The 121,604-nt window shown below is 41.0% G+C and overlaps 10 protein-coding genes across 19 annotated transcripts; 5 read left to right on the plus strand and 5 right to left on the minus strand.

Moving 5' to 3' along the window:
* Positions 1-1,263: 1,263 nt before the first annotated feature.
* Positions 1,264-12,914, minus strand: LOC130179267 (WW domain-containing adapter protein with coiled-coil-like). Of its 3 annotated transcripts, none has more exons than XM_056392153.1 (13): positions 12,585-12,914; positions 12,091-12,124; positions 11,154-11,343; positions 10,590-10,681; positions 8,781-8,896; positions 8,501-8,598; positions 8,038-8,316; positions 5,726-5,842; positions 5,232-5,380; positions 4,954-5,045; positions 4,405-4,522; positions 3,518-3,645; positions 1,264-3,437 (listed from the first exon to the last, which is right to left on the minus strand). In XM_056392153.1, the coding sequence occupies exons 1-13, from the start codon at positions 12,623-12,625 to the stop codon at positions 3,368-3,370; spliced, it is 1,524 nt and encodes a 507-aa protein (XP_056248128.1). In that variant the 5' UTR covers positions 12,626-12,914; the 3' UTR covers positions 1,264-3,367. The 3 variants fall into 3 exon arrangements, with proteins under 3 accessions (XP_056248128.1, XP_056248127.1, XP_056248129.1); XM_056392152.1 differs by having other exon boundaries at positions 4,405-4,588; positions 12,585-12,913; XM_056392154.1 differs by lacking the exon at positions 5,726-5,842 and having other exon boundaries at positions 4,405-4,588.
* Positions 12,915-14,581: 1,667 nt separating this feature from the next.
* On the plus strand, positions 14,582-35,451 carry LOC130178713 (MAGUK p55 subfamily member 7-like). Its single transcript, XM_056391162.1, has 17 exons — positions 14,582-14,600; positions 15,689-15,807; positions 16,621-16,698; positions 18,195-18,275; positions 20,940-21,074; positions 23,324-23,405; positions 23,552-23,637; positions 24,717-24,794; positions 25,424-25,620; positions 25,745-25,804; positions 26,476-26,540; positions 29,791-29,964; positions 31,774-31,854; positions 31,968-32,061; positions 32,246-32,354; positions 33,258-33,401; positions 34,361-35,451. Exons 1-17 carry the CDS (start codon positions 14,582-14,584, stop codon positions 34,589-34,591), a joined length of 1,833 nt encoding a protein of 610 aa, XP_056247137.1. The 3' UTR covers positions 34,592-35,451.
* Positions 35,452-38,479: 3,028 nt separating this feature from the next.
* Positions 38,480-46,197, plus strand: LOC130179180 (homeobox protein Mohawk-like). Its single transcript, XM_056391983.1, has 6 exons — positions 38,480-39,319; positions 39,680-39,839; positions 39,922-40,075; positions 40,248-40,586; positions 45,223-45,256; positions 45,550-46,197. The coding sequence occupies exons 1-6, from the start codon at positions 39,090-39,092 to the stop codon at positions 45,887-45,889; spliced, it is 1,257 nt and encodes a 418-aa protein (XP_056247958.1). The 5' UTR covers positions 38,480-39,089; the 3' UTR covers positions 45,890-46,197.
* A 1,570-nt stretch (positions 46,198-47,767) lies between these two features.
* On the minus strand, positions 47,768-52,642 carry LOC130179369 (ras-related protein Rab-18-B). Its single transcript, XM_056392299.1, has 7 exons — positions 52,444-52,642; positions 51,962-52,017; positions 51,771-51,832; positions 50,884-50,956; positions 50,493-50,611; positions 50,124-50,190; positions 47,768-49,411 (listed from the first exon to the last, which is right to left on the minus strand). The coding sequence occupies exons 1-7, from the start codon at positions 52,509-52,511 to the stop codon at positions 49,239-49,241; spliced, it is 618 nt and encodes a 205-aa protein (XP_056248274.1). The 5' UTR covers positions 52,512-52,642; the 3' UTR covers positions 47,768-49,238.
* Positions 52,643-54,525: 1,883 nt separating this feature from the next.
* Positions 54,526-57,436, plus strand: LOC130179011 (patched domain-containing protein 3). Its single transcript, XM_056391707.1, has 4 exons — positions 54,526-55,245; positions 55,332-55,453; positions 55,641-55,786; positions 55,884-57,436. The coding sequence occupies exons 1-4, from the start codon at positions 54,526-54,528 to the stop codon at positions 57,401-57,403; spliced, it is 2,508 nt and encodes an 835-aa protein (XP_056247682.1). The 3' UTR covers positions 57,404-57,436.
* Positions 57,437-57,555: 119 nt separating this feature from the next.
* On the minus strand, positions 57,556-65,754 carry LOC130179012 (ATP-dependent zinc metalloprotease YME1L1-like). The gene is made up of 18 exons (XM_056391708.1): positions 65,584-65,754; positions 64,816-64,950; positions 64,051-64,228; positions 63,557-63,655; positions 63,208-63,317; positions 62,720-62,870; positions 62,543-62,626; positions 62,027-62,200; positions 61,652-61,804; positions 61,336-61,468; positions 61,002-61,064; positions 60,692-60,804; positions 60,422-60,577; positions 60,153-60,304; positions 59,895-60,021; positions 59,651-59,724; positions 59,455-59,541; positions 57,556-59,345 (listed from the first exon to the last, which is right to left on the minus strand). Exons 1-18 carry the CDS (start codon positions 65,614-65,616, stop codon positions 59,202-59,204), a joined length of 2,166 nt encoding a protein of 721 aa, XP_056247683.1. The 5' UTR covers positions 65,617-65,754; the 3' UTR covers positions 57,556-59,201.
* Positions 65,755-66,004: 250 nt separating this feature from the next.
* LOC130179013 (acyl-CoA-binding domain-containing protein 5-B-like) lies at positions 66,005-73,335 on the minus strand. Of its 3 annotated transcripts, XM_056391710.1 has the most exons (14): positions 73,180-73,335; positions 72,822-72,940; positions 72,307-72,430; positions 71,880-71,952; positions 71,171-71,321; positions 70,937-70,975; positions 70,304-70,510; positions 68,544-68,759; positions 68,151-68,245; positions 67,839-68,025; positions 67,492-67,706; positions 67,225-67,275; positions 66,998-67,113; positions 66,005-66,901 (listed from the first exon to the last, which is right to left on the minus strand). In XM_056391710.1, the coding sequence occupies exons 2-14, from the start codon at positions 72,922-72,924 to the stop codon at positions 66,889-66,891; spliced, it is 1,590 nt and encodes a 529-aa protein (XP_056247685.1). In that variant the 5' UTR covers positions 72,925-72,940; positions 73,180-73,335; the 3' UTR covers positions 66,005-66,888. The 3 variants fall into 3 exon arrangements, with proteins under 3 accessions (XP_056247685.1, XP_056247686.1, XP_056247687.1); XM_056391711.1 differs by lacking the exon at positions 70,304-70,510; XM_056391712.1 differs by lacking the exons at positions 70,304-70,510; positions 70,937-70,975.
* A 1,088-nt stretch (positions 73,336-74,423) lies between these two features.
* LOC130178763 (abl interactor 1-like) lies at positions 74,424-99,812 on the plus strand. 4 transcript variants are annotated; one of them, XM_056391217.1, is made up of 11 exons: positions 74,424-74,656; positions 80,252-80,419; positions 85,691-85,867; positions 88,800-88,814; positions 89,545-89,648; positions 89,909-90,049; positions 91,773-91,873; positions 92,228-92,443; positions 94,142-94,231; positions 96,805-96,990; positions 97,098-99,812. In XM_056391217.1, the coding sequence occupies exons 1-11, from the start codon at positions 74,540-74,542 to the stop codon at positions 97,271-97,273; spliced, it is 1,491 nt and encodes a 496-aa protein (XP_056247192.1). In that variant the 5' UTR covers positions 74,424-74,539; the 3' UTR covers positions 97,274-99,812. The 4 variants fall into 4 exon arrangements, with proteins under 4 accessions (XP_056247192.1, XP_056247195.1, XP_056247196.1 ...); XM_056391220.1 differs by lacking the exon at positions 94,142-94,231; XM_056391218.1 differs by lacking the exon at positions 88,800-88,814 and having other exon boundaries at positions 74,425-74,656.
* On the minus strand, positions 99,558-112,618 carry LOC130178764 (amyloid beta A4 precursor protein-binding family B member 1-interacting protein-like). Of its 3 annotated transcripts, none has more exons than XM_056391224.1 (13): positions 112,527-112,618; positions 108,751-108,810; positions 106,486-106,573; positions 105,666-105,877; positions 105,501-105,572; positions 105,262-105,421; positions 104,937-105,058; positions 104,742-104,816; positions 104,434-104,577; positions 102,127-102,237; positions 100,772-100,870; positions 100,521-100,605; positions 99,558-100,238 (listed from the first exon to the last, which is right to left on the minus strand). In XM_056391224.1, the coding sequence occupies exons 2-13, from the start codon at positions 108,808-108,810 to the stop codon at positions 100,102-100,104; spliced, it is 1,365 nt and encodes a 454-aa protein (XP_056247199.1). In that variant the 5' UTR covers positions 112,527-112,618; the 3' UTR covers positions 99,558-100,101. The 3 variants fall into 3 exon arrangements, with proteins under 3 accessions (XP_056247199.1, XP_056247198.1, XP_056247197.1); XM_056391223.1 differs by lacking the exon at positions 112,527-112,618 and adding an exon at positions 111,882-112,051 and having other exon boundaries at positions 100,521-100,584; XM_056391222.1 differs by lacking the exon at positions 112,527-112,618 and adding an exon at positions 111,882-112,046.
* Positions 112,619-114,855: 2,237 nt separating this feature from the next.
* On the plus strand, positions 114,856-119,854 carry si:ch211-252f13.5 (uncharacterized). The gene is made up of 6 exons (XM_056392024.1): positions 114,856-115,546; positions 115,675-115,880; positions 116,120-116,290; positions 116,567-116,719; positions 116,818-116,884; positions 117,063-119,854. Exons 1-6 carry the CDS (start codon positions 114,883-114,885, stop codon positions 118,637-118,639), a joined length of 2,838 nt encoding a protein of 945 aa, XP_056247999.1. The 5' UTR covers positions 114,856-114,882; the 3' UTR covers positions 118,640-119,854.
* The last annotated feature ends 1,750 nt before the right edge of the window (positions 119,855-121,604 follow it).

A 121,604-nucleotide genomic window follows, 5' to 3' on the forward strand; every position in this document is an offset into this window, starting at 1 on the left:
ACCAACCCCAAAACACAAGCAGCACCCCTGTTCCTAATGTGTCCAACAGTCTTTTTCTAAGGGTGTGATGCACAATCAGAATTTTAAAACTAACCCAGCCCCCACAATCACTACCAGCATCTCAAACCAAATCACAAATTACACACACATGTTGACAAAGGCGGTAAAGAGGCGCGCTGCCTATCATGTCAGCCGCCACTAATGATGTGCTGGCCGGGTTCTTAAGCTCTTTTCCTCTGAATGCTCGAACGACTACAGCTGTGGTGAGCACGCGCAGGATCATTGTCGCACCAATAGGAGAAGCCGCCGTGGAGTCGGAGGCTCCTCCTCTCTGCTTCGACCAATCCCGTCACGGAGTCCGCGCAGCCTGATTAGCATACAGACAAAACACACTGTAAGAAGCAGGTGACTGCGCTGCGCTCATTTGAACATATTTTTATGTTGTGCAGAAAGTTGAACAAGAAAGAGCTGAACTGATGACACAATTACGGACGATTGCCCCGGTAGAGCATAACATTAAAAGTATTCGAAAATTCCTGGAGAAATTTTGAATGCGCCTGCTGCTTGGTGCGTGTACTTCACTCTTCACGTTTCAACCTTTACAAAGGACGTTACTTTCAGTTTCATTCACGTCGTTGAGACTCATTTTGACACTGGCCTCAGTCACTGCAGGTGTCCTTCAAAAAGCCTTTTGGAGCTGTCACAACTGGCCGAAATAACCTCACAGATTGTTTCAAACCCAGATTTGTCCCCACAACCATAGCAAGACATGTATGCACACATGTACATGTCCTAACAGAAGATGCTTTGCAATAAAGCTATACCACTATATCCCCATATAGACAATAGCTTGTAAGAACTTTTATGAAATACCTTACCTGTTACCTTTTTGAGACTTATTTTGAAAGCAATATGTGAGGCTGCATGGGAAAGTGGTCTCAGACTTTTAGCCACCACTGTATGTAAACTAACCCTATACTGAGAGGTGTTCCTAATTTTCTGTCCATCCCATTTATAGGAATTAAACTTGACAAACTATTAGGAACACTTCTCAGTACACTTAAACATTAGCACAATTACAGCCTCCACACTGAGCATTAAAATAAACCAACACTTCTCAAACAGATTCAGCAAATACTGAACATTATAATTCTCATGAAGGAGGATTTACTGAAAGGCCTGTTCCATTATACTGCATCAGTTTCATCCAAGTTCACCTAATACATATATATGAATTCAAATAAAAAATCAAGGAGACTTACAAATGCTAAAATAAATCAGCCCTTTATTTAAAGTTTACCCAATATACAGCAACGCTTAATAAAATGCATTCCTTTGAACAGAATGGTAATGGGGTTAATGGGGCAGAAATAAGTGACTGCAGATTGCCTTAACCTCCTAAGACCCGAACTCTTGCATGGCGTGCATTTTTAATTTCTCTTTGCTATTTAGGCTGATTGGGACCTGAGAAAAATGATGTCCACATATGAGGACATTAGTTTTACATTTCTATTACTGAGTGGCAGTATAATATCCTCATATGTGGTCACCAGGCCCTTGTTGAGAAAAAGTTAGTATTGTGGTCTAGAGAATCCAAAATGTGAGGTCCACATATGTGGACGCCAGGTCCTAGGAGGTTAAAAGGTCCAGTGTTAATCTATAGATACTACCTGAATTCTTTGATTGAAATTTTAATGTGTCATAGTGCATAGGCCCCAAACCATGAGGCTCAAGGAGACACGTACGCCAAGAGCATGGCCTAATCACATTGCATTTACATTTCTCAAAGCTGTCACCCAAACCCTCCTCTGGATGCATCATTTCACACTTTAATTATAAAATTACAAAATGAATAATTCATCACAAAATCTACTCAAGGCATATAGCTCACACACATCTTTAAACTGAATTAAAAGTAAGTAAAAGTCAAGCAGGGAGTGTGGTATAATATTTTATTTTCATATTTTATGGAATACAAAGCCCCATCCCCACCCCCACCCCCAAAAAGTGTGCACATCAGATCTGGTGGAAACTATTTAAGGACAAGGAAAAGAATAGCAGAGAGACAAAGGAACTTACTTTATGGGTTTAGAAGTGTACGACTGCAGTTTAATATGATGTTTTCATATAAAAAGTATACCCTCTCATCATGAATGAATCCTTTAAAAAAGTAGTCTAGTTGATAAAAGGGCTGCAGCCACGTCAGCTGAACGTAAACGAAAACAAAATGAGTTTCCTTGTTGAAAAAATAAAACATCTTTCCATTGATCTTTGTCATTATGACTACCAGGACGTAATCAATCATGTGCAACAATAATTTAGCTTTACATGACTGTAAATTCAGTCACTTTTCTATTCTTTTACACAATCTCTTGCTAAGCTGCACAAAAGGAATGAAATATTTCCCCAATTGGAATTGGGAGAGAAACGAAATGCTGACAATTATACAAAAAAAGACAAACAGAAGGGGTAAGAAAACGGCCAGCAGGGCTACAAATTAATACAACCTCATATGTTCTAGCAGCCAACCTAGGTCCAATAATGTAGGCTTTTTCAAGATGGCTTTGAAACATCTGGAGTGCGTTTGTCATAACTAACCATAACTCCCCAGTGAATTTGTATCACTGGAGTGCAGATTCCCATCAACTGGGACGAAATAACTGAAGCACATTTAAGTAAAGGTCTGGTCAAAGGTCTTCGCTAATCTCATGTCATGACGTGTAAAATCAACCAGCTTGAAGACACACTGGGATGGCAAAACCACTGACGAGTATAGTGAATAAAAAATAACATCAGTAACATCACTGCCATTGAATCCATACATTTCAATGCATGACAAAGTCCGTTTCAGAAGTCTGGGGAGTAAACAAGTTTGTTCATCCCCCCCCCTGAGAACTGTGTCACACCGATTATGAGATGATTTATTTTAGTTCATTTTTCCAAGAATGAATCTTTTCCTGACTACTACACATCAAAACACACCAGAAAACAAGTTAACCCAATACAATACACACAATCCAAGGTTCACAGTCCAAAAAGGTGCTGTTTGAAAAGAGCCTCAGGTCCTTTATGTCCACTTGGTTAAAGTGTCCAACTCAGTGAACAGTCAGTTTCACCTTTCAGTGAGAAGATTTCATGTGGTGGACATTGGAAAAACAAGTTTAAAAAAAAAAAAAAAAAGTAAAGAAAAGAAAAAGACACGTTCAGGATGACGGAGCTTTTTCAGCCGCTGTCTTCTAACAGCTTTTCTCAGTTGCTCTTACAGGGAGAATAAACAGGCTGTAGCAGCTTGCTGTCCATGTCTATTCCACTTTTATAACAATATTTTAATCCATCCATCCAAATCCTTTCTTCTCTGCTGAGGTGCTCACACCATGTAGGAGTTCTGGTTCTTCAGCTTGTCCAGCTCTTTGCTCTGCTGCCTCAGAAACAGGATTCTGTAGTTGAGGAGGAAAAAAGTATGAATGAATGTATCGTTATCAGTTGATGTCTATGCAAATTTGAACATTTGCCTCACCTCTGTTCCCTCAGTGTGGCTTGAATTTCACACACTCTGACCAGGGAGCGCAGATTTTTCATCTCTGTACAGATCTCAGACATGTACAAGCTGCCCATGTTGTGGATGTCCTCATGCAACCGAGCCGCCTGACAGAAAGGGATGAGAGCTTTTTGGTGAGTCATGACTCCAGATTATCACGACAAAACATTCATACATACAAACATACTTCAGGACAATCGACAGTAACTTACTGATTTTGTGATTCTGATTTAAACAGAACTCAAAGTTGAGCGAAGATTTATTCTTGACCCTGGAAACAGAAGCTTTCAACCACAACTTATTGTGTTCTTCTATGGATGGGTTTCTCAGTTTTCATGGTTTAGACATTATATTGTTGAGATGAAAATCTTTAGTTTACCATCTGTACTGCTCATTAATCAGACTAAAGAAAACTTTAATGATCCTCGCAGGGAAATCGATTTGTTACAATTGCTCAGCAATACACAGGAAGTGAATAATGTACCAATGCAATTGTGAAAAAAGTAAAAGGTGATATGTGAGGTAAAAATCACAGTATGGACAAAAGTATAAAAAATGGAAATGTGCACAGTAGATTAACAGTAAATTGTGAAAAGTTAAACTAAAAGAAAAGTGTCATGTGACTCAACAGCCACAATTAACAGTCGTTTCACAGCAGAGGAGCGATGGCGATGTGCAGGAAGGGAAGATATTATTTAACTGGATGGCCATAGAAAACAAAAGGCCCCAAAGAAAAGACTGTTGAAATAAAAAAAAAACAAAAAAAATGTTTTTTGGCTTAATGCTACAGATATATTAATCATTGAGAAGCATCCCATAGCTCTGCAACACCTGGAAATCAACAGGAGCAGTGTACTGAACTGTACCTGTTTCTCCGTGTTCTCTGAAGGCCATCCTTGGATATGTCTGATGAGGGTCTCATCAAAATGGGCTGCCAGGGTGGGAGTGAAGGAGCCGGGGGTGTCAGTCTGGGTTTGGCCGCTGCTGTTGGAGGGGACATGGGGCAATGCAGCACCGGACATATTTGAACCCGTGCATAGAATCTCCTGGCTGGTGGAGCGAGACAACCGGTTAACTGTGTGTCAATGGTGTAAATAAAATCCAGCTGCAGCTGATGTTGGAACTGATGTTTTGGTATATTAGTCATGGATGCTGCATATTATTCAATCTACACCATTCATTTGGTCTCATTCATTAACATCTCAGAATAACTCTAACACTGCTGTTCATATGTTAAAGACATGTGGGTCAATAACCAACCTCACCAATGAGTTGAAGTAAAGTCCTATAATTGTATGTCAATAAAGTAACATAATTCTAGTTCAGGGAACTGAATAATTAAAACTAGATACATTTCATTAGTTTATTTCCATCACAAAAAGAAATACTGTGTTGAAGTGATTTTGAACTTCTACCTTCTCTGCTGGAGAGTTCTGGGGTCTTCTGGACGCTTCTCTGCGGACTGAGACAGGTTGACAGGTCCTTGCTTCCCTGAAGACATACTGCCCTAAAGAGAGAAAGAAAGACAGCAGGGCATGAGGGCATCGGCATGTGTTAGAGAACCAGAAAGACGAGGGCAGTCATAACAAAGTGGAGAAGATAGAGAGAGAGAGGCCGTGAGTCATGGGTGAGAGGAAGTACCCCCTCCGCTCTTTAAAGGCGTCTCTTCTTTGTGCCTTTTCGTTGTGCTCACCCTTGTTTGTGAGGATGTGATGCTGCTGGGATGCACGCCCAGAAGGGATTTCTGGTTGCTCTGGGGTGTGCCGTTCCGTGGTGAGACGTACGGCCGTGGCGATGATGCATCTGATGTCAGAGAAACGGGAGACTGACTGGAGTGCTGGGCTACAGAAGACAAAGGATAGAAGACACAGTATTGGTGTGGTGGCATAAGCATCATCAGCTTTCACATGCAGATTGTTGGCCTCCGTTCCAGCAATGGAGGAGGCTAACTGGAATACATGGGACAATATCTCCTGTTTATGCATATAGTCTGAAAAGCTCTTAAACAACACGCAGTTAACTTGCATGAAATGTCAAATTTCAACAACTCAAGGTCAACAGGAATAATTACACAGGTTTAAAACAGTTTTTTAAAAAGTTGGTGGGGATGGGGAGAGCGGGACCCTTAAAAACACACAGGAAATTAGTTTGTGTAGCAGATGGTGAGAAACAGCGAGGAGGCCGTACCTTGGTTGGAGTGCTGAGCAGCTGAGAGCAGAGCAGTGACGTTGAAAGCAGGTCCAGCAGTGAGGAGTTTATGAAGCACAGATCGCAAGGAAGCTTGGGTGACAGCAGCTGCCAAGACTGGAGGGAGGAAAGAGGAAGTGCACACACGCACGCACGCACGCACGCACACACACGCGCGCACACACACGCGCACACACACACGCACGCACACACACACACACACACACACACACACACACACACACACACACACACACACACACACACACACACACACACACACACACACACGTGGGTGAGCAAAGACACACAACAGGTGAATTCATGAACACACACAGTTAAGTGAGAAAACACAGTTCAGACAGGAATCAAACTGGTGGAAATATGAATCATTTCATGTAGGTGTCATTTCATCAGTGATCGACTGGAAGAACTTGGAGGCTAAACAAGAAGCACGCACACACACGTATATCAGGTTAACACAGACAGAACAGCAAGAAAAATCACCATAAATGACAGCTGCGTGCCCAGGTTATGAACAGCAGAACACGGTCACCCATTAGATAAGGGATGGAAAGACATTTTTTTTTGCCATAAACATCATTACATCATAAACTGCCGTACAGAGAGATGAAGTCATGACATCATGTCCAGGCTAGCCTCTGTTAGCTAACTAACTCATTCAGCATTTCCTTCACCAGCCTGAAAAACATGAAGCATGATCCTGGAATTTACCGTCCATATTGAGACAAATCACCATCAACTACAGCAGCTGCTATAATATAAACCTGTATCATTTAAACACCTCCCATGAAGAAACTCTGTGTGGCAACATGAGTACTTGCGTCATCATGACTTGATTTTGTCCACATCTATAAAATTCACCAACTCTAAAGTCATTTGTTTTTCAGTGTTCTAGTTGTAATCTCAGCTGATTTGCTCCTCAAGACATACTGTTGTTCTAAGGCCGTATGTTATATTATCAGCGCGATTACAAATGTCAGTAGGATTTTAAATGAGGTTTTCTTCCAGAGCAGAACCCAGAAGTTCTGGTTTCACTAAAGCTCTATATTGGTGCAAATATGAGATTAACTCGTTTCATCAAACACCTGTTTTTGGAAAAAGACTTGATGTTAAGATTTTATAAACAGACTTTCACTCTAGTCCTGCTGGGAACCATTTGTTTAAAGAGAACAAACACCTCATCCTTGAAGCATTTCCTCTTGTAGAAGTGAAACATGAAATAATACTATTTAAGCAAAATGTAAATCCCATATTTGTGTTGTTTGTCAGCCACATACTTGCACACTGTCAAGGCTTCACATTCCAGCAGAAAAACAAGTGTGAAACTTTATCAATCCACAAGCACTGTACTGAACGCTGCCACCTTAGCTACAATGCTAATGTTGTGAGCAGTCGACTGCAACATTTCAGTCACTGTTTTTGTAACAAATCGCCATTGCCATACTGATAATTTATAAAACAAATATCTTTTTATTCTGGTTTCGATATGAGGCCAGTTTGTTATTGTACAGTCCCGGACATTCAAAAACACAGGTAATAAGCTTTTTGTCCATCTTTCAGTTCAAGCAGCTCAGGCCAAGGTTCAACAAATTTAAACTTTGTGTGCACCTACAGACATCTGCACAAGACCATCAAAACTCGCCACATACACAACAATAGAGGAAACAATAGCAAAAATTATGTGAATACGCCTTCTCTCTCCTGTCAGGCTCTTTGATATGATCATTAGGATTTTCTCTGACAGCTTTAATCAGACTCTTTTTGTCTTTTGAGCCCCTCATTATCGATGGCAGCAGTAATTCTTGGCTGCTTGACGGATGATTCAGTCCACAACCATTAGACTCATGGCAGTAAAACACGTCACACGAGCCTTCAGAAGTAGATGTATGTTAAAAGGGTCTAGTAAACACTTTAGTCTAAAAGACAAACTGTAAATGGACTTGAAGACACTCTTTGGCCTAGCAACAATAAAGCTACAAACAACCTCAAGAACTCTCCATTCAAAAAGAATATCTGAGCTTGTGAACACAACTAATTGTCTCGTCGATTAATATGATATAACCCCCAGTGTGAAGTAAAACCACTAAATAGCGGCGTTAATGCAATTCAGTAGCCACTTCTGTGCTGTTTTACTTACTCGCATGCAGCACCAAAAAGTTGCATTAAAGCCCCTATGAGTAGGAAATGATGGGGACCCCAGTGACACTATCCAAAAAGAAACCATGGAAGACGGCAGTATGATTGGAAGTGGAAGAATGTCATGCTCATGTTGTCTTTTGTGCCCTCACCCTCATTGAGCTTAGCCATGTCCATACTGCCATTATTCATCTGCAGAGTTGCCTGCAGGGCTGGGAGGAGCTGATGTAGGAGGGCTGGGTCCTGCAGCAGTGCTGGTGAAGGGGACTGGACAGACTGGAGCAACTGCCCCGTAGATGAGGAAGAGGAAGAGGACATGGTGGAGGGGGTGGAACCTAAAGCACCGGGAGCAGAATTCAGGCTCTGAGAAGAAGAGGAAGAGGAGGAATGGCCGGCGTTTGATGCTGTTGACTGGTCCCCTGATGTGGTCTCTGAAGAAAAGCACACCAGAAGGACACAGTTTTATTCGACACAATATTTATTCTGAGCGCATATGTTTGAATAACCTTTTCTGGATCTCAGATGTTTATCCAAAAAGCAATCAGCAGAAGCTAAACAATGCGAGAGGCTATGTAAAAACGTTTAGAGTTGGTTTTATAGTTGAGCCACACTTACTTGATGTGGCTTTGTCCTGCAAGGCCTCTTGTCTGTAGTCCATATCCCTGGGGAAACTGTTCGCCGCCATCTTGACTGAGTCTTTCTGTCGTTGCTCCCTGAAGCAGATTAAACAGAATGCAAAGGTGTTGATGTGCAGGCTGCAGTTAAACTCTCACTGTCTAGTTAGGACAGGTGCGCTATGTGATCCTGGACTATATGAGAATGCTAAGCATGAGAATGAGGATCTCAATTAGTGTTTCAGTGCATATATGTAGTAATTTCATTTAAGTAGGCTTGCCTCTCCAACAGATCCTTGGGCTTCTCCCACTGGGAGACCTCAGTTCTACAGTTGTAGTAGTACTTCTTGCCGGAGGAGCTAATGTGTTCTGTCCAGTCATCTGCTGGGTCCTGGTGCTGAAAGAGAGAGAGAGAGCGTGAGACGTTATAAAGGTTAAGAGACAGTATGACAACTTAAGAAATACCACTGCAAAAGATGTAAAGTGAATGTAGACTTTACATTCACTGTTGTGGATTACACAGCTCAAGCAATTTTCACAACAAATTTTCATACTAATGTATATGGAAGTGACTGGAAACTTCAATAATGGATACGGGCCAGTACATTTAATATTAATGATCATACTGACAGCTCCCGTCATTCCAACAATTCCAGGAAGGTAGCTTGCCCCATTATTTTTCTCCTCATCTACAACTGCACTGATCTCTCTTGAGATGATCAGCAGTGATCAGTGATCTTGAAAAATTACAGATTTGATCAAGTTAAATATGGACAACAGTAATAGCAGATTATAGCACCGAAAAAAGGTATGTGATTTGACATTTCCTACTGCTACAAAAAGGTTTTTAATTGTGTGAATTGCAGTTTAACGATTTTGCATTAACTCCTGTCAGAAGTTGAACATAATTTATGACCCAACACAAAAGCAATTGTGGTTCTCATTATTGTAATTAAAATAATAGTATTATAGTAAACTGTTGCTCAAATTTTACAAAGCAAAATAGTTTTGAATCCTCTTCAATTCACTCTTTGCTGTTAACACTTGCTGCTTAAGTCTGTTACACATCAGTAATGTTACGTATGGTCTGGTGAGTCTATAGAATAGCATATAGATGTACAGAAGGTGCTGAAGGCGGCTGTTAACAAAAACAGATACTTGCAATGCACAACTCCAACCTTTTGGGGATTAAACAAGAACAGTTTGAGACAATTGTAGGCCCACAAACAGTGGACAATTATTTTTGCAGCAGCTAATCAAACTATTCTGGGCTTTTGAGCCTCAACGTATAGCAGAGATGGATAGGAAAGCATAATTATTAGTAGACTCATATTGGCAAAACATAAAACAAACTTGAATACTTAATCTCTCCAAAGACGAACTATAAAGTAGCTGTGTCTCTGAGTCTCTTCCTGTGCTCATCTGTGGATTTATTTTCCTCTCATCTCTCTCACACTGGATGCACAAAAGTGACCACAGGAGGAAAACACGCTATTTGGCTACACATTTCCAATCAAACCCAGCTGTGTACGCACAAGTTTATATTAATTAACATTTTTGTTTTGTTAATCTGTCATGACATACCACTCTTCACTGTCTACTCGTTTCAGAATGGTAACAGCAAATAAGAGTATAAATCCACACCATCTGTTTACTATAACACGTTAACGCCTGATGACCTGTATACGTTATGCTGATAAACCAGTTAATTAATGTCAAATCAGACAATGTTATATTATATTAAAGATATTAGTGTCTCCTTCAGCAGTGCAAATGGATAATATTTTTGCAGAAAAGTCTAAAATCCAATCAGATCATCTACTCTATAGAGGGAGCCTGTTATGTTTCAACCATGCATTGTTATTGAGTTTGGTAACAAAATGTTTGGGGGGGGGGGGGAGAGAGAGAGAGACACGTTATAAAGGTTAAGAGAGAGAGAGAGAGAGAGAGAGAGAGAGACAGAGAGAGAGAAAGAAAGAGAGAGAGAATCCACAAATTGTCCCGTATACCATGTTCCACAGCAGCGTGACGCCAATTTATACAGGAAATGCTGAGGGTATATCATCAGATAATGCTGGACAGCACCTTACCCTGTCTGCAGGTTTGTTCTGAGCTGCATGTGAGTCGGAGCCATGGTGGGAGCTGTTGTTGTGGGAGTTCTCCTGAGGAGAGCCGCTGGTCCCTGAAATAAAGCCATTTATCAAGTAACTGAAAATACATGTTGCACAGAGGAATAAAATCTCATTGACAACCACAACTGCAAAATAATAAATGCTTTTCATTGCCTTTTATTGCTCTAGGTTTGCATTGTTTACATTTGAGCAGCAATAGGTATACTGTAATCTGAAGGCAGTGACATAACAAAACAATCTAAAACTTTATGACAAAACAAGTCCCAACAGTATGTCAGAGATCAACACAAAAAAGGATGCCTTGGAAATGAACCTTGGATAGCAGTGACATTTGTCAGAAGACCTTCTATATGATGGTCAGAATTGATGACTTCTCTAAGCTGAGGCTAAACCACAAGCACCTGATATTTTACATCTGTCTGGGGTTTGGTGGGACCAAGATGCTGTCTTTTCCTTTTAACAGTCCTTTAAAATAAAACTTAAAATTGCAGGCATGTATAAGACCACCAGATCCAGGCTTACCATTTTTTCCTCTAATTGTGTGAGAGGTTTTTGCCTTGCCATGCCCAGTACTGTCTCCATGTCTGCTGACAGGACTTTCGTCTGAGCGCCGCAGCATCTTGTAAGGGGGCGTGGGATCCGATGAGCCATCGCGCACCTTGTCGTAACGGTGAAGGCTGCTGGACTGGCTCTTTGGCTGAGATTTATGGGTCTACAAAGGATGGCAGATAGACTTGTGGGGATGTGTACACATATACACTGATTTCATTTCTTCACATACCATCACACACCAGTCGACACCATCATTTATTTTTCTAGAAAATATAATGCATTAAGAAGGCCTCATCAAAGAAGTGCTACACCATTGAGACTAACAGCACAGACAAACAAAACTAATATGCTCTAAAATAGTACAGCTGAAGTGGCTGAACTTAACATCCTCTGTGTCATGGAGCAAGAGATGTTTTGATTTCAACTAGATTAGGTATTTTAACATTCTGCTACCATAAGAAACATAAAAAGTAGCTGGTCGTCTCCAGCTTCTTTACAGGCAATAGCGAGCTTTACATTTCTGTGAGGCCAGTCTTTTTAAAATATTAATAGTTGGTTAACTTCTAAACTCAAGAGTTGAAATATCATTACACATAAGGAGTGGCCGTGGCTGGCTAGTTGCTGTCTTTTACTTATTTTGTTTAAATACATAGCATCAGTGTGGAATATGACTGCAATTTCAGAGCTCAATTGTCAGATTTTGTGATAGTCATTTAGATTAATGTATATAAAATCTTTATCACCGTATTATTAAGTGACAATATTACCAGGAACTGTTTTTGTAGCTCAAACATGCCAATATCAAGATGTCAGTTTATTATTTTAAGGGAAAAACACTAGACAACTGGAAAAGCTATGTCAGTGGAGAGTATTGACAGGTTCCGTTAACGAACTGATCATGTCATACCTGATAGGATTGTGAATCCCTTCTGTCGTTGCACCTGTGGAGACGCACAGAACAAACGTTATTATTAGACAGTTTGAACCTTCACGTTTAACATACGTTAGTTTTCTTACCTTAGCAACGTATTTTCTGGTATATACTTAACGTTAGTTAGCTCATTAGCCGCCGTTAGCTAAGTTAGCTTGATTTGTCATCTTAGCAACAGCTGTTTGTTCATCTTGTCACTACTAAAGAATAACTGTTATTTTTTTAAATGTATCTTATATAATCTACCCTGTATGAACAAGGTCTGTCGGTTAGCTAACGTTGCGTTAACGTTGGGCAATTTAGTTTTAGGATATATCCGGAACCCACAGCTAATTGTACCCAAATTGTTAGCTGGTAGCATTAATTGCTAACGGCTACAAGAAGCCATGAATAACCAAACTACAAATAAATAAATTAGGTAAAATCTACGCCTTATTTTTTTCAAATGTTAAGATCTGTGCTTGATTTACCCATCGCTGACTCTTGTTGGTTTCCTTGCATACATCACCATCAAGGCCGTGGTGATGTGTGTATGTGTGTGAGGGGGAACCGTGGCCTCCTGTCTGTCTGCTCTCACAGTTCTCTTTTCTTCAGCTTCCTGATGTCTGGACCCAGTCTGCCCTACCACACAGATACCTACAAACCGTGTACCGAGCACCAGCACTGCATAGCGGGTGGTTTTTTACTAAAAACCACCCTCAGTGCATCACCTGGCATGTAGTTATGGTATGCGCTTGGCTCAGCCGATGTAGCTCAGTAGAAAGCAGCAGAGGCAGGAGGAAACGGAGAAGAAGGACTCGTCGGTAATGTTTAGCAAGAAAAAAGAACTTCCGCTCTCACCTTTTCAAATTAAAAGATTATATTGGCATTACTGTACGGAGTAAAGAAATGTACCACAAAGAAGAGAAATAGTGCAAAGGAGAATAAATATATTACGAAATTGGAAGGAATGACAATTGTGTCAGATGGGCCTGAATCATAAGTATACAGAATATTGCAGAATAGAACTACCATCGTTGGAGAATATTTAATAATACTTATAGTACTTATGTCAAGACATTTCTGATTGCAAAACGTCCTTGTCGGCAGATATCGAATTGTTTTTGTATCATTAAGATATTTTATTCTAAATGACCACAATTCCCGCTAAAACTAGATTATCTTGAAAAAGGGGGATATCTATGCTGAAAGTTAGACAAAAGTGTGGCAAAACTTGTATTTTCTCTAGCTTTGTTGTACTAAAAGTAAAACAATATCCCCTTTTCATGGCAAAGTATAACGAAAGGAAATACACTAAAGTGTGGTCAAATGTGAATATTTGCCCTTCTCACCCCCCCCCACCCATCACTATGGCATCTCAGCACTGGAGCTGTTATTTTGAAGTAAGTAGCTTTATTTCCGGTATTAGCCTAGCTGTCTCTGGATAACGTGACGCAGCTGAAAACGAAGCTAGTTGGTGCTGCGGGCTCCTCCTCCGACTTCACATCTCGTTGGCTGGCCTTTTTCTGGGACACACCCACGGTCTGCCCGCTGGTCTGCTGCGCCCATACATCAATGGCACGAACATTTTACCCTCCATGAGCAGTATGGGTCCGAGCATGAAGTATAATTCTTCTGCAGTTATTCACGTGGTCTAATGAAACATGCCATTTTACGAAATATTGCCTAATTTCATTGTCCTACTTGCTAATTGCAATTGACGATTGTGAGCTCGTTCTTCATTAAAGAAAGCCTGTTAACGACCACTAATGTCTAATATTGCCTTTTTCTCCTGGGAGTGTTTGGGATGTGGTGTGTGGAGAATGACACAGTACAGCATACACTCAGGTTCTCTAGTTCAGTATACAAAAGAATAACAGACTAACCTTTATGCACTTAATCCACAGCACATGGTATCACATTTTGCTCTCTAAATGACAGCTCTCAGTCAACCACAGAGAGGTCAGAGGTCAGAATGATACTGAAAAGCTCAACTACTGGGTTATTGCTTTGCACAGGGTCATGCCCCTGATAAATCCAATAAACAGGGACAGGCCTAACTGGATATCTATTGTGACAGGCATTTGCATCACCTAAAAATTTCACCTCCTGTGATTGTTGAGGTTGGTGCACTCCCCTTAACTAAAGCCTTGATCTTACTACCTTAAAACCCAAAACACCCAGGTAGTCTATTGGTCCTTTGACATTGCATTCGATTAAATCAGTGTGAATAATTGTCTGCAGTGACAGTCATATGTGGAAAGTGAACTGCTATTGGCTAACATTATGACCCATGCTCTTTGATTGCTGTATTGATCACCTGCTGGCTTGATTTAGGTCAGACCTGACACATATCGACTGAATAAGAGACAGTCTCTTTTACCATCCGGCCAGTCGAACACTAAATAACTTCTCTCTACAAGTGGATGTTCAAATGCAGCTTTACTATTTAGATATTTAGCAATATGGTCTGCCTGAACTGGGCCTAATGGAATGGACTGTCTCTGGTGAGTGCAATTTAAGTTTTGTGTGGTTCACTGTTTTTCCAGAGTTTATAATTTATCATTTATAATTTATTCTTATTCCATCAGCTCCTGAAACATTAAAATAATATCAGTGAAACACTAATATCAGTGCGGATGATGTCCTCCAGCCATGCTAATGTAGGGATACCGGATTATATTTGTTTACAGACCTAGATTCAATTATCTAACAAGTGTATTTTTTTGTTTAACTGTTTAAGCTTTCAAATGCTAATTAGCATTTTTTCATATCACGGCTACATTATCTTAAACTGAACAAAAACATAATATGTGAGTGGTTAAAATTAATTATTTCTGAGACATCAGTATTTATCCTGTAGTATGATTTATGTTTTCATCTTTTGTTTGATGTAATTATACTGGCCAATAAAGTAGACTGTTATATGTCATACAGAAAATGAACTCTGAATTTTATTGATTAAACACTGACTGATTTCATAATTTACAGACATGACCAGACCCAGTGGAACAGTATATAAGTGTAATGTTGAAATATCTCACACCAGCATTAGGGGGCAGTAATATCTCACATACTATTTAAAAAACACACTAATCATTTCTCTTTTACTGTGTGACACCCTAGTCTGCCTCTCAACTGATAATACAAAGGAAATCTGAAGCATGAATATTCACATTCCTTAAGTATGAATTCATTGAAGTTCTTCTTTTTTCAGAGCGAGGAGGATGCTGAGCCGAACAGAACACAGAGGTACAGTATGTCGGAGGGATCACAGGTTAAACATATACATATAGTCAGTATGAGCCCTAATCCTGCCTTTATGGATAAAATGTCTGTATAACTGCAAAATAAAGTAAGATGACTGTAACGGTGAATCTTTTAAAGGCTTCCCTATGGGAGGTTTTTCATCACACCCTCACTTTAACCTCTGACCTCTCTCTTTGGGATCTTGACCTCACCTCATAACTTTCAAAACACGTTCTGTAACTCAGATACAGATGCAGCAGGTGAACTGCTCAGTGATGTGGTATATGTGTGCATTTTTACGTGTGGGTGTGTCCTGTTCCTCCTCCTCCTCCTCCTCCTCCTCTAGGCGTGTGCAGGCTGCTATCATCAGTGATGTCTGGAACAGAGTCTCATACAGACAGAGAGGAGGACTACAGGTTCCTCCACAGCATGTTGATGGAGAAGAAGCTTCACTTGCTCTTCAAGGTGAAGACACACTTAAGCAATGCAATGATTTGTGATTGTTTACCTCCACTTACTTCAATTACATCCTTGTCCCACTTTTCTAAGTAAAAGTCCTCCATTCAAATTATTACCTAAGTAAGAGCAGCGTATCCAAAGTAACAGGACAATATTATTGTATAGCATCATACAGGGCCAGATATTGTTACACTGATTGGATTATTATACATGTGGCACTTCAGTGTTGCAGCTGGTGAATATGAAACTAATATTAACAACTTAATTTTTGTTCACTGTTTTACTGTAATGTGTATACTGCTGATCAAGTTAATCTATAACAATGAATCATATTTCATGAGATTATGATACGGTTTGGTTACTATGGTTACAAGTAACTAGTACAATACTTGGCTGTGAAGTGCAGTAATGTAGAAATATAAAAAACTCAATAAAAGAACAAGTACTTCAGTTTGTCAGATCATAAATAAATGAAGTTAACTAAATGCAAACTCTCGACCTTGTTAAAAACAAGGAAACTGGTCACGTAAATGCAGTTTCACTTAAACTAATTTACTGCAATATGTGTTCAGATTTATTCTGACATTTTATAAGGTTGTGCTTTAGCCCTGGTAGCATAACAGATCTTTAAAATAAATTATATTTAATTATCATAAACTAAAATAATGAATCCAGTTGGGTATTCGTCCTGTTTTTCTCCTGATTAGCAGTAGTAGCAGTAGTAGCAGTGTTTGGATTAGCACTAGCATCAGAAGTTGCAGTAACTGTTTTTTTTACTGCAGAGAGAACCTTTATTATGATACTTTACTGACATGACAGATCCACGAGCGACTGAAACGTTTTGAGAAGCGAAGCCCCATCCCCGTCCAAGAACATGCAGCAAGTCTGGCCTCAGATGTAAGTGACTCTCTCCAAACATCTTTTGCAGATAGACACACCGCAGAGGATGACAGTTTGACAGCAGAGGGAACAGGGATGATTTTTCACTGTTTAAACTGTTTCCTCTGTTACAGATGACTTTCCTGTCACACAGAAGCACGAGCAGATCATACATTCCTTCTCATGTGTACTGAATTATGAAATGTTATCTCAAACCTCTGTCACCTCAGATATCATCACTTGAAAGGCAGTGTATTAAAGCAGATATCATTGTGTATCTGTTTGCCAGGAGTTAGGTCACCAAGGACAGTACTGAGCATAAGGCTGCTAAAACCATTTTGTGTGTAGTATAAAGTTTCAGGCTGGAGGAATACAATTAATTTCAGACTTAAGATAAAGTGACAGAGAGTACTGCCACTATAGCTGTGACTCCAAATGATACAAATAGTGTCTATTCTCCGCAGATGTGATTCATATTCCTCCTCATTCCTGTCTACTTGTTTACCTTACTCATTCTCCTAACTCCTGTGTTCCATTTAAATCATCTACCGCCTTCATTTCCTGATTTTCTCTCTGTTGTTCCTGGACAAAGTGCAAAACAAGGATGTTCATTTTACACTTTTCCCTTACTCTGTGCTTCCATTTCGCCTCCATCAGCAAACCACATTCCCCTTCCATTATCTACCTTCTTCCTCCCTTCTTTCTTCAGTCTTTCTCCTTCCTCTTCATTTACTTTCCTTTATCTTCTCCCTATACCCTATGTACTGTAATTCCTGCCATGTTTCCATAATGTCTATCTACTCCTATCCTCTCCCACATACTTCTCTCCATCTCCTTCCCTTCACTCCCCTTGCTTCAGATTCGCTTCGACAGCCACTCTCTGCCTGGCTTAAATCATCAGGACCTACTGGAAGGGCCAAACCATGGGTCTGTTTCCCCTCAGAGAGGCTTCTGTTTGCTCACAGTGGAAACTAATGACCTTCATGCATTGTGTCTCTGGAGTGTGCCGCGACATCTTGAAGCAGTAGAAGTCATTACAGTAATATGCTTGACAAGACGGGCGACTGCACACAGTCACTCGCCGCCTCTCCACTTGCTGCTGACGGTCAAGGCTGCTCTGTTTTAGCTGTCGCCGCAGCTGTCGTGTAGCCTTGAACATTCGGGAACATTTTTTTTTTTTTCCAACAGTGACTAAAAGACACGAAAACCAGAAAAGGCACACAGACAAATAGTTAACATAAAGCAAAGAAACGCAAGTTTGAGGTGAACGGGGCCATGTGAAAGTGCAGGCCATAAGAAATAATAACAGTACCGATGATGATGTGTCACTGAAGTCTGAATCAGATATAAGATAAATTTTACTAACCATTTTTGTCTCTCTGCTTCTTTCTTTGCCTCTCTTGGCTAGTGCAGTGTAGTCTAGAGAAAACCTCACTCGGGCCATGATATAAATGTATACCTCTAATTATAAAAAAACATATCCTGCCTCTCTTTCTCCTTTTCTCTGCCTCCAGTTGGCCGAGGAGCTGATGTATCAAGGCTGGAGAGATGAAGTCAAAGAACTGGTTGCCCTCTTTTCCAAACCCCACTTTAAGGTGAAGAGTATTGAAGAGTATGTGTATTGACCTAAAACTTCCCCAGCTACATCCTTTGTCCAGTCAGATCGCATCACTTCTACAAAGGGAAGAAACTACTAAAAGAAATAGTTCAACAGCCTGAGAGCGAAGCTTGTTTGTTTTCTTGGCTGAGAGTTAGCAGAGTACAATAAATGGACAATAAATATGAAGCTACAGCCAGTAGCCAGTTAGCTTAGCTTAGCAGCAAAGCTAGGAATAGAGAGAAGCAGCTAGCCTGGCTTGTCATGAGTCTCCCAACTTGATATTTTTACATTTGTTTTCTGTACTGATGAAATAAATGAGATATAGCTTAAGGGAGCTGTATCCAGTCTTTGTATTGAGTGAAACCATTAAATATGAAGCTAGAGCCAGGAGACAGTTAACTTAGCTTAGTTTAGCCAGAAGACCGAAAATAGTCTAAATGTAGAAAAAAGAAAAAAATTAAATAAATATCTGGCTGTCAGCACCTCTAAAAGTAACCATTAACACATCATGTCTGTTGTTTCCGGACAAACCATGCTAGCTGCCTGTGTTTTCAGTTCGCTCTCTTGCTGAGTGTTAGCTGAGAAGATGAATTGTATCTGTCCACTGACTATGAAACTATAGGAGACAGTTAACCTAGCTTAGCACAGATATGACAGTGACATCAAGCTTCTCACTTTACTCTCAGCAAGAGAGCGATTAAATGTATTTCCTAACATGTTGAACTATTCCCTGAAGTGACTTCTTCATCTCTGTAACACTACCGCACACACACACACACGCACACACACACATGAACAATCCCTAAACTGTAGTTTTCTATCACTGAAGCATGTCCTATAATTTCCATTCGCATGGACCATCTATGAAGCAAGAATGTAATCCAGTCGGAAGATGTTGTTTTGCTGCCCTCTGCTCCAGTGCCCAATCTGAAAGGATCATTAACAATGAAATAAAGCCACTTATGAATAGTGTAGTTACATGTTCAGTCATTTTTCTTAACACTAAGATAACATTAGAGCTGTAATCTGAGAGCCTAATTTCCATGCAGTCATGCTTCACCTCACCTATTCTGAAGCTGTTCAGCAGTTCAACTGAACACTGGAGCTTACTCACACATCAAAAGGCTTACAGCATTTTGTTTCCTACAGTCGCCTCTTATATTGGTCACACAAAGTGACAAATTAATCCAACTGTAAATTTGATTTAATTTGATTTCACCTCATCATTTTGCTCGCTGAGAGGTGCTGACATCTATTAACCACACCGGCATGGCAGCTAATCTACTCCCTAGTCATGTTTATTAGTGTTCACTCATGTAGAGGCCCAGACTACTCAAATGCATGTTTCCTTATTTCAGATCTGCTGACAGTCATATTTCAGACACACACACACAGTGTATGGTTTTCCAGCGAGCTGCAGAATTTGTGGCTATATTCTTAATGAGGAGCTGAAGCCAGACGAGAACTAACAGGTTTGTTTAAACAGTCTTAATGACCTGTTTGTTCTTGGCCCCAACGCAGGAGCTCACACATACTTATGAGAGACACTGGGTTTAATATTCTGTAAATGAATGTTTGTTTTTTGAAAACCTGTCTCTGAAAGTGGCCAGAGACACATTGCTCACGCGTTGGCAGCTTCTGAGCAGAGCAACTGTTGATGGACACAGGGATAACAAGTAGACTAACTGACAGATGGATTGGCTGATTGTTAAAATTAAGTTGATGAACAGATGTTTCCCCTCCTCATTCTTTCTTATTACAGTAAATTCCCTTTTTTTGGAAGTGTACTTTGTGCGGGCTCACAGTAAGAGATTAACGTTTATCCAGAATATTGTTTTTCTGCAAACAAACCTGGGGTTTTCACACTGCCAACATTAACAAAAAATGAACTTATATGAACTCTCTGGGCTCTGATAGTGACTCATAGATCAATTCACAGTCTCGAACTGGAAAAGGAGCTTTTTTTTTTCGAAGACATTTGTGATGCTTGAGCTGAACCAGTACAACTGCAAACAGAGTGACAGCGAGTGACGTGGGGGGTTGCTCTCAGGTGGCCCACAGGCTGGCAGTGCATTTCTAACTAAATCAAATTTGGCATGTTGGCACCGGCAAAACTGAAGGTTTGCAACCAAGAGGAAAGTGCTGTATTTGGATGCAGGCACTGTAGTGAGTGCAGGCGGGCCAGACAAACTTGTTGGAATTTTTGCACAGCCTCATTTACTACCAAGTCAACTTTAATGATTCCACAGGGATTGGTTACGTTCTTGTTTGAGTACATACAATTTAACTATCTCTAACCGAACCAGTTTAAAATTGTTGTTCTAAACCTGTGTTGGTACCACTGCAGTGACACTGGTTCTACAACATGCCTTCACTTAGACTGGATGATATGAAATGAACAGCCATGTGCAGTGATTACACTGGCATTTGCTCACTATGCTGAGTTCGACAGCAGCTTGACAGCCAGCTTTCAGCCAATTTCCATTTTGTTTGGAGTACACTGCTGACCGTCCTCACCCAGTGCTATTTTTTCCCTGCAAAATGAGATGCATTTAAAGAGAGTAGTCCCAGAACTGCATCCACTCCCAGCACCTACTGTGCAATTCAAAGTGACACACCTGAATCCAGAGCAGTCACTGTTTTTGTGTTTCCCTCACAGGGTCTCCTGTCTGTCCATGACGCTGTAGCTCAGAGAGACTTTGAACCTACTCTGCCGCCAGTCCCTGATGATGTCCTGGAGGAGGACGAGGATTCAGTCAAAATTGTCAGTCTGGTCAAAACCAAAGAACCCCTGGTCAGTAAACATTAAATTAAAAATTGAATCTATCTTACATGAAATGTTTGACATTTTGGGGAAATCCACTTACATTTTCTTGCTCAGAGGTTCGGTGGTTAGGTAGTAGTGGCGGTAGTTTAGCTTAGCTTTGCATAAAGATCCGAAATAGGGGAAACAGATGTAGAGATACTGTATACTGTCACATACTGGCAGATTTTCTTTGTATCTTTTGACAGAGCCAGGGTAGCTGTTTCCCCCTCTTTCTGGTCTTTATGCTAATCTAAGCTAACTGCCTGATGGCTAGCTGCATATTTATGTTAGAATACACACATCTCTCAGCAAGAGAGCAAATACACATATGTCCCGAATACAACCTCTTGGTTGAAAATAAAGAAGCTTGAAGACTGCATTATACACTAAAATGTTATGTTGTTAATCATGTCAATGGCCCAGAAATAACAGTTTGCCCTGACTGTAAACATGAAAAAATTGTTCACTCTACCCATAAGCGTTCTTACAAATGCTCTGAAAGGACAGCTGTACGCAGCTACATATATGAGCCTGTTTCTAATTTGGTCTACCTGGCCTCACAATGAACATGAAACAAACTCAAGTATTTAAGTTGAGACAACCATGTAACAGGGTAAGTGCACCTAAAAATGTTTAATTTGTACGGCCACAATAACTGACATACACAAGCAGTTCAAAGGAATAAACATATCAGAGCTGAATTTATCTCTGTGGACTGAATTTATGACATGTTTTCGACTAGAAAGTCAACTAAAGCCGTGTATGCCAAAGCGTAGCAGAGCGAAAGCTCTTGCAATGACAGGAAACATAAGGAAAGGCTCCTGCAGCCGCCTGGATCACCTTTGCCTCTGGGCTGCTGCTCACTTTCTTCAACTAGGAATTTACAGAGTCAATTCTTCCACATCTTTGTTGCCATATATCTGCTGTGACGCACAACATAGTTTCTGCATTATTGTGTGTAAGTGTGTGTGTGTTTGCAGCATGTGCAGTGTATGCACTGCAAAATATATGCCTCTTAATGGAAGCCTTTAAAGCAGTATTTTGAAATTGAAGGGATTGGGATCATTTCTTTTCTGTTTCTGATGTAAATCAACTTGTTTCAAGGTCTTTAATCATGGCCCATTTTCTTTATACTACTGGAATGAGCTGCCTAATTCCACCTTGGTCCAAGCCATTGTCACTTATTTCTGGAAATTTCCTGGATCAAGTGAAACTGGACTGAAAGCTAATGAAACTACAAAGAGCACATACCTCCGCCAAGGCTGCAAAATCCTCTAAATTTGTTATTTTAACAATAAAAAAAAGTTCAATTTTTTTTTTATTTGCATCTGGATGAAGATCACCATAAAATACGTATAGTGATGGACAGCTGTGGAGTACCTGTGCCAGATTTTGTCCATTCAAGCAGGCCCAGTGTTTCATTAGAAAATACCAATAATATTAAAAAAAAATGTCCTCACATGCAAAGTCAAAATTCCTTAATAAAAAAAAAAACTTCTGGATCCACATTTAAAAAAAAACAAGCATTTGTTTCTTAATCTGTGTGTTTTTACCAAATTTCATTGAAACCTGTTGACAGGTTTTTGAGATATCGCACTAACTAAAAGACAAAAACAAACACTGCCAAAGAATAAACCTACTGGTGGAGATGAGCTAATATTTTTTATGAAAAATAGGATTTTGGGGAAAAGTATGAGAATAATTAACTTAATGACGGACATTTTCTGCAGTGTGTGTATTCTCGTGTGTTAGTGGCTGTCCTTTCAAAAGTGAATGCGCTTAGGACCAATAATAAAGAACATACTTTTGTATTGATCCCAAAACTAGATTGGAAGGGGACTGACCTTTTTCTGACTCGCTCTCTTTGATCGATCCAGCATGTTCCTGTTTTCCAGACAACAGGGTTACACCCGAGCGTGAGCTGATTGTAGTCAGCTACATAAGATGCTCTTTCCATTGCGATTTGCTCCATATCAGTAACATCTGTTGAAAATAATGTTGATTTGGATAACCTTTTCCCAGCGCTTTGTGTGTTACATGAAGGCAGCTGGCTAAATGGTCCCCTCTCGATACAAATAACCTTCACTGGAATGAAGTGACTCTAAATAAGAAGCTTGTCTGGGCTCTAATAAAATCAACATGTTGTTTTCACTCTCCATCACTTGACCTCTTTGCCTCTGTGCATTTCCTCGTGTGTTTCTCCATCATTCTTTCATTAACTTATCACCATCCGCAAGGGGGCAACAATTAAGAGGGATAAAACCACTGGGGCTATTGTAGTGGCGAGGATCATGCGAGGAGGTGCGGCTGATAAAAGTGGTAAGCTGATAATCTCTCAGTCATCACAGTTATATCCAATCCTGTACCTTTATGTTGTAGTAATATTATGACGGTCTGTAGTACATGTATGTTACAGAGAAGAGCATGTGGTTCAGTTTTCCGTGTGTTTTTCCAACACTCTGAAGGACTGATCCATGAAGGAGATGAGCTGAAAGAGGTGAATGGAATCTCACTGGAGCACAGGAAGCCAAAAGAAATCCTCCCTCTACTGGTTAGTTTCATCTGTTTGCCTCAGCCGTCTTCTCATTGGATGTTTCTGTTTCGTTCTGTCCTCTTGCTCTCATGCTTTTCTTTTTTCTTTTTCAGCTGTGTAACTTAAAGGCTAAAGCTGGCTTTGTTTTATATGTTTATTTGTGATTGTTATTGTCAAACAATCTCATGAAAAGACAATAAAAACAACAAACTGTCAATCCATCTCTCAATAACCTTTTAACTGCTCTACTGTCTGTAGCTCTCAGCTCCAGCCCCAGATGTTCCTACTGAGGATGTAAATCTTTAAAAATAAATAGTTTGATTTTTAGAAAACGGTTGAGTAATTTCCTAAGACAGCTGGGCACTGTAGTTTTTTTTTTTAGCAAACATTCAAACAGGAGTATTTGTTTGGGGATATTTCCTAATGCCAATTAATCCACATCTGGTTTGCTGTTGACTATTCACAGCAGCAAGACAGCGTATTTGGAAATAAGTCAAATTAAACTGTTGTCCCCATGTTCACGGTAATGCAGGAACTTGTTATCCAGTTCAGTGGTGTGGCTCACTGACAACAACGGAGCTCTTTGACACAGAGGAATAAGCTGTATAAGGCCTTAGTTACAAAGGTAATCCTTTCTTACTGGAATCAGTTAATTGTTGGTCTCTGTTATTTTCACTGGCTTTGTGGATTGTGAGAAAAACATAGACCATCTGCTATCCTCTCCCTCAGAGGAAGATGAAGCTACAGACAGGAGACAGTTAACTTAGCTTAACAATATTAAATTGAAATTATTTTTATGGCATTTTTTTTGGCTTTATTGGACAGTTGATTTAATGAACCAGATGAGCACACTACCTTGCGACCTTTAAAGGAGCTATAGATGGATTTTTTTCATTTGGACAGGCTAGCTGTTTCCCATATTTCAGGTCTTAATGCTAGGCTAAGCTAACTGGCTAGCTTAGCTAGTTGTAGATTCATATTAGCGTACAGACATGAGAGTGGTATGAAACCTCTCACCTAACTCTACGAAAGACGGATATATGGCTATTTCCTGAAGTACTAAATGATTTATCTCTGATGTCACTGTTCTTGCACAGGCCTGCTCTCAGGGTGACATTACATTCAAGATCATTCCTGCCTCCTCAAAGGAAGAAATGTCTTCAAATAAGAAGAAGGTACAGTAAATATTAACTAAACGTATTCGTATGTGTGCTTTTTATGTTAGCATGCAGTCCGGCTGCATGGGGAAAGCTGCCCACCTGTTTTCAGTAAGACGAGATGAAATCAGTGGTATCTTGTGTATTTGGTTATGTTTTGTGTTTCTGCCACGGCGCTGTCACTACAGCAGTGCGGTTGTCAAGAAGTAAATTCAGATCAGACAGTCAAGGACAAGCTTTTTATCATTTAAAGACTCGATGTATCATTTTATACACATCCCATCTGTTGAGCCGTATCCACTCAGTTCAACATTAACAATAAATCTATACACCTTATGTAGAAAATTTCAGGCTCCGCAACCCTCTTTGTTTAGAGAGATGGAGTGTATGTCCAAGCTGGAACCTGTTAGAGCGAGCATTATGCAATTGATTAAGACAAATTATTGTCAGTGATTGTGGTCATTTCTCAAAAGTGACACCAACATATTGAAGACACACCAGACAAAGATGCACTTTGGCAGGATACAGAAGTTCTATGAAGCTGCAGTAGAAAAAGAGAAACATGGATAAATAAATAAAGTAGAAAGTGCGTTTCCTTTCGTCACCAGTCTGATGGATTAACATATTGAACGATTCTCTTTCCTAAGCTCTTTGTACGGGCTCTTTTTGACTACGATCCAAACGAGGACCCCACTGTCCCTTGCAAGGATGCAGCAGTTTCCTTTAAAAGGGGCGACGTCCTTCAAATTGTCAGCATGAAGGATGACACCTGGTGGCAGGCTTGTCACCTCGCAGACAGCAGCAATCGGGCAGGACTCATCCCCTCACAGCAGCTACACGAGAGGTGGTCTTTTTTATGCTTTTGATTCACTCACTTTAACAACAAAACCCTATCATATAATACCTTCAAGTCCTTTTAATAAAGTCCTGTTACGATTCAGCCTTTGTTTTTATCTGGTTTCCCACAGGAGAGTTGCACTACAGCGACCCAGAGCCCTGTTCAAGCCTCGGCGAGTTAAACCACCAGGTGCTGAGCCGACGTTTGTCCATAAACTCACCACACCTGAAAAGAATAAAAACCTTTTAACACTTTCCAATAAACACATTATAGCTCCTTCAGTGCTAAGCTGAGGGGTGACAGGTCGTGGTCAAGGTCAGGGGTGAGCTCTGCCACCCTCCTGTAATACTCACAACTTTTGTTTTCTCCACATGCTCCACAGATGAGGGGGGAGGTATTGTCTGTTTAAATTTGCTTTTGAAAACTTACCATCAGAATGATTGACATAATATAATACACATGTATATTTTAGGTTTTGGTTTTGGTTTTCTAAAGATTTAAAGAGTTGTGTTATCCAAAGATAATAATCACGTAATTCTCCCCACATCATATTTCCTAAATGGAGAGGATTCTGTGAAATGTTCCTTTGTTGTAACCAAGCAGGTTTAAAGTATTTGGCCAGTGTGATTCAGTGTGATTTAGTTTTTCACTAGCAATCATTTTGTAAGAGTAAGGTAGTTATTAATATTTCTAAAATTGTGGATATCATGTCTAAATAAAACTATTATTAGAATTTCCAAAGCAAAATATTAGGACATTTGGGTCAGCACATATGTTAATACTTTGAGTATGAAATTTCAGAGTAATGCACATGTCATCCCTCTGTGGTTTGAATCCACAATTTCCTCACTCTTTCCTTTTCTCTCTTCCTGTTTTTCCAGTCATGGAGGATGTAGACTATGGAGCTATAACAGGGATCCACATTGGTGAGATGTTTGACTTGTTCCACTCATATCCCACTGATACTGGAAAATGGACCAGTATGATACAAGGCGATGCAACTCATGGCAATCCACAGCTCACAACAATACACATATATTGAATATGTATTGAAAAACAGATGGAGAAAAATCAGCAAGAAAGGAGACCCCAGTTATATTTACCCCACAGACCAGTTCATGTGATGATGTAGTTTTGTGGTTTGGAGATTTAGGGGGAAGGACTAGAACAGCAAATGTGGTTTTAGCTTTCCCATTTATCCCATTTGTCTTGATCTCATGGATTGGATATGATGTGCTTGTGTGTATTTGCCTGTGTGCATTTGAGCAGTGCAGGATGTTCGTATGGGGGTGTGCACTTATGGCTGATTGTAAAAAGGCTCCTTACGTCTATACAAGGCATGGTAATTACAGATGTTGCATTATATCAGTTCTAAGAGTCATGTGCATTTAATAATGTGCATTTCATCTTATCTCAGGCCAGGTTCCACCTGAAGACGTGGTTCAGACTTTGTGTTTCCTCTTTTTCTGGCATGTAGAGCCTTATTGATGCCGCACGACTGCAGGACTACATGCGTGTGATCAGAGAGAATCTAGTGACATGGTGGAGTATTACAGACACACAAGTGAAGACATGTTAAAGAGGGTAAAACCAAGCTAATAGCTTGTACTCACACCTCTCTGCCACTCACTAAACAGAGCAGACAGGTGACAGGTGTGACTCTCGCTCGCACAGCAATACTGGTGACTCTCTGTAAGGTTTGTCGAAAAAGTTGCTGCACATTTTTTTGCTAGTAGCTTTTCTGATGAAAAAATAGTCATTAAACCAAACCAGTCTGAAAAGTTGTTAAAACTATAGCGTCAAAGCGCAAGCGCTAAATTAGCAACACTGAGTCAGTTGGCTTAGATTAGCAAAGCAAGACTGGAGGCAGACAGGAAGCAGCTAACACCCGTAGCTGGATCCCCCCGCCCCCCATTCTTGATGCTTAGCTAAGCTAACCGCTCAGTTATTTCTTGTTATGTCAAATTTGTCAAAAAAAAAATCACACAGAGAGTTTTTTTCTCTCTCTTGTTTCTTCCTGTATAACATTTTTGATGACTCATCTTGAACTTAGGAGTGTATACTTACACTTATAAACTAGCTAGCTAACCCTGCCCACCAGGTTGGGGGTCGCTGTAGCCAGAGTAGTAGAGAGATTTTCTGGTAGCAGATAGCAAAATTAGTGTCATATCACGAGGTTTGTTTAGGTATGAGTTGGCAAAATTTTCTTTGAAGAATATTGTTGAGGTCTAAGTTAGTGCATTCAAATTTGAAGGATTTAATTACAATCCCTGTCATAACTACATCCAGCCCGTATTTTGTCTTTCACTATGTCTGTTTCACCTTGACTTGAACGCACAGGTAACAGGGTGGTATCAATGTTTCTTGTCCCACTCTCAGCGAAAAAGAGAATAAAAGTATTTCCTCAAATTCTGAACTATTTCTTTAAATGGTTCCAGTGTACTTATGAAAGACTATGGTGCTTCATACTCAAGAGTTAATGTCCACTCCTTTGCACTGCAGGTCAAGGCTCAAATCATATAATCTTGAGGTGTGGGGTTGACGCCCAGTATGTAACCACTCTGTCTTATCTCCCCTCGCACCCTCACCTCAGACTGTCTAGTAAGCAGAAATATCTTGTTGCATCTTTTCGGCTGAGAGCATTTTCAGTAAGAGATGAGACTCCCACTGCCAGGATTAATTCAGATTGTACTTGTACTTCAGATGTTTTCTTCTAGACTTTATTTCACTATAGGAAATAAGATTTCTCATTTTCTGTATAACATTGGTTTTATACAGTATGTATCACCCCTTTACATCCATGGGTGAAATCATCAGTTTAAATCCCATGTAAACAAAAGTTGGAAATCTGTGCCCGTAGTGCCATGTTTCTTAGAATGAAGCCCGAAGAGGAAATGGACAGATATGCTTACAAAGTGAAATTACAGCTGACGTCAAAGAAAGCCTGGCACCATCACTTAGCTGCAGTTAACATCATGAAAGAGAGCGAGACTGCCAAGCCAGGCCAGACCACAGCTGCATGGCAGACACTGGATGTCAGACGGCCTACAAGCCACACATGACAGACCGAGTTGTTGTTTCTTGACTGAGATTGGTGCTGTTCAGGAAAGCGCTCGACTCCAGACTTTGGGTGGCAGTGTTGATGGTTTCTCAAATGGTGATGTACTCGTCTATTCCGCCTCCTATTCCTATTGGAGCTCTCCCTTCTGTCATGTTTTAATTAATTGGGGTATCTGATGCTTTTTAATAATGTCTAATAATTCTCGTGTTTGAACTTTTATTCAAGTGACGTCCAAGTGTTGCACCAGGTGGAGCATTGTTAAATGGATGGTGAATCATGGGAGGAAATTAAGTCCTTAAAAAAGCAAGCCTATTAAGTTATCTCAAAACTGTGATAAAAATAAAACAAAACAAAACATAGATCAAATAGACCGTCATGGGGATAAACATGACCTCGATTTAGCATTCCTCTTCCTGCTGTCTGTCTCGCTTGGGTTGGCTTAAAGCTGCATTGATCAATGTGGATCAATTATGTGTAATGTGAAAGAGGTCACTTATAGCAATGAACCCACAGTGAATTGTCACCAGACCTTCAAGTTCCCCTGTCCGAACCCTTTTAGCCTTTCTTTTGGTCTTTGTTTTGGTTTCATGGCCCGCGACGGCTCATTCTCACTGCTCTCATCAACCTCATTTCCAGCCACAGCAGGTAACTGCTAGCAGTCAACGATAGACAGACAAAATTAGCAACTAGCTGATGACTTAGCAGAGCGTTTAACAGCTAACAAGCCATATTTTAATGGACTTATATTCATCAGGTGTGTTCATCAGAAATGTGACCCCAAATGAATCATAATGTTGCTCTGTATCAGCTGGATATGTAAATGCTAACACACTCACCATATCAACATTATAAGCCAATAATATGCCAGGTCTTGTGTTGTGCTGCGTTCAAGTGGACAAAAAAAAGAAAAGAAAAAAGAAATCAATTAATGCAGGTTTTAGGGCTTTTCACAATGGAGATATCCTCCTGCTAGGTTTTTAGTAATACACCTGACAGGTGGGTTGGTATACTTAACACACAGCAAAACACACACACACACACACACACACACACACATACGTACAAGACACACTAATACACTCACAAAGTCTAAGGCCTCTCTATCCCTTTCCCAGCTGGTTTAAGAAGGAGTTTCCGACTTGGCAGAAAGAGCAGCCGGGCCAGAGAAGCGGCTCGGTCCCGGAGGTGGAGTGCAGGGGTACATGGCTCACTCCGTCCCCCGACCTACATAGAGGTGATCCCCTATCGCAGAGACTCCAAAGACAGACCGCGTCTGGTCGTTTTGGTTGGTACGTATGAGCTCAACATAAAGCCACATCAACAGGCAGGTTCCCATGTTGTGTGGAAAGTTTGTTTTCAAAGCACAATGCAGAATAAAAATAGGTTCCTATGCTGTGAATTAGTCTAACATCGCTATATACAAAACTTACACATGGTAGTTACTGTGGTAATATACACACAGTGGTCAGTTGTGTTCTGTTTTATATTACCCTGCTGCCTGTTTTTTTTTTTTTTTTTGTCCATGTAAAAAATCCCAAATAACGTGATTCCATTCACTAAAAGGACAGTATTATTGAAGCTGTTGTTGATCAAAAGAAAAAGTAACGCATTGATGAAGATTTATGTTCCGACTCTTAAGTGCAAGAACGATCCTTTCCCATCAGAACCACGTAAACACTGTCAGAAAACTCCAAGTCAGAATATATTGTGTTCTCTTAAGTTACCTAGTGGCCCACCCCAGATTCACTTCTCTGCCAATCCTGCAGGCCTGCTCTATGTATTTCTGAGCTATATCCCTCCCCAGGGAATTTCACATTGAGCCCCGCTGAGGGTCTTTTTAATGTCATATTACGATACAACTGTAGGTCATCTGTGACTGAGGGGAACAGAAGAAAGACGAGAAGAGGAGAGATGGAAGAAGAGAAAAAAAAAATAAAAGTGGAAGGTAGAGAGAAACACGATGAACTGAAGAGGTGCAAAAACAAAACCAGATAGAGAAGAGATAAATGATAGATGAATGGAGAAAAAGGGATGAGCGGATTGTGAATAAGATCCCGCATAATGTCAGCCAAGTGCTCCATCATCAAACTGGAACAGTTAAGACAGCTTGGATTTAGATTTAGACCTCTTTAATTGAGTTGGATCTTCCCCCGACTCTGGATTACGTTTTACTGTCTGCTGTGAAGGCCCTTCATTGACCGGAGGTCATCATTAAGAATATATAGCTTATTGGCAATGAGAGTTATAGACAGGAAAACCAAAACCTGGATCGCTAAAACAGGACCAGCTGGATAATGTTTGATCAGGTTGGAAATATATCCTTTTTTGTTTGCATTGCGTACGCACTTAGAGTGAAACAATAGACAGTTATGCCCCAGGAAAGCTGGTGAAAGTGACTGTCAGCCACTTTAAGCCCTGCAGATTGTGTAACTCTTGAAAAGAAAAAAAAAAAAAGGTCAGAAGAAAGTATCCACAGAGACCGGTGATGCTCTTCTCCAGTTCTTTGGAGCAGCTGTGAAACACATTAGCAGTGTAAGAGTGGAGAGTCTATAAACCTGATATTTTGTAATGTATCGAGCTCATGCAACGCAGTGATGGAAAAGGCAGGTATGTCAGGAATCCTACTTTCAGACAGCGCTCCATTAGAGTCTGATGCAATCTGGAGCTGGAGAAACCTGCAGGAGAAGAAAATCCCAGATGCTGCAGTATGTGTGTGTACGCATGTGTGTGTGTGTGTGTGTGTGTGTGCGCGCTTCATCCTGTGCATCCTACACTATAATGACACTGATACTGTGTGGCTCTGCAGATGTCACCTTTAGATGTGATGCTATGGATTTTCCAGAGGGGTATAGGAGCGTTTAACCGTTCGATAGAGACACAGACAGAGAAAGAGCGAGGCTGGTTTTCAGACTGAAATCAGTATGAAATCAGAGCTCTGTCTGTCTGACTCTCTCCTTCTCTGATGATAAAGACAGATGTGTCACCAGATCACTAAGCCTATTTAATGCTGGACTTGTCGTGAGGAAAACATTAGTACACAGTGATATTGGGAATGAATACCCACATACAGAACACAGTGTTTTGATCTTTGCCTTCAGGGCCCAGCGGTGTTGGCGTCAATGAGCTGAAGAGGAGGCTCCTGATCTCCGATCCTGACCGCTATGGCGTCACTGTACCGCGTAAGACGGACATCTTCAAGTTTCATAACTGACACCTTTACCTCCTGCACATTAAATGTTTTCTCACCTTTTTGAAGCCAAGTTTCAGCCTCTTGTCGCCTGTGCTCTTTCAGACACCACACGTGAGAAGAGGAGGCAGGAGAACGAAGGGATGGATTATCATTTCGTATCAATTCACATGTTTGAAGAGGACATTCTCAATCATAGGTAGTGCAAACGCAGGTGTCGCTCTTGAGGTTTCCTTTCCCATGGTGTTAAAAATAGCCTCTCTTGTGTTTCGCTCACTCACTCTTCCTCCCCCTTTTTAATGGGAGTGATGTCCACCATTTCGGCTGCTGTCTCATTACCATTTTCTGTATTCTGTGTCTGTCCTGTTTCTTTCTGCCTCTAGGTTTATAGAGTATGGGAGATTCAGAGGTCATTACTATGGAACAAGTCTAGACTCTGTGCACAGAGTGATGGCTGAGGGCAAGGTCTGCATCCTGGATGTACATCCTAGTGTAAGTATAATGCCATCAAAAACAAACAAAAGGTTGTTTGAGTTAAAATAATGCACATGTCCTTGGTGAAACTCACTGGTGCTTCATACTAACCCAAAAAACAATTGCCTTTGCAGTAATGAAAAATTACAGTTTTTCCTCATATGACCTGTTGATGTTTTTAATAAGTTTCCAGAGTTGCAGAGTTTAGTTCCTGGCAGTGATACTTCCTGTTTGGCCTCCACTGAACACAATTGACAGTGTTGACGTGGTGGGAAGTGAGTGAGGGATCACATGCCACTGCTTTGTCCCGGCGTCTGTACTGATGAGGGATGGGATAGTGTGAACCCCCACGAGTTACGAGCTGCCGATCACGGGCCTGTCAATCAAGAAGGCGCCGATGACTCCATGTGTATCAGAAGAAGCACAGAGCTGTCTACACTCTCCCCCGGTCGACTGTTGGGAGTTAGCAGTTACAAATACTGTGGTACATGAAGGCAGTCCAAAATAGCGACAAAGGGAGATATAAGAGGCGAAATAAAAATAAAGATTAAAATTAGATTTAAAGTGGAGGCTGGTGACATGCTGCATGTTATTGTCTGTACACCATTTATAGAGTCTGGAAAGTAATCCCACATGATTCAGACCAAGAATGCTGTCATCAACTGTGCTGCCATCCGCTGCACAAAATCATATCCAGTTGCAGCATTTAAGGTGATTCAACATTTACCACATTTGAAATAATGCTAGTAGCTTCACGGCATACAAGGATGTCAAGATGGAGTAGTTTTGATTTTCAGTGCTTTCATGCCAAAGGGCCGATCTTCTGAAATCTTGGTCTATTCTTTTAATGTGTCTAAACTGTTTAGATTTATAAATGCTGCTTTCATCTAATCCCCTCCCTTCTTGTTTTTGTCATTACAGAAAATAAAGCATGTGTACACATCCGAATTCAAACCGTACGTGGTGTTTGTGAAACCCCCGCGTATCGAGGAGCTGCGCCTCACCAGGCGGAGAGCTAAATTCATCTCGGATGAAGAGGACACAAACCCAGTCAGGATCTTTTCAGTAAGAGGAACCGTGACATAAATACACAACACACATTCCACCAGGCAACATGTGAGAAGTCAGGTGCTCGGTCCATGTCTTGTAACATGCAGGGCGGTGTGAGGTCAAACAGCTTGGCCTTAGTACAGCCACCCAACCCACAGACACACACACACCTCAACTCGCTTACTCATGCACACACCTTGCCTTACACATGGCTGATACTGTGGTTTGCATTTAAGAGACATTTAAGAGACAGGGGGAGTTACAATGCTTGGTGGGTGGCTTCTTGTTCCACAACGTACGAATAGGTGAGTTCATTTTATCCAGAAGATGAAGGGATACGTGTCGTTCGTATATGCACCAGTCTGACAGAATGACTGAAAGAAGAGCAAGGTATGTTTAATGGTACATGTGTTTCTGGACAAAAAGATGCTGGGTCACTTTCATAACCCCCATCTGGCTCCTCAGTCAGTGTTTGCTGCCCACGTTGCCCCTTATTAAACCCACAGGGTCACACACCTGTGTCGCAGCGTGGCTGGACTTCGCCCAGTACACAAGCAGCACAGCCATATTGTACAGGGCTGTGCTTTCAGCTTGTACTGCAGCTGGTGTGAAAAGGCTTCTTATCCTTTACTCTCAGCGTGTAACGATGTGTTACGCCTCGTAACAGTAGAGCTGAATGGTCGCGCGGATCCTTCCGTATCCCTGTTATGTTACAGTATGTGCAGATTATTGTGAAACAACGCTTCTCGGAGAATGTTTTGTCACCATATGGCCAAGCTTTAGCTGTTCTGTTCCATCAGCAGCGTTTGTCGTATTGACAATGATATCATCATAAATCATTAGTTGCTTTTACTGCAGGTTCTTTTCTTCTTTTGCTTGAAAGGTAATTAAAGGACACAAATCAAACCAGCTGAGAGCTGAATAGGAGCTCATATGTTGCATCCTGTGTTTACAGAGGTGCTCTCTTTTTACAGGAGGAGGATTTTGAGGACATGATTGAATTGGCTGAAACCATGGAGAACCAGTACGGTCACCTGTTTGACAAAGTGATTGTTAACGGGGACGTGGCTCTGGCGTTCAGGGAGTTGAAGGCCGAGCTCGAGAAGATCGAGGAGGCAGAGGTCCAGTGGATTCCTGCAGAGTGGATTCGCACCTCACCAACAGCAGCACGGAGAAGTTTCGGTCATTTGACCGGCTGGATTTGAACTTTAAGCTCTTGAGACACACAGGAAACTATAATTGGCTAAGTTTCTCCTGGTAATGAAAGCATTTGTCTTATGAATGACTTTTGACAGAACTGTGCTTTGATGAGGAATATGTCAACCAGATGTTTTCTTTTTTCATAGGACACACAAAAAAAATGTATTTATTAATTGTAAGATATGTAAGAAGTCAACACCTTCAACCTCTGACACTGAATTTCTGTCATATTTTAAATATTGTTCCATTTGTAAACAAGTGCTGTGATTACCTCAGTTTTCCACAGTGTCCCTCAGTGTGTATCTAATTAGGCAAACAGAATCCATCTCTCTCTCTCTCGTTCTCCCTCCGTCTGTCTCAGAGCCAGTTTTTCTGTTGGCATTTGGCTGAAATAACGTCGGCTCGCAGGACGAAGAAGAGAAAAAAAAAAGAAAAAAGAAAAAGGAAACTCTCCAGAGCTTGTGGCTGAGTGTAATCCTTCCCTGCCAAGTCGCAAACATCAGCATGTAATTATTCTGACAGCTGCTGCACTTCAATTAACTGTAATGTACACCAGAGAAATATTATTAGTAGCAGTCGGGGGAGACATTTTGCCAGAAATATGCTGGAGAAAATAGGGACACAAACAAGAAAACAGTCGATCAAAAACATAGACAAAGCAGAGTGAAAACCTTTTTTCTGGGTGTAAGTTGTAGACTTGTGTATATATTGTTTACATTTCATAGATGAGGACTATAAAAGTTGCTGCTAGTTACAATCACTATAATCAGCATTATAGTATCTTGGCTGTTGAAGACTTTCAGGGCTTGAAATTGTGTATTTTCAAGCACCCAATGTTGAAAATCAACTTCATTAAAGAATATTAATCCTGAAAAGGTCTTTTTTTTTCATACGAAAGAAAATTAAACATAATTGGCAGTGACTTTCAATTAGGAACACTCCATTAAGAATAAATACCCATATCTGAGCATCACAGCTGCAGATTCTACTGTTCTCCTTCACGTGAGCTGCTTCTCCTACTTCTTTTTAACGGCTGCATTTCTCTACATTCACGGTGTTTCCTCTCACTTTTTGGTTGCTGTGCTCAATTGGGTGTGAAGGAGTGTTAATGTGTCTATCATGTTGTGTTTGGGAGGAAGAGGGAGCAGCATGATGTGGAGAGACCGTAATGGCTTTCAAGGGACTCGGGCCTTCGCAGTCGCACAGAGAGAAAGTTGTGAGCGCTCAAAGCTAACTGTAAAAACGAGCCTAAGCTTGACATAGTGGATTAGGCTGCAGGGATAAAGAGCACACCATCACGTCTCAGGTATTTATTTTACCTTGGCAGGCTTATTGTCGGTGTCAAACACAACTAAGTACACAAGGAAGACAGTGCCACAAACGGAGCACTGGATTGGAGATGCACTCATTGGCGTGTCTGCATGTTTCCTGGTCACCAAAACCTCCAGACCAGTCTGTCAGGTCAACAGTCGCACTTCTGCCAGGCCTGAATCCGACCTCAGCCAAAGCGTGGCAGTATAATTTCATCACACCACTGAGAATCTGCAGGCACCCTCTGAGATCATAACGATGCCATTAAAGACACCCGAGTGATCCAATGAAAACTCACCGTTTTATGTTCACTGCAGCTCCCACTTCAAACATTGCACAGAGGTATGATGTCAATTGGTCTCGGATAATTTGGCTAAATCGTGCCACTGTCTATTGAAAGTATGTAAAAATAAATGGTAAACAATATCTTCAACTTTGCATGAGATATTCATAACTTTAAACAACCAACACACTAAACCACATGCTTAAAGTATATGGGAGTTAATTACACAAACCTACAGCAAAGAAAGAAGGAGAAAAGGTCTTTAGTTCATCACAGAGAACTTTAAATTGAAAGTGTCTACGGATTTCTATTTGCCTTGGCTATATTCACACGTTAAGGCAAAAATATGCAACTTTGAAAGAGTGACACAATCTTCCTATTGCAAAATAAAATTGAATTCATAAACAATAAATACACCTTTGCTCAGTTCAATACATTCAGGGACTTTGTTGCTACAGCCTTAATTGGTCTGATATGACCAGAAAGTCAAAGTGGCTAATGTTAGCAAACTTAACACATTCATGGCTAACTAACATTATGACAGATGACTTTTCAATAATAAGATGTAAACACACTAAAACTCACCAGGAGATGTTTCACTTTCTTTCTTTTTTTTTTTTTTACTGCAGCACAACAAGCTGTAAATCCAATACTGACATATTAACTTACAAAGTTGTTATAGTGAGCCTGTTAGCAAACATTTGCTTATTTTTATGTCCAGATGACATCAGCATTCATTTGGAGTCGTGTTGCTGACCACATGACAAATGTATTCTCTCTCCTTTTAGCTTTGGTTTTGCTTTCCACCAACTCCTGAGGCAGATATCTGGTTTAGTTGCTAAGTGCTAACATATGTTCACCAGCTAGTCATTAACTTTGCCTGCTTTTTCTTTGGTGCTGGTTAGGTTGTATGCTCTAGGTTTATCATTGCTTTTTCTTTTCATAAAATACAGCTCCTAGCTACGGTAGAAATTATTATTGAACCAAAACATTATAATTGCAGGCTGTTAAACCAAAACAATAAACTGAAAGAAGCTAAAACTCTTCAAAGATCTGAGGAAAGAGTGAAAGTGATCATTTTCTGTGGGTTTGTCAATATGAGTAACATGTTAGTAATTTGATCTGTTGTCAATATGGAAATATTGATTAGTGCAGTTTTAAAGCAATCTTGGGCAATACGCTGTAAATACCTCGTTTGGCTGTAGTGGCCACTGTTCAGCAAAAGTTGCAAAAGTCTTGGCACACAGAGCAGCATCAGCATGAAAAGCATTATTAATAATCCTTCATTATTAATCTGCTGAGTTAGAATTACCAAATTACAATTAATGCAATGTCTAAATTTGGCTTTAGTTTCTTCTTCAGTTTCTTCACTCCAATACACTTTGCTATGTGTTTGGCTTTTCGGATAGGTCTGGAGTTTGTGAACCTGCAGTCGCACACACACAAGTGCCAAACTATCCAAACAAAAACAGATATATCTCCTTCCACTGCGTTTTTTCAAGGTCTCCTGGCTGCCCAGTGTAGGTGTGTTCCCAGCTAATATCAACAGTCTAGTCGGTGAACACATCACAGAGGGACAGGAGTAAATGGTGCATGATAGCATGTAGCATTCTCCGACCGCTGCTGAGGAATGTGAGCGAGGAATTTACTGCACCTAACGGGGATGCTTCTGGTCCATGTGTTTTTCAGCTTTGAAACCATTGAAACTGAGCCTCCCCTCTGATACTGCTGAATTATGAACAGGGGGGAGAGTTATGAAGTCCTCTAATATGTTTAATGATTGAACAAGTGCTGCCTGGATTGTAGCCACAACCGTCATAAGTTTAAAGTGTGGGGAGGAAAAGCGCATTTTATCACAATTGTTTGCTTAAAGATTATTAAGTTATGATTGTGCATGGTAAAGTCATTACTGTATTTGCAAACAGTCTTACATAAGAGTGTTTTGATGTCAAGAGGAAAAACATGCTGCTGAAGTTGAACCATAGAGTCTTCAAGCACTAGGCTCAGTGCCAACATGTTGTCATCTAGTTACACTAATGACAATGCTGAGCGTCTGTCAGACTTAGTTTTCATAATTGTTCGCAGTCCCTGTTATATGAGCGTTATCGCTGGATTACCACGGCTCACAGTGCACGCAGAGTAAAAGATGCACAATTCTGACACACCAGTGCACATGCTAACACACTCCTGTGAGTTACACATGCAACACTGGCTGAGGATTATATAGGCAAAAGATCAGTTTCATTTTCCACTTTCTTCGTAATGAGCCAATTTGTACTCAGCAGGAATCCCTGAATGACACGAGGCACAGTTTGGTGGTTTTTGCTGGTTATTGGCAACCGTGTAATTACACCCATAAATTTCCAGAATCCCCTGGTAAAACATGTATTATTATCTGCTGACACGATTTTTGGTAAAACCACAAGCTCCACGAGAATCATATGCCTCATGTAGGAAATATGAGAGCATGTCGAACTGGTGAACGCAGGCTGCAGTCACACCAGACAGAATCTCACTTGTAAATCTAATGACCGCATTTTCTGATATTCTTACATGTGGAATATTTTTCATACTGTGAGGTGCTACCACTGCTGCTGCTGCTGCTCTGCAAGCTTTTCCTCACAGAGCTCACAGCGATTGGACGGCAGGAGAGCCAATGGGCGGCGAAGCAGCAGGTTATTTGAACTCTCCTCACACAGCTCAACTAAACCAGACAACATCCTCTGACTTTTCAAACATTATTCTCCGTCATCATCTCTCTTCTCAGCCACAGCCCCCGTGGGCACAGAAAGAAGCACAAAGGACACCTTTTAACCTTTCTTTTTTCTTTTTTTTTTTAAAATTACTTTTACATCAAGTGTATCAAGGATGGGAACCTACGGCTTCTATTTACATCTGGAGGTCTACTGATGCACCTGTTGATTGAGGAAAATTCTGCGGGTTTGAGAATGAACAAAGTTGCTGTGATGAAGTCTGACACTCTGCTTCATTTGGAGGACGACGTGAGGGCAGAGGAGAGGAGCAGGTTGAGCTGTGTAGACTTACCTCAGACCAGTTTAACAGACGGACAGAACACAGACCTGCTGCAATGCCAGGACACCACTGACACCGGATCTACTATCAAGTACAGGAGATATGGGTACGGCCCTATTTGTCTGTATTATTACCTGTACAGTAAAAACAGGTGGTGATAGGCTACAGTATTTTGTGTTGCAGTTATCTTAAAGCAGCTATATGTATATATTAAAATGCAGTATAAAGATAAAGATAATTTCCCAGCTTTCTATTATGTGTTTCTAAAATGTTCTTTTTACTATGACTTGACTAACATAGTTGAACAAGATTTATAATTCAGTTGCATGATATTGTGTAACCATAATGTTTCTGATTAGAAGAGTTAGCAAGCTTGCTGCTGTTTGATGCATCAGTGTCACAGTGTAAAAAGAGGGGATTGTGGGCGGATTTAGTGAATCTATTAGGTGATTCCTGACTCCTTCAGGTCTCGACTGGGTGGGGTCAAAGTTCGCCACAAGAGACAGGTGCTGCAGGACATGGCCCGACCCCTGAAACATTGGCTGTACAAACACCGAGACAACCCTTACCCCACCAAGACTGAGAAGGTCCTGCTGGCGCTGGGCTCACACATGACATTAGTGCAGGTGAGACGAGCTTGTGCCTTCAGGGATGTGTTGATGTTGAATTTTGTGAGCCAGCGTCCTGTAACCAGGTGCATCTGTGCAGGTTTCCAACTGGTTTGCAAATGCCCGAAGGAGGCTGAAAAACACAGTGAGACAGCCGGACCTGAGCTGGGCCCTGAGGATCAAACTTTATAATAAATACATCCAAGGAAACGCTGAAAGGTTGAGCGTATGCAGCGACGACACCGACTCTGATGGTGAGGGTCACTTTTGCTTCTTTTAGATGGAATCGTCCTTCAACTAAAGTCCTTAGACAAGACTTGGATCTGAAACTTGGTCCAATGAGTATTCATCATAGTTTGTAACATCTTATATATTCATATGGATCCTTTAAATCTGAAATAAGTTGTTTTGTTTCCTTTGATGCAGACGAAGATTGTCCCTTACAGACTCCTATCAGCCAGTCAAACTTTGGCAGGTCATCTTCCCACAAGAGCGTGCTGGAGAAGCAGGGAGGTGTCCTTGCCGTAGCTGACTCTGCCAACAGTGACGACAGCACGTCACCTCCATCCAAATACAAGAGCAGTTTACTGAATCGGTATCTGAACGACACCCTGCGGCACATGATGGCCGCAAAGGGTGAAGGCGTCACGTCGTCCCGCAAGAGGAGGAGTCACTCTGAGTCGTTCAGCTCCAACGAGTGTGATCGAGATGTTGTCTCTCCGGCATCGTCCTACGAAACAGAGACCAACTTCGTCTACCACATGGGTGAGAGATCACACCTTTAACTCTATAGTGGGAAACACATGATGCACTCTCAATATATGGGAGAACATAACAATCTAAACACTTCATGTAACATGTTATGGCAACAACACAGACGGTAAATTAGGATGACAAGAAATGACAGCATCCCCTGTCCACAGAAATCATTAAAGCATCTTCCTTGTTAATTGCAGATTTATGTTGAATCTGAGGTAAAATGACAGTTTAACTACCCTGCTTCCCCTCGGTTCATTTTTAACACACCACGGTGTACAGTAAAATAAGAAGAGAATGAACAGAAACTTCCACATGGCTCCTCAGAGCTCCCTGACATTAATAAATCTCTGGCATTCCTCCCAAAGTCAGAAGCTCAGCAAGATTAGATTATAAAGTTACAACGAAACTGGGATGGAGTTTGACACCTGGGTGCCCTCTCAGACCTATAGGGAGCCCAGCACACTGACAACCCTCAAATCCGCGAAGGTACAGGAGCCAAAGCCTCTACAAACATTTCTAATAAAGACTCATGCAGACGCTGAAATCCCTCATTTTAAAATTGGATGGGGCTCGTGCTGGCTGCCGCCGCACACCGCAAATATCATTTCCATATACTAGAATGTGCCATTTGTTCCGCCTCAGCTTCTTGCCATGGTGGAAATGTCCAGTCCAGTCTCAAGGACAATTACAGAATGTCTGAGACTTTATTCTTCCCAGGGTGAGAAGTGGAAACCTCAGCCAAAATGTAGAAAATGGGGCGGCCTGTCATGAAAGCACTGAAGACGTCTCGTAGAGTGAGTGTCAGAGCTGCCACTCACCTGTGAGACAACGCAGAGCGAGATCACTAACATCCATTTGGCTCCTCCGTCAGGATTTGAGGGTGTAGCTTTGTTTCCTTGACTCATGTTCTCTTTGGCGGTCTGCTTCTCCCAAGTGTTACTTTCCTACTCAAAATCAATCTGAACTCACATTACATTATAAGAGTTGTGAAAAGATTTTTGAAACCGTTCCTTAGCAAATCTCATGGTTTCACTCTGAAATTAAACAAGGCATTCTTTAAGTTCCTTTTTAACTAGGGTCCTGGCAATAAAGCCTAGTCCCAGTCTAAAGCAAGTTATTTAATGGGTATTTTTGTAGTCTGTGACAAGGCTTAATTTGTATCCGGGTTTAATGTGGAATTGGCCCACTAACAGTTAACTTGAATAAATGGAGGGTCATTTTTAATCTAAACAGGGTAGTGTATTTACAGGAACGGTGAACCAGTGAAATGCAATACTCTATAAAGGATATCGCCTTTCTTAAACTATTAAACAAATACTGTATAATTTTACAAACATTTTAATTAGTGTTTATATGAATTTAACATTGTGAATAGAATTCTCATTCGTTTTAAAGGGAAGCACTTTGAGAAAGTGTCTGTATGTTAAATATGACGCTGGCACCAGCAGCCAGTTAGCTTATTAGCACAAAGCCTGAAAACAAGGGGAAACTTGTATCGGTTTGTCCAAAGGAAATAAAATCCACCTATCAGCACCTCTAAACCTTGCTAATTTAAATTTTTTATGTAATTTGTTTAATCAGGACAAAACTGGACATATGACAAATTTCAGTCTTACAAGATGTTATGTGCTAGCTAGGCTAGCTAATTCTTAGCTGGGAGCAGTAACTTCCTTTTACACTTTGCTTATAATCTGCACAAAAACTGCTGCAGTGACTTCCTTGATTTTGTTTTTAATCTGTATCTGTATGAAAACCAAAGTGGTGACTGTCTTTTTAACTTGGTTTTTAAACCATGTCTTGATACAAAAACTCGAATGTGAAACGGTCTTACAGAGAGACTCTGGACAAGCTAGGCTAGTTGTTTCCCTCTACAGTTTTTCCCATGTTCGTGCTGAGCTAATATAACAGTCTGCTGCGTTAGCTTTATATTCGCTATAGGAGTTGTATCACTTTTATGATCTAAGCATACAGTATTTCCCAAAATGTTGAACAATTCCCTCAAACATTTCATTACTCTTTAACTTCAAATCATATTTCTTTTGGAGTGATCTTGCTCAGCGCTGTTGAAATGTTTGTGCAAACTTTTAATTAATCCCTGCTGGTCGAGTTGAAGGTGTTTGCAACCCTGTGCGGCTCCTCTGTGGAGGTGAAGTGGAAAGTCCACCTGCCAGATTCATTACAGGCACTAACACCATAAACACGTTTATACTCCGCCCGCGAGACAGCTAAGACACTAAACCTCAGTGATGGGCAACAAGTGACGCCACGACACGGTGTCTTACAAGGACACTTTAACATATACTTTTCCATCAGACTTCCGACTGATATATTTAGTTATTTTACTATTTATGGTACAGGGATGTATGTTTACACTGTGCTATATGGTACTCACATCAAGTTCAGTATTTCCCTTAAAAAGGCTAGAGAGCCATAAATGTGACTAGAATCGTGTTTTATTGGACACAGAGTGGTGAAAACATATCTGGACGAATGCCTCACTGCGTTTTCCACCCATTTTGTTTCAAATGAAAACACGCATGCTGAGAGGGGAGTCTCTTGTTCACGAATAGATATCCGCATCGAGGAAATAAGGTGTTACATTATTTTTTTAGCGCTCAGTTGTTTTCCTGTGTGGATCTCAATGACACACCTGTGAGAATGACTGAAAGTCATTGACTTTGGAGCAGGAGGGGATTTATACTCATATTGTGGGAGAACACCCGACACTTAAATCAGCTCATGTAGACATTATTTCATTGTGAGTTGGATACATGAGACAGGATTTATTGTAGTAATAGAAAGCTAAATCTCACAATATACACAAAATACTTTTCATCCAAATTCAAACTTAATGACTTTCTTGCTGAGAGTTCAACGAGAAGATTTATACCTCTTTCTGTCCATTAAGTATTAAGCTGGAGCCAGGAGACCATTAGCTTAGCGTAACACAAAGACTGGCGGGGAATCAGCTAGTCTGAAGGTAGAAATATCCATCTACCGGCACCTCTAAATCTCACTAATTAATATGTTATATCTTGTTTGCTTAGTCTGTACAAAAACCAAAGTATGAAAACAGCAAGTTGCAGTTTTACAGCGGGTTAAGACTGTAAAATGACTGTAAAACCACATTTTGTTGGTTTTACACTTTGATTTTTGTAGGAATTAAACTTAAAATTTTGATTAGTGAGATTCAGGGGTGCTGTTAGGCAGAGACCTTCAGACAGACACACGCTAGCTGTTTCCCATTTCCGGTCTGGTTTGCGTCCCCTGAGCTAACCTGCTTCAACCTGTAGCATCATATTTGCCGTACAAACAATAAGTTTGTTTCTCAAAATGTTCCTTATTTGCAAATATAAAAGTTCTAACATGGAATTACAGTATCCTACACCACTGCAGCACAATGTTATATCAAAAAAGCAGTGAGCAACTTCATCACCCCTTGTAAAAAAAATTTTTGTAACTGATCCCTGTTGTAAAATTGAAACTCACCAGAGGTAAAACTGTGCTTTTTCATTGTAATAAATACAACAGAGGTACAGAAGTACTTGGCAAAGTGTGTTATGGCTAAAGAGAGAAATGCTTAGGGACAGTCAGTAGCAAAAAAGCATAAAACAGCAAAATGATTTACTATCATCAAGTAGTTGCTTTTGGCTCCAGGCTGGCTGAAGAAATCAGAGACGGGATGTTTTGGGCTGTTAGCATTGAAAGACTATGTTTCACAGTGGGCCTCTAATTTCCCTGTCTATTGCTCTCTGAAGAAAAATTGGTTTTGACCAGCTTCTATCTGCTCCAAAGAGAAAAAGGCAATGCTCCAAAAATGAAATGGAAAATACTGTATGCTCTACATATAATGCACACTTATGCACAGACCACAAACAGAAATTGAGCAAGCAATATAATATTACACCAAAGTCCTATTTATCCTGCTCCTGCTTCTGAAAGAGCCAGAGATACTGGAATTTAATTTCACGTTGTTGTTGAGAAACACTGTCCTTTCTGAACATCTTCCACAGATGCAACAGGTTAACTTATTCTTTCATGAGACATCCCCTGCTGGTATTAATTAATTTTGTACTCAGGCTTTTTGTCAAAAAAGAGAAAAAGAAAAGAAATGGCACACCACTGACTAACTTTTACAGGTGCTAGCAGATCTTTCAAGACCTCAAAACTGAGCGTGTGTCCTCAAGACACAATGCAGATATCAGATTTTTTTCCTTCACGAAAGCTCAAGAGAAACACCACATTGCATTTGTTTTGGCCAGAGTAGCTGAGCTCAGGCAGACTGGTGCGCTACACTGAGTCAAACCTTTCTGGCACCTCACAGAGACATACAGGAGAAGCGGTAACTGTATACTCAAATGTACTAATATTCAGAGATGCACACACACTTGCATTTGGGTTGGACAAACACACACGAAACCCATGCATACGCACAGCCGCCCATAGATACATACATAAATACTCACACATATGCTGCAAATTAAAATCATTCACACATTAATATTGTGTATCACTAACATATAGTTATTTAGCCAAATCCAAACACTGATTGCCCTGTAAATATTCTGTTTGCAATTTCACTGCTATCAAGACATAAATTGATTCATGGCATTGTTATGTGTGTTTTTCTTTTCCTTTGCAGATACAGTGGACTATACTTCAACTAAATGTGGCAGGTAAGTGTAATTATTCACCGCTCAATCCACATAAAAATCAGCTTTCTGCACTTTTCAACTTGAAAACTAACACTACCCATAATCTAACTTGGCCGTTGTTCTTGAAATTGAACCACCGCCCCTAATTCATCTGTATTATTCTGGCTTTATAACAAGAGGAGATATCCAAGCAAATGGACAATATCTGCTCTGAATTTCTGTAACTGCTCTTAAGCTGATTTTTTTTTCAGGTTAATTCGGGCAAGAGGTGAGATGATATTCCACTTCACACAGCTGTTTCTCTATATTCACAGGGACCAGCAGCAGGACCGAGGCCAGCAGAGACGGGGCGACCAAGGCTGGAGGGAGATCCACGCTGCCGTGGCTCTGACCAATTTGGCCCAGGGGCAGAGCCACATGGGGGACCAGAGCGGCGTTATGGTTCCCATCGCTGCCACAGGGCAGAGCTGCACCCGAGAGCCCTTCTCCATAACGCGAACCACTATCATAGACAGGATGTGCGTCACGGGACCCTCCTCTGCTCTGAGGCAGAGCTGCACCGCAGGGCCCACTCTCACCAGCCGCATCATCCAGAAGTCTTCTCACATTGCTGAGGTCCAGACTGTCAAAGTGGCCCTGGCCAACAGTGTGTAGGCCTTCAATATGAGTGCCTGGTCTAAGCACATCGTTCCATATAGGAATACCAGATGCTTAAGTGCCTTGCGATGTACAGCCTTTGTTATTTTGTATTGCTAATAAACTTTGACATTTTCAATCATTTTTACATTGTAAGATAGTAACACTTATCTAACACAGTTGAATTTTTCTAATGTTTGCTATGTTCCTAATGTCCTCCTATTGCCCTCTGTTGCAGTAAGTTATATTAACTTCAATGAGACTGGATTATCATCCAATGCTTAATTTGACAGCAGCTATTTGAATAAAACCAATGTGAAATCTTTTGACCAGTCGTTCGCTTTGAATCATTGCTTTGCAGCGGCTGAAGCTGCAGTTATGTCTTACCGAACTGTATTTAGTGGTAGTTTTCATGTGTGCAACTGTGGCTCTCAGTTTCATTGCATTTTTTCAAATTGCTTTTTTAAAAGCTTGTAATATGGGCTGACGGGTGGCATACTGAACTGAGCAGGAAGACAGTTTTCAAGCAGAGAGCTGAGGTCAAAGCTCCTCTGATGAGCAATGATAGAGCTGAAGGAGGATTCACAGTAATAGTTGGACATGAGTTAACATCTGTTCAAACACATCAGTAAATCAGCAGGAGACATCAATGAAACACAATGGACAAGGCTGAAAACTCAGTGAACCTATTACAATTTCTTGATTCAAAGTCAAAGCAGCTATAATGAATATTTTTCATAGTAATAATAGATCAGTTGGCTATGTTTGATGGGAGCTAAGTGTTTTTCATCTTGTTTTAGTTTTCCAACAGGCAGCTGTAACTGTTCTCAATGTAAACGCCCTAAAAGCCTGTAGGTAAACTTTCCGGTACCGAACGGCAGACTGACAAGGTTAGCAACAAGTTGGTGAACACGAAGCACTTAGCTGCAGCTAGATATTCCCCTCAGGACTTAGCCAGGGGAGACCGAACAAAGCTAAAAGGACAGTTAATATTGGACTTCACCAGAAACGTACTCCAACTGAATGCTAAAGTTGCTGTGCGTCTTCTGAATGTCTAAATGTCAGTGAGCAACTAGCTGGCGAACATAGAGGAGAGTTAGAAGCTAAAGAGACGGATATTTTCCTCAGGTGTTAGCTTAGTGGAGACCAAAACCAGAGATAACGAGAGTTAATTTTGGACTTTTATTTGTCAGATTGGCAGAAACAAAGCTACAAATTAATGCTGAAGTTGCTCCTGGATGTGTAAACAGGCAACCGCTTGCTCACAAGGCCCTAATATCTACTTAGTGTTGTCCTTACGGTTTGTTTTTGGAGAAAAATAAGGTAAGGGGCTCATTGGAAAATGCGATTTCTGTCCCTTTTTCCCCTCAAACAGCAAACATCATTATGATAAGTGAAACACCCAACTGTTTTGTTTTTCGTGCTAAACCGTTATTTTCATGCCAAATAAGCTCTCAGGAATTTTCTGACCTCAATACGGGGTCAACTGCCAAAAACTTCAAATACTGGAAATGTAGAGGACACGTTGAGCCGAAGAAGAATGTCTGGTACTCGCCGTCTGTAGAGATTTGTGGGGAGCGTCCTGTTCCGTCTAGGCACATCCTGACACCAAACATAAGCTTGTAATCACACATTGCCCTCTGGGACTATTTTACAAAACATGTTTAACAGGATTTTTCCACTTGTGTCCTGGTTGTGGTCTGTTTTTTGACATTTTGCGCAAAGAATGTTTTCAGTCCTGCATGTATGACAGGCTAGTCATCAATTAAGTGTTATGGAAAGAGCACCTCACTCCTGTTTCCACTTTAAACCTGCTTTTGATTAGGCGGGCTTTTACACAAGACGGAAACTAAATGGCAGCTCTTAAATGGCAATTAAACAATAGTTAGCCTTGAGTGACGGCATCTTGGGGCTGTCGTTTATTTCAGTTTGAAACAATACAAATGTTACTTGACCATAACTCTAGCAAATGTCATTCAATGTTAAGGCAGATATAAGTTTAACATATTGCTGTATATGATTCAAACAGATGCATAGCAAAAACAACAGGGAAAAGTACTGGGGTAAAAGCAGGGTAAAGGGTCAATCAACACAATTTTAAATGAGAAAATTCAAACAAATAGCAACAATGCATCAAAAATAGACTGGAGAAAGGAAGGTACAAAGCTCTCAGGAATGCTCTCTTACTATAATGAGTGAGAAATGCCTTAAGTAAATCCGTGGGACATTATATGGACCACAACAATACACACAACCTGCAAAAAATGTGTAGGAAAGACAAGCTCACAGGACAAGTTTGAGACCAAATGCATCCAGGCAAGATAACAGTGAGCTCAAGTCAATAATAGAGCAGATTTTATTGCAAGAGCTCTACTGCAGGACTGTAAACCTCACACTTGTACCTCTGGAAGTTATGGTCTAGATCAGCCATGCAAAGACAAAGACAGGTTAGTTCAAGGAAAATCCTACAAGACAAAGATGATTACTTGTTTTGCATATTTTCTTAGTAAGAGGAAAAAACTTGTCAGTTCAATTGAAAGCATCTATATATTTTCCAGTAAAGATGAATAATAATGGGGCTACGGGTAAAAATAAACTGGTGTCAGCAGCTGGGGTCCGTTGTGAGATGTCTTCTTTGGGAACATTCACAGGCTTCTAGTGCATAATGAGACGTTAAATGGAGGCCAACAAATGCCACACAACAAGTCTCCTCCACCACTATCCTTTATCGAAGTGATGTGGTATGTGTTTAATAAAGCTTGCAAATATATTGTATGTGACTTGTAGAACAATTTGTACTTTAACTTTGCGGCTACATATAAGTCGACGTTTACAGCTCACATAGCAGAAGCAGGACAAGCGTTTTCCTGGAAGCCAATGAGCGAAGAGACTTCCATATTGATTACAATTTATCATTTTGAATACAATTTGACAAGCTATGTACTGTATCCTACAAATTGGTTCATGTTATAGGCACTACACTATTAACCTGATGCCTTAATGTACAACAGAGTCACTGTTGCCAATAAGATAAATTCAAACCAGACATGTACATGTATGACATATGTACACTTGGCATGGTGAAGTTAATTTAAAATACTATACGTCCTTAGACAAGAGGCTATTCTTGCATGATCCTTTCATTAAGGTTTTAAACAGAAAGTAGTGACATGTGACAGATGATGGTTGAAAAGGAAGTGTGCAAACAGCAAAGTCCATTCGACCGACAGAACTATTCCCAACAATAAAATTTTTTAAGTACTCATCCACTTCCACCTCTCCCTCTCCTGCTCTTTCTCTCTTTCGCTCTCTGGTTCTGGTCCGTAGTCATTCCTATCAGGTTTGTGCTTTTTCATTTTGATCAGTTTCAGGGTATGGAGCAGTATCCTCCACATGCCTTGCCACTGGCCTGCTCCTGGTCCCCCAGACGGACCTTCTGGCCCTGGCCTTCACTCTCCCAGAGCCCTGGAGTCTGGAGGATCTTCTCCACAAGCTCCTCAAAGGCACACTGGACGCCATCTTTGGTCTTTGCACTGGCCTCTGTACAAAGGAAAGAGGAGCACCAAGATTTATGAGATCAGTAAAAAAGCAGCAGAGCACTTTCCAAAAATGTTACCAAAAAAAAATCAGCAGAGGTTCACGTCAGCTTTTAAAACCAAAACAGAGCAAAACATCCTCCTTTTTAAGACGGCGCGACACCAGTGACAAAGATTTTAAAAATATCCATGTGTTGATAGAAATATGAAGTATGAAATGACTTCATTTAAGAATCAGTAGACATCCAGTGGGATGAAGACATCGTGACAGTGGATTAAATCAATGACATCTTCTTGCCCAACCCTTCTCAAAACCCCTTAATTTAGCCGTTCTAAAATGGAAACTCCACAGAAATGTTAACCTAATTTCCCGGAGAGGGGCAGATTGTAGATGAGAATCAGGAACACGTGTAGACATGGATTTGATAAATGAAAGCCGGCTAGATTTTAATCATAATGCAGTTCTTCTGCAGTGGCTGCATCTTTCAGTGCAGCTCTGACAGTAAGAGACTCAAAAATCCCAATGCAGTATAAACCCAAACTAAACACATGATTTACTTAGTGATGTCTCAACTTGTTCCAACTATGCAATTACAGTTCTGACTTTTTAGTACAGTATGGTGCATTTTAATATATTTGACTTAAATTTTACGCCTCTATTAGTTTAAATGGCCATGTCTGACCGTGTTTGATTTTACTCTAACATGGATACTTACCAATAAAAAGCATAGAGTGTTTCCTAGCGAATTTCAAGCCTTCATTTCTGTCCACCTCATGGTCATCCTGAAAAGCAAGCAGACATCCTACGTCATTTTCTCGATGTGGAATACACATAGTAAAGAATCAAGTGTTTAAACACATGCAACATCCACCGCTGATACACACAGTTACAATTTTGAATATTTTTTGTGCTGTATAGTTTTTTTTTTTTTTTTTTTTTTAAAACATTACTAATGTAAGAAATACTGTATTTATGAAGCCAAAGTTGAAACTAAAGAGACGCTTCAGTCTTACACTACATATGCTGTATGTTAATAGCAGCAATCTGAGATCTGAAAAGGAGATGACATAATGGAGTGACCCACCTTATCAATTTTGTTCCCAACCAGCATCTTTACAATGTCGTTGCGTGTGGTGTAGGTTTCTAATTCGTTCAGCCAGTTTTCAAGCTTTGTAAAAGTGTCACGCTTAGTGACATCATACACTGTCAAAAAGGCAGAGAGAAGGAGTTAGAGAGGATCAACATATAATGTTAGTGTGATAACATCTTCAAAGAAATGTGACTGCCGTTAATGTGGTAGCTGTTGATTTACAGTTTGGGTATTTAGCTTTTACCACTTTCTAGGTCACCAAAATTACAAGCAACCAATAAACGACATTGACCGACATTATTCCTGTGATGTTATTATGATGATGATGGTATTAGTAAAAATTGTGGGGAAAATTTGTGTCGCCTTTTAAGTATAAATTTTTTACCGAGTATGACTCCTTGTGCACCTCGGTAATAGCTGGGCGTCAGGGTGCGAAACCTTTCCTGTCCAGCTGTGTCCTGCATAAGTGAAGACAGCGAAAGATTCCATGACAGCAAACTTTTAAGATCAACAGGTACAGAGGCCAAGGCCCAGTGTCCACACTCACAGACTGTGACTTTAACATGTGTTCCTTATAAGTCTGCAAGGTCTCAGGACTGTCCCACTGTGAACTGGCCATTGCCTTAGGACTCCTTAAGAGACTTTTGGGGCTCTCAGAGCCTTTGCTTGAGGGAACTATCCACAATTCATATTGGTCTGATGTTAAAAACAGGGATGACCAGGGAAGTCATTCATAAAACAGGAGGCTGAAAGAGCCGACAAAATCAAATTTACATGTATTTGTATAGTTCTTTTTCTATAAGGACATAATTGTATTGATTTGCTTTAAACAAATTACACCGATCAGTATTTCTAACAATAAGTAAACTCTGTTGTGTTAAACTACATTATAATTTCCGCCTACACTCGCTTCAGATCATGTAACATGTGACTTCAATAAGTGGTGTCTTAAGTATTTTGAGCCCTTGCACCATCCAACCATCCCACACACACACACACACACACACACACACACACACACACACACACACACACACACACACACACACACACACACACACACACAGTTTAGGGCTTAGGTTATGGCCTCGCTGAGTATAGAGTGTTTTCACTGGATTTTGAAAACTGCCACTTTGTGCCTTACGATGCTGTTACTCTGTTTTTTTCCTGCGATTTCAGCTGAGCAATGTCGCCATCTTGTGGAAAAATCCTATACTTCAACATGTTTTTCCTGACAAATTGTAGACAATGGCATAAAGACTTCTGTCTTACCCATATGGCGAGCTTTGCTTTGTTCCCATCTATTGCGAGTGTTTTTACTTTGAAGTCCACACCTGATCAGACATGACAGAGAGGAACGAAAGCAGACTTTGAATGATCAATCTTAAATTATCCGTGATTTCCATAAGTCTATGTACAGTATGTGTGTGCTGTATACATGTGTGTGTATATGTGTGAAATACCTATTGTGGCTGACTGCTCTGGATCGAAAGTATCGTCTGTGAACCTTAGGAGGAGACTGTTAGGGACACAAAGATAACATGGAAATGAGCAGGGCATACAGTACAATAGGCTTCTGCCAGTTGCTTTTAGTCAACTGACAATCAGCTGTGTCCTCTGTCAGCTACGTGAAGATCTCAGGATAGCAACAACTACATAGTTTTTATATTGACCATGACTATAGATGAACAGCATGAGTACAAGTTAAGATGCCTTAGTTTGGGCAAAAACACCCAGACAAGGCTTTACAACTGTATATGTAACGTTTGGATTATTACTCATCCTAATATCAGCTGGTTTCGTTAGAAACAGGCAGAAAAGGGACAGCAACAGTACAAGCTAGCTGTAGCAACAGCTGCTGCGCGGTGAGGACTTAACTTGCACAAGAAGAATGTCAACACTCACAACAGGCTAGCTAGTAAGCTCGCTACAAACAGCGACAAACCTGGACTTCCCGACTCCACTTTCACCAATTATCAACAGTTTCAGAGTCGTCAACACGTCGTCGTCCATGTTCCTACGAGAGGTACTTTGACTTCAACTTGGCGACGATTTAAACTTCAATTTTTACTTGTTTTCAGGGAAGCAGATAGCTAGCTGCTCCGATGACAGCCTGCTCTTCGCGCAACTTCCGGCTAACCTGCGACGCATGACGTCACCGAGGTTCACGAGCCCTCGAAATAAATAAAAATAGAAATAAAATAGTTGTTAGGCTACACTTGTATAGCTGGTTTTGTACAGTTGTATTTGTAATAAACGTTTGTTTAAGTACGATATATTGTAAAAGATTCAAAATAATAGCCTACAAAGAAGGGAAAATTTGGTCATGGGCGGAGCGGGGGGGGGGGCGGCTTGTGGGGCTCCAGCCCTTTGCTCCAGCCCCGGATGTTTTCCCAAAAGCCTCGAATCTTATGTAAAGTTTATAATACCATTATTTATATTTATAACTTCAACTGGGTGTAATTTTCCCTCAGTCTCTCAGACTGGACCGGCAAATCAATGGAGCTCTATAAGTACTGTCCTGGGGAAATAGCCATTTATATTATTATTTATTTTTGGCGAGCTGGGCGAGCCATGAGGGGAAATGAGTAAGAGAGCGCGAGAACAGGACACCCTGTGGACCAGGAGAGGAAGCAGGAATAGAAAGGAGTTAAAAGCTGCAGTTAAGAGAAGAAAAAAGGAGAAAAATATGTGATGAATAACCAGGAGGAGAGGTGTTGAGAGCGGGTGAGAAGAAGACAGAAGAGGGAGTTTGGATTTGAAGAGTAATTTGCAAATAAATATTTATTAAATAAACTGGGTACGTCTGTGAAACCCTCCTCTGGTTTTTCTGAGTCCTGAAACAAGGTTTATGAGTTTGGTTTGGTTGGAAGCTACAAAACATGATGTCACGAAACCTTACAACCCAGAGAGTAAAGTGAGTGGCGTGGAGGGGAGTTGGGTGTCCTGGGCAGCAACCAGAAGTGAATACGAATAACAGTAATAATTGAACAAACCCTTTCCTCAATGACAATGAAGCTGGTGAACTGAGACAGAAAGTTGGGGCTAAGCCCCCAAATGTTTACAATGTCAGGCCCCGCCCCTGAATGTGATAATAAAATATATATCATACATAATATGAAAATATAATAAATGATAAATAAATAATACATGCACATACATGTATAACTCAAAATGTCACTGAGGTGTTAAAACTGTACTTTGGTCTAAAAGTGTTATGCTAAAAGATAAAACTGTTTTGTGATGAAAATCATCTTTTAAAGTTGCATACAATGTTTAAGAAACTGAGGACACTGAGTCTTTCTAGTCTGTTGAAATGAAGAAACATTTCCTGCTCAGAAATATGGTTAAGACTGATGAGTGTTGTAATCTGAGGTACGAAACTCCTCATCTACAGATGTGGCTTGGCTAAATCTAAAATGCCAACCAACTTACTACTACTTAATATTTCAACAAAAATGTGGATTTGTGTTTAAGAGCTCTCCAGATATTTTAAACACGAGTGGTTAGAAGGAAATCCACCATTGTCAGTAAACAGGTAGGAAAACCTTTGAATAGTCTGAAGACCCACATTATAAAGCACAACACATCTTTGTCCCGTGCCTTTTCTACACTGCAATTATCCCCACGAGACCTAAACATTATGTTACCCCAGCCATGACAGGGAATGGCCTGGGGGATAAGCAAAGAGAAACCAGTGACTGTACCAAGTGGTGTGATGGAACCAGTCAGCCATACTACACCTCCTGTTCTTCAATAGGCTTTTTGATGGAGCTGGTCCTCAATCCTCATCTGCCTCTGTTCATTACTGAGAAGGCCGCCCCTGTTATTATGCAAATCTCAGCCCACGAAGGAGCTGAAAGGACTCTGCAGCTCAATAAATACAGCTGGTTGTGAATACAGTTCCCTCTAAAGTTGGTCTAACATTTATGAGAATAGGAGCAGCTCTTGTATATGCCCCAAAATAGTTTCCGCACTAAATGCCATCCAGGAAATACAGCTTTTAAGGGAGCAAGTTTCAGCAGCTATGGCCAAGTGTCGCACGGACTGCCTGGAGAGACACCTGCGGATCTGCTTTGAGATGTTGGGCTGTTTTATTGGATCCCATCCGCGGTGGTTCCTGCTCGCCCCCGTGGTTCTCGCAACAGGCCTGGGGAGTGGGTTTTATTTTCTCACGGACAGGATGTCCAACAATATCGAAGAACAGTTCACACCTGTTGATGGTAAAGCCAAGATGGAGAGGAAATACATCCGAGAAACTTTTCCAGGAAATGAGTCCATCTTTTCAAGCTTAAGGCTGAGCACAAGTGGGAATTATGCAACTCTCATAGCTACAAGTGACAGGAATATCCTGACAGCGGAGTCACTACGGGACATCCTACAGTTGGACTATAGAATAAGGAGTATGGTAGTGCAGTTTGACAACAGGTCATTTGAATATGTGGATGTCTGTGCTGACGTGATGGGATCCTGCACCTCTAATGATATTCTAGATGTAATTAAAGACAATGCCAACAGTATCGATGCTGTCAATTTGACATTTCCGTGGTATCGGTCTGATTTTAGGAGTGTTCCTCTATATTTAAGTTTGGGGAGTGTTAAATTAAATAAGGAGAGCTCAGTTGTTGAAAGTGCTGAAGCCATACAGCTCTACTACTATTTACGAGAGGACACCAAAGCAAAAACAGATCTGTGGTTGGAAAGTTTCATCAATTTGGTCTCAAATGAATCATCAACTTCCATTCAGGTAAACAGACCTTTAATGTACCAGTGTTTTAAATGATCTGCCTTTTATGAGAGTGGATATCTGTTAAATGTATTAATTATCTTTAGGTGTCATACTCCACCTCCATGTCAATACAGTGGGAATTTGAGAAATCTCCAGCTTCTGTCATCTATTTATTCTCCATCGCCTACAGCATCGCCATCACCTTTTCAATTATATCATGTTGGAGGTTGGTAAAACTTCTGCTTTTGTCCTGAATTTAGATTCAAGTAGAGAGACGGCAACTCCACAGTCAACTTACTAAAGCCAGTTAAAGAAACACTTAAGTTTACAAAATAAAAGTCCACAATTTAAAAAAGATTTGATTTATATGTTTTGTGTTGAGTGACTGAATCTTTATAATCTGATTCCTGCAGGTTGGATAATGTGCGGACGAAGGTGTGGGTGGCATCTTGTGGGGTGCTGTCCACAGGTCTGGCAGTCCTCAGTGGTTTTGGTGCGCTGTTGTTGCTGGGCCAACCTTTCGTCATGACAGCTGCCTCCTGTCCTTTCATGATATTAGGTAGGTTGTGTTGATTCATCCAGGTCCACTCATCAGGGTTCAAACAAAAAAGTGAAATTTTAAAAATCTCTTCTTCCTCCTACTTTTTACCCTGCAGGTATTGGACTTGATGATATGTTCATCATGATCTCCTGTTGGCAGAGGACCCGTGTTCTGGACAGCGTCCCCGACCGGCTCGCTCATACCTACAGGGAAGCTGCCGTCTCCATCACCATCACCACCCTGACTGACGCTCTGGCTCTCTTCCTGGGCTGCAGCTCGCCCTTTGGCTCAGTCCAGTCCTTCTGCCTCTATGCTGGCATTTCTGTTTGCTTCTGCTATTTGTACAACATCACTTTCCTGGGGGCTTGTATGGCTTTGAATGGACAAAGGGAGGCAGAGAACAAGCACTGGTTCACCTGTGCCAAAATCCCAGAAGACTTACCGCCCAGGACTTCAAAAGCCTTCAGTGTCTGCTGTGTTGGAGGGAGCTACGATTCAATGACTGAAAGGGAGGAAACTGAGTCCATAAGCCACATTTTTGAGCGGTTCTATGGCCCATTTCTGACCCACAAACTGATCAAAGCACACGTATTTGTCATCTACGCAGCCTATCTGGCTGTCAGTATCTATGGCTGTTGGATCTTAAAGGAGGGCCTCGATATCAGGAATCTGGCTTTGGATGATTCCTACATCATCGATTACTACAATAATCAAAGGCAGCACTTTTCTGAATATAGCTGCAATGTGATGGTGGCAGTGAAACAGTCCTTCCCTTACTGGGACGAGGAAGGACAGAAGCAATTGCACTCATGCATCTCAAATTTTGAAAGTTTGAACTACGTCAACAGCACATTCGCTTGGTTTCTCTCCTTTCAGCAGTTTGCAAATGCAACCAATCTCAACATAAGCTCTCAAGAGGCTTTCCAAACCCATCTGCCACATTTCTTAGAGCTCGCCTCTGTGTTCAGACAAGACCTCAACATGACTGCAGCCAATGAGATTCAGGCCTCTCGCTTTTTCATTCAGACACTAAACAAAACCACAGTGAAGGACATGATGGTCGGACTCAGGAAGACAGCAGAGGAGTGTCCAGTAGAGCTCCTGGTGTACCACCCTGCGTTCATCTTCTTTGACCAGTATACTGTCATCATGGACAACACCATTCAAACCGTCCTGGTGGCTGTGACTGTGATGTTAGCCGTCTCACTCGTCCTGATACCCAGCGTCCTTTGCTCTGTGTGGGTGGCTTTTGCAGTTTGTTCAGTCATGGTCGGTGTGACAGGATTCATGGCGCTGTGGGGCGTAAACCTGGACTCCATCTCCATGATCAACCTCGTCATGTGCGTTGGTTTCTCTGTGGATTTCTCAGCACATATTTCTTACTCTTTTGTCTCCAGTCCCAAGAGTGATGTCAATGAGAAAGCCACGGATGCCTTGGCCCATCTAGGGTATCCTATCCTGCAAGGAGCACTGTCCACTGTGTTAGGAGTGGTGGTGCTGTCCGTGTCTGGGAGTTACATCTTTAGGACGTTCTTCAAGGTTGTGTTTCTTGTGGTTACATTTGGGCTGCTCCATGGCTTAGTCTTCATTCCAGTGTTTCTGACACTGTTTGGAGCCTGTGAGAAGTTTTGTTAAAGTCAATTCAAATTCTTCAAACTTTTTGTGTGAGGAAATATAAAAACAACACTGCAGCAATTATTTTGCCATTTGTCTGTTATTTTGAGCATTTTTGTGAAAATAAATCTGTAGTACACCTCGACCTACTGAGCCGCACGCACCAAAAATGACAAGTTTTTCTTTGGGCTTCTTTTTATTGATTTCAGCTGCACTAACATTCATTAAGCACTGCCATCACATCGTTGAAAGATTTTTTGTCAGTCAACAGCAGAGAGCAAATTCAGCATAAAAGCAATACTATACATCTATATACAATGTTCCCATCACACCCCAGTCGTATATACAGCTTAACATGGGTAAAAGGCCAATGAACAGAGCAAATAGTGTCAAAGTGAAGGAAAAAAACCCAAGAGGGTAACACTATGATATAACGTATGCTGGTGGTCTGTTCTGAAATGCTAGAGTAAGAATTACATACACTGTTCAGTTGAAGATGAAGACATTCAACATTAACAGACAAATAACTGCAAGTTTCTACCAACAAACTGTGTTGAAGAAATGTCATATTCAGAATCAAGGATGCCTCTTTACAATTACACTCTGTGAACTGTTAGAGCTTAAACTTTCTTTCTGTCTGTCTCACATCTTCCTTCCCAGACAGCAATGGAAAATAACTGAAAGAAATGGTCAAATTCACTCATTTACAAGAAAAACTGATATATTTGCAGAGAGGCTTTTCAGAAGCCCAGCTCAGAACATGTGAAATTAGGCCAACAATACTTTCAAATTAAAATCCAAGATCCAAATGCTCTATCACGACATAAATGCAGCTTGTATTTCTTGCATGCTATTTGAGGCTGAGCAGCAGGTTTTGTTCAATCTCTACACACACAGCATGAATGAAATAAATTACATGAAGAGTGCATAAGTGCATTTTAAATTTGTTCACTCATCCAAAGTGCTGACGTGTTTTAGTTTCAATTTTTACACCTCCTACTTCAAAGGAAAGAAAATATACACTTAAAGTACATTCCCCAGAAGGCCTCCTTTAAAAACAAGCGACAGGGACATCAGCAGAGAAGGTAGATCTGTGTATAATCTGTTCAAACATCCCAGACACCAAGGATCCCATGGAAAGACTTCTACGTGCTAACTTGAGAATAACACAAGCTGAAGTAGCGAGTGCAGCCTGACATTGAAGATATACTTCACAAATAACAGATATGAGCACAAACACTGACAAAAATGAGCTCAGATTAAGTTAAATTCTGGTTGCCATGATTACGCAGTGACTCTTTGGGTAAATGGTATATATACTGCTCAGCATTTCCCACTGACAGAACAGGAATCTACACGGAGCTGGCTAAACAGAATTTGACCAAATTTTACAAAAGGATTGTTATCCAGATGCTGTTTTTACACTTGATGTGTATATGTACATTCAGGTATCATCTCCTAACACCGGCTGATAAAGTGCTCTGAGTAACATCCTTCCACTAAATCCATTAAACACTTAACCTTTCAACCTTCGCCACTTATAATGGACTTAGGGCACCACACATCTGCTTATCTCTGAACACAGGAAAGTCATGTTTAAGTTTCAAATAACAAAGCTACTTGTCTGGGAATATTGATGAGATTCCATGAAGGTGACAGCATGAAGATATGACATCGTCCCACATGAGCACTTGTCAATTTACTCCTCTGATTCACTGCTCAACACCTGAGTCCAATCCTCCTTCCCTAATGCCTGAGCTCTTAAAATCTGCCCCCTTCTCCGTTGCTTCCCCCGAGATTGTTGCCGTCCTTTGTGGTTTCATCTCGTCTCCAGGTTCTTTCCCTCCAAGACCAGCTGGATCTCTTTGGCATCCAGTGTTTCATACATGAGCAGAGCGTCTGCCAGGTTCTTGTGCTCCTTGGCGTGAGACTTCAGCAGGACTTTGGCACGCTCATAAGACTCCTGGAGACAGCAAGAGAAAAGACTGGTTAGATATATTGCTATAGAGCGATATATAGAGCTGAGTGTTTTTTTTGTTTTATGTGTAGTCATTTCAACAGGTGACACAGACCTTCAGTAACAGCCTGACTTCATGCTCCACAGCAGCTTGTGTCTCTGGGCTCTGTGCTGTCATGTCCGTATAGGTCATCACACCCAGCTGGGAGACGAGGAGTCAAGTCAATACATTAACAAATGTTAACTTGCAACAAAAACTGAATATAATATGATCAGCCTTTCCTTTCTAAGTCCCTGTCAGGTCTGCCTACCTTCTCACACATTCCAAATCTGGTCACCATCATCTTAGCGATCTTGGTCGCACTGTCAAAGTCGCTTGATGCTCCTGTAGAGGAAGAAATGACACATATATAACCACTTATGTTGCCCTTTTAAATTTCAGCCAGCCGAACACATTACTTCCTGATGTAATAAATACCAAGATTTTCCCTATATGCTACCCTCTTAACTAAAACATTTTGGGACTCACTGGCCCTTTGGGGAACCGTTTCCTACCGGTTGTGATGTACTCGTGGCCAAATATAATCTCCTCTGCCACACGGCCGCCCATACTAACGTCCATCTGGGCCAGTAACTGAGAGCGAGTCTCACTCCAGCGATCGTTCTCTGGGAGCATGGACACCTGGGGGGAAGAAGAAGAAGAAGAAGAAGAAGAAGAAGAAGGAAACAAGAGGAATGTTTGCATCAGAACTGGTGTCAAAGTTGGATATGCGCAGTTAAACTATGAGGTTTCAAAAGCTCTAGGTGTCTTACATGTCCCAGACTTGGGCCCCTGGGCATGATGGTAGCCTTGTTGATTGGCATGGCGTCTTTGGTGTAGTAGGCTACAATTGCGTGGCCTGATTCGTGGTACGCTGTGATGAGCTTGTTCTTCTTGTCTATTTCTGCACTCCTCCTCTCAGGGCCTTGAAGAAGAGAGAAGAATGAAAGAGGTGATTTCATCCAGAGAAGAACCAGAAGGGTCAAAAAAGATTAAAAAAGAAGAAAATGAGGAGAGGGATTGCTAACAAAGCTTTTCTCACCCATGAGGATTTTGTCTTTTGCAAACTCCAACTCCTTCAAAGTGACCATGTCTTTGCCATCAACTGCTGCCTTCAGGGCGGCCTGATTGACCAGATTTTCTAGGTCAGCGCCGGAGAAGCCCACTGTGCCTCGAGCAATAATACTGGCCTCAATAGCTGCACAGCAAAGCACAGCAAAATGCAAATATTCTTAAAAGATTCAGCCTCTGTAGTTTAAATACCGTGAACTACATGTGAGTTAAGTCAAATATATTTTGGCTCGTTTCAGACCTGGATCCATTTTAATCTTCTTCAGGTACCAGTTGAGGATCTCTGTGCGTCCTTTCACGTCTGGTTTGGGGACAGTCACCTGCATGTCAAATCGTCCGGGGCGGATCAGGGCACTGAAAGGATCGACCAGCTTGTTAGTAAAAATGCTGATACTGTGTCAGCACATAACTCTGAAACACAACCTCAAAGCTGTAGTTCATTCTTCATCATTGAAAGGAACTGCTGTGACTCTGAAGGTTGTAAACCTTGACATTTCTAAACGGGCATTGTAAGCTTTGACATTTTGCAGGAGACACAGAGGTAAACGTACTTATCCAAAGCCTCTGGGAAGTTTGTTGCTCCAATGATGATCACACCTTCATTTGGTTTAAACCTACAAAGTAATATCACATGAGGCAAGTCACTGTCTGAAACGCAGCAACTTTCCTGTTTTTTGGATCTATTGTTTTTTGCTACATTTTCCATCAAAGAAAACTTCTGCATTGTGCCACAATGCAGCACTTTATTTATTCTTGTGTTTGCCAACACTGCTCTGTATGCACTTATGATTAAAGACTGGTCTTTACAATCTGTAGTCGTATAAGATATAACATATAACATATAATCTAAAACTTAAAAATGCAACTGATCATTTTAGAGATTACCCGTCCATCTCAGCAAGCAGCTGGTTGATAGTCTGTCTGGAGTAAGGGTGCATGGGAGACTCGATCCTTTTCCCACCCACACTGTCCAGCTCATCAATGAAGATCACACAGGGAGCATTGGCTTTACCTTCCCCTGGGAAAACATAAACATATGGACTATTGGATATTGAATACAATTATAATTACTGTTTTTTCAATCATGAAGCCCTTATATTAGGAGTCAACTTTAACCATTCTACTGGCCTTTAAGGAAGGAAAAGGAAAAGGAAAGGGGAGATGACAGATGATGATTAAAAAAAAAAAAAAAAAAACCCACGGAAAAGGTTCCTGATGCGACTGGCTCCCACTCCAACAAACATCTCATCAAACTCTGACCCAGAGGCGTAGTAGAACGGCACATCTGCCTCTCCGGCCACCGCTCTGGCCAGCAGGGTCTTACCAGTCCCAGGAGGACCGACCAGGAGAACACCTGAAATACAGAGAGGCAAGGATGAGGAAAAATAGAGTGATACAAAAACAGAGCCCTGAGTAGTATTGTGCCATCACCATGAGCTGAAAATGTATTATACTATACCTAGTATAGTATACTATAGTACATATATATATATATATATATATATATACACACACACACACACAAGTGGAGAAAAGCTTTTCATGTAGCTTTAAATACACTGAGAGAATGTCCTACCTTTTGGCAGTTTTCCTCCCAGTGCTGTGAACTTCTGTGGGTTTTTCAGGAACTCCACCACGTCCTGCAGCTCGTTCTTAGCTTCTTCTACTCCTTTGACGTGCTCAAATGTCACGTTTTTCATCTGGACAGGATCTACTGCCGAATCCAGGCCTGATGTGGTTCGGAACCGCACTGTCCAAAATGGTTAGATTAAAGTTCGAAATCACACTGCATGGCATGGTTAATGAACACACACACACACAGCCTGTTAGTAAGCGTAGCTACTACATCTAATATTAGTGCTTCAATACTGCAAGTTAGAATTTGTTGTCTGCAAAAAAATCTGAGAATGTTTTTTTTCTGTTCTTTCAAGGCTTAAATTTGTTTTTTAAATAAGCATAAATTAATAACAGCAGGCAAATGCTGAGCTATTGTTATTTACATTAATATTTTAATATATTAAATTATTAACATATTGGAAGTGATTTCAAATGACATTTAATTAAAAAAACAGAGGAGAAAAGGAGCCTTTACCCGATAGGAAGGGGGTTTTGGAGATGCCATAGAGCCCCACAAGAAGCAGCACCAGCAGGATGAGACGAGTCCTCCTGAGAGAGTCTGAACAGTGGGGAAAATTACAGGAAAACAATACATCAATACCGTTTAATTATGGTAACTTGTGCACTAAAATTGATTAGTTGTTCCACTTGCCTTGTGTGCGTTGTGTCAAGGCTTGAGCTTTCAGGAAACCTTCAGCGAAGCCCCTTTTGAAAGCATCCTGTTGTCCATCAGGTATGTTCTTGTTCTTCAACAGGCTGTCTAGACTTTCTACTTCAACCCCCTTGTCACGTGAAAGGAAACCCTGTATCATGAGGCAAGATAGCTCAGACGCTTTCACAGAGCCAGAGTACTCCTTCACTTATAACACACCTTTATTAGGTACCTTTAGAAGGTACTGGAAAAGCTTTGTAGGCATGAAAACTAACCAATACAGCTGCATAACTGTTAACATTAGCCAACCAAAGTAAGAAAAACATACCATCTATTTCAGTCATGAAATTATCTGTCTTTTTCTGACACAGACTAGGCAGAGCACCAGTTTCCAACTCCTCCTCCACTTTTCTTGTGTGCAGAAAATCTAACATGCTTAAGGATCTGCCTGAGCATGTTAAGCATGTGAACGTCTCTGAAGTACCTACTTTCATAAAAGATGGTGTGAACCCCTCAGATTCCACTGGGCGGTCGAAGCCTGATTGCAGTCGTCTGGTTTTGTTCCTTAAAGTTTTGAAGCCTCTGCTCTGGACCAACACTTGAAATAAACAGTAAGTATAGGATGTTAAAGTAGTTTAAAAACCAACCATATTTACACAGCATATAACTTTACTGGATTAGCATAAGCATTCATAAATGTACATATTGTTACAGGTAAATGTGCAGTGTATATGTTAAATAGGAAACATACATAACATTGACAGTTAACTGCATGCAATGCTATGGATCAGTGACAGATTATTACATCATTTATAAATGCTTCTAATCCATAGTTACCAGGCCAGTGTTGTAACTCTGTGTACACCGACTGAAGAGGTGATGGTTGCTGCCTGGGAAAAACTTGGCCTGACATTGGCATGGGACCACAAGAGAACCCTGGGAAGAGAAGAAAAGTGCTGTGCATATTACACATGCATACGTAATGAATACATAGTTAACTGAGTTTACTTCAGGTAAAAGGGGTAGCAATGACCCTTGGCTTTAAGTCACGAAGAAGCTAAACTGATCACGAGAGATGAGATGCATTAGAGGATCCAAAGAATGGTCTGCTGAATTCCTTTATCAATGATAACTGGGTGTTAGGGGTTTCGAGAGATGGCTAGTCTCTGCAACACCTTTTGTGTTTAGTGACCAAGAGGCATCCAGCATTCACAAGTACCAGTGAGATGTAAACAGCAGTTACCCCAAGCTTGATCAAAGTGAGCACCAGTTTAACTGAAATGAGGTAAAGCATGGGGGATTTTTTTTCTAACCAAAATACGAATTCTCACCATGCTTGTTGTAGAAAAAGGAGTGTGCAGAAAGGTGAGAGGTCCTCCAGGCCGTCTGACCGCCCAGTGGAAGTGGCGCCTCCTGTGTGCTCAGGCGTGGTAACACACAGTTCACAAGCTCATCCAGCTGCTGTGTTCCCAGGTCTGATAATCCAAGCTCCCGCAGGTTCCACATGGACTGCACACAAGTACATTACAGAAATGTGTGTTTTACTAGCAAACCTGTAGTCAGTGACCACTCTACAGGTCCACCTGTACAATCTAATGGAATACTACTGTTCTGCTATAAAAATGACCTTCATGATCCCTGTGATCTTCAGTTTGTTTGACACTGCCACTGATATGTTGATCAAATTATAGGTTTCAGCACTGAGGCCAAAGCAAGCGGTGGTGTTCAATTAATCACTCAATCAATCAGACTTTATGAGCATTGAACTTTTCATACAAACAATGTAACAGTGCTATGTGTTATAAAGACCTCTCAATACAATGTAGTTCATTACAGCACCATCTCTATGACCTCAGCAATAAACACATAACTGCATTTATAGATTTCAGATTTCATTATAAACTTCATAAACATAAAATTTATGGCAGAGTTGTTGTATTGAATCGTAACATACTGGGCAGGTGAACCCTAATAAAGTGGCCACTGCAGGTCTCTGTGACACATGTGGTGCAGTGTAAGGAAGTGTGAAAACAAACAAGTGTATCATTGCATTGTGTTTGATGTGCAACTGCAGATTTTCTCCTACTGATCCGTACCTCCGTGCATTGTAGTTCTGAGTCTGAGGCATGCTCTGTGTGCTTTCTAGACATGCTGCTGGCACTGCTGCTGCTTCCCACTGAGCTCTTCAGAGAGTGGAGGACGTTGATGAGGTGGCTGAGAGGTACAGTCACCTGTGATCGAACAGTGAGTGAAGTTACACGTTTTCAATATTAAATAATGACAACCACCATATAAGTCGCAATTTTCATCAAAATCCCTAGTTGTCAGGTAGTTGACATGAAGGTACCACAGACTAACAGAAACCAACGGAAAAAGTACACCCGCTAATTGCTGTTACAGGGTCTTCATGATCTAAATGAAGCTCATGATCTTGCATTAAATAAAATAAAAGAAGCCAGACATAGGTATTTCTCATGTCTCCACAGAACAGTTGTTTAAACTGCTTATTTCTTAGAACATACAAGGTATCAGTAGTAAAACATGTCTCTCATTGACGCAGTTTCCCAGCCGGCAGCTAAGGACACACTGGACGCTCAACTGAGCACTGTCGGTTAAACTATGTCAGCTCCTCTCAACTCAACGGCCCACACACCAGGCTAAATGTCTCTGTTAAATTACAGGTAGGACGTGAAGGTAAATGTGTTTCCGACCGTTAAATGGAAACGAAAGGTCGACAACAACCTCGCTCACAAGAGAACAAGCTAAGGTTAACTTAGCTTGCTAGCAGGCTGAGCTGAGCGGGGTAGAACCAAAACAATAACAATGCTAACATTAGCTTGGCCTTAAGTTTCTTGATTTCTTACCTGTGGTTGAACTGTCATCGACAAGGAAAACATCTTTAATTCTCTCGAGAAGCTACGCAAGTTACACCACTGCCCCTGAGTGTTAAAGGCCCGTGTTTCTTTCACTTTAACTTTCTGTCGCAGGCACAGCTAGTCCAACTGCGAACTTCAGCGGTCCTCTGACAGCTGAAGATAAACCGGATATGACCTCTACAGTTGCAACAACCTTTGCATCCCTGTCGAAATCTGTTCTACCTTTTCTGGACTGACTTAGGTTCCGTTTATTTAGTTCATTGTGAAATAACAACAATATTACTTTGCTTACTTACAGTAGTTTAAAATCTAATAAATATGACATCGTCTTACAACTTACAACTTATATTTTCCCCCTAACGTCCCTTTACACGAGCACCGACCATCAGAAATCATCACAATAAATGTGTTTGTTCCAAGAATGTATTTATTGCATGTCAAATTTGCTTCATAATATACTGATGTTTTACAACTGTATATTTGAAAGCACTCTAACCCATTCTTCTTCATTTTCACCAAACAGTTGACAAGAAACAAGGATGATTATATATAGATATATGGATTGTCTGTACTTTGTATTTAACTTTTTATTTGTATTTTTTTTTTTTGTTTGTTTTGCAAAAGTCTGATCTTTGATGCCATTGCACTCAAGCTATAAAATAAACATTCATCTTTACACATAAATAACCTTATTTTTTACCTTAAATATCTATTTGGTCTTAAAGGAAATGCTCCATAAATATTTCTACATTTCAGACCATCAATATAAAAGGCTGATGTCTTTAACTATCAGGAAAAAAACATTATTTGACAAAAAGTATGAAAATAAAATTAAATAAACAATGGAACGTACAACAAACAAAATAAAACTCTTATCACTTAAGGTTGACAGCTAATATATGATTATGAATCTATTTCCAGTAAAAGCTGACTCTCTTATATGGGTATTATGTTTAGATTGACTTTTGGTGTGGTGATCTGTGAGACATGTCATAAATATGACCACCTAATGCTAAGCTAACTATAACAATGAAAATGTGCCTGCATTTATAATGCATTAATTCTCCCTTACTTAAAACCCTACGCGGTGTCCATGAAGTCAAAATGCTACACTATACTGCAGAGTCTCCCTTTGAACGCCTGTCTAACCACTCACTCATTTAAAGCAGACTTTCCATTTCTACTGGCGTCGAATTACATTGTTTGTGTTGGTAACTTATAAAAGCCACAAAGCAACAAAAACTTCATCCCAGGTTCATGTTCTTTGAGTGATGCTGAAGGCTCTCAGACAATTCAGGGGATTTTTCTATGGGGAGAAAAGGTGACACAGAGTTGTAATTGTCTGTGGTGTGGTCATAAAGAAAAGATAAAATAATCAGTGATAATAGAGAATTTTGTTTACCTTCTCTTCCTCTGTAAGTAAAGCTGGACAAGCCAATGGGCAATCAGAGGCCAAAGTGCAGTCAACACCACTGTGAGTGGAGAGAAGTCAAAAGGCCACCAGGACGGTCTCAGGATCTATAAAAACAGGACTTGCATTAATGCATTTGCATTTAATTCCTGATTAGCTACTAATTGGTCAGAAATTTGCATAAAAATCGAATTTTTGGGAATTGTTTTTAAAAGGACCTTTCGTGCTACAGGTAAGGAGTCCTCCTGCCTTGGTGAAGATGATCTTGACTGAAAATACAGAAATCCATCAATAAATATCTAATAAATAGTCACAGAGACATTTTAATACAGAGGTGCCTGAAGGAACAATAACTAAGAGCAATGTGAAATTATTTTTTTCTTTTACATTCAAAAACATGGAAAATAAATCAGCAGCTGGTGTGATGTCTCGATCACCATCAGTCTAGATAAGGGGGCCAGACCCCCCTGGTCTTATCGTATCACCTGTGGTACGTTGAGCATCTCCAGAGTGTGCAGCCTGTGCAGCACATTGGCCATGTCGCGCTGCAGCCTCAGCAGAGCCGTAGCTATTTGCTCATTGATGTTTCCCCTGGAAGCACTGACAGGATGTCTGCTCTGTGACACACAACAGCTGGCAGCATCTGCACTGACACACCACTGAGAGCTACAGGTAACCCTTGGCGACTGACAACCTGAAACTGGAGTCAGATTGTGACAGATTAATGCTACAACATGCAACTTATCTGGCGCCGCAAAGGCTTAGGAGAGTGAACAAAGCACACATCTCTGGAGGAAGGTAAAGTAGGGATACAGAGTCGGAGTAGTCTCACCTCTCCCTCTTCTTGACAAGGAGCTGTTGTGTTGGCTCGTACTAATCCCGTCTTTAAAGAAGGGATCTCTTGTTAGTACTTGATCCTCTCCTCCATTCGGGGTAGTGTTGCTCTCAAACCAAAGATCATTTTGCTTCACTGTGGCAGCTCCTGATCCAGGTGGCTGAACCTTCGATGTAGACACCCGCTTGTAGGAGAAAAACGATAGTCAACCACAAACTGAATAGAAAGGACAGACCACGTTAAATTGATGTCTGACTTTATAACTCTTCATGACTTTATTTCTAGCATGTTGTTTAAGGGACACCACACCTCTTCCATGGCGAGATGCTCCATTGAGTCACAGAATTCCTCATTATCTGAGTCTGTGGATCGGTGGTTCTTCTCTGGAACAGCATCAATGTGATCTGATCGGTGCAAAACACAGCACTCAAACATTTATTTATCACTATTTAGGTGCGCAACAGAGAGTGATGCTTTGTAAGTAACAGCTATATGCTTTACCCTAAGGGTAAAGGCTTTTTTGGTTTACAGCTCATTTTACATTCCTTTTCTCAATCTTTTCTATTATATGTTCTTATATTTGATGCTGCGACATTCTACATTTTCTACAGGCACAACTTATCACATTATTCCTGCATACTTATGATTTTACAGAATAATCATCATCAAACACACTCTTTTTGCATTGATTTATAATCTTACCGCTCAGGTGTCCATTGAAGTGCATGTACGGGTTATACTGTACACTGGGCGCTATGGAACAGGCCAGTTCCTCCTCCTCCACCTCACTGTTGAGGGAGCTGTGTGTCCCGTTGGTGAAGGAGGACATGCTGGGCTCCATGCTGCTGCTGGACCCTCTGGTGTCAGACCTCCACCTCTTGTCCTCCACCATCAGCAGCCTTGGATCAGGACTCCAGACTGAGCCGAGGCGAGAAAACACGAGAGAGTATGACAAAGGATTACAAAAGAGGGCAGTTCTCTTTGTGTATCCATATCTCACCCTGCACGTAGTTAGAGCAAATGACTTTTTTCTTTATCTCATTGAAATACTGTTCTCATTTATATGAATATATTCAGAAAGAAACCATATCACACTCAGTGACTTTCAATGGAAACTATACACGTCTTGAATCCTTCAAATGAACTCAGGGGTGTCAGAAAACAGTGAAAATGTTATTCATAAAGACAAAAAGCAACTGTGTGCTGATCGGTCTTTAGTAACTTGTAATATACTGTTGGAGTTTATAAGCAACTAAAGGACACAATACAAATACACAAGCAGTTGCTCTCCTTTCCTTTTAACCTAAAAATAAACATGCAAAAAAAATGAGGAAATTAAGAGAGAAAATAGTGCATAATGCAGTAATGCACAGAAATGAGAGTGTGTACATATAGTAAATAATTCACCTGTGCCACAGAAAAACAAATCTTTCTTTCGAGTGTATTTTAGGTAACAAACAGTTCTCAAATACTGTATATAAGTAACTTCCAAAAACAATTGGGCACTGTGATCTTTAACAAGTGTTACTGACACAGGAATAAATTGTGTATCTGTTACCTGCCTGGCTGGTGTTGCTTTCACCTTGTGGGTCATCATGGCCGAATGTGGTCCTGGAGACACCTACTGTGGCAGGAACTACCACAGAGGCTAGTTTGAGTACTTTACAGGCAAGTAGTTGAAATCAAAATGAAGGCCAAGTTCGAAGATGGGTCCGGTCAGACCCATGTCTACTGAGTGTCATGCTGACAGGCTCTGCGGCTGGTGTGATCCCATTGCAAGATAGTCTCTAGTTAGGGACTATTTTTAGCTGCGGATTGATACACATTTGGTGCACTGGTGAGTATTTACAGCAGAAGTGTTGACGGTAGTGCCCATGTTCATGGTGATGAAGAGACGTGTCATCCAGTACAATGGTGCACATCAGTGATGTGGGTTTGGACAACAGTGGAGCACTATGACACAGAAGGATAGAAAGTATACACACGGCAATGCATTGGTATTTTCCTTTGTTTACTTTAAGAACAGACCATCTTACAATGAGATCAAACCTGGCGCGACGCCTGTCAACATGTGGAGGATCTGACCCAGTACCCATTAGTGTACTATTAAAGGATTACTCAGCACTCATGGCTCGGACCACACCCATCTTCGGACTCTGCCTTCATCTTGAACTCAACTACACACCTGTAACATGTTGTGACTGCGTCTTGCACCGGTTGTGACACTATTGACAAAAATCTGTCCACAGACAGACATACTGTCAAAATACTGAAAGAGTACAGAAGACAGCCTCTGTGGTAGCCGAGGTAACAGTAGGTGTGTCCAGGACTCACAGACCTAGCTGGTAAATGTGGGATATGAACTCGGTGCCCTATGGCGGTTTAATGTGTATAACCACTACAACACAGAACACACACAACTCCACAGCAAAAACACAGCTAACTACAACTACTGATGGTACCTTTTTCCTCCTCCTCTTCATCTTCTGTATTATCTTCTTCATCCCCATTCTCCTCTTCCTCACTTCCCCTCCAATCACTACTTTCCTCTTTTCTTTCGATTACACTATTGTCTTTACTTCCCTCTTCCTCCTCGCTACCGACACTTACGCCATGAACACTGTCTTTTTCTTGAAGGTTTTGTATATCATCCCACAGATCCCCATAGCCTGAACAGTGAGGGAAACACTCTTGATTAAGTCTTTATCAAAGAATATATTGCACCATCTACATCTACATAAAGCAAACACACACACTTGACAGACTATTTCTAAATTCACAGGTTTCACAGGTAGGTTATCACACTACTATACCACAAAGTGCAAATAATGACATAAGCCAACAAAGCGACACACTGACTAACCACTGAACAAGCCTCACAGCACATATATGACAGATTGCACAGGAAATGTTCACCCAGCACAGTTCCTGCAGTGTATTTGCATTACTCTAAATTCAGCCTAGAATGATGCCCTTGATCAGTCAAATGAAACGCTAATGAAAGCAACGCAATTAAATTAAAATAAGCGTATTCAGTCTGGGAACAAAGAGCTATCTATCAACTCTAAAGCTACAGTGAAAACCACAAGACTTGCCTTCCATTGTTGGCTTCTTCAATGCTTTGACCAGCTCATCTAGTGATGAAAAGACATGTAAGACAGGCTTAGGCTCAGAAAAATAAATCTCTGTGACTGAGAAAGAGACATCAGCAGCAGTACGACACCCCACATGAGCAGCAGTGGCCTCCTTGGAGTGTACTCTTTTTTTTTTCCCTTTGATATGCCTCCAAGTGCGGAGTTATTATTGGCATCTCTGATCGTGTACATTACCTGCATGTTTTGCAAAAGGCCTGCTGAAGGGCCTCCTCTCCACTTCACTTTCTTCAGCTTCCTCTTCTTCTCCGTCGACTTCAGTGTAGAAGTTGCCAAGCTTCTGCACCAGGTCGGTCACCTCATCTGTGATCGGGATGGTCTCCAAAATCTGACAGCAAATAATCAAGTTTATGTCGAAAGCGATTAGGAGATTATGGCACATGCACTTTGCACTTGCTTTTGTATAAATAGATGTGTCAAGACTGTCAACAAATCACAGGGAATCAAGTTAATTAGATGTGATTATATATTGCAAAGGCTGTGTGGGTTTTGGTTGGACCAGTTAAAGAGATGGTAACTGGGGGAAGTGAATGTTATCAGCAGTGAAAAATGAATAATGATATTTGCAGAACCAGTCTCTGGTCAAACATATACAAAAAAATCAATTAGTTTTTATCAATAAGACTGCAAGTCCGAAGTCATGCTAGCAGCTGCTGCTGTTTATGTTGATATTTAGCAGGTATGATGTCTTAGTTTAGCATTTAGCATGCTAACATTTTCTCATTAGAGCTAAAGCACAGTGCAGCCGGGGCAGATGGGAATGTGATTGTTTTTGCAGGTATTTGGTCACAAGTAATGGACACGTTACTGTGAAGAGAGATGCCTGTGTGTTGATTATTATTCATGCTCCTTCTATTCGGCCTTAGTTTTCCCTGAAAGGACTTACCAGCTGGATGTCCTCAACATAATTCTTCATGGCTTCCTCCTTTGTCATATTTCCTAAAGAGCTCCACGCATCCCTGGCAACACAAAGTCATAGTTCAACACTTGGACACTGACAAGAAAGCGATCATTGAATAACTGAAAATATGCAGTTAGAGAGGAAGTAAGTGATGCAGAAATCTCACCCTACTTCATCTATTCTGCAGGATTACCCATTGGATATACCAGCTGTGCTGTGCAGTAATATTTGGTTGTTATTAACATAAATTGTGGATTTGGAGGCATTAAGTGATTCTGCCTTTGACCTGTTGTATGGATAGCATGGATATTTTTTCTGTCTGTCTCCTACGCTGCCATTAACCATAACTAACATTTAGTTGTGTAATACAACAATTACATATGTATGAAGACAACACACAATAAACACTTACCATTTGGCTTTTCCACGAGTGTCCCAGAAGCCGCTCGGTCTGGGGATGTTGCAGGGCCCCAAGGTGGCCTGCTTATAGTAACTATAGAACATCAGCATCATGTCATCAGACGGCTGGAAAGGACCTGTGAAAAGGAGAAAGCTGATTAGAAAGGGTTTTACTCTTGTGTTACATCACAGTTGGTTTTATTTTCTACAAAACACACATGTGGAGGGCAGCTCCAGAATGCAATAGAATTGCAATAAAATTGTTACACTGAGACACACGTGAGCTCCAGAAGTTGTTATTAGACCGGAGAAATGACTGATTCACTTAATCAGCTCTTATCCTCACAGCAGCTTTATCAATGGAGGGTCAGCTAGTAGTGACAGCTCTGCATGTAGGTCAATCACCTAGAGTGTTTACACACCAACAACAACAAGCACAGACTTCACACTGTGCAGCACATAACCTAAGACTTAAGTCCAACCTCTTTCATTCATAGTCTAGGACAAAGTAGAAGAGAAAGTTATCACCTTCTTCAGGCAAACTCCGCATCACTTTAACTGCAGCGGCGAATTTCGCCTCGAGGCTGTGTTTGTCCTCCTGCGCCATGCTGAGCCCCAGTAAGGATGACATGAAGGAGTCCTCACATCTTCAACGTGGATTTGAGGCAATTAATGGAAAAATCAAATGCATTTCAGAAAGTGTTCAGTAAGGGACATTACAACATAATTTGGTCATCACTGCAGCTAGTTGCCACTTGTCTTATCTATGGAGGCAGACTGTTTAATCTAGGTGATATTAAATAATCAGCTCGCGTCGGTTCAGCGGTAACACACTACACTGTTTATCAGAAGTGCCTCCTCTATGGTTGAATTATTAGAGACTCACCATAAAGTTCATATTCGCCGGTGCAATAATTACTTCATTAGCCCGGTGTCTGTCTGCAATATGCAGCAGAAAGCCAATCTTGACTCCAGCCAAGGATGAGCCAAACAGCCAACGTCTGAGCACTGAATATAACTGGGAAATGTAGTTTTTGTCGTCAAAACGTGGAGAGTGGTGGCTTGACAATGAAGGCTTTACTCCTCCAAGTCCCAGAAACCCCTCTCAGCGGGGATTTAAGCAGCGGTGATGTATGGGAAATGTAGTGTCTTTAGGTCATTAGGTATATATCAAAATAACACTGAAGTGAAGTGCAGGCTTTATACAAATTCTTTTAAAAATGTTGAGACATATCAAAACGGTATTTGGACTAATGTATGTCTCTCTTTATGGTTTTTGTTATTTCATATAGCATCAAATATTCAATGCATCCTTGTAAACATGAAATGATTTCCATCATTTTTATACGCTAGTTTTTGTTTGTTTATTTGTTTGTTTGTTTGTTCTTTAATGTATCTGGGCAGCTACATCTGTGATAAAATTGGCCTATTATTAAGATTTAGTCTAGGCACTTAGACTAAGTACAACTATGATTCTGATGAGTCATTAAACTATGAAATCGTTTCAATAAAAGATCACAAATACAGTGGAATATCTATAATTGTATCAGGTTTAGGTTACTATTCTGTTCTGTTATGTGCTGAGTGTTAAGATCATGTAAAATTTAGTCTCACCTTTATAGATATTATTTTTCGACTGACATATTTTATTTCAAAATGTTACATGTTTTATATTTTATTTGTGCATTTTTGTGTATTTTAATGGAAAAGGATTAAAAAGGAGTACAAAATATTTCACATAATATGCTTAAATAAGATATAAATAGGAACGGATATTACTACAATAACACACTAATGTAATATTATCTATGATTTTGGGGTAGAAATGCAAATATAGTCAATAATAATAATAACTATAATAATGATGATGTTGAGAAGAAGAAAAAAGTATTATTATCTTAATATATTATATACTCATATTATTATATACAATAATTATGTCGTATTAGCTACTATACTTGAGAACTAGGACCATTATATTATATAGGCCTACTTATATCACCATTAATATATACATCATCGCAATGAAATCTCATTGGTCTACTGCTCCTCTCTGTCGGCGTTTCAGCCAATCAGAGCTCTTCGTTTATTACGTAGCTGCGATTTGTCACGGGCCGTTGTGAATCGGAGGCCAGCAGCCCCACAATGCCAGGCGGGGGAGCCCCTTTCTCAGCAGCACACCACAGCATCACCGCCGCGCCTCACTGAAAAAGGACAGAGAGGAGAGAAATGCAAAGGGATGTAAGATGGCAGAGCTACAAATGCTATTAGAGGAGGAAATCCCTGCCGGTAAAAGAGCGCTCGTGGAAAGCTACCAGAACCTGTCCCGGGTTGCGGAATACTGTGAAAACAATTATGTTCAGGTAAGAGATGCCTAACGGCCGTTAGCTTTGGTGAGTTTATCTGTAATCTCCGTCGTGTCTGCGGCGTTGTAACGTTAGTAGAAGTGAGTGAAACCACAGGGACAGGAAATGCTGGTCGCAACGAAAGGGATCCACAAACCGCTAGCTACTCGGAGTGGCCTTTTTCTCCCGGCGTATCAACCGCAGCTCGGTGAATGTGTCAGGCATGGTTGTATTTCGTTATTTTCTAGTTTAGGCTGGTCGGCCCCGAGTACCGGAGCCGTGCTCACAGTTAACGGCTGAGCTCTTAGCTGCTGGGGGCTTTTAGAGGGTGTGTCGTTGTTGTGACCAAGTGGTTTGTCATTGACTGCATTCTCTGATAGGTACCTGTGAGTGGACATAATATCGGCCACCATTTATATATATATATATGTATTTTACATCATTTGTCCATTTTTACTTGACTTAAACCAAATAGGCGTCACACGTTTAGGCCACATATAGTGTTTTATTGGAAAAATTTGCGAATGGAATCTATAAAAAGACATTTTCCTCGTGTAAAATTAAAAACTAGTAAAACAATAAGTATTTATGGATCCTCCAATATCAGAAAAAGAAATAAAAACACCATTAAACGCTTAGTCACTGTAAACTCGGTGTAACTGTGCCATATATAGCAAAGACACCCTACTAACTAAGATTTCCATTGGATATTCTTTCCCATTAGCCTTTAACACATGCTCCAAGCATCATATGTTGTAGGTTGTTTCTCAGTAGACATCATTATGTAGGCCAAGACCTTAAAGAAAAATATAAATAAAATCCTAGGTGTGTAGTCCAACCACTCATGATGCACTGATCATGTGTCTACTACAGTTCTGAAAACGTGGCTCCAGAGCACCTCCATGATGGATCATTTGCTTGTAATCAAATGTATGGTGCAGGTTAATGATAGGTGTGCCTGCTTGCTTTTGCATATCTGGACTGATTGTTAAATCAGTGTCAGGAATAGGATGAATCAGTTCTGAAAAGCGATGGGGCACCAGGACCTCAGGTTTTACTTTTATGGTCATTTAATTTGTGTTTTTGAAATTAACTTTTTTGAAGTGAAGCCTCATTGTTACCAGTGTCATTTATCCACCTTCAAATTACTGTTAAAGGTGATCCAGCGACTTGATTATATAATTTTCAGAAAAATAGGGTTCATGACCTGAGGTGGATAAAATATTTTTCAAAAATGGTTGGGGATTTCAAGCCTGAAGAGTTACTTAGAGTAAACCACATCAACTGCCATGGTGAGAGTGTGTTCAGTAAACATGGGTGTGAGTTGACACTGTAGACCATCAGTAGGCTGAATGGTCTGGTGTGAACAGCAGTGTCTGCTGACAGACGGGCACAAACCAGAAACCCCACTGTGTTCCAGCATGGTAATCTTTTGACTGTGGTGCCGAGAAAACCCACCATTATACCGTAATAACACGTCAGATCACTTTGCCATGGTTGTCATAAGAAAAGCAATGTAGGTTACACTGCTTGAATGCACTTACTAGAAACTGACAAGAATACACAGCTCTGTTTTGCAGTATGTGCATCCAAATATCAATATGCAGAAAGCTGCCTGAGAGTTTTGATGTTTTACTCAAAGGTTGTGGTATTATCAAAATTTATTTAAAATGGTTATGGAATGGGACAGTGGTCTTAAACTGTAGGACGCCACTGTACATCCCCCTTAGCGGCCAATTAATTTGAGGTGGGCAGTTAGAGCGAAAATGCTTTGCTCGGTGGAGGTAAATTTATCTGCAATTAGCAACAGCGGGTTAGAGTTTAATCTGCATTGCTTCAGTCTGGAGACCAGGTGGCTGATTTATTGATTTATTCACCTTCACTTGGGGATGTTTTAAATTTCAGTCATTTGAATTATTGTGAGGACACTGAATGATGTCAGGAACACCAGGTTGATAGCTTGACCCTGCTGTGCCACTAGTAGAGGATTATGTGGTCTCCTTTATAAACTTGTGGATAGAATTTAGCGCGGATAGGAATGACGCTTCCTGCACTGAAATCCAAATTTTAAAAATCTTTTTGCCGTTTGATGCTCACAAATCAGCAATTTGCTTCAAACTTTGATGCAGTGGAATTCATAATTAGCAGCTAAACACATATGTGAAGTGTTGCAGTCACACGTTTTAATGTGTGACTGATGGATCTTTCACATACCAGTTGATTAAGAAAAGATCTCTTGACACCCTATGGGAAATTTTGTTGTGTCACTCTGTATGAAGCAAGGTTGGAAATAAGCAAAGAGGAGATAACAGTTGTGCATTGAACAGTTGTGAACAATGTAATGCATGTTTGCATCATATTATCTCTCTCTGTAACCTAAGATGTTACGAAATCTACGAGTCACATGATGTGGCTAATACACTGTGATCAGTTTTGCATCATCCAGATAAGATTTATTGCTCTCATTAATTTTGTATTTATTTAATGTGTAGTTGAATGAGAGGGAGACAGTGATGAATACTTTCATGCACAATGGACCAAGAGAATTTATCTGTCGATTAAGTCATTGTCTGCTTTAAACATCTAATTATAAGCACACACTCATCTCAGGTAAAATTAAGTGTTTCAATTGACAGCATCCTGTGTTATTAACAAATGCTCTGGCTCTTTGTTAATTCATTTATGTGATGTGGATGCAGGATGATTTTCATCTCCTTTACTGCTGATTTTCAGAGCCTGTACATTGTTGTGTCACTTTCTACTGCAATATTTAGAATATTGTGTTTATTTACTACGGCAGGATAGTCATGTCGAGAATATGAACATGCTTGTTGGTGCCTTCTCCTGTATAATGATTTCTTCAGGGACATTAAAAACATTAACTAGAATCCTGCATGAATATAAACACACTTGACTGACACAACAGTGAATGTAGAGTTAGGAGGCTTTGCATGCCATTATAGTTTATGCTCAGATTATGTGCAGTGGGATACGTGTGATAAATTTCTGTATTCTGAATAAAGTCCTAAATTGAGCTTTTTGCTCCAAGTTGTCACATACTGTTGTCATAGTAAAACAATACCTGGTCGTCTTTATGTAGGATAGATCTGCATAATCCTGTGGGGAATAACAAATGCAGCTATGCACTCAACTGACAATGCACATCCTGATATGTAAATCCACACTATGATGCCAGAGTTTTATTCTTAGATATTTAAAATGGGCCATTTGAAAAACTGACAGAGTGTCACCTGCAACATTTCTGGTGTCATGAAAGCAGAACTCAGCTTTGTTAGTAGCTTTCTTCAGACCTTTGGATACTAAAATAGCAACTCTTTGAAGTAAAGAAGAAGAATGAAATCATGCTGTTTTTTAGGACACAGATGGGCCTTAGCTTCTATTGGTGTGTAAATGGATCTTAACATTTAGGTTCATAAAAAAAATCGAGATCTTAAAATTAACACTTTTTTTCATGTTATTCCAGTATGCAGTTGCATATTTAAACCACAAAGCACCAGGTAATATGTTTGACTCACACTGATACTCAGTGTCAGTTATTTTTCCTAGTTTAAGAGAAATTGACTGTTGAATGGAAGCTCATGATTCTACTTAATATTTCCCCCCATGTGGAACCCACCAAAATCCCCCACTTCAACTCACGTTGCCTCTGTGACTCATGACTTTTTCTTTCATGACTCACGAGGTTCAGAATATTCCAGCATCAAACATTGTGTTAACTATGATACGACACTCAGAAATTGCTTTATTTTTTGTATTGTTAAGGTTGATTCTGGTGCTTAACAAAAAGGAATTCCAAGTGGAGTGCTTACAAAAGGCCTTTTGTAAGCTTAATATGAAACATAATATCTCAAAGCAGAGAGTGAGTGAGTAAGAGAGAGGGAGAGATCCATGATGAACAATGTGTATTGGGGAGATGTAGTCTCCGTTATTGCCAGTGGGTTTTTCTCTGCAAGATATTTTCAGACTATTTCTAATTAGTTTTATTCTATTGGAAGTTTTAACCTCTCTTTAAACCCCTGATAACACCTTCCCTGTTGAATGCATTGCACTGAATGCGTAACCATCTCAGCACTGTATTGGTAGTTGAGATGCGTGAGTGACTCATGAGAGTAGGAAAATGTGACCGCAAGGTGCAAGGTGTTTCAGCAGTCTGAAAATGTCATTGGGAACACACACCAGTCAGCGTTTTCCAAGCCCAGGTATGAGGACAGGCTCCAGTCTGTGGACTAGTGCTGAATAAGCCTGTGATATTTCCTCTGCTGCTTCTGTGTTTTACAAAAAAAACGGCCTGTCTCTACAGACATCTGCAACAGATATTGTTGCTGCAGGTTGTTTGCAAAGTAGCAGGTGGCAGGTGGCCATGTTGTAAAGTGGTGTCATGATGCAGGCCTTCTGCTACCACATGCACTTACCAAATTTTTGTATAGTAACAGCAGGTAAATCACAGCTTTTGTCTCAAACTGCTTTTATGGGAATGCTAGATTAGAGCTTTAACAGCAGGCACAAAATAATCATAGTGACTGAGCAGTTTAAGATGTGGCTACAGATCAAACTCAGCTGGTGTGAACCTTTTGAAAGAATAGTTCAAGATTTTTGAAAAACATGCATATGTGCTCTCTTGCAGAGAGTTAAATGAAAAGATTGATACCAGTCTCTTGTCTATCTGTGAAGAATGAAGCTAGCTGCAGGAGATGATTAGCTTAGCTTAGCTTAGCATAGAGACTGGAAGCGGTTTGCAGTTAATTCTTTTTGAAATAAATTATTATATTTTTCATTCATAAAAATGTTGATCAATCCACACTATAAATATGAAGTAGCTTCAAGATGTCATCATTCACTTTACTGAACAGTTGTGATTTCATTAGTGGGAAAACCAAACAACTTTGGGTTGTTTTGCCTTTTGGTAAAACAAACTTTTTACACACTTAATGAGGAATTGATTTATGGAAATAAAAAACAATACAACAATTTCTACTAGACATGGCTGTCAGTTGTAGTCCTACTCCCTGAAAACGAGTGGTTCTCTGTGTGGCCTTCTTTTATCCCTGTTTTGCTTCCAAACTAAAAATACGTCCATTCACTCCTGTTGCTATTTAAAAGTGTCCAGCTGGGTAGAGATTTGGGATCGTAGGAAATGTCTTGGCATTCCTGCTCACTGGGCACTATTCCCACCATGCACCTGTCCCATGTTGTTCATCTGAGGTATTCGGAAGTTATTGTTGTCCGATTCCAGGCTGCTTTGCATTCTACAATAGTCGTTCCCTCAGAGAATCATATCAACTCTCGTTCACTTCCCTTCAGATTTTAACAGTGCACTGCACTTTAACAGTCGAGAATGAATGGTCCTGCCAAACATTGTTCCCTGTAGAAAAACTGCCCTCTCACTCTCACTCACTCAACTGATAGGAGAGTAACAATGGGAGAGAAGAGTGCAGCATTTCCTCTTGACTTTTTTGGACCTTATACCTTACTTCCCTCTGCCAACTTCTTCATTTCTTCCACCCACACATCCTTCCACTCTTTTTTTTTTTTTTTTTTTTTTTTGATTTCTGATTTATTTTCCTCTCTGTCCCTCTTACCTCTCTCTGCCAGGCTCAAGACAAGAAGAAGGCCCTGGAGGAGACCAAGGCCTACACCACCCAGTCTCTGGCCAGTGTGGCTTACCAGATCAATGCCTTAGCTAACAATGTGCTGCAGCTGCTGGACATCCAGGCCTCGCAACTACGACGCATGGAGTCCTCAATCAACCACATCTCCCAGGTACACACGTACACCAAAATAAACACATTCTTCATTTATAAAAATGCAAAAGCAGTTTATAAAATATATAAATCATTCACTTTCTTTACTTTATTTATCTTAAAATAACCAAACAATTTGTTGCATCAGCAAATTATTCTAATTCTCAAATAACAGCAGTGGAATTTATTTAGCTCAACTGCAGTACTAACCAGGCCTTTATTCAAAACAAAATTATATTAGGTACAATCCTTTATGTCTAATTCCCCCTGTTTTATAAGTATATTTTCTCATATAAGACATATCCTCTCTGATCCTGCTCCTGTTAATGAGCTTTTAATGCAAACTCAAAACATTATGATGAAAACCTTGTTGTTTACCTGTAGTCTTGATAAATCCAGCATGATATACATTTTCACAGCTCCAATCCCATCAGTATAACAGCAGAGTTGTGTCATACTCTCTGCTTGTTTCTCCTCTCTTATAGAAATACTGTTTTCATTCATAAATTATTTAGCTTGATTAGAACCCTTTCAGTCACTCACAAGGCTCACTGGCTCCCTTTTAATATGAAACATCTGCAGGAAGTGTTTAGTGTCACTAATGTTAGCTTAACAGTGATTTAAAAAAAAAAAAAAAAAGAAAAAAAAAATGAAAGCCATTTGAATTAATTAGTGCATGAAATTAGTATTTATATTAAAACTAAGAAGAGCAATAGAGTGATGTGACTGTTGTTGGAATGAGTGCTATGGTAATGTACATGAACCCGAAGGTATTGTGGAAGCCATTATAATACAAGTAATTTCACCCTTCATCAATGTTTTTGGTTGTTATTTAAATACGTGAGAATCTTTGAGCTTTGATATGTATATGTATATACAGTATATATATATATATATATATAATATATATATATATATATATATATAAGAAAATTGGTGGATCAACGTATGGCTGTGATAGATTGTCTCCTGTAGAAGAAACTTATTACAAAACAAATAACCGGCTGGTATTATTCTATGTTTTAACATCAAATTGCACAATAACACATTCACACATGATACAGACTGACAGATATGGCAGGGGGCATGGATCATGCTGGAGCTGCCAAACCTCCACAGCCCCTCTTCAGTCCCTCCTGCTTCATCAGCAGTCCTCTCTCTATCAAACGCTTCCCCTCTCTGTGCGCTTCATGCGGCCATCCTGCCTGTCAGCCAGTGTCAGCCAATGTCCCCGTCCTCTCCCTGTGTGCTTCATTAAGCCTGTCAGGGATGAAGTGAAATCCTGACGCCAGCACTCTCGCCTGGTTAGCATTTCCAGCTCCCACTTCACTCCACAGGCTGCTGGATGGAGCGGAGTTAGTTGCAGTGTAACGATAAACAATGAGAGTCTTTTATTGATCCTTTAGAGATGGTCAGTGGTGGTTTATGTACCCCTCTTTAATATCTCCTCTTCAGATGGAATAGCACTGTAGGGCCTTAAACATTGTTGTGAGCACTGGACAGTAAACTGGTGCAGAAACTGCTGAGTCAGTGTGGTCACTTAACTGTAGGTGGGATTGAAAGTATAAAGGAAGAGACTGACATCAGCTCCACTCTGTTCAAAATAGAACTTGTTCATAGCAGCCATTTTGACTTTTCATAGCAGTAAAATGCCTTAGAACAGGAAAATTGAATTTAAACCATTGTAAAAGTTATTAATTAAGTGCTTTTTCTTCCTTTGCATGTGAAAAATTCCATCAAGGTATACTTGTGCTGTTTTGCATTTCATTTTCATGAAAAACATATAAAAATGGTGATGATGTGATTTTTGTTGGGGCTTGTATCAAACAAGCAGGTTCCCTTACGCATGGAAAATACGATTTATGGACCAGGGCATCTCTGTAACAGCACAGTGCTTCATTTATGGGATGTTGTGACACATTTTACCTTTACCAAAAAAATTGCAGCTCCTGTAATTTGGATATTGCACTTGGCCATATTGCGATTTTAATAATTTTTTGATTAATTGTTCAGCCCTACAATAAACGAACATGGCGTAATATTGCAAACTTAACAGCCCTGTAGAGTCAGCCAAGTTGATTTCATGTAAACCTTATGAAGGGCCATCCAATTGACATGAATGTTAGAATAAAAATATGAAAAGGCACCATCATATGGAAATCCTTGTTGATGTGTCAAACTCAATATCTCAGGCAGAGTGCGAACTGGTTGGAAGCGCCTCAAATTGCTTGAATCTAGAGAAAAGTGAATTTACTTCTACGTGCATCTCATCCACCTCTCCACGGCGCAGATTCATTATCCTTGCAGTGATGTGTCCAATAAATTAAATTATAACTTGATCGATGGTGCCAAGTATTTTTCTGGTTTGGGTTGTGGAAATTGTCTTGACTTGAAAGAGTTAAATGGGATTAGGAAGAGGACGGTAGCCAAACATTGCTGCCAAATCCAAGTCCCAGCTCTGTAGGATTTGCAAGCGCATAGCAGAGTATGCTGTCACAAAATTATCCAAGAGAAGCTACTACCTAAATGCAAAACAGCGCATTCAATCAAAGAGCTGTGGCAGTGTGTTTCTCCTCTTTGTGTGCATCAGCTCAATTGAATGGTTGTATGTGCATTCAGTTATAGTATCTGAAACCAAGCCAGTGCAACAGTAAACAAAGTAGTACTGCTTATTTTTGATCCTATTGCCATGGAAAGAAACGACAGACCTTCCCATGAGTCTCTTTACCCCTCTTTTCCGTTTCTTTGAGCCCTGTCTGCCAGTTTGCTTTCTGATTCATCTCTTCCCTTTTTCTCCAAAAATTGTCATTCATCAACTCAGTGACCCACTTGTGCCTCTTGCAGCTCAATTTCAATTGGTCAAATCCTCTCAAGTGCAGAAACCACCTTGAATTATATGTGAGTGTAAAATGAAAAAAGGATAATGACACAGTTGTGAGGTTTCATCCAAAACCCCAGAATATTAGCGTCCACAGTATATATGTCTGATTTGTAGACTTGTTACCAAGCCATACATTAGATCATTGATGTATGAAATCACACATCTGCTGACATGCCTTGTAATCTCACTTCAGACTACATTATATTTTCCTGCTGCCAATAACACTTCAGCAACAGCAGACATCTACAGCTTGTTCCCCTGAGCTGCAGAGAATTAGCTGAACCACAGATTTACTAGGTTGAACCTACTGTATAGATCCAACAGTGAAAACTCCAGCTGTCACTGCAGAGGTTGAGCAGTCAGCCAGATGTTTATTAGTGTAAAGAGATTACAAAAGAAAATGAGATTGAGAGAATGCAGGAAGGGCAGGCAGAGGTCTGTCGTCACCGATTAGGTAACAGTCTAGATGTTTCATAAAGATTAGCTCACTTTTTCAGCAATCTGCATGTAGTGGAAACACTGAAATGAAGCTGAGAGGGTCCGCTCATCACCTGCGGATGTGTACCATGATTTAATGTTTCCACATTGTCATGATTTATTTTCTGTTAAATGGTAATGCAGTGTAAACACAAGGTGGTCACAGCATCTGTTGTTTGCTGTACAGTGTGTGTTCCTTTTTAAATAATGAATGCCTAAATCTGGAGACGTTAAAGTTCATTTTCTGAGCATCTACCTCATCACCACCTTCCTTTCTTCTTTCTATTTGATCATAACAGCCAATCAGAAGCTTCTAGTTTTACTTATGTTTTATCTCATCTCTCTGTCTCTGCCTCTCCGCCCTTCTGAGTTTGTTTGTTCTCACTTTCTCTAAACTGCACTCCACCTCTACTCGCCTATCACTGGCAGGAAATAGGCGGGTCTTTTTCTTACTTCCCAGCTGAGGCTGGGTGTGTCGCTTCAGTTTCCTTTCCTAAAAAAAGAGCCTAGCATGTTGTCTATTTAAATATATATATATATATATATATATATATATGTGTGTGTGTACTGGTGGTCACATGAACAGACACAGAGAGAGTTGTGCGCAGCAGGAGGGAGTGGCAGTTGCAGGTCAACTTCACAACACCTATCAGACTTTCAATCTCTCAGTTGTATTTTTCATCTCCAGCAGCCAGACAGAGGCGGCTGCAGCAGTGGAACTGTCAGGTCCATTGAATGATGATTGATGTGTGACCTTGTTGCTGTGTGGGTCTCACACACACATAAGAAAATGATTTACCAATATAAGTCACACACACAAAAACTGTCTTTTACCATCTAATAAGCTACAGTACATTTAGCATTAGCAACATAGGTTTATTTAAGTATATATTAAGTGTATATACATACACTTACACTCACCAATGCTCTCTTCCCAAGTGTGACCTCATTCCACAGATGAAGTCCTCCACCCTCCCTCATTCTTCAATACTCTTCATTCAGTACTCTTCCCTCACCCCCCGCATCCATCACTTCTTCCAGTTTCATCTATCATTCATAAATTGAAGGCCGGTCCCTGCAGGCGCCTGCTGTGAGAAGGTGCTGTGAGCGATGATGACTGTAATCGCAGAAGAGATGGAGGTCATTGGTATTTTCAATTGGTCCTGGAGTGAGGGGTTAAAGGAGAGCGTTCTCAAAAGGCCCCCAGGGTGTAGGCCAATGGAGCAGAATAGTGGGTCAGTAGAAATTCAGACGGATGGACCCAGAGTGTGTGTCCAAGCAGTGGGAGGGCTTGGGATTTAAAAACCACAGAGGAGTGAACTGGATGAAATTCAGAAATGATTTTCTTTTTCATAGAACCACATGTTAATTTTAATATCACACAATATTGGCTGAAAGGGCTGAGTTGTGAAATGCATTACTGTAATCGTAGTAGGTGTTAAATATTGAATAAATGCTGGCACTCAAATCATCATTGGATCTCAAGTTATAGTAAATATGTTTAATAAAAAAAAAAAGGTGTTGTTATTGAAGACATGGTCATGTTGTTACTGCTGCTGCCATTTGAACGCTTAAAGATGGGTTCTACAAATTCTAAAAAATAACTCATAATAAAATCACCCCAGAAAAGGGAAGGAGGTGATCATGGCCCCTGAGCTCATGGGAGGCTTTTAATGTGAAACAGATGGAGGAAGTGTTGAGTTTACATTAAAAGCAAATTACTGTAACAGGCAACGGTGAGGTCTTTTAATCAAATATGATAACAAAACTATTAGAATTAGAAATCATGCCTATCTCTAATAATAACCTCTTAAATTAAGGCAACTTGAGTTGAGGTGAATGCATTTGGAGATTTCACTGTATGCAAAGTTAAACCTGAATGTGTGTTTGATCCGACCACTCACTGCCCCCCTTCATTTCTCTATCCTGCAGACAGTGGACATTCATAAAGAGAAGGTGGCGCGTCGGGAGATCGGCATCCTGACCACAAACAAAAACACCTCTCGCACCCACAAGATCATCGCACCGGGCAACATGGAGCGGCCGGTGCGCTACATTCGAAAGCCCATCGATTACACACTGCTGGATGATGTGGGACACGGCGTCAAAGTAAGATTCCTTATGTCGTTATTTGAAAATAAAAGCCTTCAGTTTGTTGTAATGTGTAAAAAAACAGACTTAAAGGTCAATAAATGTTGATGGATATATTTTTTTTTGTACCTACGTTGCAGGAGCATTCTTGTTTCTGTTCACTCTTTGGCTGTTGGTTTTTAAAAAAGCACTTTGACACTATTCTAGCTCTAACACAAACCAGACTGTTGCAGCTTAATCTCAGTCATTACTTTGACACATTATCTTGATTTGCAGTGTCAGTTTTGCAAGACAGGAAGACACATACTTAGTCGAGTTCACACCTGGCACTTTCATATGAACAAGCTAAGTGTCTGCTTTCATGATCCACTTACACACATCCACTCACACTGCAGGCCGATCAATACACTGGCCTTTTAGTTAATTAAGTCCAGAAACGCCTAGAAATGTAAGAAACACTTGTCCAAGAACAAGATGCTAAGTCTGGTAGCTGACTGTGGCTAAAAAGCTTTGCCTGTCCAAGATCTTGCTCATGCCTAGTAACAGCTTCCTAAGCTGGAAGTTATTAGGAGTGTGGGTGTGTGTGTGTGCAGCTCAGAGTGGGAGCAAGAAAGAGACATCTCGGCCAAGTGTTACTCACGCCATCACATCCCCTATTGAATCGTGGGAAAATATTCTCTCAACCCTTTTCCGGCTCATTCTTCAATTTTTTATTCTCTCTCCCCATGATCCATCCGCTGTCTCCTCTCCGCTCCTCTTCTTTTCCTCTTTCATGTAGCACTCTGTGTTTTTGTGCTTGTGTTTCAGTGTGTACACACATTTATGTGCGTTGATTGTTGGTCATAAATTTCCGCAGCGGGTTTGGGTCGGCTTCTTCATCCCTCTCCTCTTGTCTGTCTCTGTTGAGATAGTGGCTGTCTGCTGATTTTCAAACATCCACTGATTCAAATTCAAAAGCTGGTGTTTCCTCCTCGGAGAGCTGGCTCACACTGAGACACGTTTGGCAAGGCTCACTATGCAAATAAAGCATCATTCATGGATGCTTTAAATGACGAATCTCTGCAGAAATCAGCGCAGATCAGTGTAGATGCTAGAAAATGTGCAACCTTTTTTCCTTTTTAATCATACTTACATGGGAAACATGAGTCAGACATTTGTAAAATGACTAAATCTGGGATTACTACATTTGTAGAGCACCTTTTAATTTAATCAGGTTTAGTGTTTTTAATCAGGTTTGGATCATCACTTTAGGAGAGAGAGAAACTTCTGGGGCCTGAAGACTCCCTGGCTATAGGTTCATTATAAATTTTCTCTGATTTCTCTGTCTGGCTTTGTGTGTGTGTGTGTGTTTGTTTGTGTTTGTGTGTGTGAGGCTGCATTTGTGCTCATGGATGTGCGTTTGTCTGGCTTAGTGCAGACAGAAATGCATATCATATTCCATATTTTTCCCCCCAGAACTCTCTCTCTCTCTCTTTCTCTCTCTCTCTCTCTCACATACACACGTCTGTGAATAATTCAGAGTATGAAGGATTGATATCATTTCATACTCACTACTGCACCAGCCACTAGACACACATATAGAGAATTGTAGTAGACTGATGTTTGCATGTGGGTCTGTTTGTGTATCTGTGTTCATACATATACATGTTCATTTTGCGATCATGCTGTGAAATGTGAGAAATATCAGCTTATTAGCGCTCCCATCCTTTCTGCCTGTTTCCTCCTGACTGTGGTGGATTCCCTGGAGCGTTTGAGGCGTGATCACCACCCCTCTGCCGTTCATCCACATAGCCAGGGGAACTCACCCGTGGGTAGATGGGAAGTCAGACTTGAGCATAGAAAGACCCATTCACACATTTACGGATGACTGTGCTCACCCCTCCACCATAATAGCCTTTATTGGCATTACTGGCAGTTACCAGGGTGACATAGTTTCAGCTGCTCCGACAGTCTGAACACCTCACTCCTGTTATTTATGACCTCACTGCGCTTTAGTTTTTTTTTTTTTCCCCTCTCAGAGCAACACTTAAAACGTCAGCACAGCTATGTAGTAGTAAAGCCAATTCTCATTATTCCTAGTTTAGTGATTCTCATTCTGATTATAGTGTGTAACACACGTCTAGACACTGATGCACACAGAATAGGATCATAAACACACATAGACACACACAGGGTTGAGGAAGTAGGTTCACTTTACTGTAAAGGGATAATTCTGATAAATGTTTCATAAATTGTGACTGAAGATGAGTTCAGAATGTGATTAGTGCTGAAACAATGAGTTAATCATTCAATTTGTTGAAAATGAATTATTAGCATCAATTAATCGTTAAAAGTTTAAGAAAATGTGGCAGCTACTAAAATTTGATAATTTGTTCTCTGTTTTATATAATTTTAGATTGACACACTCTTTGTTTCAGACAAATCAAGCAATTTAAATATGTCACCTTGGGCTCAAGGAAATTGTAATGAGCATTTTTTTTTTTTTGTGCTATTTTCTGACATTTTGTACATCAAAGAGACTGATAATGAAAATCATTGTCAGCTTAAGCCCTGTCATTGGAAAAAAAAAAAGAAAAGAAAAGCCCATTGCGATAAGACTGGCAGCTAGTGGAGCTAGGTTTTCACACACACACACACACACACACACACACACACACACACACTCGTCTGACATTAGAAGGGAATGGACCTTATATTCCAATGCTGTGTTTCCTTATATATACTGTATATATGTTAGTCTCCTTGATGTCCTCTTCCTGTCTCTACTCCCTTACTTGTTTCTTTCCACTATATCTACTGTATGTTAAATTTAATAATGAAGAGTGCTTCATGCAAAATGCATAAATGTCACGCTTGCTGTCACTATAAAAATAATATTACTCACTTTTTAACCATTAACCAATGAGCATGTCTTGTTTTCTGTCTTCTCTTTTTGCCTGCTTGCACTCAGTGGCTTAAGGCCAAGGTAAGACATGGTTGTCTTTCTCCTCTTTTTGTCATGTATTCATAGAACTCAAAGCTACAGTGTCGAGGTATCCATGTGCCTATAACAGTTGCCTTTCATTTGTAATGCATGTGCAGGAATTACAATTTTTGATGCAATGGAATTAGTTTTCATGGATTAAATCTGATTCTGATTTATTACAGTATGACAAAGCAGAATCATTACACACTGAATATATTTAATCTCTTGATGTCTGTTACCTGTATTCAACTGGTCACAAGGTCACCAGTTGTCATTAATGCACCTTGATACACAGGAGATATTAAACATTATATTTCATATTAACAATATTTTCTCTAATGCTCTATATCTACTCTATTATTTACATATTCCTATGTCTTGTATATCTTCATCCAAATACCCAGCAGTGAGTGGCATCCCATTACATGTGCACAGTTTCTCAATATAAGACACCAGTCACGTATTCAGTGCTGCTTTCTGTCCTTTTGCTCCCCTCATATCTTTCCTTGTCTCCTATTCCATGTCTTGATATTTGTCTGTGGACAGAAAAACCTTGTGCCAGTGTTTCTCCAGAAACGTATCCTCAGCTAAAACCAAAGAGGAGATGCTCTTAATCCATATTTTGCTTATTCAGACTCCTCAGCCTTAATATTTAGTAGCAGGGGAAACACTGGTGTCAGCTAATCAGATTACACAAAAGCAGTGTTTTAACTCATCTTTGCTCCTCCAGCAACATGGGAATAATGCAGCAGGGCGAGGAGGGACGCTCTCCAGGACCAACCCCCCGACACAGAAACCTCCGAGCCCCCCCATGGCTGGTCGTGGTACCCTGGGGTAAGAACTTAAAGCAGGAGCGGTAGTTTTTAAAAATGTATTTAATTCAGACAGTAAAATTAGTTCTTAGTAGACACTAGTTCTACACCATCATACTGTTATTTTGAGACGGTTAAACATTGCACAGTGGTTAACACCATGAACACCTGATGTGGTTCCATAACATGAGTCTGTAAAGATCCAAAAAACGATTCTGTACTTTCTCTCACTTCATGAAAACATGAATTAATTGTGCTCTCTCTCCTTCTGTATTTGTCCAGGCGTAACACTCCCTACAAGACACTGGAGCCAGTGAAGCCTCCGGTGGTGCCTAATGACTACATGACGAGCCCGGCCCGACTGGGCAGCCAGCACAGCCCTGCACGCACAGCCTCGCTCAACCAGAGGCCCCGGACACACAGGTAGTTATTGCTGAAACTGAGTTATAATCTATGTCTGGAAACCTTTATGCTCCGCTAGAACTCAACTGCATGAGTGTAGATGCACTGAAAAGCTGCTCACATTAACCACATCTGCACTCTGCAGCTAAATTGGTCACACTCTGCAAACCACAGTTTACCTACCACATTCAACCAAACAGAAGTGTGAAGAAGTGTGAAGATCAAACCAGGAACTTTACAAAGTAAAGTATACAGGTGGCAAACTGCTCTATCGTTAGTATAGTGATGTGCAATAAATGAAAACTTATTGGCCTCCACGGCCTCTGTGTTTTCACTTACTGCCTGATTAGACCTCCTCTCAGGACTGTGTCTTATTCGCTCTCATCGCCTCGTTTTGTTTAAACTGTGAGGGCAGGACAACTGTTCTCTATACATTTTGGTACAGTGTTGTGTGTTGAGTGCGGTGACCTCAGGAAACTAAACTTAAACCTGTAATCAGACAGAATAAGTGAAAACACCTGTGTAGGTGTGGCTGGCCTCTGCATGGGCCTTTTTTCACAGCGGGTATTTTGACATGTAGCAAAAGCACAGGTGTAAAAAATAAAGTTAACGATGACATCTCGCTGCTCCACTGTCAAGGTCCTGGTATTATTCAACAGAGCTATCATTAGTGTTGTTACAACGCCTGTGCTTCTCCTACTGCGACGTGTGAAGTGAGTAAAAATGTGGTGTATGATGCTGTGTACTTATCATAACATCAACTCCTTAACTACTGAGTAACAGCTGTAATAACTTCATTACTGTATATTCATATCGTGTATTACCTTTAGTATCTACCATGTAAATTAGGATAACTGTAAGGAATCTTCCCCTAAAATCAGGGGCATCAACTTACTAAATACAAATGTAAGGTGTTATGGCTGTTGCCTTGTTTATAAGTGGTAAATGACCTCATTCACACACACACTTGGACACTGATGGCAGTGGGCTACCATGCAAGTTGCTGTGCCGGACCATCGGGAGCTGTTTGGAGTTCAGTAAATTGCTTAAGCTTGATCAGAACGCACAGAGGGTAAAGACTGGACTACTGCTCACTCAATATGAAAATAAATTTGTTCAAATTAAAGCCAAAAGTCAGACCATTAACCCCGCTTTCACTTTGCTGCATTACAGAGCCAGCACAACAAAAATATGTCACTGCTAATGTGTTAGTGCTGGTGTTTCTGAAAATTGAGGCAGTATCTACCATTTAAATACTCTTGCTAATGGCAGCATCACATTTCTGTGTTATTGTTTTTAATTATTTCTTTTGTGCCATTGTTTGGTTATGATAACTACACTTAAGTTTCCAATGTAATGGAATAATAATTTAATTTAACATAATATTTTTTTAATAATAAGTCAGCGTGTTCAGATTTTACACTCAGCACCTTTAGGCAAAGTCTAATTACTCCCTCAATCACAGCCTTGGTTCTCATATTGTTGTTCTTACACTGTGTAACTGCTAATGTGAGTGTGTGCTCCCATACTGTTGCCCAATATTCATGTGCTTGTTTTTCCTGACAGCGCACACAGCACGATCACAGAATCTGTTGCCACAGTGACGCTTCTGTATTGTTATGACAGAATGACGTATGAGAGAATAATGACAGGATGTCAACCGCTGTCATGTAATTAAGTTTGTCTCACACATCCTCTAATGATCACCTCAAAGTCTCTCTCTCTTCTCTCTCTCTCTCTGCAGTGGCAGCAGCGGGGGTAGTGGCGGCAGGGAGAACAGTGGAAGCAGTGTAGTTGGTGTCCCTCTAGCAGTTCCCACCCCCTCCCCTCCCAGTCTGGGGCAAGGTGAGCTTCAGCAGCTGTACTTACCTCTCTGCTCATCACAGTGTGCACTAACTGCTGTTTACACTCGTGGATTCAGTATCTGTATCTCTGTGTGTGTCATTTATTCACTCTGGCTCTGATTGGTCCATTCTTGTCTTCAACATTTCCTCTCACTCAAACATTATCATGTTCACTCAGGCTGACATGTACTAGGTCAAACAGAAGAACTCATTTATTCATTTTAGTGCCTGAGAAGCGATAAATATAATAAATAATAAGTGGATAAGACTAAGGTGTGTTGTTTTTTTTGTGGACTTGTACTATTGAATAAAGTAAATTGAATTTGCTGTGTAATCTGCTTCCCCTCTCCTGCAGTGGCCACGTCCTCAGCCTCAGTGCCCCAGGGCCCCGGCTTGGGCCCCATCCCCATGTCCCAGTTCGGCACCATCTCCCGCCAGATCTCCCGTCACAACTCCTCCACCACCTCCTCGGCCTCCATGGTGTCGGCCACCGGCACCTACCGCCGTGCACCCTCCGTCTCCTCTCAGCAGCCTCACATCAACGGGGGCCCTGCCTACCCACAGAACGCCGGTAACTCAGATTTCATGCAGTTATCTGTCAATAATGTAAGTCTGTAATATACACTGTAGCATGTTAGACAGTTGGTGTGTAGAAATTGTGTAAAATTAGGTTTTTGGGATATTTCAAATAGGGGAATATTACTGTTTACTGTATTTAGTGTTGATTTTCAGTATAAGTGAATATGATGTAAAATTTCTGACATTTTAAATCTCCTGAGAAACTTTATCTAGATATAATGAAATTTTAAATATAAAATTTGGCCTCCTCTAGCTGCTGCTCCACTGCTAAAGACTGTCCTCTGGGTCTAAGAGATATGAATGGACTTGCACTTCCAGAAGCGAAGGAAAATGAATGATGAACCGAGATTACTGAAGTCAGGGTTGTTGAAACCCTCCCACCTCAGCACCGCTGTGCAGAGCGTTTCATTACCGCCTATAATTGAGTTATGACATTATCACTTTAGTCAGCTGGAGGGGGTTTCTTGTTCAGGACAGACAGGCTGGAGGCATTTCAGGGCGGAAAACACATAAACAGCTGCTAGACAAGGGGAAACGCAGGACATATGCATATTTTCTGTCAGAAGACCGGAATTTATTTTGGCAGGCATCACTCTGAGCCATTCTCCTCTAATGGTTCCTCTCTCAGAGGACAAGCATCTTCCTTGGCACAAAACACAGGAGGAGGAAGCTGCCTGTCTTGTCTGGGAGGAGAGAGACAATGATGCAGAGCTGCATCAAGCAGGGATTTAAACTGGGACATCATATCGTCTCTGTCATTGAAATTTAATTAAAGTAAAAGATACGCTTGGATTTCAGGCGGCTGTGATAGAAGTTTTACAGCACAAAAAGCCAGTTCCGCTACATGAGGGAGCTCATTGATCTCACGGGGTGTAACTGTGGATGGATGTGGCTCTGCGGTGAGAGCTGGGTGGAATAATAAGACATTACTGCCCAGTGAGATTACAGACGCCCCTCCATTACATGTGATTTATGAGTCAGACCTGGCCTGCGTGTGCGTGACATCATGTCTTTCAGTGAGGACAGCTGTGTTTCTCTTTGTTCGTTCATCCATTTATCTCCTTTTTAAAGACAGCGTAGCCAAAACCCTCTTTATAGGGGCTAAAGACAGATTATACAGACACAAGTTCATTCAGTGGATGTTGCTCTTTATCTTCACACACCACCCTAATGACAATTCAATTAAATCCTGAGTCAGATATAGATGCTGCTGCTTTAACTGTAAATGCTTTTTTGAGAACAAGTAGTTCTGCCTCTGCGCTGTCACCGTGCCACTGTTATGTTTTGGGGTCTGTGTGGTGCTTTGTGCCACTTTCACTGGAAGCAAAAATCTGTGGCTGCTTACAGCCTTTGCTTTTGACATAAAACAGATGCTGATAAGGTAGATTCTCAGATTGAGATGAAATGAATGCGTCTTTAGCCCAGCTTGAAAAAACGTAGCACAAAAGAACACTGATTGGAAATGTGTAAATGAGTTGCTCAGCAATGCTTCCTGCACTGTTTCGCCCGCTCACAAGCTTTTTGTCTTATTCTATTTTTTTCATCTTTCTCTATTCTACTTTTGGACCTTTTTCTCCTCTGTGATGTCTTTTGTTCTTTTCTTGCTCTGTCATCCTCTCTCTGTTCACCACCTCCATCACTGTCTCTCTCCTTGCTGCTCCTTCTGCTTCTCTGGGTGTTGCTGCTCCAGTGTCTGTGGCTCCTCCGCCTCCTCCTCCCATGGTCCAGCTGACCCCACAGATCCCTCTGACCGGCTTTGTGGCCAGAATGCAGGAGAGCAGTAAGTACCCAACACATATATAGACAGGCATGCATCTATGAAGATAGATGAAGATTTAAGTGCAGTTAAGATAAAGCTCATATACACATGCATGTACTATGAATTTCCAAAAATCACTTTGTGCTCACAAGAAATCATGTACCTACAGAGATTACACTACAAAACTCGTCACAGTCACACCCACACATTTTCACATACAGCACATATAGACAGTAGCAGGGCTGGACAAAAACCAGAATGTACTGAATTACCTACAATACAAATCTCTAAATGTCCATAAAGCGACAGCAGCAAATACATGAAATATAAGCAGATGTTCAACCAACCGATCAACCAGCACCCCAGTAGTTTTAATTGCTCATACTGTAATGATGTAAGAAAAAGGGAGTGAGATTTAGAAAGGAAGTACTTGCACTGATGTATGAAAAAGGTGATTTGTACATGTGTTGTCATCAAGCTAAATCCTTTATTTCATCTTTATGTGGGTTTAGGTCACATACTGTACATAGATACATACATGGAGATACCTTCATCACATCTCTTTAGACTTCTGAAATGGTCTCGGCATCCACACATTGCCTCACAGTTCCACTCTGCTCTGTGGCTTGCTGCACTCAGCACACCCTCTCCTGCACTGTATGTGGGGTTGACGGCGAGCACTCGCCCCTCGGATGTCTGTCTGTTGCCATGGTGATGGATGGATCACTGAAAGCTATGCGTCCTGTGCTCTCTGTCCGCTGAGGAGAGAAAATGTGACCTGATGCCGTGTCCTGATTCACCACCCGCCCGTCTGCAAAGATGCAGCTGTGTGGAGATGCGGGACTGTCTGTACCTGTCTGGTGTAAACGTAATACAGTCTGCCATCACACTGAAGTGAAGAACACTGCTGGATATGAGTCATGCAGTCAGATAAAGAATAGATAATGCTAATATAGGTGTGTCTTGCTATAACGTTTAGTGGCTGCTGCCTTTCAACAGGCCTGAAATGAACAATTGGTAAATTCTTGTATAAAAACATGTAATCCTGTATCAGTTTTTGTGAAACGTTTTTACACTTGCTCTTCTAGACAGTCCATGTCTGGAAAGACTTTACTGTAGAAATCCTCTGGCTCACAGGAAGTGATACATTTTACATTTCCAGCGGCAGAAACAGGGACTAGTATGTAAATAGAACTGGCTAGTTAGTATGAGCAACAATACCCAACCTGACTGAACAGACAGAGAGTGGCACAATCTGAAGCAAGTCACAGCACTGATGTCTCATACAGACACAATTCACCAAATACTGATTGTATATATTACCACCTCAACAGTGGAAAAATCATAGTCTCCACACAAGTGCTTTTTAAAGAGATTGTCTTGCTGTTTCTGTCTTCCTGAATTGTAATTCACTGTCATTACACAGGGAATTCAGTCCGATATAGTCCTTACCAAATACATACTAGCACTGGGACTAAGTGTAATGCATGCTGTGTTTACACAGACCTGAAAAGGGGAAAAGGATCATATCATATTATTAAAATCCAAGACAACTATTGCTATACAGTTTAGTGAAGCGTTTTCAGCCCCTAATTTTTAAACAGATTTTAATTCAGTGGAAAAACAGGCATGTAAACAGATTGGAATTGAAGCGATGCATTAAATTAAATCTTCTGGTGCCTTATCGCCAGTTCTTCATTGCGAAAGACGGCTTATGAATTAGTGAGATAAAATTTGCAGTTTTTCTTAGTGAACTTGAGGATACGAGGATGCAGGGAGACTTGCTCCAAGAGGCACAAATGTAGTTCAAAGACTAAAACTGCAGGACCAATGGAAGCAGCTCAGGGCAAGGTCAAGCTTTTAAAACCACACTTTCTGTACAACACTGATCCACCTCTTTTACCACATCGCATTTGTGTGTGAGCATGCAGACAGAAACTCACTAGAATTACATTCCTGGTGTTACTGAAACAGCATTTAGACATTCATGTTGGGAAATGAAATTTACACAAACTATAATTAAACTTACTAAATGAAATGAGTGTTGGGTGATTTGGACTGATGACCTTAATATGTGTAACAGGGCTCTGGAAATTGAACACTACCAGCAGCAGTTGCAGGTGCTGTAGGATGCCTGACTAAATAGTAAGCTGCCCTCTAGTGCACAGTTAAGTTACTACACATTTAAATGGCATTTGATGTAAAACCGAAGCGTCTGCAGGTTCTTCTTAGTAACAATGTTGATAATAATTCATGTTTTAAATGATGATAATCTATAGTTAAAAAAGAAGATGACTGTATGTACAGTGTAGAATGTTATTCTCTCGGTTCCTCCACACTAACATTGTGTTGCCAAAATAGTTAAAGAAATAAATATTGTTACAGACAATTTTGCCATGTTTGACCTTGACCTTGTCTTGCCAAAAACTGATGGAAGAAGTATTGAATTCTCAAATGGAAAAAAGGTTCAAACGCTGCAGCAACAGCAACAGATCAGATCAGAGCAGCTTTATCTCTCCTGTGCTTTTTTCATTTGATTTTCTTTTAACCTCCTCTCTGCGATTCTTTTTCTCCTCCACTCTTTCCTCCTCCAGTAACAGACAGCCCTGCCCCGCCTCCTCCGCCTCCACCAGAGGACATGGGTGTGTTTGAGGAACACTCTCCCCCTCCTCCTCCCCCACCTGTGGACTATGAAGAAGAGGAGGCAGCAGTGGTTCACTACAGTGATCCTTACGCTGACGGAGACCCCCAATGGGCCCCCAAGGCTTATTTAGAGAAAGGTTAGTGCCAGGGAAAGCAAGCGACACAATTTTGCTTTTCTTGTTCCTCACCCATGGGAAAACAGATTATTTCCACTGGTACAATTTTTTTTCTTGCCTCTTCCCAGTTGTGGCCATCTACGACTACAGCAAGGACAAGGAGGATGAGCTGTCTTTCATGGAGGGAGCCATCATCTACATAATCAAGAAGAACGATGACGGCTGGTTCGAAGGCGTCTGTAACGGCGTCACTGGCCTCTTCCCAGGAAACTATGTAGAGTCCATCATGCACTATGCTGACTAAAAAAAAGAAAGAAAAAGAAACAAAAACCCACCCCAACACGGCACTGCAGTTTTGAACAGAGGTAAAACCATGAAGATGTACAGAAGTATGCAGTGTGGCAATAGCAGTTCATACAGATCCTGTTTTGAATGAATGAAGTGCCATGGTGAAGTCTTTGGAATATACAAAATGGTTTTCTTTTAGGGGGGGAGGGGCTTGTGCTTGCACGGTTTTATTCTGCTCCAAAAAATAAAAAAAATATAAAAAAATATAAAGTAGCACAATGTAGGAGGGTGCTGAAGCTTTGGATGACTGGGGTCTGTTAGTTTACACTGTGGACGAAAAGGAGAGGACTCTACCGCTGTCACATCTGTGGTGGTCGGCAGCACTTTTCAAACTGGGTCAGCGATGTATTGCCTCACAATAAATGACATACAATAAAAAAAGTTTGAAATAATACCAAACAAATCTAGAGGTAGTGTTAATTTGTGTGTGTGCAACCAACATTTCCAGTATTTCCAGTACAGACAGTGAAGTATTACCAGGATTTCATTGAATGGAGGCAGTGTAGCATCCTTATGTCAAAATGCTGCACAGATGCTCCTCCCCCTTCATTTGCACTGTAGACCAGCAGACCAACTCCTCCCTCCTTCCCCAAACATCCATCTTACCTTATCAAAAAAAAAACCCAACAAGGACAAACAAACATCAACAAGTGCATTAGGACACGACTGAATGTTTCATGTCGTCGATGTCCAAATCACAAGATGTTTAAGACGGGGGGGGGGGGGGCAACCTGGAGTGGTGTATTTACTATGCTCTGTGTCGGTGGGGATGCTGTTACAAAGGGTGGAGTGAGTGTATAAAATGCATTACAAAAAAAGAAAAAAAGAAAACTGTTTCTTCTTTCTGGTGGAGTTTCTTTCTGTTCTCTAACGTGTATATAAACTGTAATGTGAGAAGCTGCCAGTACAGTACATTTGTCAGATAGTGTGTTTCACCTGTGAGTTTCCATCAGCGTCAGTGGAGGTGGTGCCAAGATTGTTTCTTTTGTTTTGTTTTGTTTTTTAATTTTGTGTTTATTTTTACTTGAATATTGATTTTATTCATCACTCACAGTGCCATTTCAACTCTATCTGGGCAAAAGTGGCCGTGTATAAACATGTATTTTTTCTGTTAAGTCACAGCTGTATCACTTGATCACTGTCACTATACTTGGTGATGCTGTCCAGCTACTGTAGCAGAGCTCCGAGATGTTTCTTGCTTCAAAATGTGAAGCAGAGGAAGGACTGACTTGTGTGTTTTCATGTTGTTTTCCATTGTGTTGGAATAGCTGCACTGATTAGTTATCAACGACTGTGATGACTTTATGATTTTCCTTCATGGCTCTGATTGCAACACAAGTTCAGATCAAGTATCAGCTAACCTTTACATTTGTTGTCATTTCTTTCAGCGGTTGATGGTGTGGTGCTTCACACTGGTGCTCAATAACCATAGTCACCAACCCAGACAACCTCAAAACAAGACTGCTCTACATAGAAATATAACAAAGGATGTAAGCCTCCTTATTTTGTTCCAGGAAGTGAACATTGGTCGTTTTGATCTTCAACCACTTCTGCATTGTAGTGAATGTAGGTGACTCAGCAGTAATGTACTACAGCTAGAATCAGTCTGCTACTTACATTTTCTTTCTCTAGAGTCTGTGCTACACATGGATGACATGCGCTATCTGCAGTGAGGGAATGAAATGCAATCCTGAGGGCTTATATGAAGACTTTTCTTTTCTCTCAATTTCTACTACTTTTGCAAAATAAGATGCCTGCTCTTACAAAGTGATTGTTGGTGCAAGTAAAGCTCACTGTCAAATATCATTGAAGCTAATGCTTATCTCAGAATATATGTTTCTAACAAGTCACACAAACATAATCACATGTACTATAGAAATAATGGGCATTGGACATGAACTTTTATTCTGAAATGGATCTAGAGGTAACATTTTCAGGTTTCTACACGGACTAGAAAAGACAAAGACTCAGTCAGATCAACAGTATTCATTGAGCCTCTGTGCATGAAAGTATCTAACCGTCATTACAGCGAATGATTTGCCACTACATCCCATTCTTGATTGTATTTTTTCCATCATGAGGTAATTTTTTGTGAGAAAACAACTTTTTCTACCTAATGTATTTTTAGCTTTGCATTCAACTTGTTCTTATGTCTGAGACTGCTGAGGAAGGCTCGTTGGCAGTTTGTATGTAAAGGATTTATTTATACTTTTTTCATAGAGAAATCATGAGACAACCACTGACGTGCAGAACTTTGTAATGTTTACCACTTAACGTTGAGCATTTCAGGGCATCACAGGTCAAGGCGCCTTTCTTTGATGTGTGTTTTCTTATGATCAAACGTGGAAAAAAAAAATAACGATCAGTAACTTAAATGTTCATGGGAACAGAATCTGATATTTGTCTTCTCCTCTCAGTTTGTACATAGGATGTGTTGATTGAAATTTATGTACAGTCTTTTTGTAATAAACAGCTCATTGAAACAATGAACAGAACTGTTCGTTTGGTTTCGTAAAGCTGACGAAAAACGTAGTAATTTACAACATACTGTTATGTATGTTAATATATTTGTGCAAAACGAAACACAAAAAAATATCATTATAGATTTGAGAATAAATAACTTAAAGAATATGCTACTTTGCATCATAGGCATGTAACGCTACTACTACAATGACTACATGTTTGTCCATGACTGAAACCTCATTATCAGACATTTGTATGACCAGATGTAAAAGTTAGGGCGTGAAGTTAACCATGGTGCACAGAGGGAGGTGAAGATGTGTCTCAAATGTGTGTGTGGCCCGGAGGAGGAGGGATGAAGTCAGGTGGTGACTCCTGCGAATAGTTTTCAACATCTGTGATTTTGGGTGGAGATGGATCCAGATGTGGGCTGATCCCAGTGGCGTGGCTCTTGGATCCGTCTGTAAAGACGATCAAATGAGAATTAAGTGTAGAGATCGAATATAGCCTGCCAGCCTGTGTAAAGCTGCTCAAAGCAAAGTTTTCAAAATAAAATCAAAATACAGGAAGTGATTTAATTTAGCTTTTAACATGTAATAAATATGAATACAAACATTTTACTTTCACGCTCAGACTTTGCTAAATGTTACTTATACAAAGTTTCCAAGTCCTACTTTTCACAAAGACCTCAAAACGTTTAGGACCATTCGTAAGACTGGCCCTGTTAAAGTGTGTAGACTGACCTTTGTGTAAAGCAGACTGGATTGTTTGCAGAGTGGACGCTCTCTTCACTGCAGCCTGGTAGTTCTGATACAGAACAGTCCCATACTGAACACACACACAGGACACCCATCTGTTCAACTCTTAGTAATGAAATAAAGGGGCAATTTTTGTCTGTAGCTTTGTCAAATATAGAACTGTAGCTGAATTGCGGTTAAATAACTCGACCGCTCACAGCACAGAGAGGTGTGTTACTGCCAGTGCTGAATCTGACCTTGGCTATTCTGATGGAGTTCACCCACAGCAACAGTGTGTGTTCGTTGTCACAGCAAAGGAACTTGATGTAGTGAGACTCTTTCTGGATGCAGGGATGCTGGGAAAACAGTTCAGATGACAGTGAGGTTAGAGGAGAGTTCCAGTGATTTAGTAATGTTCATGAAGCTGAAACACTCAGAATGGTTAAAGCTGATGCAGCAGAATATTCTAACTTTCCCACCTTTTAGAATGGATCAAGCTCCGAAAACACTGCATCCTACACTTCCCATAATGCAACTTAACAGTGTCTTTTGGTAGTCCCTGTCACCACAGTAAACACGCATGTCTTTCAAACTCCTCAGCCTCAGTTTGTTACACAGGCTTTCTGTTATAAACGTGTAGTCTCTAAAGGTCAAGCTGAGGTAACCCCGATGACATCACTATGACGTCATCGGGGTTATATTTACAGACCGACAACGCTCTTTGCCACAGAGGACAGTACACAAATGCTTTCACAGACTGTGTAGTACTAAAGTTTAAACACAAACGCTGGCTCTCTGCTCTGTTTGTGTATTTGCTACACACAGAACAGCCAGCAGAGGGCAGCATATACCAGGCGGCCACTGCACTGTGGATCATAAAGCAGGAATAACCCTGGTATTACTACTCAAACACTGACGGGAAATGTGGCTGTCTCCTAATTAATTTAATCCTGTTAAAAACAAAAACGGGAAATCAAAATGTGACTTTACTTGTACGAGACAAGAAACATCAGTTATTGAACATACCGCTGCATTTATTAGTTGTTTTGTTCAGGTTCACAGTTGAGAAATACTGACAGCAAAAACATCCCACATCCAAGATCTTCACTCATCTAACTTCCCCACAACAGGACTTAGTACAGGTCAACCTTTGAGAGCACCGTGGATACCTGCTACATATAAGAGTCATCTCTGCCGTACCCAATGACCCTGCACACTCACACACTCACACACTCACACACTCACACACTCACACACTCACACACTACCACCAGCCTACACTTTCCTCCACTCTATGTTCAGACCTGCCTCTTGCCTAAATTAGCACATCTGTTAAATGATAAGCAACCACAACAAGGCTTTACAACCTCTGCATCGTGATACTAAACTCAGCCTCACCTCTGTTTCACTGACTTTTAATCTTCTTTTTGTTCACTTTTCTCCCCCATCCCCCGACAGCAGAGGCATCTTTAATCTAAGCTGAATGGCATGTGCAGTATGTGCAGTGTCATTATGCTGCAGTGGTGTTCCTTATTATAGTGACTTATTTAAATATGCTGTTCACATGAAATGAGTGTGGTGGAAAGACTTTGACTATAATTGCTGAGCTCACCTTCAGCATGAAGCCGAAGTTGGTGGGGGCTCTGTATTTCTGTTTGTAGTTGTTGGTGGTGTAGATGTTGACCTTTTCAAAACGGACAAAACAGGCGAGATCGCTGGAGGACTGGAGCAGAGAAAAACAGCATGTTATCATACTTATTGAGACTTACTGTGATGTTGAAGTATCTGATACTGTAATAGGTCTCAGGGTTTACTGCATGTGTCGTGCACAGCGGAGCTCTTCTTGGATGATTGACGGGAGCAGTGGAAAAACCCACGTATTGGCATCACAGTAAAATCAACACACATGTTTGTCCATATATATAATTTATACACAAGTCATGGCAATCAATTTTCAAGCATATTTTAAAATTTTATAAACTGCTGCCAGTCCAGAGCAGTTTTGCAGCGTTGTTTAAGAGGCGGTATAAATTAGAGCAGGCGAAATTCATTTCAGCCTTGGCAATTTTTTTTAGCATGTTGTGCAGAGAAGTAAATTTTGTCAGACCTATTGTATGGAAGATATTAAAAATGAAGACACTTCAAAGAAAACAAAGTCAATGCAAGGCCATTTGTCTTCATTTACTTTTCAAAGACAGTCCACAATCAGGCTCCATAGCAGGGAAAAGACATTGTTTTTCACTCTAAAGTGATTCGACATTCCTTCCATTTTTGACCCTAAGCAGAAGCATATCATATTCACACATCAAACCACACTGACAATGATCTTGTTCACTACAGAGCTACAGACTGTATGTTCCTGAAAGCAGAACTGACCCTCAGGGGATGACTGTTGATCTCACTTATTTCTTTCTTCTTTTTTTTGTTGCTCTTTGAGGTTTTGTCCACTTTTCTCCCGTCGCTAACCTTTCCTCCACCTCTCACTGCTTGATGATCACAGCTGCATTATTTTAATGTCTTCATATATGACACTATCTGTAACGTCTCTGCTGGTCTTGTTGCACTGTGGTTACATGTGAGCGCAGTTCAGTCTGCAGGACGACCTCGGTTAATATATTTATTCTGTCTGATTCTGGACATTTCTCTTTTTCTCTTCCTAATGAGCGATCCTTTCCAGATCCTCCTCTGCTTCATCGATGTGTTCTTGGCCTCAGATGATTCCTGCAGCGCTCTTATGTTTGCAATTTGCACATCTGCCTCGCACTATTTCCCTTCCATCTATTTCTCCCTCTTCGATGATTTCTTTTGGAGTTAGACTGTGTTTTTCTGCTCCGTCTCTGTGACAGAATGACATGTTTCTCTTTAGCAAAGGCGAGGCCTCAATTCTCACTGTCCATATTCATTTCTCCGGCCCTTCCTCTTGCCTTTCTGCTTCAGCTGCACCGGCGTGCTCAGATGTAAGCCATCACAGAGTTTGCACAGGGAAATAAATCTTGTCTCTTTGTTTAAAGACTGCTGGAATACTTGTCTTAACTATTTTATTTTCTTTCAATTGTGTCTCCAACTATATTCTGTGTGAAAAACCTGTCAGTACTACAACATTTCAGAAATATGTTTATTTTATTTTAGAGTTAAATAAGAAAATCAATAGAACTTAGATGTCTGTCTGTTCAGCTGGAGTCAGCAGCTAGCTAGCTTAACTCAGTATAAAGATTTGAAACAATGGAAAATAACAAACATGTCTCAGTCCAAATGTAAAGAAAACTAGCATCTATAAACCTCACAAATTAAAATGTCATTTATTGTGTGTAAAGTGCAAAATTGACAGGTTGTGTTTTTTGGCAGGGGGTTATTTGCAAATATATTTCTTGGTTAGCCTAGCTTAGCCTAAAGACTCGGAGCAGCTAGCCTGGTGTAAAACAACAACTTTTGAGTGTTGAACAGAATACATTAACAAATATAACACGTTGATTAATTAACTTTAGAGGTGGTAGTAGGTGAATTTATCTCTAACTTTTGCACAGCTGCTCCTCCCTGTTTCCAGTCTTTAAACTAAGCTAAGCTAACTGTAGTTTCATAACCTACGGACATGTACCACTGCTTTAAGCAAAAAGCCTGATTACATGTACTATGGTTGAACTGTAGTTTGTGTAAATGAAACTAACTGTATCATCTTCTGATAACGATCTTAATTATAATTCCCCTTGTAACTACTGATAGCTAAGAAGTAAAAGTAAGACAATGAGTAAATGCAAGTAAAGTTGTTTATGTTGCTATTTTTTGTGCAAGATGCCGAAAATCACTTCATGAAACATGAAGCCATAACTAATATTTACCATTTTCACCTTCATGACAGCAGCCCACCAGAATTGTATTTTTTATTCTTTATACTGTACAGGTGTACATGTATCTGCCATACCTTTGTCTTTCCCTTGGGTACGTAGTAGATGCCCGAGGCCCTGAGCAAGAAGTAGCGAGGTTTCCAAACCTTCTTCCCATCTTCCTTCAGGTGCAGCATGCCCTCCAGATTAGGAACAATCACCGCAGAGCCCCCAAAATGCTCCTGCAGAGTCAGAGGAGGAAGATGAGGTGCACAACAGGAATGAACACAGGGTGAGTAAACCCGTGTTTTCCATTTGTGTGCATTTTTATAAATTGTAACTATTTTCAGTTTGAAAATTACACACAACAACTAAATGACAGTCAGGAGTGGACTCGGTAACTAACCTTGATTAAGAGTTTTTTGGCATGTTCGTTAATCCCACTCAAAACCGACATCTTCTTCTTCCACATGTAAAATAACTTGAGGGTGAGAAAAGCATGGTTCAGTTTACCAACTGAGTGTTAAACCATGATGCCACACGTTGGTGTGAGGAAAACACACACACACACACACACACACGGTTTATCGCTCTTACTTACCTGTGGGTCTTTGAACATCACATACTTCTGAGGTCTTGACACAAAATAGATTTTGTTTTCACTGTGGCGAGTCCACGAGGACAGCAGCTCCACTAAACTTTCATGGTCCTCAAAGCCTCTCTCTGAAGAGATGAGAGAGCAGGCGAGCAATGACCACAAACTCCCTGTGCTTCTGTGCATCAATCTTCAGTCCTGAAACATGTGTGCAACAGTGTCTCCTGCCTCTGGAAATGCATGTGCTATACGTGCACACACTGATGATTGTCTGCATATGATCTGAGTGCATGTACAGCGTGTGTGTGTGTGTGTGTTACAGTAATCTCACCAATCAGCAGCTCAGGATTGGTCTCACACAGACTCCAGTCGATGCTGCAGTCACAGTGAGTCTTCTCAAACAGCTTGTCCAGAACGTCCCTCACCGTTTGTCTTTCATCCACCATCAGAGTCTTGGAGCTGCCGTCACCCATCACCACCTTTACTATCAACTAGGAGGGACAGAAGATTTGGTGACTTTAGCTGCATAACTTCATGTTGAAGAAAGACACTCAAACTTTCCGACTTTACCTTCCTCACTTTGGCTTCTTTCAGCTTCTCCAGAGCCAGTTTAATTTTGTCTGCCTTTGTCTGTGGTTCACTCTGTAAGCATAACATGAGAAAGTATCAATTATGTTTTCCATGTTCATGAAATTGCAAATTTATTTTTATGATCAGTGCCAAATTCTGAGTTACCCTCTGCAGCGCTCCGGGAAATTCAGCAGTGTTCGGTGGTAGAGGAAGGGCAGCTGTTGCCTCATTTCCCTGAGTCATGGCAGATGGTGCAGTTTGATTATCTGTGACGCTGCTGATCTCTTGTTCAGTGGCGACATCTTGTGTGGTTGATTTTGATCCCAGGTCAGCCACCAGGGCGTCCAGGTCATGGTCCTCCAGCTCATTAAGAGACTCTGTAAGGAATCAAGGGCAGTGTAGGCCAAGGTCATAGAAACAGCTCAGACTGTAGCTGTGCTGGAAAACTGAGATTAAATAAAAAAAATCATGTCATTACAGTAAGAAAACACACAGAAGAAGTCTTGTGAGTAATAAAAGGTTTAGTTTCAAATGTTTCACTAACATGATGCATTCATAAAATTTAAGAGTTTTTCATTCAGCAAGAAAAAGGTCAAAGCATGCAGGAATTTGTTTGCACTGTAAAAATTAAGAAGTTGAGTCCAATGGGAAAGTGCTCTTTATTCTAAATTACATAACTAAAATCTTCACATTGTAGCCACTATTTATGATTTCCGATCAAATTAATCAGATTCTTCAGGTTGGAAAAAGAAGACTTCCTGGGAATCTTTAACCCAAATACAATGCATGCTGGGTATCTGCCAATCAACATGAAGGATTAGCTGGACATTTAGTCAAATCATCATTTCAAGTCAGGGGACTGAACTCATGACTCAGCATTAGGGTAGTGTAGGTCAAGACTATAAACTAACTAACTAACATGTAATGACGACAGGACGCTCTGAGCGAGGTCTGCAGTTCCCCCATCATCTGAATCAACACTCACCATTCAGGTCCGTGAAGCCGATGGAGAAGGTGCTGTGTCTGTGTGAAGCAGGATCCTCTTCTGTTGGCTCTGCTTCAGGCGACAAACTCTGCGGGGAAACGATGTGATGGCTCATTAATAACACCTCACACACACAGGTCTGTGAGGTCACGCACTGTCTGCCCCCGCCGATAAAAACACACAGTCGTATATTGTGAAAAATCAGAAGTAATTTCATTTAATTATGTAAAGTACATTTAATACAGAAGTCATCCTTTTGATAGAAGCTACAGTTTGTAGTTTTGATTACACGTGTAATCAAAGAGCAGCCCGGAGATCAAAGTGAGCCACATGTGTCCTTGAACTGCTCTGAACTGTTGTTCAGTTATGTTACATGAGCCTGTTTTTTATAAGTGACTTTGTTTCAATGCACTTTATCATGCTCTGGTTGCAAGCTGCAAAAATACTAGAGAACACATTGCCTTCGGCATGTGACCAGACAATAAAATATAAATAAATAAGCTCATGGAGAAAAAGGGATTTGTCAAAACTGTAATGTTGCACTGAACCTACAAACCAATGAAATGACACTAATTCCTCTACGGGTTAAACCATCCCTCGTAAACCCGTGTCCCCACGAGGGAAAAAAGGCTAATATCTAAACTGCATTATTGTAATCATCAACACAAGTCTCCACAGGCTCAAGCCGGGATTGCCAACTTGTACACAAAATGAGTTTGAAAACACATGTCGTCATGCTGGAGCTGCTTCTTAAATGACACCTCCAAGCTGCTTAAGTCAGGGATAAAAAATGCCCCTCTTGGTCTTCTGGCTCGGAGGCAGTAAAGCAAAGAGAGGAGACCCAATCAAGGCAATAAGAGGAATTACTTTAAATCCTTTTCTTTCCCAGACTCTGAGAGGATCACTGCTTTAATCAAAATGCTTTTTCTTGCAAACTCTGGTGATAGTCTGCGGAGCGGTGTTTGTAATTGCGATGCCTTTCAAGGAGGACGCGTGCCAAAGTGACATATAGAGACTTTTTCTGGTTTGTCTGATGTAATGTTGGAGATTGATCCCATTCTTAGGGCTGCGCTCGTTCAGCTTGCATGGAGAGATTTGAAATTGACAATAATGAATAACCTCAGGGTGAGGTTGCATCATTTAGAAGTGCGTAATGTTTTTCTTGGCGAGCTGCAGTTATATGATGAGCAGCTTATGTGTGCTTAAGGGGATCTGCAGCATCGCCCACGGTCCAATCCAGATGCGATGACTTCACATCTAATCGTCGCCTCACATTTTTCTGTGTGATGCTCAGTTTCAACACAAAGACTGCCATGTAATCAGATAATGTCCAGATCAATGAGGTAAACATCAAGTGATTGGTCTGATTCACTTCCTGTAACTTGTTCCTGCTTCAAACGCACTAATGGGAACTCGGCGGAGAGGGTGAGAGTCTCAGCTCATCTGGTCATGTTTTGAGAAAGAATGTGACCCGAAGATGTTTGATATCACACTGTTGTTGTGTTTCTCACAATTCCAGATGAAAATGACCAATGCATTATGGGATAGTTGTCCGATGTATTTTTAACCACGTTGGCAGCGTGGCTGTAGCGACTGCAGTGTTGCGCAGTTGGTCCACCATTTTGGTCGATCAAGAGATGCCCCCCCCCATTCATGCAGCCTATTGGCAGACGTGATAATTTACCAATGTCAATATCAATGTCACTTAACAGTGTCTCTATGGGAGGTTTGTAGTTGTCATTGCAAAATGTTCCAATATGAGGGGCCACCGTGGGCGCCTTTTCCTTTGGGGGCCCCAAGCATTCGCCTAGTCTCCTGTCAGTCCACCTCTGGATGGACTGCCATGAAATTTGGTACAGATGTTTATGATCTCATGACAAGGAATCCTAATGACTTTGGTGATCCCCTGGCTTTTCTTGTGGCACCACAAGGAGCTCAGCAGATTTGAAAGTTGTACACTCTGGTCCCAGGATAATTGTAACTTTGGTGTTCCTCTGACTTTTCATAGCAGCATCATCAAGTCAAAATTTGAATTTTGACCTGATGTGCAACTAATAACATTCCCATCAGCCTTAGCTGTTCTCAGCTGTACTGTGTTTAGTGCTAATTAGCATGCTAACAGGCTAAACTATCACGGTGAATCAGGTAAGTGTTACGCCTGCTACCTTTGTCATTGTGGGCATGTTAGCATGTTGTCATTAGCATTTAGCTCACAGAACCGTTAGCATGGCTGTAGACTCTTGTTTTTAAAGTCGTACAACTCACCTGAGAGAGATGATCAATCTCTCCGAGCAGGTGACTGAACATGGCGTCTATGTCGTCCATCTGAAAAGAGTAAAACAAGAAATTACAGGGAATAAAGAAATGTTTGTCGTAGGAGAAACGCAGCAGTATCATCAGGAACTGAAAAATTTGGCCAGTCTTAGTTCTGTTTAAATTCAGTTTCTACAGGCCAGTCAAACTCCATTTCTTGAACAGTTTGTCACGCAGTACGTGGAAAAGTCGGGAAATAAACTTTACTGAAAGCTCCACATAACAGTCAACATTCTTGTGGTATGGAGACGAAAACACTCTTGGACACATGCAGACACAGTTTGGATATGTCTGTCATGACTGTAAAAACAGATAAACAATAAGCTGCGTTCATGCTTAATCACACCAGCCAAAGAACCAGAAATGTGATCTCTGTTTTCAAATACGTTCAAAGGCACAAGCGCTGGAATGCATTGTCATTACCACGATCTTACAAGTGTGGAAGGAGAAAATGGCTTCCATGTTGCTCTGGTTACGAAGTCACACAAGTTGTTTTGATCACCATGCAGAAAACCTCATCTTTTAATAAACTGTGGATTAAAGTGGTGGAGACTGCACCTCACTCGAGATCATTTAGGATCTCCTCTGTGTTTATTCATACGGCTCGTTGTACCATGCAGAAATAATTTCACTTAAGCTGCAACTTTAAAAAGCGATTTACTCGTAATTGCTGGTAATTTACTGACAGACACCATGTGGGAAGGATGGAGAGCAGAGCGAAGTCTCTGCTGAAAATATCATAGCAACTCACTGAATACGCTCATTAACATTAAGTTCCTAACATTCTTTGAATTAGTAATCAGTAATTCATAAAACAGACGCTTCAGTCATCTTACAAACTTTTGCATCTGGGTTTTTCCATATGGAGGCGGCATGTTTCCAGCTTTAGGATCAAAAATACGTCTTACATGTGGAGCAGGTTAAGAGGCAAACTGAAAAATGAGTTCTCTGTTTCTTGCCAAGTCTTTGAGTCAGTTGCTGTGTGGTAATCGGTAACAATAGATATCTATTTGCAGTATTCGTAGAAACTAGAAACATGAGAGCATCTAAAGAGAAACAAACAACAAATGTGGTGTTGGTGGCAAGATTTGAACATTATGGTTTTTTTCAGTGACTTCTTCCTTGTTTGTTGGCGGCATGTTCATTTATCACTTCACATTTTAGGTTTCCAGTAACTACTCTGTCATGCATGGAGAAGCAGTGTGTGTAGAACCATAGACAGACACACATTACTAATTGTCTAAACTGATAACAACCGTACACAACACACAGCAAACCCTCCATCACTGACGTTTAACTGACGTGTTTGTTTGCTGTTTTCTCATCTTGAGACATTACTCCACACAAATTTACAGATGTAATACACTTCCTGTTTGTGCCGTATCACCAGGCATAACTTGACCGTTACCATGTTAATATGAATATGACACGTGTCAGTCTGTTTCTACATGTACCAACAACCCCTCACCTCTGTGCTGATCTCATGAAATCACATTTTGTATTGTACTTGCTTTATTTTCCTTCTTTTCTGTGTGTTGCAAAGCTTAGTGTTTGGTTTGGAGCTGGTAGTATACAGTCAGTTTATCAGAGTGTTTTCATATGGTCAAAATAATGGGATGAGACCAGTGAGTGTGAACCAAAATAGTGAAGTGAAGAGTTACATTATAATTATGTGTGTTTGTCGCTTCAAGCTTCACTTTTTACTTACACATCCAAGATAGCAAAATGAAACTTCAGGCCCAACATGTGTCTGGGTCCTTGGTCCGAGTCTGGCCCATATACTTCCACATCTGGGCTGATTTTCTGTGTGTGAGCCAGAATTGGTCCAGATGTGAAAGTAGCATCTGACAATTATGCTGTATATGGGCCAGTTTTGGGCCGTGGAACCAGGCGTGTGCAAGGAGAAAACAAGCATGTGGCCTAAGTATGGGCTGGATCTATTTTGCCATCTGAGATGAAAAAAAAAGGTTATAGCAGCTTTAAACACACAATGACATATTTTTTGCCACTCTGGGGCAGCAGAAACAAGCTATAAAAACAGCACTGATCTATATATTGTTCCAAAGGTCATAAAGCCAGCTTGTTACCAAAAGTGCTTATTTATACATCCAGTAGACACAGAGCAACATGAGCAATCCTTTCGTGTTTCTGGCCACAGGGGGAATGTTAGTCCAATATTTAATCTTCTTTTACGTCTGTTTTTGGTCTCTACCAACTCCTGATGGAAAAAACTCATTAGCAACTAACGTGTTATTATGTCTTTTTCAGGGAAAATAGCTGCATGCTGTGGCTGAGAGGGAGCAGTGAGAGAGAGAGAGAGAACCAAAGCAGTGAAGCTACAGGCCAGAAAAACAAACGTGTGGTGAAAGATAAAAAATCAGCTGATAATTCTCTGTGGGTTAGTGAGTTTTGAGCAAACTCTTTCACATATAAGCAGTCATGTGATTTATTATCATCTAAAAATATCAACTTTTGTTGCTTTAATAATCATATTTATATATATTTTTTGTTTTTCCCATTACTTGCTTAGACAGTTTCAACCCACTTAAGACTGCTATCATCTTTAATTCATGGACCTCTTACAGCCGGAGTTGAGCCAGCATGGTTATATAGTCTGAATGAATAAGCATCTTAGAAGTGAGACGCAGTTTGAGTCTAAATATCTGCAGAGTGCAGCAAACATCTGTTTGCCTGTGTTTAACTTTAAACTGAAATATTTTCTACATTAAAGCTGCAGCTGGAGGTTTATATAGTGCATGTTCTGACCTGTAAACATAACTCGTGTGTGGTGTTTGAGACGCTCATAAATGCTGTGTCTCCGTCCCGCTCTTTATTGCTCCGTACCACCTCCTCTCCATAAACATGTTCTTATATATGTACACACACATGAAGCCTAATGCGCAGTATGCAGTATACAGTCCTGCCCGTGCTGCTCAGTCTCATTCTGTGTTTATGCTGAACAGTAAACAGACCATCCATTAAACTGTAATGAGGTAAAAGGGGAACAGTGGAGAGGATGGTTATAAACTAAGTATTGTTTCCATATGAAAGTGAAATTTGTGGATCATGAAAGTGAACTTTACCTTTGCGGCCTCTGGGACTTCTGCCTCCCACATGTGAGCGTCAGTCCTAACCTCTGGTTCCATAACTCATTTCTCATGTAAAAAACAACAACACATATACACGGGTGTATCTATTTTCTAATATTAATTAATGGCACTTGTCAGTGATGCTGTATTTGCAGCGTCGGGCACGTGCTCATCAAAGCATCCATCACAAAACCGCATTTGTGTACGAGTTCCGCGCTCCCGTCAGATTGTTGCTGCCGTCCCCGACTGTGGTCTCACACATCAACACAACGAGGAGCCGCTGGGAGACGGACAGGCGGACAAGCCAAAGCCCGGGCACAAAAAGCGATTTATTGAGACTTATATGCATGAGAGGAATCACAAAGCTCTGCCTGCTGACAGTAAACCAACATGTTTTCTCTTTTCTTGTGGTCGAGAGCTTCTTACTGTTTTCTAATTAGTTGCACAACCATCCACTGGCTGCTATGAGAGGACATGTGTTTTTCCTAAACAAAGCTGATGTGGCCATTCAAGTATTTAACTCTTAAAGGGATTAACAGAACAAGACATTTATTTGTTGTTTTGTCCATTTGCTTTTCAGTCACTCATAAATCCCTGTAAAGAAAAATTCAGTTTCGTTAAATCTTTCAGTCTTCTTACCTTTTCTGTCTCTTTCACACATGGAGCCTCATGAAGTGAGAATAAATGCTAAAACACTCATGGGTCAATCTATAAGTAACTACTGTCACATGTGACCCTGCCTGCTCTGCCTCCACAGATATTAGCTGAACTTCCTGCGATACCAGGAAGTGGATTTAACTGTTTCAGTGGTAAAGCAGCGGAAAGGTTTGTTTTTCTAATTATGTTTCATACATTTTGTTTCTCTGCCGCAGCTACTGACCATAACGTGGTCACACAGGTGTTTCCACTGATCAGACGTCTCCACGGCAACTTGTGTGCATGTACAGGACATAACTGATTTACATTAGTTTCTTACTGTTCTGAGATAATGAGACGTATGACAAATCAAATGCTATTTTCAAATTAAATGTGTAGATGTTTATTCATGTTTCTCTTCTCTATTTTTTAAACCAACAGTTGATCGATGAGGAAAAGTTGGCTCATCACTCAGTTCCACCGCCAGAAGCCTCGCAGGTGCATGAAATAACATTTATATCTTATATTGTATATGTATGTTGTTGAAAGGTGCTATACAAACAAACCATGCTTGCACAATATCTCTAAATGCAGAAGCAATGAAGCAAGGAGCAAATCTCCTTCCAACATAATCATGCTGGACAATGTGAATTGTGGTCACATTGTGGTAAAGTCAAATCCAATCAACAAGAAAGAGCTGCTGCAAAGGAGAGTGAATTCACTGTATGTGCTGAGTGTTTACATCTTTTTATGTCATTTATGTTACGTCTGTTGCACTAACAATATTTTGCTGCATATTGTATGGCAATATTATAATATGCTTAACTCTAAATGCATGTTGCAAAAGTTACTGAGAAGGTCAGTAGTTCAGTCAAGTGTAGAAATAACAGGAATCTTTGATAACAGCATGAGCAGCTGTCAAGATTAAAATGTACATTTCTCAGAAGAGACTGGTGTGAAGTTAGTGTGCGAGCAGATACTGATATAGTGGTGTCACTGTGAACAGCGCAGACAGTGTTAAGTGTGTGGGTGACGTGTTGTGGGCTTGACAAATATAAATAGACAGTTCACAGCTTCATGAAACTATTAATGAAGGTCTGACTGTCTCATGGTGACTCTGCCCTGTCAGCTTGTTCAGTGTCTTCTCAGGCTCAGAGGTTGTGATGGGCAGCTACACTCAGTGTGGCCTCAAGTAGCCAATAAGTAAGTAGTAAGTAGTAATTTGTCATAGTAAATTAGTTACTATGACAACAGCCCTGCTATCACCTGCTGTGTAAGTGCATGTGTGTGCAGAGACTGCTGCCTCAGCCATTTCACAGTATTTCAAGAAAAACCATAATTCCATAAGTGTGTGTGTGTGTGTGTGTGTGTGTGTGTGTGTGTGCGCGCGTGTGTGTGAGTGTGTGTGTGTGTGTGTGTGTGTGTGTGTGTGTGTGTGTGTGTGTGTGTGTGTGTGTGTGTGTGTGTGTGAGCGTGTGCGTTCCATTTTGCCATGATAATGAGAAGAGGGGGAAACATCTAAGTGTTTCTAATGTGGGGTGAAGCTTTAATCAGAGCCACGTGGGGTCAGAGGAGGGAAATGAGAGTGGTGATAAACTGTAATAAAGTTTACATTTCACAGGAGAAGTGGTTTTGGCTCAAGTATTTCCAATATTACAGAGTCGTGTTTTAAAAGTGCCACCACTGCACTCTAATCCAGTGCTACAGTGGAGATCACAGCTTTGATGCCATATAAAGTTGAGAGTTTAATTCTGACAGGGCTTGTTAAAATCCCACTCTGCTGATCCTGTCATCAACATGGATGGAAAAAGAAAAGAAAGTTATGAAGAAAACGCTGTTTGCCCTTTGAATGGTAATAGGAGAAAAACAATATAAACTGAAATTCCACTGCATGATGTGGAACATGCCATGAGCTGCTAATGACTGACCTCTTGGAGTGTGAGAATAAAAACAACAGTGGAATAATCCAAATATATATCACATGTACAGCTTCAATGGGACTGGAGTGACTCCGCGGAGTGGTATGTCCGGGAAAGCTACGGGTTAATTTAAGACTAGGAGCAAAACCTGTTGCCAATTAGGAGCAGTGAGCGCCACATGTGGGCTAGACGTAGCTATCTCCAGAAGGGGCAAAGGGGGCAGAAACCGCCGTGCGCGCAATGGAGACAAGCTGAATGTCTGTGCAATCACTTGTTCAAGTTCAAGTGGCAGTTACGTGTAAGGACAGTTACTAATCTGAGGAGGGTTTTTTCTCTTAAAGACATGATCAAACAAAATCTACAGGACTGAAGGACTGATGCGCCAAAGGGCCACATTTCACACGTGGCCTGTTTCCAGTTTTACCTTTCAGCATTGCAACATGGCACGTGTGTCTACCATATTTTTATTCTTTGTCACATCTATACTCGGCACAGGGAGCGTGTCTGAGATCTGCCGAGGCGCGCACTGTTTCTCTGGCCAGGACTGGAGCAGACCGTGCGTAGGAGCGCACTGCCCGGGGCGCACGGAGGCAGCAGCGTCCAGACGGCAGTTTCATCACCCCGCACAATCCAGACAAGGACAAGTCCACCAGAGTTACCAGCAGGACGCTCATTTCAGCCATCACCAAGCTCAGAGCGCGCCGTTAACACCGTACATCATCCACCCTCAGCAGACAGGCTTTACGCAACAAACGGGCACGGATGGCGCCAGGAGGACGAACCCGAGGACCATCACGGCGGAGGTGTTTCATCCTGGCTGCGCCGGTGGGACTTGTCCGACCACTGTCTCTCATCGCCAAACGAATGAAGACGGCGGTGCAACACGGGAGTGCAAAGGGATCGGATGTAAACTGCCCCTCCGGATGCGCCAGAAGCCCAAGCCTTGCGTCGGAGACGCCTGTGGATCGCACGGAGGAGACGAAGGCAGAGGGAACTCATCTCCGGTTCACGTGACAGACAGAGCAGCGCAATTTCTGGATGAGCTTCCAGACTTCGGCTCGGAACGTGGAGCCTGGATACAGCTGACATGCGACATGAAACCAGGTCAGTATCAGCCTGTGAGTGATTATACAAAGCGAGATAAACTCATGTGATTTAAACTGCAGCCTTGTGCGGTGAGAAAACAATAATCACTTAAACGGTTGTGTAACAGTTTTCTTTCTCTGCCGCAGGAAACAACGAGGTTCCCTCAGAGGACGCTCTCGTGCTGCAGCTGCAGCTGTCGAAGAGCCAGGAGAAGCTGGTTGAGGCCCTCAGGGGCCAGCAGGACGAGGTCAAGAAGCTGCAGAGGCTCCTGACCGAGCAGCAGGGGACGCTGGTCAACCAGCAGAGAGAAATACTGGATCAACAGAGGAGGATGTACGAACAGATGGAGCAAGTAAGACTGTTGTGACTGATGATGAGGGAGATGTTCACAGTCCTGCTTGTGGTTTTGTTGTTCTGACTTTGTAATAAGTTGGATGAAACTGACCACAGGCCTGTGGAGGATCGACTTCATGTTGGGATCACACTCCCGAGCTGCTTAAACAGTCACACATTTCATAGTTTGTATATTTATAGGTCATTGTGATTGTTACCGTGATCACATTAAAAAAAAATACTATTTTCTACATTCAGGTAAAATCCCAGTACAACATGATGATGGACAGCATCAAACAAACGTCTTTCCAGAACCTCCAGGGCGACCTCGACACTCACATGGAGACCCTGAGCGGGCAGGTTCGAACCCACCAAGCACAACAGGCTCTGGCTTTGCACAAGGTGGACATGGAGGCCAGTGTGATGGAGGTGAGCCCCAGCTTGAATCAGGAATCAAGAAATCAATATCCCAAAACTCTTACATTCACACCTAAATGAATTTCACAAAGCAATTCCTGAGCTGACGTTACTGGTTTGATCAAATTTTCTACTAGTGGAGATTATATGGGTTGGATAAGTAAATCAATATCTGCAACATGTGACATCGGGTTAACTGCTCTACAAGAGGTTTTATATGATGTAGGTATGTGACTGTGATGCTCAGTTCAGCTCTGATCCTCACATGGACGTGTTTGCTGCCCTCAGGTGGGTCGCTCTGTGCTGGCCTGTGGCAGCTGTGGCCCAGAGGAGTACTGCGCCTTCAGCAGCGGCCGTCCTCGCTGCGAGAGGTGCACCATCTGTCCTGCCGGCTTCTTCCTGGTCGCCCAGTGTTCGGTCCACGCAGACAGAATCTGCCAGGTCAGCACTGCTGTGTTTTTACAGTATGAAAGAGCCAGAAAACCAAAATGTAGCTGCTTTAAAATTGATTGAAAGTGTTGATGTATTTGTCTTCGCAGGACAGAGATGAGTGCCTTGAAATATCTGATCTGTGTGGAGATCAACAGAAGTGTCTCAACACTCCAGGTAAAAAGAAAACTCAGAAGTTTTGCAGTTGATTTCCACTCTAATTTGTCTACAGCTGTAAAATACATTCCCTTATTTTTCCTTTGCTCCACTTGTTGAACAACTGATTACATATATGTAGAGACGAAGCTTCCAGACAGTGATGACATGTATATTTCATCTGCTGTTGTGTCACCAGGTGGATTCAGGTGTCAGGGCATGACAGAGCGAGACGCCAACTCAGGAATGTGTGGCCACGGCTACTTCTACAACTCGGACATGGATGAGTGTCAGGCCTGTAACGAGTGTGACGGAGAGCCTGTAGCTTCACCCTGTACCTTCAGCACAGACACCATCTGCTCTGGCCCCGCTGCGGGGGACAGCGCCCTCTCTCTGTCCTGGGCCGGAGACGTGAGTCTGTCGGGGACGAAAGGCCACGTCCTGGCTCACGCCTTCCCCAGCGTGCAGCTTCACGTCCAGGGAAGAGGTGATGCGGGTCTGGTGTCTGTTGAGGACGGGCGTCTGGTGCTCAGGCAGCACGGCCTGGTCTGGCTGGATGAGAATCTCTCTGTGAGGCACGGCTGCCGCAGCTTCATCCAGTTGTGCCTGCGCATGAACAACACTGACGGCTCTGAGGGTCGAGACCTCAGTGGCGTTAGGGTGGAGCAGCAGGAGGGAAGGTCGCTCCAGAGTGCCAGCATCAGTGGGGTAGCAGAGGTCGCCCCGGGTCACTTTATCTCCCTCTTCCTCCGAAGTGCCAGCCACCACTGTAACCAAACCGGTGAGGGTCTGCAGCTGTACGACCCCTCCGCAGCTCCGCTCAGCCTCCTGTGGCTCTCCCATGACACCGGGGCTGTTGCCATGACAGCACAGGCGATGGTGTCCGCACACTACCACACAAACTATCGCCCAGTCTTCCGCACGACCTCCACCTCGGACCCTTATGTAGTGGGGCTGACTCATGACGGCCGTGGGATCCGCTTTGCTGAAAGTGGCACAGTGCGGTTCGTGTTCCAGCAGGCTTTGTACTCCATGGGCCAGGCCTGTGTGAGCGAGGGTTTCCAGCTGTTGGCGTACCTCAGCCGTAATGGAACCGGCATGGAGCTGTGCCGTACCTTCAAACCAGGCGTCCACTACCGGGACACATCCATATCTCTGTCTGGAGCGGCTAAAGTTGGTCCCGGGGACACACTGGGCTTTGAGATCCTCTCACCTGCTCAGTGCAACGTTCGCTTCTTTGGCGACGAGACAGGCATCAGCACCCTCAGTTTGGTTTGGGTCCCCGCTGCCATTTCCTCCTCTCTGTCTGCCTCAGTGGCTCACACCGGCCTTCCTTCAGGAGCTGTCCGGAACAAGCCGCTGTTCTTCCGCCAGACCAGCGCTCAGGTGTCCCAGATGAGCCTGCTAGGGAAGGGATCCACAGAACAGAGACGAGACTTTGTCTTCAGGGAGAGTGGCACAGCCAGTGTCGCTCTGGATCTCAAACTGATTCACTCCTGCAACTTGGTCAAGGTGACTCTGCTCAAGCGAAGTGATCCAGAGGGCTCAGGAGGAGGAGGCAGGGAGGCGGAGGGGGCTCGGCCCATCTCTCTGGCCCAGCAGGTGGGTGGCCAGATGCCAGAGGGAAGCCAGTGGGCCAGTGTGAGCCTGCGGGCGTCCTTCCAGGTTCATAACGGCACAGCGGTGTTCTTCACACTGGACTGTGTACGTGGACGAGTCAACCAGATCAGTCACCACACAGGAAGTGGAGTGTCAATCCTCTGGGTGGCAGCATAATAAACACAACTTTGCTTTGTTGCTTCTTTAAGTGGTTTCCAGTTCAGTAGACCAGATGTTAAGCCATTTGTAGGATGGACTTTCATTCGCTTGTTTTTAAAGTAATCATTCAACGCACTTAGAAAACACACTTTTTTTTTTACACGAAGAGTTAAAATGGAAGAATTACACCACTCTCATGTCTGTTAAATATGAAGCTAGCAGGCAGCTAGCTTAGTTTAGTAAAGCACTGGAAACACAGGGAAGCAGCTAACCTGGCTCTGACAAAATATGTCTACAAGCATCTGTAAAGTTCATGAGTGAACACGTTATATTTCATTTGTTTTATTTGTGCAACATGTAAAAGCAACAAGTTGTGGTTTTATGCCACGCTAGCTGTTTCCCCAGCTCCCAGTCTTTGCACTAAGCTAAGATATGCTAAGCTAAGCTAACTGTCTCTTGGTTGTATCTTCATATTTATTGGACAGTTAAAGTTAGATCTTCTCAACTAACTCTATTTCCAAAACTTTATACGACTCGTTTAAGCTCATTTTGTACTGAGTAGCCTGCAACTATTTTTACTTTTTATAAAAATGATCTTGTATTAAAAGAAAAGCTCCAATATGGACTTTTATTTATATAAAAAATGTAGCGTTATGCATAAACCATTGTATTTATATAATGGAAGTATTAGTACTGTGTAATGATTTCTACAGAGGTACAAATATTGGCTCTTAGCACACGATAATACTGAAGGACACAGTTAAGATTTCTCTCATGCAGTTTTCATCTTTTATATGTTCGCGAATTCCGTGTGTTGTATTTGTCTGCTTTTATTTATGTAATTCACTTCGTCCATTGATGCCAAAGGAGCTTCAGATCATTCTCACTGTACAGCATTTTCTGCTGTCAACAAAAGTGGTTTGCTGGTGCTGGTTTCAGTCAGGAGTGTGTTTTGTAGGTGCATGTGTTTCATGTTAGCCGCCATTTTCTAATGTGAATAGCCTATCTGCTGCATGCCTTGTTTAGTAACCACTTTCTGCATATTATGGAGTTAAAGAGAGTCATGTGTTTCACTAAGACCATTGCTGACAATAAGCTGTCCTGAAGAGACAGCATGATATTTTGATATTCACATCTTAAGATATAGTTTCTGTTTACTCAAACTAAGCTGTAATAAAGTGTATATTTGATGTTTTATAGTAAATCCAATAAAAATGAATTTGTTTTACCAGAGTCTTTGATGCCTCCGTGTAAGGCCATTTAAAAGGAAACTAACTTTTAGTAGAAATAACAAAATTTCTCTCTTACAAATAAAAACATATAAAACAGACCATTGCTCATTTCAACATACTCAGAGGTTTTACCTCTGCAGCTTTAGTTGGTCTGGTACGACCAGTAGTTTGTTGTATGGTGGCTAATGTTAGCTAATATTAGCAAACTTTTTGACAGATATTGATTTGTAAGTACATTCCTAAGTTACTTGATTTACTCTTATGTGTTTACACCACAGCTTTTATGTTTTAGCTTCATTTACCAGTATTAGCATGTCTTAGTGTTAGCGTTTAAAGTTATTAGGACACAGCTACTAGTTGTAACTCACAAACCTCCCACACAGTGAATTCAGAGAATGGTCATCTTGCATGTATTAATCTTATCATGGTCTTTTCCCTGCGTGCCGCCTCACTCAGAGATGTGGAGGCTGAGTCGTACATATTTGCTCTTGGCAGAAGCTGCCAGGTGTTTCCTATTACACATCAAAGAACACAGTTACTTTATCTTGAATTTAAACAGTTGAAATTATATTAGCTGGGTAGTTAACCTCCTAATGGCCTTCCTATGCACTTCCACCCACAACCCCCTCGTTCTCAGAGTGCTGCACTGCCTTGGCACAAGATCAAAAAGCATATTACAATCCTGGGCATATGTTCTATCAAAACCAGTAGACCACTTGATATTATTATCTCAGCCTTTGAAGTTATGACCTCCAGGTTAGTGTATGCTATAGCTTATTCAATAAATCATGACTTCTTGGGGATTAAGTGCCATTAACATGCAGGTTTATGTCTTGAGGGGCTTGCACAGAGTCTCAGCATTTATCAAAAGTGCCGACACGACCGTTTCCCGCTTCAATCGTCTAATTCTCTCTAGTTCAAGGTTGCTTGACCGGACTGTCATATGAATAAAGCATGCGCACCACAGTTTATGCAGTAAGCCTAACTCTTGTGTATGACCTTTGTCAGAAAGTAGACAGAAGACCAAAGACACTAACCAGACCTGAGCTGACTAGGAGAAAAGAAAGAAAGCATATTTTGAGGCAAATTGAAACCACCTCCAGGCTGACGGGCGGCTGGCTGGGTGAGTTATGGTGGTCTGAGGATAATAAATGTTTAAGGAAAAAGGTCAGAGCCCCACAGTGCAGGGGGCGGAGCTCTGTCGGGCAGGCGTACGGGGCCTAACACATTAGCACTCTGGGTAATAGAGTACAGATGGAGGCAAAAGACAAGCACATGAGTGTCTCAGGTTGTTATGAGTGTGTCTCTGTGTATGTGTTTGTATGTTGAATAACGAGACGTTAATGTTAAAGTCCTACATGTCTATTGGTTAGATATTATTATTATTCTCAGTTAAGTTTCACAGCCTTTAAAATATGACAGTAATGGAATAGTCTACTATAAAACTAAATAATAAAACCCTATGTGATGAAGAATGACAATGTAATTCAATATTCAGCGAAGTCTTGCTCCCGTCATGTTGATTTAGGGATTATGTGAAAAGTTTTAGGGAGGGACGAGGGTCAGAAAAAAGATTTTTTACCTGAATGTCTTACTTTTTTTTTCAAATCCTTAACTTAATATATTATTTCAGGTTTCATTTTCAGATTAATTATAAAAAGAAAAAAAAAAGATTTATATACAAAAATAATGAAAATGATCATATTAACATATTAAGGTTGAATAATAGATAGTACACCATGTACACCAAT

This window comes from Seriola aureovittata, chromosome 12, assembly GCF_021018895.1.
Source record: "Seriola aureovittata isolate HTS-2021-v1 ecotype China chromosome 12, ASM2101889v1, whole genome shotgun sequence".
Classification (NCBI taxonomy): Eukaryota; Metazoa; Chordata; class Actinopteri; order Carangiformes; family Carangidae; genus Seriola; species Seriola aureovittata.

Bases quoted from the DNA above. Each gene is read 5' to 3' on its own strand.
- LOC130179267 (XM_056392152.1), bottom strand. From the start codon at position 12,625: ATGGTGATGTATGCAAGGAAACCAACAAGAGTCAGCGATGG. The intron at 5,381-5,725 runs GTACGGCCTCCT...TGTCTTCTGTAG, and splicing joins TGCTCAGCACTCCAACCAAG to CCCAGCACTCCAGTCAGTCT. The intron at 4,589-4,953 runs GTAGAAGTTCAA...TCGCTCCACCAG, and splicing joins AGAACTCTCCAGCAGAGAAG to CCAGGAGATTCTATGCACGG.
- LOC130178713 (XM_056391162.1), top strand. The intron at 24,795-25,423 runs GTACAGTAAATA...CTCTTTCCTAAG, and splicing joins TGTCTTCAAATAAGAAGAAG to CTCTTTGTACGGGCTCTTTT. The intron at 25,621-25,744 runs GTGGTCTTTTTT...GGTTTCCCACAG, and splicing joins TCACAGCAGCTACACGAGAG to GAGAGTTGCACTACAGCGAC.
- LOC130179180 (XM_056391983.1), top strand. From the start codon at position 39,090: ATGCACCTGTTGATTGAGGAAAATTCTGCGGGTTTGAGAATGAACAAA. The intron at 39,840-39,921 runs GTGAGACGAGCT...GCATCTGTGCAG, and splicing joins CACACATGACATTAGTGCAG to GTTTCCAACTGGTTTGCAAA. The intron at 40,076-40,247 runs GTGAGGGTCACT...CCTTTGATGCAG, and splicing joins CGACGACACCGACTCTGATG to ACGAAGATTGTCCCTTACAG.
- LOC130179369 (XM_056392299.1), bottom strand. From the start codon at position 52,511: ATGGACGACGACGTGTTGACGACTCTGAAACTGTTGATAATTGGTGAA. The intron at 50,612-50,883 runs GTAAAAAATTTA...CCTTTTTGACAG, and splicing joins TGCACAAGGAGTCATACTCG to TGTATGATGTCACTAAGCGT. The intron at 50,191-50,492 runs GTGGGTCACTCC...CTTGCTTTTCAG, and splicing joins TTGGGAACAAAATTGATAAG to GATGACCATGAGGTGGACAG.
- LOC130179011 (XM_056391707.1), top strand. From the start codon at position 54,526: ATGGCCAAGTGTCGCACGGACTGCCTGGAGAGACACCTGCGGATCTGC. The intron at 55,454-55,640 runs GTTGGTAAAACT...TGATTCCTGCAG, and splicing joins TCAATTATATCATGTTGGAG to GTTGGATAATGTGCGGACGA. The intron at 55,787-55,883 runs GTAGGTTGTGTT...TTTACCCTGCAG, and splicing joins CTGTCCTTTCATGATATTAG to GTATTGGACTTGATGATATG.
- LOC130179012 (XM_056391708.1), bottom strand. From the start codon at position 65,616: ATGTTTTCCTTGTCGATGACAGTTCAACCACAG. The intron at 63,656-64,050 runs GTGAGAATTCGT...TTCTCTTCCCAG, and splicing joins CTTTTTCTACAACAAGCATG to GGTTCTCTTGTGGTCCCATG. The intron at 62,201-62,542 runs GTAAAGGCTCCT...CATTTTGGACAG, and splicing joins CAAAACCCCCTTCCTATCGG to TGCGGTTCCGAACCACATCA.
- LOC130179013 (XM_056391710.1), bottom strand. From the start codon at position 72,924: ATGTCATCCTTACTGGGGCTCAGCATGGCGCAGGAGGACAAACACAGC. The intron at 71,953-72,306 runs GTAAGTGTTTAT...TTGTGTTGCCAG, and splicing joins ACTCGTGGAAAAGCCAAATG to GGATGCGTGGAGCTCTTTAG. The intron at 68,026-68,150 runs GTGTGGTGTCCC...TTCTCCTACAAG, and splicing joins AGCATCTCGCCATGGAAGAG to CGGGTGTCTACATCGAAGGT.
- LOC130178763 (XM_056391217.1), top strand. From the start codon at position 74,540: ATGGCAGAGCTACAAATGCTATTAGAGGAGGAAATCCCTGCCGGTAAA. The intron at 74,657-80,251 runs GTAAGAGATGCC...TCTCTCTGCCAG, and splicing joins GTGAAAACAATTATGTTCAG to GCTCAAGACAAGAAGAAGGC. The intron at 92,444-94,141 runs GTAACTCAGATT...TTGCTGCTCCAG, and splicing joins TGCCTACCCACAGAACGCCG to TGTCTGTGGCTCCTCCGCCT.
- LOC130178764 (XM_056391222.1), bottom strand. From the start codon at position 111,944: ATGGAACCAGAGGTTAGGACTGACGCTCACATGTGGGAGGCAGAAGTC. The intron at 106,574-108,750 runs GTGAGTTGTACG...GTTTCCCCGCAG, and splicing joins AGATTGATCATCTCTCTCAG to AGTTTGTCGCCTGAAGCAGA. The intron at 104,578-104,741 runs GTTAGTTACCGA...CTGACTCTGCAG, and splicing joins CCAAAAAACTCTTAATCAAG to GAGCATTTTGGGGGCTCTGC.
- si:ch211-252f13.5 (XM_056392024.1), top strand. From the start codon at position 114,883: ATGGCACGTGTGTCTACCATATTTTTATTCTTTGTCACATCTATACTC. The intron at 115,547-115,674 runs GTCAGTATCAGC...TCTCTGCCGCAG, and splicing joins GACATGCGACATGAAACCAG to GAAACAACGAGGTTCCCTCA. The intron at 115,881-116,119 runs GTAAGACTGTTG...TTCTACATTCAG, and splicing joins TGTACGAACAGATGGAGCAA to GTAAAATCCCAGTACAACAT.